At 40.7% G+C, this 126,844-nt stretch overlaps 2 protein-coding genes across 3 annotated transcripts; both read left to right on the top strand.

The window, feature by feature from the left end:
- The first annotated feature begins 36,306 nt into the window (after nucleotides 1-36,306).
- On the top strand, nucleotides 36,307-44,610 carry LOC104356109 (serine/threonine kinase receptor associated protein). Its single transcript, XM_042795317.1, has 10 exons — nucleotides 36,307-36,541; nucleotides 37,596-37,731; nucleotides 38,488-38,569; nucleotides 38,826-38,898; nucleotides 39,478-39,574; nucleotides 40,993-41,130; nucleotides 41,708-41,844; nucleotides 42,581-42,730; nucleotides 43,277-43,342; nucleotides 43,679-44,610. Exons 1-10 carry the CDS (start codon nucleotides 36,430-36,432, stop codon nucleotides 43,738-43,740), a joined length of 1,053 nt encoding a protein of 350 aa, XP_042651251.1. The 5' UTR covers nucleotides 36,307-36,429; the 3' UTR covers nucleotides 43,741-44,610.
- Nucleotides 44,611-45,324: 714 nt separating this feature from the next.
- DERA (deoxyribose-phosphate aldolase) lies at nucleotides 45,325-103,356 on the top strand. 2 transcript variants are annotated; one of them, XM_042795319.1, is made up of 9 exons: nucleotides 45,325-45,426; nucleotides 55,318-55,415; nucleotides 58,881-59,028; nucleotides 60,698-60,793; nucleotides 62,058-62,192; nucleotides 71,830-71,901; nucleotides 95,199-95,311; nucleotides 99,019-99,168; nucleotides 100,910-103,356. In XM_042795319.1, the coding sequence occupies exons 1-9, from the start codon at nucleotides 45,396-45,398 to the stop codon at nucleotides 100,964-100,966; spliced, it is 900 nt and encodes a 299-aa protein (XP_042651253.1). In that variant the 5' UTR covers nucleotides 45,325-45,395; the 3' UTR covers nucleotides 100,967-103,356. The 2 variants fall into 2 exon arrangements, with proteins under 2 accessions (XP_042651253.1, XP_042651252.1); XM_042795318.1 differs by having other exon boundaries at nucleotides 71,830-71,958.
- Nucleotides 103,357-126,844: the final 23,488 nt, after the last annotated feature.

Genomic DNA, 126,844 nt, shown 5'->3' with positions numbered 1-126,844 from the left:
CAGTGATAAACAGTGCCTCTCTTCCCCCTTCTTTCCTGGATAGCAGCCCAAGACCACCCCCTGCTCCAATTCCCCTTAACAAAGGACAGACAACAAAGACAGAAGACCACTGCAGGCTGATATTTTTGTTTTTATTTGGAAAGAAAATATTTTAAAGGAACAGAGATGATAGAGAGGAACGTGGAAGGAAAGTGAGATGTGAGGATAAGAAAAGGGAAACCAGAAGAATAAATGAGAGAGAGAAAGGTTTGCAGAAGAATAAATTCTGTTTCTGTGTTTTATCAACTTTTCTCCAGGATGTGTACAGTAGGCATGGACATATATAAAATTATTTTATATGATCATGATTCTAATATTGCTCCAGATAGGAAACCAGAACATTGTAACACAGGGGGCAAAGACCACGTTTCATCAATGTTTTTCTGTTTGGGGAAAAGACAAAACATGCCAAAGAATTTCCTTCTGTTGTAGGATAGCCTAAGGATACTTTCCGTGCTGGGAACCTGCAGAATGACTTACACACACCGAACGACTTACACACACACGGCCGTCTGGCAGACCCGGCAGAGTCAGTGTGCTGACACCCCCCACACCCCCCTTCCTGCGTGGAAATCGGCCAAACGCCACGCACGGCCCCGGCCAGTTGCAATCTCCTTTGCAGGTGTCTGCGCGATGGAAGGCACGGCGCGGGGAAAAGCCTGCAGATTCACGGGGAGTGCCATTTTTCAGGCTGTCCTGAAAATAGGTGGGCAAGTGTTCAATTTGTACAGTATTGGCTGCAGCAAGCCTGGGGATTTAAGATTAACTGCCTGATACTGGAATTTCCACTCTGGTTGAAAACAGACACTCCTGTATCCATAGAGTTTTCAGGAGAAAAATATACAAAGCAAGCCTGATGGTTCTTTTGATTTTAAGGCACGTGCAGCTACAGTGAGAAACTGCAGAATTGTTCCTGATGTAGGATCGTAAAAATGCTAGGTTAATCCAGAGGAATCCACAGCAGATGAGAGAAACAAAAGAGACTTGCTATCGGTCCATGCTTCTCCATTCTTTCTGCTATGGGGAAAAAAAAAAAAAAAAAAAAAAAAGAAAGAAATCACAAATACATAAAGTATTTATTTGACTTTTATGTGAAATTATAGAAAATATTTTGTATAAAGGCTAAACATAGTCCTATCTAGAAAACAATGCAGGCCAGAGGATGTGAAGGATGAGCATAGAAATTCTTCTACTCCCAAAATCGTTTGTAGTGTGATTGGGAGTTTCTTTGGGGTGTGTCTGGTTTTAAAATTTTCTACTTAAATGCGTCATCCTTCCTGCTATAAAAAATATATGTATTTTTAGACCACTTTCAGTAGAAACTAACTGAATGTGATTGTTCTAAACTCAGATTTACTAAAAGTCATTTAACCTACATGCATTTAATTAAGTAGGAAAGCAACATCAACAAAAAGAGGATCTCAATCCATAGGAGAAGAAAGAAAGGGGTAAAAAAAGAACACACCCAGGAATGCACATGCACACCAATTTCACTCATTCCCATTGAAATGAACACGAGCTCCAGGGAGGACAGTAACAGCATCACTGGGTTTATATATCATTAAATCATACATCTTTCTCTCCTTTCCCAGCCAACGATACGCCCACCATGCTGTACCCCCTCCAAGATGAGTAGTAAATTTGAGTACTAAATCTAAGAATAACATAATGGCCTCAAAACTGGTGAGATAGATTTGGTCTAAACATGTTGGGGACATTCTATAAACTTCTAAATTAATTAGGAACCTAGGGTCTGCTATCCAAAAATTAGCTTTGGGCAAACACTCTAATGTGTTTGCATTTGATTTCGGTGTCCCCTGTCCCCCTCCTGGAAAATGGAATATGGAAAAAAAAAAAAATAGTAAAAGACCTCCTCTCTCCCCATAGGCTTTGGAACATTAAGTAGTAGTTAGTCAAGTCCTTTACTGAAAAGCTTATGCTTAGTTGATTAATACAAAATTCCAGAAGCTACCTGCGTTTTCTTTAATAACTTTTCTAGGGAAGCTGGGTTCAGGCAAACAAAGTAAAGCAGACCAGAGAGCTACCCACGATCTAAACGTGAGAAGGAAAGAGGAACCCAGCATGTCTGTAACCCTCTCCTCACAAAAAACGAATTCCAGCCTCAGTTCTGAACCAGAGGGAAAACATCGGGACTGCTCCTGGCTGACTCATACCCTTTATCCCGGGTACAGTGCCAAAGCAGTGCAAAGGATTCCCAGAAGCCTCATTTCCACCCAGAAATGATTCTTCTGAAGGGCTTGAGGATATGGCAGAGAATATATCAGGTGAGAAGAAGGTGTCTGAGTGCAGTCACAGTGCTGAATGCCACAGACTCCGCAGGGACTGTGATAGATAAGAATGCCTCAAGGAGCCATTATCAGTCACTTTGCCCAAATTACATGAGGGACCACTCTGTACTGCAGAAAAGTTTGATGCCTTAAAAAAAAAAAAAAAAAGAAAAAAGAAAAAAAAAAAAGGCACAAGGCACAATCATTTGCTCCTGATCTTTGTGGTGCCTGTATCCCCAAGTTAAAGAACATCGAGTTACACATCCTGAATGTTCTGGTCTCTGTTTTGCTTAATTTGGAGCTTGCATCAGTAAATATACACCTTCTCTATTTGTGCCTTGGTCTAGCTGCCAGGGGTTATCAGATTTTTATTCCATGTTCCTAATTATTGTTACATCCATGAGGGAGATTATTTGAGTGAGCTGACTGGGATAAATGAACCAGCTGTTTATCCTGAGCCCAAAATTCCTCATCATGAAGCTGCCACCATTGATGACTTACAAAGTTCCCATCCAGCCATCCCAGTTACTAATGCATCAATTACAGACCATGTGAATTTATGGCTAGGATTAAAGTTGAATGTGTGATGATAAATAGCCTTCCAGTAAGACAAGGGCTCAGTGACGTTATGAATTATCTGGCAGTTCTTTCTGCACAATCCTATGTGGATCGCAGTCAGCTAGTGAAGTAATGCAGAGGACCTTTCTCCCACTGGAGCCATGGGGAGTGTTGCCATTTATTTTGGAAGGAATAGAATCAGACCCAAATCCTTAATTTGCACGTTACTCAATCTCTGCACTGAGAGCTGGCTGGCTGACACTTGGATTTGGAAGTCAAGGACCCTGTCCTGAAAGAAACCTGAGGCATAAGAAAAGCCATATGGGAACCACTGACATCATGTGGGCAAAGCTCAGCACGTTCGTGATTACTAGATTTTGATCTGTCCCCTCTCAAGAGCTACATTGTGTTTGATGGATGAGACTCTAATTGAATTTAAGCAAATAAATTGCAGGTTACAAAGCAAACTCAAACATTGTTATGCATCTTGATGAATCCATATTCCTATCGTATGGAGACAAAAATGAAATAAGACACAGACAATCAATCTTTTTATATCTACGCTTTGCTCTTTATAGGGAAGCATGACAGATGTTTTCTATTACAATTGTATGTTTATTGGGAGAGGTAGAGCATTAAACCTCAGATATTTCATTTTCCTTATATCTCATATTCATGAGAAAAGAAAGAGGGCAGGCAGAAAGAAAAATATATAACAAAAAAAAATTTCATCTGTTTTGCCAGAATTTATAAAAGTTTCTGGTTTTTCTTTTTTCTTCTAGGGTTTTGAACTATACTTCTCTGGTGGAGGAGGAGGAACAATCTTAAACATAGCTCCTCCCAAGCCTTCAGAATTCCTGAGTCAAGCACCTAAAATCAAGACATTTCTTTAATAATCACGAGGTATTGATAAAAAAGATGCTGACATTTTTATTTGGGTTTAGGGTCTGTAGATTTCATGTTTCCTAACAGAAATGCCAGAGGGAGAGGCTTTTTTCTTCTAACAGATGACAAGGATTTGGTGCATTCAAGACATCACAGCCAATCAAAATTTTAAGAAATACATCAAATAGCATTACCACAATACTGAAATCACTAGATTGACCAGAATTACTTTATAAACTGAATATTTATTGTTAACTGTGCTGAATTTTGATTTTAAAAATATTAGTCCCAGTTCCTGTTTTTAAGGACAGCAGGCGTCAATTTAGCTCTCTGACATGTTTAGAGAATGTGTAGGTCATTGGAAATTCTGCATTTGCATATGTGGGAAAAAATCCCCGTCATTTCAGCACATGCTTGCTTAGTTCTGATTGCATAATTATTTTATTAGCTAAGGGAACTAATTAATAATGCTGATGGCAATTTTTGGTTACATAGCTCTTGCCAGAGACCTCAAAATTCTCTACCAGCATTAATGAATCTGCAGAGGCAAGCTTCGTTGTACAGCAGGAGCGGCCAAAGCTCAGCTAATACTGAAAAACATCACAGTTATATCCTGAAACTTTGATAAATTGTGTTTTTATTAAAGCTTAAAATAATAAAATTTAAAAGATGGTACCATCTGACTCTGGAAGATCACAAATGAAAATAACAATAAATGCATATAAAATAACTCTGTGTGTGTACATGTGTAGTTTTAAACACATTTTAGGTGAATCTCATGAGATTTGGGTGGAAGAACATGACTCATTATTTGTGGTTACACCACACTGGCAAAGCAGAAGAGGCCTTGTCACTCTGGGAAGTTGCATCCAGTGCCTATGGAAGTAGGGCTACGGTGGAACCCAGGAACCCAAGTTCCCAGCATGATGCTCTGACCATTGCAGTGCTTTGTACAAAAATGGGACGATGTCTCTGAATTTGATTTCACGCATAGTCTCAGTGTGGTCCTGGGAGGTACAACAGAGATGGTTATGGCACGACTGAAAGGCTGCATATATAGTCACAAACACAACTAGACTCAACAAGATTTTTCTTTCCTAAGGAAGGTGCCCATGAGATAGTTTCATTTCCATACAATTTTCAGATAAACATACGTAATGTCCAAGTTCATAATTGCTTAAGTCTGATTGATGTGGCAGATCTACAGCTGCATTACTTGAAGCTATGATTTTGCCTTAAGGCATCCCAAACCCTGTGGTAATATCAGCATTTGAAGCACATACTACCAAGTCAGAGGGGACCTTCCCTGAGCTTATAACAAGTAAAGTCAGGAAAGGCTAGTAATAATTAAAAGGGAGACTAAATCCTACCTTTATTATGATCATTAGTCAGCCAGTGGTGGATTTCATACTGAGGCAATCACAACTGTTTGCTCAGATATACTGGTGCAAGGAGAAGCCACCTACCAGGGCAGATCTTATGCAGCCCTCCTGGAGCACACAAAAATACAGCTGAGGGCCTGCTGATGCTGTCTGACTGAGCAAGCAGTCTAACGCCTACTGTCAGATACTGAATAAAAATCTGCCTAGAAAAAATAATTAAGCCCACAAAGCTCATCAGGTGGACTGTAAAGGCTTCTTCACAGTTCACCAGAACACTACACAACAGTATAACGGAAAGTGGGAACACAAATACAACCACAGAAAAACATGACTTAGAAAGGCAGGATTCAATTACTTGGGTTGAATTTTGCCCAATCTCTATGCATGCTACAGCAGTCACTGCAGAGCAATAGATAAGATATGGAGAGAATGGAATATAAATCGTGTGCCAGTCAACACACAGCTTTAAAGCCATTTTGAAACCTTTATTATTATCGATGCCTGGTATAATATTCTATTTTAATTGCCTCATACATTTATTCCATGGCCCACTCCTGATTGCATCACCTTTGTTTAGGATCTTGCCTTAAAGACCTATGAACCTCCTGTGAGGTGTTTCTTCTTCTCAGATAGCGTTAAGTAAATTGAAGTTGAGGACAATGACTCCACACACTAACTCACCAAAATATCCCAATGTCCTGGTTTGGGCTGGAATAGAGTTAATGCTCCTTTCTGGTAATTAGAATAGTGCTGTGTTTTAGATTCAGCATGGGGTTTGGTATGAGAAGAATGCTGATAGCACACTGATGTTTTCAGCTGCTGCCGAGATTTCAAGGACTCTCCAACTCCCCATGTCCTGCCCGTGCACAGGGGCACAAGGAGCAGGGAAGGAGCACGGCCAGAGCACCAGACCCAAATTGGCCAATGAGATATTCCATATCATGGAGCGTCATGCTCACTATATAGAGGAGGGGTGGTTGGGAACAGGGGCTCTCTCTCTCTTCCAGGATTGCGACTGTGGGATCTTGGTATTTTGGGATCACTAGCCAGGAACGGGCTGGGTATTGGTCAGTGGGTGGTGAGAACTTGCATTGTGCATTGCCCGTTTATATTTTCTATTGCTGTCATTGTTTTCATTTTATTGCCATTATTAAACTGTTTCTATCTCAACCTGCAAGTCTCCCTTTACCCCTCCAATTCCCTCCCCCATTCCCAGGTTGGGGAGGAGGGTGGGTGAGTGGCTGCGGGGTGTCTGGCTGCCAACCAGGCTCAAACCACAGCACCCAAACACTGTGGGACACATTGTGCATATATCTACATAGTGGAAAGCATCTTGTGCAGCATTTCACTGTTCTTGTGTGCCATTCTCCTTCCTCCACCATGTGAGGAGGTTTCAATTTAAAATCGATTCTTCTAAATGATATTTTGCATCACTACCTTATTAAAATCTCTTAGGGTTACTCACCTTGGAAGTTCATTGCATATGTGTGTATTCAGAAACAAATATTTTCCCCTTTTACTAAATAAATAAGCAAAGCTTTAGTATGTGGTTTTCAGACAGTACTGATGGATGTTCTTCCAGAGCTCTGAAAGAGCTTTTGTACTCCAAAGTAATCCTGCCTGGTAGAGAGGGGGTGAGAGATTTCAGAGGACATCCACCATTCACATATTATTCCAGAGAGAAACAGTGCAAAGATGTGGTTTTTAACCCAAGGGCTTACAAAAGTTCACAGTGTTTGACACGTTCTCCCTCACAGATGCAGCAACTTGGAGGTAGCCTCACCAGCTGTGTGACATACGTCTCAGGAAGTATCGAACAGAAATGGCTGGGGCACACAAAAAGTACTCAGGAAAACTCCCGGCTGGAGGTCACCGCTTCCCACAAGACCTGGATGGTGGAGGGGCCTTTGAGAGCATCACCCCTAACAGCCATCCTACCATCAGCTTGTTCAGCTTTTTTTCAGCTGCAACAGAATTGACAGCAGGACAGAGAAGATCTCACAGCTTGCTCCTCCTTTGTGTCTCTTGGGCATTGGGTTGCCTTCATAAAGGTGATGTTTTGCTTTCCCTGGGTGGCTGTTTGCCAAACCTCCCTTCTCCCCCTGGCCCCCTCCAGAAGCATCCCTCCCTCCTCCCCAGCCCTGTGCACCCAACTGTAGCCTCCTAGCCCAGGAATCATGGTGCTGCCATGGCTAGGGACAGTCCGCAGGCTTTGTACTAGCCCAGCAACACCTCAGGACATGTCAGACTTTGTCTGGACTTGATTTGGCCCACCTCAAGTGGTGTTTTAGCATGTTTAGCTGTAAAAGGAATTTTCTAATGTCCAGGTGGCTATTGCCTAATTCACTTTACTTTTGCTTAGCTCTGAAGCTGAGCAAAGTCATATGGCAGAATCATATGGTATAACCATATGGCATAATAATTTTTATACAGATAATAGTAACGAGCTGATAGTCTGTGCATTATGACATATTTGTAACCTAAGTATAACGATGTAGGAGGACAGCAGAAGCCTACGAAGTGGGGACACAGGACGCAGCCCAGAGAATTACAGGCACAGGTCGATACTGGAGACTTCAGGGTGATAAACCATTCACCTGCGGTAAACAAACCGGGGTCAGACAGAGCCCCAGGACGGCCAGGCAGAGCTGTGGGGATGGGGACGTGTCAGGATGTAGGCCCATGTGTGGGCCTGGCTCTGGGGACCCGGGGCTGGGCAGGGCAGGTTTGGGGGGAGCTGGAGACTCCCTCTGGGGCAGGGACCGATGGCCCCGGGGGCTGCAATGGGGTCCTGGGCTGTGGGCTGGGCAGGGACAGCGAGGGCTGGTGGTGCTCCCGGGGCCATGTCACGAGGGACACTGATGCCTTCCTGCAAAGCCATTTCTTCCTTCCTTCGTAAGGAAGACTCGTGCCATTGCCCCCGGGACACAGAGAGGCAGTGGAAAGAAGCTTAACACCAAAGAATGAGGGGTAGATTTGTGAGGCCGGTTTCCTTATATAACAATTTTTAACCATTTTATTAATAGGACTTGATATTAATTAAATAATTTGGACTGTGATTATATGTGTATTGTAACTGTACTACTACTAATTAACTGTGTGTTGTATATTAGTTAGTATGTTAAGATTATAATCAGACTAGACAATTTTTGTCTTGTGTGTTCTCCCTTTGCCAAAACCAAGATTTCGCTGATGAAACCCTCTACATCAGTCCTCCCCTTTTTCCCTGTTCTTCTTTCCATTTTTATTGTGATGTCCCATCACTTTTCCTGCCCCTGTATAAGTAAGTGCACTCATCGACACACACTGACACAGTGATGGGCCAAAAGCATTTTTGTCCTTTCTAGTGGCAGTAAGATGTTAGGCATTTGACCCCTCTAGTGCCAGAAGTCCAAAAAACAGAGGTGTGTTCTTCAATACCAACACACCCTGACCTCGATACGCCTGTCACTGACATGTCGTGATCATGAGAGCTGCAGAGCTGACTCCCCTCCATCCCAATATGAAGCCAGGCAGCACCGGGGCGCCTCCCTCCCTCCGTGACCCTACGCAAGAGACACGAGGGGGTCATGAGGGGAAGGGGTACATGGTGGGGAGAAGCCATCGTGCCAGACTGCAGGCAACAGGCACATCAGCAGAAAGGCTCCCATGCAGCAGCTTAGTATCACGGTCCATCTCCGCCTCTGCATCCAACCACCAGCGAAAGCTGGAGAAACCCGAGCTGCTTTCCCTTCAGACCCTTCACAGGGGTGCTTTTCAATGAACTGAAGGAAGAAATTGAGCTTACACACAATGATAATCACCCTGTTTGTTTACAGAAACATTTTCCCACATCTTTTGTGGTTTCAGTTTTTAAAAGGGTGAGATTTTCCAGTCTGGGACTTGTTCTTACATATATATATATATATATATATAGTGCCTAGCACAGCCAGGACTCCATGCTGAGAAAAGTCTCTGTATCCTACCAAACCAGGCAAAATAATAACAAAAATAATGTCAGCCTTTCCTCTTTACACGAGCCTATGTTAAAAGAATAAGCAAGTACTTGGCCAAGAGAAGAATTTCTTCTTCCTCTGGAGTGGTGTCAGCCAACAGAATTCACCACTCCAAAGGGCAGAGACACCCGGACTGCTGTTGAATATAAAAAAGGGGGGTTGAATGGTCTCAATCAGGCGATGCTTGTGGCTGGTGCAGCTGTATGGAGACAAAAGGGAAAACTGAGAAGGATTGAAACTCTTATAACGTGACATGGATGACTTAACCCCTAGAACGAACAAACTAAGGATTGGGAACACACTCGTGATACAGATATTTCTGGACTATGAGAAAAATAGGAAGAGAAGGAATTGAGTTAATCCCAAAGTAAGATAAACAAACAAACAGTTACTGGAAATAACTGGATAGACAGTCTGGGAAACTCCCTGAAGGGACTGCAAGAGCTTTCAGATTCACCACCATAAGAGAGCAGTACATGCCAGAAATGTACACAGCAAGGCATTGCTAGCCTACCTGGTCTAACAGAAACCTATTTCAAGGACTTGTAACCCACGAAGTATTTCTGGATTTGTGAGATCTTAAAAAAATATTTTGGGTTTACAACTGTTTTTTCCTTGCATTTAAAACTTTGGGGGTGTATTTTTTTTGATGGAGGTGAGAAAAGTGAACCTTGGAGATCTGGAACATCCCCCCTTCTCCGTCTGAAAACAAGAGCAAAACCAAGAAAAATGAGATAGCCAATGGGATTTCCACCCTAAGAACCCAAATCTCTTTTGAAAATAAAAATGTTTAAATGTTTTTGGTTTTGTTTGGTGTTTGTTTTTTTTTTTTTTTTTTCTTTAAATTTCTGGTCCTTTTCTCTCTGTCTTTATTGCAAAGTGAAACTTATTCCTAATTTGTTTTGAGAACAGTTACACAAATTACTTTGTTCTCTTCCTTTTAAGCATTGTACAAGCTGCAGGAAATGGCAATAATTTTGTTATAACACTGCTCCTAATGCTTCCTCAAAATAGAGGCTCCATGACACTTTAAAATCATGCTGTACCTGCATTAAAAAGGAAGCTCTCTTTCTGAGGTGCATTATATGCATGCCACAGCCAAACGGAATAAGAGTAAGAATAAGCATATCTCTGATTTCGTTTTTTAAATCAACACAAGGTTTTATAGTGCTAAAATAAAGTGCAGGTCCATCACAAGGCAGGCTTTGGTTTTGCACAGGCACCTGCAGGAGACGCTGCTCTCCCCCCAGCAAGGCACTGTGGGCAGTGTTGCATTTTTGTCTTGTACTCTGCCTCCAAATTCTACCTTGCCCTCTGGAGAAAGTGAATTGCTACATGGAGGAGAGTGAGACACCCTGAAGATTGATTCAGGTGTAATTACAAAACACTCTGAGATCCCAAGATGAGAATTGTGATAAAACTGAATTCAAAGTCCACTGAAGCCAAAAGGATATTTTCAATTTATGGGACATTTGAACAGGCCCATACATACTGCAAAATTACTACCGAACTTTACAGAGTAAATGACTGTTGCGTCAGATAAATCAGAATGCACGTAGTACTATGAAACTAAAATTAATTATCCTTTCACGTGTCTTTGCTCTATATTATTCCATAGAGATATTCTTGTTAACCTCATCTGAGTTGTAGGCTGTTAAATTATCAGCATGAAGACTGCAACAAATGAAAACAAATCAGGAACAATGGCTTGAGCTTCCCTGTCTGTGAGAACAGGGCAAATGGCAAAGACTGCTTTTCAGTGCTGAGTTGAACATAACATATATAACATCTGACAGCAGCCCCAATCAAATCACTATAGCACAGAGAGACAATACTCCCCCAGTGTCAGGCTCTGTGTGCTGAGAGCAATTTTCAATTAACTTTCCTCATTTATGAGGTAGATGCTAGAGCAGTTTTGAAGGAATCCAAAAGCTTAGTGGTAAATGAAAAATTCTCTTGTGTGCTTCATTCAACGCGCTTCTCCCAGGAAGATCAAGGAGAGACAGTTTGATAGCTTATTTCTTTAGTGGAGAGACAGACAGACATGTTGTGTTGCCCAGTCTTGTCAGCACTCTCCATTCACTCACAGCTGGACACACACAATAGGTCAGGATGTTCTAATGGGCACGCGGGAGTTTTCCGGCAAATCCCTGTGCAGTTCCCTTGACGAGCAACTGGTCAAGAAAAGTGGAAGATTTTAAAGAAAATTTTGTGTTTACGAATGAATCTTCTCAATATGGGGATAACTCCCACTGGACACTGACATGACCAGCACTAGCATAATCTCCAGCATGTGGGCTGAGTGAATTTTCCCATTTCAAGCAGATACAAACTTCCTCAGTTCAGACTGTGGACTGTTTTCTCCAGACAGCACTTTGTCCAATGCAGTGACTCTAGATAATGGCCATTCATGGCCGAATCTGAGATTTGATGGACCTGATTCTTGTTCACTCTGCCACAGCAGTGTAGTTTAACTATTTCATTTACTTATATGGATTATTTATTTATTTATTTACACTTACTTGAAAGCCCTGTAAAACTGCGAGAATTGGGGTTAAAGAGGCTTTAATATAAATGAGAACCAGAAAATGACAGAATAATAATTCAGTTTGTAAGGGACCACTAGAAGTCACATAGTACAACCTGCTGCTGAAAGCAAGGCAAACTTCTAAGTTAGCTCAAGTTGCTCAGGGACTCATACGGTTGAGTTCTGAGTATTTCCAAGAAATCAAAACTCCACAACCTATCTCTGTCCATATCCCCATATTCACCAACTTCATGGTGATTTATTTTTCCTGTCATCCACTTGGAATTTCCCATGTTCCAACCTATGCCTATCATTTCTCATCCTTCCCTTGTGCACCTCTGAGCCATGTCTGACCCTGTCTCCTCCACATGTTTTTGTTCAGTAGTTATAGACAGCTGTAAGATCTCCCCTAAACTTTCTCTTCTTAAGGCTGAAGAAACTCAGCTTTCTCAGACTCTCTTTGTACATCATATCACCCAACTAAATCATCTTAATGACTTTTCATTAGATTCACTTTGGTTTGTCCATACTGCTCCTGTATTCAGGGTCCCAAAAACAGACACACTGCTCTAGACATGGCTTCACAAGCACCACTGGTGAAGCAGAATCACTTCTCATGATCTGCAACTGCCTTCTTGTTACTACTGTCTAGTATGTGCTCAGCCTCCATCTCCCTAGGGCACACTGCTGATGCATGCTCAAACCTGGCTGTCTACCAGGATCCCCAAGTCCTTTATGGTAAAGCTGCTCCCTGGCCCAGTTAGTCCCCAGCTTTGTCCCCTGTTCTATAGCCCTAGAGCTATTTCACGTTTCGTCATATTTTTCACACATTTGTACATTAAATTCAACTGTTGTTTTGTATTTTGTATTTTTATATTTGATTTTAAGCAACCTGGAGTGAAGTCAGTGTGTGTCTATTGCTTCAGTCTAGCTGCTGTATAATCCTGGTTTGAGTGCTTTTAAGCATTTCTCTTCTACAAAATAATAACGGTAATAATACAGTAATGTCTGAAAAATCTGTGAGTACAAGAAAAATAACAAGAAAAAGACAATACATTATGTATTTTTGTTAATAATACATTACAATTTTTGCTTATACAGTCTACTATTATTACAGTAACCCTATAATCCTAATAAAGAATGCAGCAGTGTAAGAAACCAGTTCATAGAAATCTTTGGGAGCTAAAAGTGTTCATACCAATGTAAGCTGTTTTGGACTTGAGTTTCACTGACTATTGCATCCATTTAACCGTAACCTTTCCAGCTCTCCTATCTCCTTTACTTAAAATACACATCCAAGATGTAGTTAATGTATTGATGTAAAATGCAAATATGGTGAATTAATTTACATGCCCAACCTTTCTCTCCCTCATCCATTAGCTGATTTTTAAGACCACCAACACTGATTTGAGGGGCCTTCTCCCTGACTATTCCCATCACACTTCTCGCTCCTCAGATGCCAACAGCTTTATGACTCAAACTTTCTTTTGCAGTTTAAAAATTAATCCAAAGGCTTGTAATCTCTTTTCCAAATCATCAGATTTCTGAACTCTACTAGCTATGAAATCTGGCTTACCATACATCCACGTTCAACACAAAAGTTTATGTTGTCAAGTTATGGTATTTTGATGGACTGCGTAATTGTAATGCAGGACTGCCGTGCGGAGGCATGGTAGTGTTACTGTCTTTTTATGGAATACAAATAAATGAATTGCATAATTTAGAATGAATTTGATTCTCTGGGTACAAATAAAATTCTTTTGCTGCTCAACATAGAAACAGAGTATTGTTCAAAGCATGTTTATCCTAGTGAAAAAGTATTAATTTTTCTGAGTAACAGATATAAAAGAATGAAGGTCTCTTTAGTAGTAGGCCTGTTTTTCAACAGGAAGTCTCCCCTCTTATCAGCATCTTTTCATAAAGTTTTATTTTCATTTTAGGAGGATTTCATTGCTGCTATTAACACTTTATGAACTAAGGTTGGAGTAAAGTGAAAGAACTCAATTAATTGACAGCAAGATTGAAGTTTTTGACTGTGGATCTCACAATACATTGGAAGTAAAACTCACAGTCTTCCATCGTCATTCATCAGCAAGTGATTTGCTATGTTTTTCCTCCTCACTGATATATTTCATTGAGTTTACAATGTTATATTGACCTTTTCCTTGTTCTAATCATCAATTTCTATCCTTACGATATTTAAGGATATTAAATCTTCAGAATTATTGCAGCAGACCTTTCTCTTCAGAGGATTTATTATTTTGTACTCGAGGAATGTGATTTGTAATGACCTGCATTTTAAATTATTTCTCACTTGTAGGCAGTTTTGACTATGTAGTAATAAAAATGAGGTACAGGTCTCCTCCTGGGTCCCAGAAGGACAGCAATAAACTCTAACAGCTAACTACTTGTAGTATTACTGTTTGCATTAACTTAAATTGTGGGAATATGCCCAAGAAATTGCACTTGATTTCTCATTAAGTTGCCTAAATCTTAGTATGATTTATTTCACCTTGTTGGGACTCATTCTTGGGTTTGGGCTTCTTTTGTTTTGTTTGGAGCCCTGTATCGATATTTGGAAACAGAAAAAGCTGCCTGTCGGGTATATTTTTATAGGTCACAACAGGGGATAATTTAGAATTGCCTTTTCTACCACTGAGTCATCTTTTGGACTCATACGAAGATCCACAGATACCTTCTTCTTTCTACAAACAGCCAACACTTCGTTTGCCCAAGGGTTGTTCTAGCATCCCATGGATTCCAGGCCCATGTTTTCACAGCTGCACTTATTACAACAGGAAGTTTGTCATAAAGTTAGAGATATAAAACAGAAAATAATTTATTTAGCTTACAAAGTTATAAAGCCAGAAAGGATCGAGCTTCTAAACTGAAATATCATCTGTACTTCTAGGGCATTAAAAGCACACAGCAGTGCAGTGTAGAGGAATTTGGACACTGGACAATCCAAAGGACGTTCTTGTATACAGACGCTCAGCTATTTTGTATTTTTCAAAGCCACCTTCTTCACTTCCAATACTATATAGATACTGTGTAGGTGTTTCTATGGCCACTATACTGAGGCTTCTGAGGTTGCCTGTCATATCTACCTACATTAGCATTACAGCTTCTGGACAGGGAGATTTCTCTTCTAGCCTCTTTAAGTGTTTTTTGGGCATCTTTAAACAAGGGGATTGGAGTGAGAGCAGCACCTCCACAGCAGAGTCCTTTCAGTGTCAAAAAGCTTTCCTGACTGCTGACACACCACCCTGTACGGCAGGGAGCCCTGATAATATGATACAGAAGCAAGAAACACAGACACTGGTATTACGCACTCATGAGTCAAGATTTATTTTTCTATTTTAAAAATGATGGGCATATTTCAGTGATAGTGCTCTTTCCAGTTGGTTCTTTATGGAACTTTATACTCACAGGAGGGACATTCATATTAGCTATCAGTGGGTATCAGTATATAGATATTGCTCACTAAATCAGTTTCTCAAAGATATGAACACTTAAACCCAAGATCACTCAAGACTACAGCCCAGGCCATAACCCTCACAGCACTGAGGGTGAAGTAGCCAAAACAGTAAAGACTTAACTAGTGAGTTCAGAACCTTTGCGGTTTGCAATTCTCTGGTACATTGCAATTTCCCAGTTCATTTTGAAAACCTCCTAATGTATATTCAATAATGAGTCCTACACCCAAGACCGGGAAAAAACCCCTACTGTAGTTGCAAAAGGACAGACAAGCCACTGTTGGTTCCAGAAGAAAACAAAACCCAGCACTCTCCCACAACTGCCAACACCATCTTCCACCCAATTCTGGAACCACATGGCTATTCAGAGGGATGAATCTTTATGCATCCTTGACCTTAGTCATTACCACTTCGGGATCCGTAATAGTTCCTCCGTATCAAATTAGTAGAGCCTAACCCCTGTGTCCCCAGAGACCTTCAGCTCTTGCTGAGTAGAGCAGTCAGGCAGCTGGGGAACGGGCAGCCTCAGCATGGGATGGGGCAAGGGGGTGGGGGCATCTTCCTAGGGCTTAAACCGTTGTAAGGGTTAAAAAGAAGGCAGAGAAATAAACAGAAGAGATGAACTTTTGACGTTGGAGAAGAGCCTATTTGTTTTTAATACACCAGAGCAATAGCTGAAGCACAGAACAGCCATGTGAAAAATATGAAGTTAGCTTGCAGAGCTGACCTTGGCAACAAAGCAACAGACGCCTGAGAGACTCTATCAGTTTTGTATCCAATTTCTGTGAGACTGAAAACAAAAATAAAACAATGTTAGAAGAAATCTGTCCTTTTCCTCTTCATTTGCAAGGATTTGAAACAGAACCTGCTTGAAATAAATGTGACAACATATATCCTTACCAATATGAGAATCTTCACACATTGTTGCAACAGGATTTATTATCCTGGACTGTGCTGAGTGTGAACTAAAACAGTCTCCAAAATAAAATCACAAATCCAATCTAGAGATACCTTAGACCATATTATTTAAATTGAACTGTTCAAAGTCTACAAAGTTTCTTGAAAAATAAGGATCCTAAGAAGAATATTAAAACTTCACTTGGGTATATTTTGAAACAAGAAAAAAATGTTTCAAAATAGCAAAACTAACATATATAGGTAAGGTATGGCTATGTTCTCTTGGTTAGCCAAAAATAAAATGAATTTGCAACAAATGTACATTAAAAATGAAAAAAAAAAAATACACCAATCTAATGTTGTACTCATATAATACCTTACAGTGCCTTACAAATATCATTTAACTACACTTAAAACTTAATGAAAGAGACAGCAAGTATCTGTCCCACTCCATTGTAGTAAATATAAAGACAGATAACACAGATCCCTTAAATATTTATTCCTGCTATAAACAAATAAATGAAAAGACCGTATGAAAAATCTGTGCCTGGTCTGGTGTCTGTATTTCAGATACCTACTATGACAGACTTTGGGGTTAGATCCCACTATCAATTTGTAACATCTTTTGCCAAAACACAGTACGTGTAACAGGGTATATCACCACATTTTCTTGGTTGTTCCTCTTTCAACACAGGACAGCCCCTCATGAGACATATTAAGAACTTAACCTAATGTAGCACAAGCTGGTGGTTCCCAAACACAGTGTGTGATCTATCAGGAGCCGGCAGAGGCATCTGATACCAAATTCCAAAGAGAAAACACTGACACAGGAGCTTATACACAGGAGCAGTACTTTCAGTGGCAGAGTAAGAAGCTGGAGGTTCAAAGTGACCTTTCAGCACTCTGCGATGCTGTGGGACGGGCAGCACGCTCCACCAGAACAGCTTCTGACAGCAGCTGGAGCCAGAACACCGAGACCGGGGTGGAGGAGCTACAGAAGGACAGACATTTGTAGGCACACTGGTATTGCCTTCAAATGTCATTTATTTTACTACATCAGTTTACCATGGGATGTTCCAAGAAACTGATGTGCTTAATTTAACCACAGAATGATCACAGAAACAGAATGGACACAGAGTCTGGCTGAAGTGAGGGAAATGTGTCAAAGGGATAACAATTTCTTCTACTATATGCATTGAATATCTGAGAAACCACCAGCTAGTATGCTGATCAAACTGTCCTGCATTATCTAGGATTTGCACACTGGATAAGCCTCCACACCATTAGAAAGTTTTATCACTTTATTAATAACTTTATTCATTATATGCAGATAAATGAATACATCTACAGGATTCAAAATCAGGTTCCCCTTCTGATAAACACTCAATATGCATTCTCACTCCTATTATTTTCCCTTGTGTTCTGCTACAAGAGAAAAGATGACAGAACCTGTCCTACTGTAACAATCTGTTTATAGTCAAATAGAAAAAAACCTAAAGATGCTCTATGAAGCAGAGAGTGTGTGATTTGATGAATTACACAGGAACACAAGAAAAAGGTGAAAATAAACTGCAGTTCTGCTGACATCTAGTTGAGCTTATGCAGCATTCCACAGCTGATGACAGTGGGGTTTGTACTGGTAGCAGGTAACAAAAGCTGCTGCCCACTAGGAAATTATCAGAAGTCATGAGTTTCTTTCTTATCATAAATTCAAAGTGGATAATGCATTTGTTATTCTTAATGTTATTTGTGTCATCATGGCTCCCAGAGAATAAAAATCCCATGACACTGAGATCATGGGAAAGATTGAAAATAACTCCTTCACAAGTGAATCAGAAAACTGGAATCTTTGAAATGTCTTTGAGGGTAGGCCATTTTATATTTGAATTATAAAAAGTTATCTCAAAAAAATTTGATATCTAGAACAGAATTTCTGGCAAAATTGCTAGTTGTAAACATTGCAAATTATGCAGTCTAGCTGTGAAATATTAAATGAAGATAAGTTTAGCTTCCCTGTAACTTTATGTCCTCAAGCTGCACTTGGGTTCATATTTTATTTTTTTTCTCTGTGAGACTTAATCACTTTATAAAAGTGAAGTTTGAGCTTCGTCAAGATTTGAAGTGTCAAGTAAAAACATGAAATACCAAAAGTTTGAAAACGAAGCTGCAACAATCAGTAGTGTTATTTCACGGTTGCTAGGCAAATAGGAGGGTGGGTATGGAAGCAGGAACCATTGGAAAAAAAAAAGGCAGTCTTTGCTTCCTCTCTTAAACTATCATACAAATATCAATAGGCAGAGTTCTCATTGGCTTACTGCAAGGCAGAAAAATAAATGCAAAATAAAGACTTGCGGAGTTGGTCATCAGTTAGTTTTGTTTTCCTCCTACTCATTAAAAAAATGCAGCAAACTGTAGTCTGACATATAGACCGGCTCATCTTCAAGCTGGTACCTGATTCCTAGCATTGCCTCACCACCTGGAATGAAGCTGACTGCTTAGAAAGGAAAGATAAATCTAGTTTTCTGCAAGAATCCCTTCACACAATGGTAGGCACTCTATTGCAAATGTAATCTTGCATCTAACAGTTGCTTGAGCAGTCTCAGCATGAATCAGCAGCTGCAAGGGATTATCTCCATCAGGATATGTGGAACAGCAGAAAAGGCTATTTCTGAAGTGAGTTGAATATGTAACATAAATCTTTCTGTTAGAAAATATTTACCTTATAATTCGAATCAACTCTGTTCCAGTGGAAAAAAGTCTTTTGCAAGACAGGTCTGGAGGTGTATCTAAAATCACTCAAATCTAGGAACTAACAGCTTTCCAAATGGCAAACTCCAAAGTTGGAGTCCAGGATGTCATAAGGATCCCAAAATTAACAGTATAATTTGGTTTTATTTTTGTGCAAAAACTTTTCAGTGATTGCAGGTTTCTTCAGTCTAGATTGTAAATAAATCTCAGTAATCTTACTTTACATTTCCACATTTCTGATATAAAATAAATTATTTTGTACCATAAAGATGAAGGGAACATTCTACAGGGAAGTGTCATGGTTTGAGCCCAGAGAGCACCTGAGCAAAAAATTAACTCTATCCCAGTCAAAACCAAGACAGGAGGACAGGTAACTTTGGAAGGGATATGAGTGGATTTATGGTTTGGGACTGCTGAGTATGTGACCTCCTTGAGGAAATTACTCAGTAGTGAAGACCCTCTGCCAAATTACCTGTCTTCAGCCTTAGTGTACTTTGTTCTGGACACTCTGAGCTGCTTTTCTAAGAAGGATGCAGCTCTGCAGCTGTAGTGCAGATAGAAGTGCCCTGACAATACAAATAGATTAAAAATTGGTGTTGGCTTTGAAGATTAGGATCTGACCCTCAAATTGGCAGCCAGAGTAGACCTGATGCTAACAAAGATCAGTGCAGAGGAAGGACATAGAATAGCTGCAGCTCTTAATGCCCGTGAAAATTAGACTTCTGCATTCTTCAGCAGTAGAAGCCCTGGTGTTGTCTTTACTTTTGGACAACCTCTGTAACTGATGGGCTACTATAGTCAGGATCTCTTCTGACAAGATACAGGAAAATGGGATCAAGCTTAGGGATGAGTTTTTGCCACACTGCCTATGAGCTAATGAATAGGCTGGTGATTCTGATCACACTAACATCTGGGTGGAAGGAAGAAAAAATATTCTAACTATGTAGGTCAGCTCTGGGAGGCAGCTACTGTTATTTTGGCATGGGACACCATTGATCTGAGTAACTGGTTCCTCATTCAAGCATTACATACTGTGGAATTTTTGATGATGAATTATTCTGTGGAAAACTATATATCCAAACAATTATACCTGATGTATGGTTGATATCACTCCATTTTCTCAAGTGGTATCATATATCTACTGAAGCAGGATTTCTTTCCTGGACAAATTGGCAGAAAAGGGCTTCTTGCTCCTTACTGATCTCACAATGTTTTTGATAGTCAATGACTGACTTCTGTGTAGTTCTGAGTTGCCAAATTGTACATTTTTCTTGTCCCACTTTGTGATGTAAACAGGTTTTCTGTGTTTACGGTCAGACATGCCATCAAAATGCCATCAAAAGACTGAATATTCACACACAGTTTCTATCCAGTGCCACAAGAAAGTCTTGCCCTTTCTTTGCATCATTGCTAGCCTCTCTGTATCTTGCTAACATGCAGTTAATCCAGCAGCAGGGACATTTGCAGGCCTTACTACTTCTTGACAATAATATTTGCCTAAAAATAAGAGGATGAAATACTGCAATAAACTGGGAGGCTTCCAGTACCCATTGTTATCCTGACACTCCTACTGCTTTCATGAAATTCATGGTGGTCTTATTTCTCTGAAGGAAGCTAATTATTTCCATTAATAAATACATGCTTCTTCAGCAGTCAGCTAGTTTTGCAGGTTGTCATGTTTTGGAACCCAAATGCGAGAGGTTCATGTACGTATAAAACTAACTCAGAGAGGTGGGAGTCCTCTGTCCCCTGGGAGTGCCATTCCTCCTTGGCTGATATTGCCTGCAAAATAGGATAGATAGTCATCCCAGATGTCACTGCTGTGCTTGGATTACATTGTTAGTACAACAGGATAAAAAGCTAAGAGTTCTGCTGAAGTGATAAGTGGCATTAGGTGACCTAGCTTTGCAAAAAAATGCTACTTGAAATAGAGACGCTGTGTGTCTTTCATTTCTTCTAACGAAAGAAGAAAAGTGGGACACAAACTGAAAATGCACTCCATGGTGGTATAAATCCACTGTAACTTATCACAGAACAACAGAATCATATAATACTTTGGGTTGGAAGGGATCTTTAAAGGTTGTCTAGTCCAACCCCTCTGCAATGAGCAGGGACATCTTCAACTAGACCAGGTTGCTCAGAGCCCCATCCAACCTGATCTTGAATGTTTCCACGGATGGGGTGTCTACCACTTCTCTTGGCAACCTCTTCCAGTGTTTCACCACCCTCATCGTAAAAAATGTCTTCTTTATATCTAGCCTGAATATACCCTCTTTTAGTTTAAAAACATTACCCCTTGTCCTATCACAACAGGCCCTACTAAAAAGTCTGTCCCCAGCTCTTCATTTGTCTTAATGCTCTTTGTATCAACTATCAATTCAACTACCATGAATCTTCTCCCTAGCGTGCCACTGTGATGTTTTGCAATTACATTTACCAGATGAGTTTCTCAGGCTTCTGGAAGAAAAGATCTCTAGTTTCCGCAAAAAAAAAAGTTCTATAGAGGGGATGATATATATTCTGATGGTGGCTTCTTGATACTGCAAAAACACCAAAACCAAACTTCAGGCATATTTAGACAGGGAGTCTTCTTACATCTTTAAGCAAAATGATAAATCAGTAGGTTTGTTTTCTGCTTTTAGTGAACCACCTTTTCTTCAATTAACTAAGTTTTACATAGTGTTTAAATCTACCTAATAAAGATTGTGGAAAAAGAATTAAGTGCCCAATCTTCTTTCACTGAAATCATTGTACAAACACCCACTGGCTCAACTGGAAACAAATTTTGGTTATCACTAGAAATAGAAAGGCTTGATTTTTTGGTCACTGGTTCCATAACCATATCCAAATTTATTGAAAAATACTCCTATTTCTTTTACAAGTTGTTTAAAAATCTGGAATATCATACAGTTTCCAAATGATTTCGAAATATTTTAATTCAGAGGCTAGAAAACACTTAACTGCCAGAACCAGATACATGCCTTTTGGGAGGCAGCTAATGCATATGGAATTTCTGTAGAGGGAATAATAGTGGAGAAACTTCCTTCAATCTTGAACTGAGTATAATACAATGTAAGCCCTTTACCTTTGGTAGATCAAGGCATTTGTGATGAAATGACAAACATTACCGTCATCTCTCCACTCAGAGCAGGTACAAGAGTAGCAAAAACAGGGACTGCAAGACTCCACACTGCAGTGAAGTCTAGTGCTTGAGCAATGACTTTGGTTCAGGTCCTTTGCCTTTATGTCGTAACTCTCAGCTGAGACTGCCCACAAAGCACCTAGGTAACATTACTTTTCTTAATCAGCAGATATCTTAGGGAGGTGGACAAAAAACCTCACTGACTCACTAAATAAATGCCACCCAATTGTCAAATGGTAATGTGTAATCACTACTAACTGCCCATTCTTCTAGGTCCTCCTAGGCCATGGTATATATCAGACTGACAACAAAGAAAGAAGTTAACAAGCCCATTTGCTTACTACTTGAAGTTGATGAAAGATGCTTCTGGCAGGTTTTTGGAGGGTGCTTTAGAACCCCTAGCTTACAGATGCCTTTGTTCATTTCCAACAGTCTAATGCAAGATACATGACAGGACGTTAAATGCAAAACAAATAGCAGAAAAGAAAGGACTTGATAGAAGACAAAATTTGCAGCATGCCTTTTCCTGATTAACTCTCTTTGGGAGTGTGCCTATGTTGATGGTTCAGGTGAAGCTGTTTTATAAGAGAGTAAGTATGTAATAAATGCACCACTGGGAAAGACAGTGAATTACCTCATTTGATGAAATTTTTGGTATGATAATGCAGAAATTATGAAGAAAAGTAGGAAAACAACTTTTGTTTTAAACAGTGCTTTGAGACTCCTCTGTATATGAAAGTATGAAAGGAACATCACAAATGTCACTGAAGAAATACCAGTATATTGCATGATTTGTAATACAGAAGCTGACCTCATCCTTCAAAGAAGGTGACTTTTATTGACTCCTTCTACTGACTACAGTAACAGTTGGATACCCAGAGGTGGTGCAAATCAGTCCAAATTTGACCTAGGTCAAAGTGAATGTCAAAACCAGGAAAAAATAGCATACGCATCTCTAGTCTTAACTACAGAGTTCTTCTTGCACAGTACTAAATAAAGAGCCTGCAAACTTTTCTTCAGCAGTCCTAACAGTTGGTGCCAATGGCAGCGCCAGCTCTCATTTAATTTTGGATTTCTGTACCACAAATGTATGTCCTACACTTTGGGAACTTCCACACTAGACTTGGAGCAAAACACGGGCTGAAAATCACTTCCCCTGTAATAATTAGAAAAATCTGCTGTTTGACCACAGAAAAATTTCCACTACTGATTGATTCCTAGGTCTGTTTGGCTGATTATAATTCCCCAACCTACCCTTATGTGATTCACACCCATACATCTGCTCTAGCTTCAGCATATAATTGTTATTCCATACAGACAGACCAGTATTTATTCAAACAAGGGTGCTCTTGTGTATTTCTCCTTTTTTAGCTTCTCTAAAAAAGTAAATCGGTCACAATATATTACACTGTATGTGTGTGCTTGTGTGTGGGAATAAAAACTAATTTTATTATCCTCTCAAAGGCAGCAGCTGATTACTCAGACAAAATACATGAAAGAAGTATGTTAAATGGAGCACTGTAGATCTGCATTAGAGAGAGGGCATTCTAGCATTCTCTAAAATACTGTGGCTAGTTAAAACAGATGATGATTTATGTTATTTTCCAACATTGTTTTACATATTTTAAACCAAATATTTGCTCTCCTGCTGATCGGTTGCTACAGTACAAAAAAATCTAGGCTGTGACTCTGTGATGCTGCAACTTTGACTCCTACATTATCATTTTGTCCTGGAAGAAGCAGAAAAGATGCTTGTGGAATGAGCAAGTTGGTGCTGCTTGGATTATCTTCATAAAAGAAGCTGAAATGAGTTTAAAAACATTTGTGCTCTGCCAGAGTCAGATGATTTGGTTCTCGGGAGTTTGTGTGAACTGTTGTTTCATGGGTTTTTTTGGCTCTTGCATGTGCCAGGACTTCAGGAGGGATCAATGAACCCAGATCTCAAAGCAAAAATATTTTATCTACATTTTCTAGTGAAGATGGTTTTTAAAAGCTAAATTTAGCTGTCTGGAAAATATTTAAAAAGTAATTTTAAAATCATTTAACTTGTTTTGTGAAAACAATCCATATATAGACTTGGGTCTATATAAAAAAATATATGTATAGACATATATAGTCTAGGGTTGGCAGTTTGGCTTTTGGTTTAAGGTATTATAGAAGTAGGGATCTACTTGTAAAAAATTTTGTAAGTTCAAGCTTAATGCCAAGTCATCTGGTATCTGGATGTGGAACTTGAGCTATTTTCAGTAACATCTATTAAGATAAAAGCATAGCACTGTTTTTTTTTTTTTTCCTAAAAGAATAAAGATTCTCAGAAAATGAATTAATACAGGTTTTAATCCTGAAACCTTTCTGCTTCCTATCAGTGTTTTCCACAGTACTTGCAGTCAGATCACGAGCATATGAAAGTGGTATGTTTGTTTTTATCTACTCACTCACGTTATAGCTCTAAAAAAGAACATCCAGTAACTACGTTTTCCCTCAAACTTGCATCCCTTCAAGTACTTCTATTCCGAGTTTCACAAATGGAATCAAACCAGCAGCTGGCACTCCTGAGACCAAGAGACTCATAGGCAGCGAACTGAAAGCTTGCACAGAAAGCCACAAAAGCAGCTTTCTTCTGGAGTCTTCTGCATTGTCATCAAGTTCTGTGGTGGAAAGCCAGTGAAAGGAATACACAAATTTAGTTAGCCAAACATTTATAAAGCAACAAGGATAAGGATGTCCAGAAAATTAGCTGTGGTTTTAATGGAGGAGCTGGTAAGAGGTAGAAGACACAGGTAACAGGAGAAGCAAAGAGAGGTATCATCAAAGTCTGGTTATGAGACACAGGGCAAAAGCCTGAAGGGCTCCAGGAGGGTTGGGTCACTTCAGTTATCACAGTGAACAAAATACTTCACTTCCAGGCAACCAATTCACACTCAGCTACAGTCAACAGTGCCTATAAATGCTGGTGATTTGACAGATAAGATGCTAATCTGACAGTTATTTAATGGAATGTGTAGAATAAATCAATTTTTCAAGTAAAATGAGATGAATGTACTAATACATAACTTCATACTTCTCCACCAAAGTATTTTAACTCTCAAAAGAAGGAAGGTTGTTCAGAGGATAGGATTAAACTGTCTGGCCTCTCAAGTGATGCTGTCGACAAGAGGTCTTTCTGATACTTTTGGGTTTTTGTTGTGTTTTTTTTTTGTTATTGTTGTGGGTTCTTTTTTTTTTTTTTTTTTTTTTTTAAGATGACAAGCTAACTGATAGCAGGTTTTGGTCTTTCAACTTGGCACAGATTTGATTCATGATCCACAGATGGAAATCTTTGAAGATCTTGCCAACTGTAGTAACAGCACATTCCCAGGTGCTGGACAGATTTTTAATAGATGGTTTAATTTTGGCTGATACACTACAATGTAACATGATAAATTAAATTACTCATATCATTTCTGCAGATTACCCATATTAGTTTCCAAATTCTGCTCCCATTCCTTAATTTACGTATGGTTATTTGTTCAGTGCCTTAAGTAGGTGAGATACTAGATGCATATTACTGATTATAAAACTACATTCACATTAATTATTTTTAGTGTTGTTTTATTATTCATGTAAATAGACTAGCTGAAGTCCCCAGATATGCTAGTGTGATATGGGGTTTTGCCTCTAATCTGTTTCCAGCTGTCAACTCTTGGGTGGTCACAAGGTTCAACAGATTTGCAGGAGCTGTAGTGTTACCAGTTCTGCAAAATTACTTTTTGTCAGCCAGAAAATTTCCTTCCCAAAAGCCTGCACTTGATAATATTCCCACACTGGTCCTCTTTACTTTAGTACACCAAGAGTGCCCTAACTGTCTCAGGGAATGTCTCCGAGATGCCTGAATACACTGCTCCCTTTGGATTTACTGTCCCCACAAAGAAAGGGCAAGCCAAGTCTGTAAAACATGAAGACTAAAACTGAGGTAAAGGATTAGGCATAAAACCAGGGCGAAAAATGACAAGTAGAACAACTAGAGGTTATTCTAGCTGACATAACTGGATTCCTCTGTTTGCTCCACTACTCTTACAATGAGTTCCCCTTCTGCATTCACAGCCAAGTACTCAGTTTCCATAGAAATAGAGTTCTTTCTAGATAAGGCCTAAGATTACTTAATGATTTTTCCTTACATGGTCCTATACTTATGCCCTTAGAGTTTGGCTTTGTTGTTAAACTTCAAAGGCTCTTGATGGGTGTGAAGGGATTTACCTATCTCCAGACCTTGTGATTTCTTCCTGGTTCACTCCCTGTCAGCTGTTGAACCTGGAACTGTATAAGCAAAGATGATAGTTTCTCCTGGAATCAAGTGGTACAGGTGTCTAAAGATTATTTCTTCTATTTTTATCCAGTCTGACAGGCAGCCACTTCTAGCCTAAATCTAAACTGCTCTTTTATATAAAGCTATTCATACATCTACATTAAATGTTATATAAAACCTGGGTCACACGAACATTCACATGCAAATGAGATGCTTGTTTTTAGCATCTTGCAGTGATTGCAGATGATCTGTTACTAGTACATACTAGCTTGGATATGACAGTGAGATGAACTAATGCCTCCTTCCAGCTTGTCAAGCTGTTCCTGTGTCACCATAAAGAAACAAAAGAAAAAAGAAACAATAATTACAATTTTTGGAATCCTAGTCTGTATTTTGCATGGCACACTTATATGATGTTCAGTACCAAACATGCAAGTCTCACAGAAACCGAACTGGCAAAAATTTGGAAATTCATGAGTGCAATTCATTGCACTCATGAATTTCCAAATTTTTGTAAAAACCTCATGAGCAAACTTCTATTCAAAATATTGATGGTATTTCCTATCTTTTTGACTCTGCTGTTACATATTTTCAGTTCCTTGGAGTAATATAATTGTTATGCATCTTGGGACAATCATCTTTGTTCACCAGAAATCTCAATAAAATGGAAACCTTTGCAAATCTTCCTGTCGTGTCTCATACTTGTAAAAGCACGGTCACTGTCTTCTACCATCAGTACTATTAATTTCTTTCAAAGTTTGATCCTGGCAAAAAACCCAAACCTCAGAACTGTAGTCACTCCAAGCATAATACCATGAGCCAAATGAATCCATGATCTAATACTGATGACATTGGTGGATTCAGTCCAGAAACAAATGTAGTTTAAAGTTGTTTTGGAATGGAACATATTCTCAAATCTCAGAACAGCAATGGTATTTGTTTACAAGTTGGGGGGTTTGTGCCCTGAGGGCAGAGATAATCATACAAATTGCTGTCCATGTGAAGAGATTGTATCTAGCAATTTTTCTAAATAACACAAATATATGTCACATATGAGTAGTCTCTCTTCTCTTTTTCTTATTATCCTCTGTTTTCAAGTTCACCTATTTTTCTAAAAGGGAAAGACAGTCTACTACATAGTACTTTCCATTTAAAAAAAAAAAATTCTACATTTAAAAATCTGATTTATTGTACAAGTAGTAGCAGATCAACATTGCTGTGTTCTAGTTCTCTGAAATGCACAACTTGCTCTGATAAACCAGCAAATGTCAGGTTGCCTGGTGAAGAGAGGCTTATGGTCAGATTACAAACTAAGCTTTATTTATCAGAGATTAGAGCATTTTACATCCTGGCCCTGTACCACTAATATTAATCATGTAGTAACTGGACTTGCAAGTGACTGCTAAAAAACAGAATCTGAAGAAAATCTGCATGATTGTTCAAAAAGTGATTAGACACGGCTTATCAACAAGCCTGATGTTACGCAGTTTAGCTTCTTTTTTTTTTTTTTTTCCCAAACTGTTGAATTCAGCAAAGCTTATACCTCTGAAAACAAGGTAAAAAAATTACAGTACATGCTGACATAAATTTAATTCTGTATCTGCTGCCCTACAGAGGCTCTGATAAATGCCATGGTTTACATAAATAAATTTCACTGTGTTCTTTGCATTTGGTCTAGCTCTTTTAATTGCTGGAAGCATTTGCTGCACTAGCTTGGCATTATTGCAATGTAAGGAGGTGACTTAAGGAGTATCACTGATCTTCTCCCTGCCATGTCTGGTTGTGTGACCAAAGGAAGCAGATGTAGGAGTCTTTTGAATGATCCAATTTGATACTGAATTATAGCAATCCTGGATCAGTCAGCATTGTGTCTCTGATATACAGACTCATATAGGAAGCATATGTTAGATGATACCCTGTGTAGGAAGGTGAAGGACTTGTAAAATTTAACGGTGGAGCAGTATGTGCTTCTTGGGAATCAGGTCAATGCTTGAATATAAAGTATGTATAAGTGATTCCTGCCAGTCCTTTAAGACATAATGTTTTGCTTTAAACAAGACGACAATTTTGGAAGCTATTCTGACTCATCTTCAAAGGCTGAGGTCAAATATGTACATAAGAAATCATTCAAAGGAAACAGGAAAGGATATAAAATCACATAGGCTGAAAGGAGCTAACCTTTATCCAACCTTCTACTGTAAGGTGAGACAATGTAGATCAGGTTGCTCAGGGACTTGTACAGTCAAGTCCTGAGAGTCTCCAAGTCAGGAGATTCCACCAACTCTTTGGGCACATCTTCCAGCATTTAATCATGTTGTGGTGAATTTTTTTTTTTTTTGCTTATATTTACTTGGAATTTCCCATATTCCAACTTGTGTCCATTGCTTCTCATCCTTCCACTGTGCACCTGAGAACAGCCTGCCTCTGGCTTCTTTACATCCTTTTATGGGTAGTTATACATAACAATAAGGTCTTCCACCTTTGCTTTATCTTCTTATGCCTGAATGAAACCATTATCTGAAGTGCTGGACTTCGCACTTGCCTTTGCTGAAATTCATGAGGTTCCCTTCAGCCCATTTCTCTAGCCTTCAACATCCCTGCTCTCCTCGTTGGGATCCTTCATGTGGGATCATCTACAAATTCACAGAGAGTGCACTCTAACCCATCATCCAGACTGTTAACAAAGACACTACATGTTACTGGCCACAACAATGATTAATTACTGAGGGATGCCACTAGTAACCAGTTGACAGCTCGACCTGTACCACCAACCACAATCCCTTGAGCCCAGCACTCCACCCGATTTCCCACGCACCTATCCACTTACTCATTTCTTGTAATTTTGGCTCTGAGGATACTATAAGAGACTGTATCAGAAGCCATGCTAGAGTCAAGGTAAGTAGCACCCACCGCTCTCCCCTCATCCAGACAGACAGATATCTCGTTATAGGAGGCAGTAGAGTCAGTCAGGCATAATTTGCCGTTGGTCTGGAAATGGCTCTACAACGTTCCCAGGAACACAGATGAGGCTGACCGGCCTGCAGATCCCTGGATCCTTCTCTTGTCCTTCTTGACCATGGGTGTGTTTACCTTTTTCCAGTTATGAAGAACCGCCCCTGAACCCTGTAACTTCCAAAAGTGATAGAGAGGAGCCGTGCAACAGCACTCACTTGCTCCCTTGACACTCTTGGAAGAGTTCTGTCTGGTCCCATGGATTTGTATATATCCAATCAGTTTAAGTACTCCTAGGACAGTAGGACTGAGGCTGTCTGCTATGGTTGATTTTCAGAGGCTGAAAGTTACATATTGTCTCGGCTAAAGCTCATTCCTGAAAATTTATATTACTGTTTCTTACAGTACAGTAAGCTCAAAGAGAGGTATTACAGATGTGATTGTACTTAGAGAATAAGAATGTGCTAAACTGTTTCCTGGAAAGTAAGTCAAGTTCCAAGCAATTTTAATTCTACTTTAGCAAAGCTTTTACAATCAGATTCATTTTTATTATGAATTGAAATTCTTTTTGCAGAGGTAAATATTTATTTGGTTAGTCTGAATTATCAAGTGGTCCCAATATAAGGCTTGAAAAGAAGTGGGAAAAAAATATGTTACTTCTATGTCCCCTCCTTTATAATGCAGTCAGACTTTGAATGGTCTAGGGAGCATAGCTGCTGACTGAGAAAGTAAATACAGAAATGGCTTTTTTCAGCCAGAACTTATCACCCCTAATACCCATAACTTAGCTGTTTCACTTTGTCTCGGTTACAAGAATTCTAAGCATGGGAAGAAACTTGTGTATCTCTCTTTCCATTTCTCCTTCCCATTTCCCCTCTTAACACTTCAAGAGCATCTATCCCACCAAGCCTTCTATGAGCTGCTACAACACTGTTCACTGACCTTTGTTTGTTCTATAAATGCATATCATACGCATTAGCTTACTGCAGCATTCTATACTGTTACATGGATTGACTGAGCACAGCCCTAGTACAGGATTTTGGAACACATACACACTATATTTTCCTCTTGAGTGAGTTCCCTATATTGACCCTGTTTGGGATTTCCCAACTATGTCTTTACATCTTTCAGCCTAAAACCTGAATATGTATATATTTACTTTACATTCCTTTATTTTCCAAGGGTTAACCTTAGCAACAGTATATTCTGAGAACATTTGGGTAGAAACTGAGGATGAATATCCTTTTCTTGGATTTGTTATTAATAATTTCTTAAATTGTTGTCCCTTTGGTTTTGCAGTGGCTCAGCTTTTCAGTGAATACACTGGCAACTTAAAGTTTGGCCTGTCTTTTTCTTATCGCTCTCCTCCCTATCTGGCCCACACTACCAACTTCTTCCTTTCAAAAGACAGAATGGCACCTGAAGACTGAGGAACAGAGAAGCTATTATAGCAAAGATAAAACAATATTTAATATTCCTTATTGGTTTCATCGCTCTCATACATGCTCTGAATGTGCCCTCCAAAGAATGGAAAGGCTCCCGACGGTCTAACTTGAATGCAGACATTAGGAACAATAATCTTCTCAGCAGAGTAAATCCTTTTGAAATCTTAACACTAAGATGGTGATTAAAGATGTGATCTTACATCTGATCTCACCTGAAGAGAGGAAAAAAGGTACAAATCCCACTATGAGGCACACTACTGTACTGTGAGGTAAGTCTCCTATTTCTCCTCCTATCCAGCTTCCATGTGTTATATTTCCCCTGCTAAACTACTTCTCTTCCTTGCTGCTGTCTCAAACTCCTCTTCACACTCTTCCCTATTCCTTTACAGCCTGTTTCCCTCTCTAATCCCCTTGGCCTCTACTCATACACACAAACTATACTACCATGCACACCCAACAGAAGTGTGTCTATGGTCCATTACTCACATTCCCTAGATCTATGTTACAAGAAGTTGCATGAAACTAAAAAATCTACAGTCACCTGCTGTGAAAGGCTGATCTAGAAAGGACTCCTTGACTTGAAGCACATTGTTCTATTATTTGTGAAATACGATTACATCTGCCTTTTATCTTTCATCTTGTTACTCAGTGATAATTGACTGCTCAAGGCTGGCACTCAGTTGTAATTATTCCCCCGGTGAAAACACGGCAACATGCTCTGCAATTGCTCTCACATATCTGCACACAGCATCTGTAACACATCATCCTTCAGCAAACAGCTATTCCTTTTTCTTTTTTTTTTTTTTTTTTTTTCCTAAATTAGCTGTACAAATTAGTAGGGGACATTTCTCCAAAGAAAAACTTAACAGAGCTAGAGAGTATCAATGTGCCTACAGAATACACTGAATGTTTCACAATACATTAAAATAATTCATATTCAAGGTCTGCTAACAAAGGGGCTGCCCTGCTGCTGTCTTTTGTGGCAATGGTAGATTTCTATTTACCTATTTAGCCAATTCATTTTAGAGAATTAAGCATCTAGTAACTTCTTGAGCACTATGTCCACAAAGCTGCCCAATACAAGCTGAAATAACCCTCAGTAAGCCACTTCACAGTAACTCTCAGCTAGATCGATACAGTACTAATAAATATGTAAGGAGCTCCACTCAGTGGCAAGAGAATGTATTTCCAGCTCTGGTATCTAACATAACATGACAAGAAATAAGTCTTTGGAAATGTAAACACGTGTACTAAACACCCTCTACTAAATTCAATCTCTGCATGATTTATTTTAATCAAAGCACTAGAATCATGACCTTTCACTAGGATAGCTTTATTCATTGTCAGCAACATTTCTGAGAAAATTCAATCACTGGCTGTGAAAAGATGTCGTTTAATCAAGCAGATAGTCTGAATTATAAATGTTAAGTAAAAGAGAGTCCTGCCCAGGTGCTCTATAACGTATGATTGGCATACTTGTTATTCCATGCAGTAATGGGGTGAATTACACTGTATGATTATGCAGCCCTGATTATTTCCTGACAAGTTGGGGTTGACGAATATTAAACACTACAAGACTGTTACTTGAACAACATAGACAGATATGAAATTTTGAATAAAAAGTTTTTAATGACATTTATTTTCTTTGTAACATTATTGGAATCTGATACATAATCACCTTGGCTAAAATTATAAAACTCAGTATTAACTCAATATTTTTATTTTAAGATAGCTAGGCTTTCATCTGTAAGTAACTACTTTTTTCATCTTTCCTTCTTTTTCTTGTACATTCTCTAGACTTTCTTGAAAAACTGAGGCCTGTTTCACAGTTCCTAGCTTCTCAAACAATCTCTGTATTAAAAGTAGTCTAGCCTGAGGGCACAGCATTAGTGTATTTCTAAATCAAACATTCTGAAACTGTGTGGAATAAACATATTTAAATGGGTATGCTACTGGAGAGCTAAAAGGAGGGCAATGGTGGGGGCAATGCCAGAGGAGTTGCAGCTAGGGCCAAAGGCTGTCAGGCTCCAGCAGAGGAAAACAACAGCTCTGCAGACAAGCAGGGCAAGCACATCTGATAGAAATGACCACATCAGCATGCTGCTCCTCAGCAAGAGCTCGCTGACAACCTTTGGCTCCCGCTCTCTGTGTATTTAGCCCCTTTCCTTCTCATCCTTGCTCTTGTTTCTGTTTGAAACACTTCCCCCAGAACACACTTCTCATTCCACTTGCAGTGGCTCCACGACAAAGTGCTGCTCCCTTCCCAACCGCAAATGTGCTTCATGGTAGTATTTCCCCTCCCCATGCTCAGTCCAAGAAATGCTGCATTAGAAATTTATGGCTGGAGTTGGGCTAGAGATGCAGAATGCACCCTAGAATATATCAGAAAAAATGTCTGAGACCACTGCTAAACAAATGCGCCAACCGAATTATGAATAACATATCCAGAGCTAGGCCTAGGACAAACTTCGGAGACATTCAATTACTATGTTCTGTTTTGGTATTCATGATTTAAGAAAAAATGTAAGTAGCTTTATTTTCAGTAATATTTCTGTATGTCCTTAGTCATATTTCCCAAAGATAGTAAAGGTCTGCCCTGCTTCGCAGAATTGCAATTTAAGAAGTCGTATCCTTCTGTATGACTGTCAAATCTAGACTCCAAGGGCCTGATTCCTATACTTCTTGTCCAGCCATGTAGCTGATACTATTACTGTACGTAGGAATGGAAACGGCTTCAGTGCAGAAGGCAAAAACCAGTTTCCAGAAGCCACTGCCTGGTAGAGAGCAGGGGAGGTAGCGGGTGGGAATGAGGCCAGCGGGGAAGTGTCGGGCTCCAACTGGGAATCAATCAAGTACCTACTGCTGGAAGCAGATACGGGCATCGTGTGGGGTCAGAGCTCATGCAATCATATACACGCCTGTACTAAGTTCATCTACCAGCAGACTTATAACTTTTATAAAACTGAGCAGCAGCTGGTAACAACCACCACACAGGTTTCTACCCAGTACAATTATTTTCTTCAGGATGAAACACAGCAGTTAGTGACCACCATGATGCCTGAAGTCTGCCTGGGCCCCACAGTAGGTATCAAAATCCCTTTTGAAGGATCTGGCTTTAGTGACACCCATCATGTTGCTTATAAAAATTTTCATGTTCCTGCAGCATATGAAAAACTTAACTCATAATACCACTGTATAGTTTTGCTGGGTCCAGTGGGATTTTTAACATGTCTAGATTTTACAGGTTTCACATCTTCATAATTTTTCTCTTTTTCTGATTTTCAGCTACTGACTTACCAGCAACTTGGAAATAGTTTTGCCTTCGCCTGCCTGTTATAGATTTTGTATCTTCCTAAGTGGATGTCATATTGTTGCTTTGTGCAGGTGGAAAATCACACTCCAATTTAACAGAAGACAAAATCAATCAAAACTATTAAATTAAAAATAAACTTCCCTAAACACAATATTCCCTTTCCTCCCCTTCCTCAATACTGAATTTTAAATAGGGAATTTAAAGTTTTAATTTAAGTTTTTATCTTTACTGACCCTTAGGTTTTTTTTTTTTTTTCCACTGAAAAAGTTGGTAACATCAGTTACCAGAACAGCTTTTTAAAATGTAAACCCAAGCAGCATTTCTAACTAGGAGACATAATCCTATGTTTAGATTAGGTTTTGAAAAATTTAAATGTAAAAGTAATAAATCTTTTGTTTAGCTCTGTTTTAGATACAAGCTTAGATAAGGGATCTCCATCTTTCTTTCCCCCTAGTTTCTGTCCCACTCCTATAAATGTATTTTGGTATGCCGTGGCTCTACTGAGACTCAAAACAGATATAGAATTAGGAATGAAGAAAAAAAATTACAAGGAACAATAGGACAAAGAGAGAACATATACCGTGATATTTTGGAAACACTGCTATAATAAAAAGTATAATAAAATTGCATTTCACCTTTCCACTCAGAAGTTTTAGCCACTCTACTGAATAAAAATATTTTATACATTAAGCTCTCAAAGTATTCCTAAAGATGCAGTAAAATACAGAAAATTCCTCAGTCACAAACTGTTTTATCAAGATAAACAAATGTTTCGGGTATTCTATTTAAATATTACTTTAATGTTAATTTAAAAGGTTTCAGAGATGCATTTGAGTTCCCCATGATTATAATCAGCAGTCTAAGACTTGCTAGATTCAGCTATAGAACCATGTCAAAGTATGTTGAGAGACTGGCATCACTGTTAGGAAAAAATCCAGAAAAATCTCAAAGACACTGGTCTATGTGATAGTCTGTGGCTGTGTGTGGAAAAACTGGAAATGTCAGTTACAGAGGTAGTTTGCATTAAAATGGGTCATGAAATTACAGCATCATTAGCAGTTACTTTTGAGAACTCTTAAATGATAAATTAAATATCAGGTGCTCAGAAATTGAAATATGGTGCCTTATCCTTTAAAAAGAAGCAGTGGAAGACTTAAGTTATCTTAAACTTCAATTATCTGTTAACAATTTAAATGTTTTTCCTAGTTGTAAGCCTTGAAAAAGCAGTGACAGTGAGTCATTCTGATTTCTTAGCCTGTAGAAACACCACTTCCCTAATTTTTAAGTAAGGCTGTTGACACATTTACAAATGTCATCTTCAGACCCTTCTGAGGGAAGCCTAGGCACTCCCATCAGCCTGGCTCCCTTGTCTTTTATGCAAACCCAGGTGGGTGCTGCTACACCCCCCGAGACCCCAGCGTCCCCTCCAGTCTGTGTTCCCACCACCTCCCCGGCTGGAGAGGCTCATAGGATCCTGCAGTGATCCATGGAGAGGAGCTAGCCCCACAGAAAACACCTCCGGTTCCTTCTGGTAGGGTTAAATTTGCTGCTGGGTTAGGAGCCTGAGGAGAGCAGTGGAGCAGTGCTGGGGCGGAAAGAACTAATTGGGAAGGAGCTGGGTAGGAGCACTGGCATCGATTTATGGAAAATCCTAACTACTTAAGTGTTACCCGAAAGCAGTAATTAACTCACTCTCCAAGACTCAATTTTGGAGTTTTAGAAAGCAGGAATTCTTTATTACAGTGCTGGACACCCGGGGGATAGCTCCTCCTAATGTGTGTCTGTAACGACAAAATCAACAAGCATTTATACTACTTTAATCATATGTATTCAATTTTTATAATATTCATAGCTTTTCCGGGAACTCATTAGCATATGTTAAGGTCTCTTAAAGACATCTTTTGGAGTCTTCAGGTGGTCGCTGGGGGGTCTTTAGACAAAGGCTCATAGTCTTCCTCACTGAGTCCACCAGTTGACCCTTACTTCTGTGCAAACTCAGCCCTGTGGCCACATATACCGTGGCCTCCAAGGCTGACCTCGTCTGGTTTTGTTGCTGGTTTGCAGCTTCCTCATCTTTACGTTTCTTTGCACCTGCTACTACGTGGCTGAACGGTCTCAAGTAAGATTATTTATGAGTTCCTCCTTATCCTGAAGTCACTCTAACTATTCCTCAACAGATTAGCGTTAGCTCTGCAGCACAACGGTTAAAACAGCTTCAGTTGACCTCAGTCATTCTCTTCCACAAATAGCCGTTTTCTAACAACCTCACACCCCTGGGGTCAGAGGATGCACCACAGAGCCACCCGCCCCACCGCTCCCCGCGCTTCCGGCTGCGCACATCCCCCCCTCCCCCCAGGCTGACGTAGCTTCCTCTCCGTCATTTCCTCTCCCGCCGCCATCGCCGCTTCCTGCCCGGCCGGAGGGGGACTCGTGTCCCTTCCCAGGCTCCGCTCCCGCCCGCCCCGCCGCCGCCCCCCCCCGGGCCGCCGCCGCCGCCATGGCGATGAGGCAGACCCCGCTGACGTGCTCCGGGCACACGCGGCCCGTGGTGGACCTGGCCTTCAGCGGCGTCACCCCCTACGGCTACTTCCTCATCAGCGCCTGCAAGGGTGAGCGGGGGCTGCGGCCCCTTTGTTGTGTGTGTGTGTGGGGGGGGAGCTGGGGGTGGGCGTGGGTCGCGCCTCCGCCACGCTGCTCGTGGGCCGCGCAGCGCCTTCCCGAGGGGGTGTCGCAGCGGCGGGGGCGCGGGCGGAGGCCGCGGCGGGGTAGCACCCGCTGACGGCGTTGCCGGACGAGAAGGGGAGCGGACACGGCGGGTTTTTGTGGGGCTCAGTTACCGGGTTAGCCTCGGGGTGGGGAATCGAAGCCCGCATTCGCCCAGTTTGGATCCACACTGGTGGCGGGGGTAATTGGGGGGAAGCCTCGAAAAGATTTGATTGCTTAAAACTGCCGGTTTTTACAGCCTGTGCGCACAGGCAGTGGGTTTTAAAGTGAGCTCCCGTTTAAGCGGGGCAGCTGCCTTGCTGGGCATAGTGTGATCGCGTCCGCCTCCTTTCCCGGGAGAGCTCTCTCCTCGTTATGTGGATAGCATTTCTTCCTCGTACATGTATACATTAATCTTACGTATGTATTCATAAGTTGAAAAGGATATTCCTTCCTGCCTTGGAGTGCTTCCAGTTCAGCTCCACATCATCTTGTGTGAACGACTTTTTGGTAGCCTCCCAGAAAAAAAAAAATCAGAGGGAAGGCTGTTTCATTTTTACAGTGCCTCTGTATGTATTTTAAACGTGTTTGATTACAAACACAAGACTTAAGAGTACTGTTCATCTGAAAATATTGTTCCAAAATAAAAAATCAAACCTGTCCTGCCTGAAGAAAATTTGAATGAAAACCTAAACCAAGTGCTCCTCTTTATCTCCCTTCTACCTTAACACAAACCTAAAGAAAACTTTTATCTCATTTGAAGTAGTTTTTTAATGTCTGTGCAGTTTTAGATGCATGCAGCAAGTACAGCTACATACCTAAGCTCTTCAGCTAAACTCTTACAAAGAATAGCTTCATAAAGTAGGTGGTATTTCCACATGCTGGTACAAGGGGATCTTTTTTTAAAACAGCTTCCTTTTTTGATCATGTTACCTGAATATGGGCTTTGTTTTTGTGAAGATGGTAAGCCAATGCTGCGACAGGGCGACACAGGAGACTGGATCGGCACGTTTCTAGGTCATAAAGGTGCTGTCTGGGGTGCCACTTTGAACACAGATGCCACTAAAGCAGCTACAGCAGCAGCAGATTTTACAGCGTAAGTGATTCACTGTCTTTGAAGTCTGTATTTTGATTTTAGTCCACAGTGTTCTTTTGCGGCGTATAGTTGTAGCAAATTACTGATTCATTTGTTTTCCTTTAGTAATTGTTATCATATTGATGGCCAGCCAAATTAAAACCTAGGTTCCTTTAGGTTCTTGGAAGCAACTACAGTTAATTCTGTTGTGATAAACTACTATGATTGCTTCTTGATAAATATACTGAATTACCATACCGGTTTGCTAGAATAACATTTCTATGCAGCTCTAATCCCTGGCACTGTAGTTATAGCAGAGTTGAAAGAGTGATTTTTATTTTGCTTCTACCAGTTAGTTTATTTTTATTACAAGAAAACTCTTTGTGATGATTCTAGTGAATTATTTCTTTGTTTTTTGTTGTTTATGCTGTTTGCATCATATATTAGTATCTGACAAGTTGAATCCTGTTAGTAGAGGGCAATCTCTATTAATAAAGTTGCAGAGAAGAGCTGCCTTTGTCTTAAAACTAAAATGCTCATTAGTCTATTATCCCGAAGAAGAGGATAAAGGAAAATGGTGGGATAGTACCAAAAAAGCTTTAGTAAAAACATACAAAGTATTCTCATTATCTAACTGGGTTATAACTTATAAGAATGTAGCATTTACGATAAAATGTTATGATGGTGTGAAGTAAGATTTCTTACAAAGTAATCTGATTGCCAAGGTTAATTTGTCCTGGTGCTTCTAAAATATAAATGTTTTCTCTTGCTGTTTAGCAAAGTGTGGGATGCTGTGTCAGGTGATGAACTAATTACATTGGCTCACAAACACATTGTCAAAAGTGTGGATTTTACACAGGTATGAAAAACCTTTATACCTTATTCACCAAGGAAGTAAGCTCCTGAGTATGTTTTGCTGTTAGTTACTTTTCTACTTTTTATGTGTGTATCTTAAACAAATAATCTTGCATACGACTTCTAGTTTTTAAGGCTGTAGCTTAAATGTAATTATGCTAGAGGCTGTCTGAGAGAAAGAACTGTTATTTTAAGACTCTCAGATGAAGGCTGGTATTTTGATTCAAAATAGAGTTGACCCTTTATAACTTCTGTTTCAGGATAGCAATTATCTGTTAACAGGTGGACAAGATAAACTGTTGCGTATCTACGACTTGAGCAAGCCAGAAGCAGGTGAGTCTGCTTTGAGAACTGATTCTCAGTTTTTGGACTTAAGTTCTGAAATTAAGAGCTACTTTCTGTTCAGAATCATAAAAGACAAAGTTAAGGATTGTTTTACAAATGTAGCATCTATAACCTTGCTATAGTAAGGGAATCTGTCTGTTTTAAGTTTGCGCTTTTACAAGTGAATTAGAATTTATTTATAAGGGACTTAAAGGATAGCATGCTTCAGTTTGGTGCAGACTCATTAGAAATATGTCTAATTAATTAAAATTTAGCCATCTGAAAGAAAAAAGACTCCACCTATTTGTGTGTTTAAATTCATGTTGATACTGAACTACTGATGATTGGTATGAAGCTAGAGAACCTTGATGTTAAACTAGTGAAGCTTTTTAAATGTAGGCAATTGGTAACCTAGTTTACTCTTACCCTGTTCCTGGAATAAGATGGACAAATGAAGTTGTCAGTGCTTGAAATAATTTTACAGTTTCTAGTAAATGGAAATCCATACAGCTTAACAAAGCTCCCAGACTGCTGCATAACAATATTTAATTTTCTTACCTGTATTAAAACATTTGGCTTTATTTTAAGAACCTGATGTTGTCAGTGGACATACTTCTGGCATCAAAAAGGCTTTATGGAGCAGTGATGACAAACAGATTCTTTCAGCTGATGATAAAACTGTCCGGTAAGAAAAAGTAACCTTCAGTTTTCTAAGAAGCTCACTTTTATTTATTGTCATAATCTATGTGAGAAGATAGTTAGGTGTTTTGGTAAAGGATGTAAGTAACACAGGTTATTTGGTCCTGGATTATTATAGCTGCATGCCTAATACAGCTCTTCTGTGACTGGAGACATAACTTCTGTAATAATTCTTATTTACCCCATAAACGTGTCCTCCCTGATAAGAAGAGGTGGTCTTTGAGATCTGCGTAGTAGGATAAATTAATGCTTTTCATAATCCTAGAGAAGATGAATTTATAGATGAGGTCTTGTGCATACACATTGTGCTGAGGTGTTGCTGCCTTGTCTTCTGCAATCCAGCCTTGAAAAATGCCCAAGGCATGGACTAGCCAGGCACTGGGATAAAAGACTGGGAAAAGTATCTGGAAACAGTGCAGTGTTGGTAGACATAGCCCTCTTTCTCTGCTGTGCTGATGAGTAGGCTTTAATGTTTTGATAAGATGGCTCATCCAGTCGCAGATAAATGTTTTCTTTATGCCCAACTGGTAGGAGATGTACTGAAACATAGACAAACCTGGCTGCTGGGGAGATGAATTGACAAAGACCCTTCCTCAGGCTATGCTGTCCAGAGAACTGCTTCCTCAGCCTTCTGGCTGACATGACCAGTGTCATCTCATGCCTAGCTGACTCGCCATTCTTATATTTATGGCACAAAGAAGAGAGAAATAGAATGGTCTTTTTTGTGTTGTGAAAGGCGGGATGGAAGAGTGAAGTCACTGGTGCAATTTCCCTGTTGTCTCCTTTTCAGCTCCAGTTCTTCTCAGTTTCCTAACGTTCAAGATAGGCACGAGCCTAGTCTTGTCTTGTTTATCTTTTCTGAATTGTATAAATAGAAATGCAGCGGTCAGCTAATGAACAAAGATTCTTACTTGTCATGGCAGAACAATTTTATTTTTCTGTTTAGATAGCTCTTGCACCCCTAGATAGAAAACTGTTGTCTTAAAGGAATCTCTGTTCTTTGGATAAATTGGCATTTGTACCTATTTGCCTTGTGAGGTAAAAAAGACAGAATTGACTCTCCAAGCCTTGCTTCTAGAAAGCTTTATTGCTCAGGAGACTTAAAACAAGATTTTTAATCTCTGACAGAATCCTTGAGTAGTTAAATGGTATGTGTACCATTTAACGTTGTTGCATTAAGCTTCAAAAGTAGTGGTATTTTAAAATCAGCATGTCTTAAAACTTTGGCTAGGTGAGAATGTAGATAAGGATGTCACTAAAAATCCCAAGTACCTGTGGAATCAAATCACGTTCTTTGTTAGGCATCTTTTTTGATCCAAATCTTGCTGTGGATAGGAGGTGAAAAATTGTTTGATTTGCTGAAGTAATCTGAGAATCTTTTTTTCCATTTTGTTTTCTCTTAAGCCTCTGGGACCGGACTACCATGACTGAAGTGAAGGCACTAAACGTTGCAATGTCAGTGAGCAGCATGGAGTATGTTCCAGAAGGACAGATACTTGTGATAACCTATGGGAAGACCATTGCTTTTCATAGTGCCGAAACGTGAGTCCAAAACACAGAATTTTTACAGGTTGAGTAATGGGCTTGATTGTGGGTAAAAAAATGACTGTACAAGGCTAAAATCACTAAGTTGTTGGAACTGGCATTAGTGGACATCTTTGCTTGCTCTCTTGTCAGAGGCAGAGTGTGAAACAACTACTCTCTTCTAAAATACTGAACTCTAACTGTCTATAAGATGCTAGACTATAAGGGTTCAGTGCCATCTTTGTATTTCATGCTAATTATAGTTGTAGTTAACTGAGTTTTAGCCAGGGTTCAGTTCAGTGCTTTTCAGAGAACTAATTATTTGTAGATCTCTCTGATGTCTTAAGAAAGCAAGTTACACATTTAAACGTATTCCAGAAAGTAATTCTGAATGTGTGGGCTTTTGTTTTGCTTATTTGGAACTTGTTTCTAACTTGATCAGCGTGATTTGCAGGTATTAAAATTAACTTCAGAAACTGGGTGTAGGTCTATTCTGTTTTTCTTAAAACCAGTTGTGATTAGTAGAATCACAGTTTCTTTGCTTCTAGGAATTTTTTTCTTTTTTAATGAACTTTAACAAACTTTTCTCCCTCAGTCTAGAGCAGATTAAATCATTTGAAGCACCTGCTACAATCAATTCTGCCTCACTTCACCCTGCCAAAGAATGTTTGGTTGCAGGTGGTGAAGATTTTAAACTCTATAAATATGACTATAATACAGGAGAAGAATTAGGTATGTTTGTCTTCTGTAATCACAAATGAGTTCTGAAATGGGTATGTGATTAATGAAATAATGACTAATAAATTAAACTGCTGTACTTAAATAAGTTCTTAGCATGCTGTGCAAGAGGATGAAAAGGTATATTCAGTTAAGCATTTTTTTCCTGTCTCTGTATACCTAATGTTATTCCTCTTAAACTAGTTAAAGTGTCCATTAAACAGTTCTTTGCACCTATTTTACGAAAAGTTGTCATTCTGTATTGCTGCAATAGCAAGCTGTATATTAACTTAGGTGTCGTACTGTAGCATCCAGTAGATACATCTAATATGTTGCAGCTACTTGTGTTTATGAAAAATGTGATGGTATATGTTCTTATTAATGTTGGCCAAATGTATTTTTAAAAAAGTGTATCTCTAAATTTGTCTGATCCTGTCCTCTTCTAAAATTGTATGTGTGTGGAGTGGTTGAAGGAACAGGGCATGTGTACTCTGTGCTAACAGCTTGCTTTGTAGTTTTGCTTAGAATAAATAAGCACCTGTTTTCTTGCAGTTAATAAAACATTGATATGTACCTAAATTATAGATTGCCGAGACACTAATGAATAGAAGCTTTGTTTTGCATCAGAAGTTAAATACTGAGAAAGTGCCCCTCACTAGTATTTTTTTCCCTCTTCTGATCAGTTTATACTTACTAATTTCAGTTGTTGACTGAAATTTGAAATTAATGGTCTTAATATGCTCTCTTACAGAATCTTACAAAGGACACTTTGGTCCAATTCACTGTGTGAGATTTAGCCCCGATGGAGAGTTATATGCAAGTGGCTCTGAGGATGGTACACTAAGGCTGTGGCAGACAACAGTAGGGAAAACCTATGGTCTTTGGAAGTGTGTAATTCCTGGTAAGCGTGTGCTTGTTCCTGGTGAAACTTGGCTGCTCCGTGTGCACTTTTGAAGTAATCCATCATAAGTGGTAAACATCATCTGAATTTCATACAGTAACTGTACTGTCTTCTGAGGGTCTATATCCACTCAAGGCTGTTGGATTTAAGGATTTACTTTTGTAGCTGTCATGTGAGTAATTAACCTCAAACCTGTAAGTTTATTGAATATAGATACTTTGCAGAGAGTTAAGCCAGTAGTCTGATGTATTTTTGTATTAAAGAGCAAGAAATAGAAAATATTACTTTTATAAATCTTAGATAAGAATTTCTAGAAAGAAGTGTGGGTGATAGTTTTTATATTGTCCTTTCGTTCTTTAAAATCTGGGGGTGTGGGGAGGAAAGCAGTGTCTAGAAAACTGCAAGTGAATATTCATTAATGGAATTTCTTACCCAACTGTTTATCTTCAATGCTAAATTAAATGGAATTTTTTTTTTTTTAATTAGGGTGGGTGGTGGAAGCTGTGAAGGTATTGACTGTTGTTTTTTCCTTCCTCCTCTCTACAGAAGAGGAGAATGCAGAAGCAGCAAAAGCAAGGACCACCCTTCCGGGAACTGCAGAGGAGGAAATAGGTAATGCACTGAATTGCCAGCTTCAACTCATCTGAGTGTTAAAAGATCAGCCAAGATGGTAGCATTCTTTAGTATGGGAGAGGTAGTTTTCCCCAAGTACCTCCTGCCATTTTTCACTCTTCTCAAAAGATTTTTTGAATGCATTTTCCTGACAATGACCACATGGTAGGTGTCAGACTTTGTGACTAGAGCTGTGCAGACTGAACAGATGGGGTAGAACAACTGAATCGGGTTAAATGGGAAGACAAACTGAAATATTTAGGCAATCCCTGAAGCATTTCTTTGGTTTATATATCTAAGGTGAAGTTAAATAATACCCTTTTTATTTAATTACAGAAGATCTTGCCTCTGAAAACTCAGATTCGGTGTACAGCTCAACTCCTGAAGTTAAGGCCTGATTATTGCAACTGTTATGCAACATATGGACATACAAGACTAAATCAAGTGAACAGTGATAAACAGCAGCCTTCCAGAGTGTGCTCTCTACATAAGGCAAAGATGGGCAGTAATTGATGAGAATGTGGTGGAACTGGCTAGGTGTTGTCTGTAAGAGAACTGAGTATCCAAAAAAAAAAAAAAAAAAAGAGAGAGACAAGGAGTAGTAGAGTTTTGCTATCTTTTTAGCATAACTGCCTACTGTCTTTTCAAAGAAGTGTGCAAGCCAAGATCCAGTCTCTCCAATTTCAATTAGACTCATTGTAGTGTGTTTTCTTTATTATGGAGAAGAGATACTATGGCTTTTACCCCTTTTTTCTTAGAAGTTGGAAACGCTGGCTTTAGTTTAAAAGAAGGGATTATGTACTTCAAGTATTTGGTTCAGGTTTTGTTTCATTGTATGCAGCTTCTGAATGTTTACCTGTTTTCAGTTGTCTAAATAAAATGCCACTCAAAACTCATATGTTACTGTTGAGCGTTGGGTTCATGGAATGGAAAAGCAGCCAAGTTAATTACATAATCCTTTCTAGCATCTGTTTTGTACTATATCAAGGGAAAGCAAGAAGAATGTTTTACTGTTGGTACAGAGGGTGGCAAGTTCTTTGATCTGTAAGCTTTATGTCTTTTTAAAGTTGGAATGTAAACGTCTCAAGTCAAAACCAGTAAAAACTAAATTAAACATACTGCCTGAAATATTTGGTTGTACATGAAAGTCTCAGAGTTTGGCTATGTATCTGTATAAAACTTCGGTTTAGTCCTCCAGGCTGGATGAAAAAGTTACTCTTTCAAGGTTAAAAATCATATTTTCTTCATTAAAGAAAATACTGCTATTCTTCCACTTGTCATTTCCTTAAATGTTATGCTGAAAAGTTTACATAATACATTCTGGATGGAAAGGAGAAAGGTTATACAGAGGTACATCTCTTCATACACCTTTTTATTTTTTCATATTCATACTTGTTCATACTCTCCTTTTGGATTTTTTTCACGAGAGTAAATGAGATCGTCTTAGAAAACTGAGGCTAATATTTGAAAACTGGGCTATTAACTGAAACATAGGCAATTCTGTCAGACCATAAGAAAATACTTTGTGCCATATTTCAAGTAGGCTGTGTAGCGTTTTGTAGAGATGTCTGGGATAGTGTCTCCCAGTTTTAGAGCTGTGACCCTTCATCTTAGGGGGAGTATTAACAATTTTTAGTACCTTTTTTGTGTGAGTTTGTCTCATTGCAACTCTGGAAAAAAAGTAAATGCTGTGAAGTTGTCTGTGTTACCAGACTTCCCTTTTGCAGGTGTTACTACGAAGTTTTACAAGGTTGGTAAGTTTCTAGAGCTTCCCCGTGTTTTATACCTGGAGATTCAACTCGCAGACACTGAAAGCTACCTGGATTCGTTATCAAGACAGCAAGTTAGGCGTTATTTTCCACTGAGGAAAGAGAACATCTTAGAAATTCCCCTTCCAGAAGCGTAGTGGTCGCTTACTGCGTGGCAGCTGCGGGCGGAGGGGGCAGGCTGGGCCCGGGGGCTGGGGCCTGCCCGGGCGGGGCGGGGCGGGCCAAGTCTGCCCGCCCCGCCCGGGTCCGCCAGCGGGGCCGGGGAGCCGCCGGCAGCGCGGGCCATGGCGGGCCGGAACCCGGGCACCGAGCTGGGTAAGGGGCGGCGGCCTGCGGGGGAGGGCCGGGGCGGCGGGCCCCGGCCCCGGCTCCTCCGGCGAGAGGCGTTCGCGGCGGAGCCGGGGGTTCCCCAGGCGGCGTAACTGGGGAGCGCGGCGGGGGCAGGGCCGCTCGGCCTGGGACCGGGCGGGAAGGTGCCGGGGAGCGCCCGGCTGCGGGGCCGGCCTCCCCGCGACTGGCCCAGGGCAGCGCGTACGAGCCCCGCTGCTGCAGAACCGGGTGTTTCCGAGAAGGCGAAGTAGAAAGAGACTTACGGCGCCTTTAGATCCTTTAACGTATACTCGTGACATACAACCGAGAGGCCTGCGGGAGGCTTGCTTTCCTTTCCGTACGCCGGGTCAAACAAGAAGCTGAGGGTTGTCCGTCACGCACGGCCTCGGCTGGAGCGGCCCCGGGCTGCGGGGCGGCCGGCGCTGCTGCTCTCGGCAGCCCCCCTCCTGTCACAAAGCGGGGCCCGGTTCCGGCTTCCGTACCTTTATGGTTCTCTGAATTTATTTCTGACTGAATAAACCTCCTCCCCTCTCCCCAAGAGGTTCAAAACACTTTGTTATTTGGATTTTGATTTGCAAACTCGGGACTTACTGTTCTCCTTGTTTCTTGCTTTCTGAAGACCGATAAGAATTTTCCAGGTGTCTCCAGGCCCAAAAGGTGGCTGTGCCTCGGGTGAGGCAGAGAGGAGCCAAGAAAGGGTTTCTCTGCCACCTCCCAGCTTGGAGCTCTTCTGAGGATTGCTGGGGGTAGGGAAGGAGAAAGGGCTCCATCCTCCTGACTTCAACCAGCAAAACCTAACTGCAGTGGTGGAATGAATTAAGGTGATTAGCCTTCCTACAGTCTGCCCTTAAAGGTAGGATAATTTGGTCAATGTGAGTAGATGGACAGTAGGGCAGAGGAGGTACAGGAGTGGCATCATAAAGGTGGGAAGCAAAGAACAGCAGGTGTAGAACAGGGAGATCTCAAAGTTAGCACGAGCAGAGTTCGGGAGCTGTACTGCAGAGTGTCTGTGGCAATGCTCCTGTCTCTAGCACAAGCATGGGCATTTTTACAGAGCTAACATGCAATTTAAACAATTAGCCTGTGGACAACTAAGGGTTGACTGCGTTTTCATTCACTGAAATTGCTGGCATGATGTAACTTTTAAAAGTGAGATGTTGAATTGCTTTCTGATTTGCTTATTCATGGACTACTTGTAGGGACAACTGAGTTTCAGTTTTAGCCATCCAAACAGCATCATTTTGCTGAAACAAACATGTTAATAATGTAATGCCAAAACTTCAGTGGCTGTTAAGAAAAAAGCTATCATGGAAGTTTGTAAAGGCTTACTTTAAAGTTACTTTAAACTAGCTGTTTTGTGCTTTTTATTACTGTAATTTTAATCTTAGAACTAATTGTCAGTATGTGTGGGGATTCCAGAAACTTTATGTGAAGTCAGTTCAGTACTTAGCAAACAGTCATCCTCTGTCAGAGGCATGCCATGCTGCCAAGTGGGAAACTGTTGGAAGAGACAGGTGACCTCACTAACATTTGGCCGGATCTTGATACACAACTCTAGTCAAAGGAAAAGTATTCAATATGCGGCTGACCAGCACAACATAATAATTGGGTTTTTTCACCCGCTAAAACAATTTTTGAATATGTTCCAAATATTTACTAGAAGTCTTTTCTCTTCTGTAAGTAGCCCTCCCCTGTCCAAGAGGCAGGGTCAACTAATGTTCAGGATTATTAAAGGCAAGCACAGAGGGATGGATATCTTCAGGCCTGCACCATGTGGCTTCTTCCAGCTGCAACTGATTTACCTGGAAAGGTCACTACCCTCACCTTATCCACAGGTACTTGCCATCCCTTCACAGTGATATTTGTTTCAGTCAGTTGCAGTCAAAATGAGCTGGGTTAGATGTGCAGGGCAGGCGTCGTAGGGGAACGGTGTGGCCATGACTGCATTTGTATTAAGTGGCACTAGAAATGCTGTAGCTGTTTCTAACAACTGCCTTATGCTGGGTGCTTTAAAGGGAGAACTGAATCTCCCTGCCATTTGCTCTCCCACTAAATACACATCTGAAATACATTAAGTGCTGTATCTAACTAAGTCACTGAATCTTAGTGCTGTACCTTTGGTGGTAGCAGTACGCAAAAAGGACATGTTAAACCTTTGCCTCTATCTTTCATGGTCTCTGGCAATACACACGTCTTCTGAGACTTAGGTGCTTTGGCTTTTGAAGGTTTTGCCAGCTTGTGCCAGCAGCTTTAACAGTAATTTAAATGATTTGCCCTTTATCTCAGAGCATTGTGTAGGATTATAGGTTTCTAACAGGGACACCTAGTGGTAAAATATCTTTTAATTAAAATATATATTATTTGAGTCCTTTCTTCTATCTCAGCTATTTCTGTGCTTGCTACGTAATGTCATTATTTAAGCAAATTTCTGATGCTGCCATTAGAAAGCATATATTTGTTTATCAATGACAAGCCAAACTCTTCTCAAACCATGGCATGTAATGCTTTCCCATGTGATTTTTTTTTTTTTTTTTGTAAAATAAATACATTCTTCTAAAAGCCCTTAGTTAGTGCTTTCATTCTTCCTATCTGTCTGTCTTATTGTTCCTTAGTAGAGGTATTTACTTGGAATAAAGAACAGGTGCATCTAATGCCGATAAAAAGACCTGATTTGCATGAGCTAATCCGAGGGCAACTATTCTAATACACTGATACATTTGCCATCAGACAATTGTGTCAAGAAGGTGGTTAAGGAATTCTACAGGTTTGTCATTCCGCAGGGACTGTTTGTGGAGCCATTTTTCGGTACTGGGATTCATCATGGTGCCTGCAGGGGCTTAAAGGGATCTGCCTGTCCTGCTCTGCTCACAAGAATGCTGGAGTGTAACGGACCACGTGCTTCATGTTTTGTCATGTTTCAGAAAAGCATCAAATACAACTTTTTAACACCACTTCATAACAAAAAGTGAAACGCATCAGTGAGCATCTGTTTTGTAGTGTAAGCTAGTAGCATACTCCTTCGGTTTAACTGGGGGGATGCCACGTGGGTTTTCTGTTCCCTGCAGATGGAATTTTGATGCAACAGCTTCAGAAGTCATGGAGAAAGACAGGTGCTCAGTAACCTTTGGTAGAGGCAGAAAATGGCAAGTAGGAAGTTTAAAACCAAGCAGATAACACAGCTTGTTTGTGTGGAGCCTGAACTTGTGCCTAGATGCAAGTCTTTCTTCAGGCCACTCAGTAGGGTGATTAGAGCGGGGAATGGCCTGAACAATAACACAAGGTCACATGGCGAAGCAACAGTGGAGTTGATTGCCAGTCACATAGTTTCATCATTTATTGTACTGGTAAAAGAGTAAATCATGCCTGACCAACCTAATTGCCTTCCGTAGTAAAATGACTGGATATGTTGACAAGGGGAGAGCAGTGGATGTCATTTACTTCAACTTTAGCAAGGCTTTTGACGCTGTCTTTTGCAATATTTCATATCCAAGTTGGGACACTTGGATGGGCGGATACTGAAATGCTTAAAAACCTGGTTGGATGTTTGGGCTGAGAAGGTGACGGTCAATAGGTCATAGCCTACTTTGAGGCCGGTACCAAGTAAGGTAATGTAGGGGTATAACCTGGGACCCATTCCGTTTAACATTTTCTTCAGTGACCTGGAAGAGGCGATGGACTGCTTGCTTATAGAGTTTGCAGATGACACTAAATTATCCAGGTCATTCAAAGGGACCCAGACTGGTGGGGAAATGGGTCAGTAGGAGTTCAGTGATATCAAGCCGGGCCGAAGGCAGCGCCCTGCCCCGGGGGGAGGACGAGCCCCGGCAGCCACAGAGGCTGGGCCCTGCCTGCCTGGGGAGCAGCTCTGCCGAAAGGCCCCGGGGCCTGGGGGGCAGCGACGGCCAGCGGCCTCCCGGGCCGTCCCGACGGGGACACGGCCAGGAGCTCAGCGCTTGCTAGGCCGTATCTGGAAGGCTCTTCAGTTTTGTTGCTCCCTAATAGCAGAAAGAGATCAACAAACTGTCAGAAGTTCAGCAGAGGTGCCACCGAGATGGTCAGGGGCCGGAGCACCCGCCCTGTGAGGAGAGGCTGAGGGAGCTGGGCTGGGGAAGCGATGGCTCCAGGGGTCCTAACAGCAGCCTGCTCATCCCTATGGGGCGTGTATCAAGAAAGCAGAGCCAGGCTTTTCATAGCATTGCAAGATGGGATGAAGCAACACAGCGGGCTTGTCTTGAGTCAGAGAAGTTCATACTGGATATAAGGAAAAACTTCTTCATGCAGGACAGTCAGGTTATGGGGCAGGTTGCCCAGAGAGACTGTGCAGTCTCCATCCTTGGGGACTCTGAAAATCCAACAGAATAAAGCCCTCAGCATCCTGGTCTGGACTCAGAGCTGACCCTGCTTTGCGCAGGAGGCTGCACAAATGACCTTCAGAGACCTTCCAACCCAAATTACTCTATGATTATGTTTTTTTACCTCTGTGTGTCTATGTACGTGTATGTGTGTGTATATATATATATGTATTATGAGTAATGAATAATTAGTTACAGTTGTTTTGCAAAGTATGTTCTTGTATTCTAAAAAAAAAAAAAATCTATCCATGTTGCTCAGCCCTTCTAGTTGAAGGGCCAGAAATATATTCATTATATTTCAATTGATATTTTTAATTATAGTTGGTATTTCTGAGCCATTTACATGTGAGAGCTAGCCTGTTGGTAAGTGGCATTTAGATAATGAAGTCTTGCATCTCTTTTCAAGACAGCATAATTCTGTTCTAATATATTAATAGCTGGTTTTAGCTGGTACTGTGGCTCTGTTTTTTCAGTGTTCCTTTCTAACACCTTTTGAATCTGCTGGATAATTTTAATCAAATTTGAAGGCCAGCTAGATGTCTCAGAATTAAGTAAGTCACTGGGTGGAGTGACCGAATTAATCCCTCTGTTGAGGGAAAGGCAGGCACAGCTCAACAATTACATGACTTTTCATTACATCTTTTTGGGGGGGCTTTATGCAAGTAACAAATGTCGTGTTTTACTCCATGGTTGTAAGGACCGTAACAGGACAGCTGGGTTATTGGGGTTAAGAGAGGTCTCTGGAGCCAGGGGAGAGGAGAGGGAACAGCAGAGTTCTTGGACCTGCAGAAAACCAAGCTCCTGTTGTTTTGCAGCTCGCTTTCTGAGGAAAGGCTTGTCAGCGGTTTTCAGAGTGCTCTGGAGGATATCCTGATCCATTTCATGTGATGCATGGTCAACATTGTGTGATTTCACTAATATCCCAAGATAGTAGAGCTGATTTCTAGTTCGGGGCTCGTGCCTTGGTGTCTTGCTTTGAGTACCTGAATGCTGATAGCTTGGAGGTAGAACTTCTCTATGTAAGGAGGACCCATCTGAAAAGAAAGTAGGTCCATAGCAAGAGTCACTATGAAAAAATAACAACAGCTTCTGTCTTGAGGAAACTGAATAACCACCAAACCTCTAAACAGCTTACATGGTAAGATAACTGTAAGAAGACCTGATCCTGAAGCCTTTTCTCTTTCTTCAGTGGCTTTGCTTGGCTATGCATGGCCAGCTGGGGTCAGCCTGTGTCCAGCTGAATACCTCATTTCTCCACTAAAGGTTCAGGATGCAGTTTCACTTGCTTCTCCAGAAATAACAGCTTTCATCGCTTCCCTTACCCATTTTATCATGTGTTCATGGTAAGAGCAGAAGCACACATGCTGTTTTTGGCACAGAGGGGGAAATAACCAGTTAGGGGGGCAGCTTCTTTTGGGGACAGTGCTGCCTTAAAATGCATGTGAAACTACAGCCTCAGGCATTCTTGAGCTTTCTGTTTCACCATCTGAAGGGATGCCATCTACACATTTTTTTTTAAAGCTTCTGAAAAGCTTAGTCTGTTTTATGAGGAATGTGTTAGGTATCTTAGATATTTATGTAATTATACTAATGAAGTGGTTTTATTTATTGTTTTATGAGGAAATGCTTGGTATTTTTGGATTCATGTTCTTCAAAGAGAGGAGATGAATTTCCTGTTAAGGTTTTGAATATGATTTTTTCAAATGTCTTCAGAGAAAAAAGTAAACTTGAAGAGTGATTACAGAATATTGGCTAATTAGCTATAGTGTAACTGCTTTAATTACTTTTATCCCTGAAGCCACATGACTCTGCAGATGACTACCAGATGACTTATTTAAAAAAAAAAAAAAAAAAAGACGTGTTCACACTGCAAGGTTAATGAGCCTAATTAAATATAGTTTTCCTTAGCCAGATACTAAATCATAAAGCTTGGGGGAGTGAGTGGGGGGGGGGGGGGAGAATCCAAAGGCAGTCAGTTCTATTTCAAATAATGGTTTTATTCTGATTTTTAATGAAAAGAAAAAAAACAACCTGGAATTGTGAGTGATTTTTCTGAATAAGAGACACTTACATTTAAAGATTTGGTGAGACCTCACATGGCAAACTTTGAAAGTCTATTTAGAGAGAATTATCCTGAGACATATTTGTTTTCACTTGCCCAGAGCTTTAATTAATGGAGAAGTGGGCTTGAATAAAAGGTCTGTGTTAGATAGAAGTCTCCATCTGCTGCTGCATATTACAAGAACCTTTGTCCTTCTTTGCTGTGTGTTTTTTATTACACCATTTTATTTCCTTTAGTAAGCTGCATAATGTCTCACGTTAAGTTGTACAGACAGGATGGAGTTCTGATTTTTTTTTTAAATTATTTTAATTTATTTAAAAAAGTTTTCTGTCAATGCTGTGCACAGTGGATCAATATCCCACATTAAAAAAAAAAATACTTGGAGATCCAAATTCTATGGTCTTTCAAGCAAACTTGCGTCTCAGGCACAAAAATTAGATATTACACCTTACTGAGTTGTCATGTGTCCCCTACCTTCATGACTAGTCTTCAGTTATTGAAAATAGAAGGTAAAATGTGTTACACTGTGTAAAAGGCTTAAGCCAGAAAATTTCATTATATTTTGAAAGAACTTGCAATCATCTCTTGCTGATCAGCTGATATATGGTAACTTTCACAGGTATCTTTGGGCAAGGCAGAACTAGTAGCTTATTCCCCTTCCACTGTTCTTCCCCATCTTTTCTCCCATTGATTATGAATTTACTTAATTTACTTTTATCCTTTTTTTTTTTTTTCCCCCTTCTTTCTCCAAATGGTATTATACTTGACTGTTTCCTTTAAGCTAATCAAGTGTGCGGTGCTCTATTTCCTGAAAAAATCACTCAGACCTTCTGAGAAGCTGTGCTCAAAAGTCAGGTAGAGACAGATACAATAGCTGTATGTATGTTTCTATCAAAGTCCAGCACAAGATGAATCAGACTGAATCTTCTCCAAATAATAAGTAATGAAGAGTTAACCTAGTCATGGGGAAATTTCTGTTCTTTCACTTAAATTTTCACCTGAAACGTGAATTTTTTGTATCTAAGACTGGACACTGTCTTCATATTCTTTCAAACTCTTCTATAGAAGGCTGTAGTTTTTAGAAATGAATTACTTATCGGATTTCTTGGTTGTTTTTCATAATGTAGAAAGGATAGGTTAGAGTAGAGTAACTGAAAGGATCCGTATTAGAGAGTGAGAAACTGAGTTCCTCATCTAAACCACTTTCTTTGATTTTATCACGTTTTTCAAAGGGGCTGAAAGGTCACCATGCACCCAGCAGGGTTCAAAAGTTGTCTTGATATATTGGTTTATGATTAAAAGATTCTACCTGAGTACTTGGCACATAGTAGGAGAATCACAACACAGAGTTTGTGTTTCCTTCACTTATTTTTTTATTTATTTGTATTTTCCTCCTCCTTGGACTTTGTCAAATATTGCCTATAGTGACCCCATGGGAAGTGATTCATGATCATGTAGGAGCCTCAGCCTTAAAGCAGAGGATATAGAGGTTTCACTAGCTTATATTTCAACTGTCTGTGTGTGTATGGTTTGCATTTATTGATATTCAGAAAGAGTGAAAGTTGTAGCCGTAGGTTTTGTAGCAATTTATTTTCTCACCTTCTTTCTACAAGGTGGTTGAGTTTATTGCTTTTGGGGCAGAATGGACAAGGCTGTAGCTTTGAAAGTGGAAAGAAGTAATGAGGGTTTGTTGTTCAAGTGGTTTGCAACTTTGCAAGCTCATCCCTTTGTTGCCATACAATGAGACTGATGCTAAATTCTTAAAGAAATCCTTGAATTCCCTATGATTCCTTTGAAATTCCTTCTTTGTTTTACCTTTTCTGCTTTTGGCCAACATTTTGACCTTGTAGGTACTGGTCACTAAATTACTTGTATGTGGTTAATAGGAAAGTGGTAGCAGGGTGGCTTACAGTGCTCAGAACAAGATCTCGTTTAGCTGTGTTTCATACCTTTGTCTTGCATTTCCACTGAGTCATATTTGCCCTAAATTGTTTTTTCCAGAGCTTTTTATAAGTCTAATTAGGAAAACAAACTTGTATTCACACATACATTAGCTACTATATTAGTTCTGCACTTTTTTTGGCTATTAAAGCTATAAAATAAGAAGAAAAAAATCTGAGGATAAGGTTTCTGTACAAAATCAGTGATTTTGGTTGTTGACTTTTTTTGAAGTTTTTTAAACCTTTTTTAATCAATGTGCTCAAGGGAAATGCAGGTTTAATACAGAAGTGAAGAAGACTTGTAGAGGTGAGATGCTCTTAATAAATTCAGTCACTCAGAAATATTTTTCCTTAGTATCTAAACCCATGTCCACATACTGACCTTAACTGATGATAATATTAGACGATCGATGGTGGTGATTTGCTGATGATTGGTGGATAATGATTGTTGATGTTGTTCTCAGAGTATTTTTGTGGATTGCTTATATGATCAGTATTTAGAAGAATTGTTTATGTTTTGGGATATCAGAGATTTTAAAGATACTCTCATTTCTTTTTCCTGTGTACGTCTGTGAGCAGTCTGTGTTTATTAACATTCAAAATTGCACTTCAAGAACCCAACCCCTCAGTTTCCTTTATCAGTCAGTTGCCCTTTGTTAAGCAGTGTCCAATTTTTGGTGCTTCTGTTTTTAGACAGTTTCAGTATTTTAGTAAACGTTGAGCATCTGCTTCTCTTTGGGACTGGCTATTGTTTATGGATACTGAAACTCGTTGAAATTGTGAGCCAGGCTGTCTGCAGTGGGTATCTGAAGAAATTCACAGGTTGAAGATGTTGCCCTGGGTCCTCTGGGGTGCTTGGCAAGGTGAGCACTTCTCAGGCAGGCATGCCTCTCCGCAGCTTCCAGACAGGTGTGTTGCCCAGGAATTCAGTGCTTTTGGAAACTTGCAGTTAGTCAGGCCCTAGAAGCAAATTCAGTACAATTAGCTCTGGACGGTAACAACCCAGATGCTTTGTTATGCAAGGGTCTGTCCAGAGGTTTCGGTGACCTTGTGGGGTACAGTTCCTGTGAACAAAGGTTCATGCACACAAAAATGCTGTTGTATCCTGGGTGCCAGCAGACAAGCAAAGGACCGAATAAATGTCACCATATTCTGGAATCAAGAAAGAAATCATCAAGCAATGACAGAAGGCTGTTTTGTGGGGTTTTTTTGTGTGCTACATGTATAATAAACTTAATAGTCCAGGACTGGCAACATAGTGTCTCTCGTTAGCAGTAAGTTAATTCAGTTGTAATGGCAAACAAAACATGTTGTGTGAAGCATCCAGTTCACAGATCGTACCCTGACAGAAGTTAATGCTATTATGGTGATAAGTATGCAAGCCCTGAAAAGAACATAAAAGCACAACATGCTCTTCAGAGTTCCCAAACCAAGCTAGAACTTTCTTCTGAAGTCCCACACCCTATATTAAAAGAACAAAGAAATAGATGAGACTTTTTTTCTTCTTTTTTTCCCACCCTAGAACTTGGCTGGATCTCAAAAGTGCATGTGAATCGACCTGCAGTTGTGAGGCATGCAGAACAAATTAAAAAATGGAGAACTGTGAAAGGTAATTGGCAAGTAAGTGCTCTTTTTATGCATTCTGTTCCTGTATTTTTAAAGTAGTCACTCTGTCTCTCCAGGCTGCAGTATTGAATTTTTTTCAAGATGCATGTAAACTTAAAAGATGTGCTTGTCCATGTCTTATTTTAATAATCTGTATTTGATGATGATGGGATGGAATAAGGTGACGTATTTATCCAAACAAGTTAAAAACCTTATAACTCATGAGTGGCAAAACCGCAAATGAATTTAAGTCATCTTTATTCATGAGTGGATTAAATTTTATATTACTATCCCAACACATTTATTCTGTTTCCCAGACAGACTTCTCTGCACGCTGCCTTCTTATTTTTTAATTTTAATGCTGTAAGATATGATCATGGTCCCTGTCAAGTTTGACCTACCTGGATGATTTTTCTTTACTTAAACATCCCCAACATGTGTGATTTCTTTGCTTAACTAGTTCTTACCTAAAGCTCAGAAATCTTGACTGGCTATGGCATTGCGGGGGGAGAAAGGAAAAAAAAAAAAAAAAAAAAAAAAAAAGAGGAAGAAAAAAAGAAGGAAAGAAAAAATGCTACTTAAGGCTACTAGTGTTAAGGAGGCTGACTTCTCAACTCTTGAGATAATGTAAATTATCAGATATTGTCCATCTCAGTATAAAACAGGTTCAGGTAAGACTGCTAAAGCCAGGGGTGCGAATTAACTTTTCTTCAAGGCTGTCTGGCATTCACTGGACACACACGTTTAATGTTTTAGCAGTTACTGTCAGCCTCTGCTGTTACTGCCCCCCTGGCAGAACTGGCAGATACTGGCCTGGTGTGCGTTTTGGTTTATCCAGTCTGCACATGAGAATCGTAATGCAAAGCCATCAGGTATGCAGTGTAAGCTAAGACGTGCTGCAGAGCAGAGCAGGCGAGGCACAGCTGAGTGCTGGTTTCTGCCATCTCAGCGGCAGGACGGGAAGCGCTGAGAGGGGGGACGGCAGGCAGAGCTGGCTGCAGGGTGCCTTAAGTGCTTTGGCAGCCTTCAGACAAGGGCAAGGTCTGGGAAATGTCGTGGAGCAGACCCGGAGCTCCCAGTGAGATCTAAGCCGTGGAGTGGTGACTGGTGTCCAAAGGTCAGGTTGATTCTTCATTCACCAAACAGCAGTTCTGCAAGGAAATGTGTATGATTCCTTCCCTCTGCGTGCTAAACAAGTTGTTTTCTTGCAACAGTAGCTGTTAATGTGGAAGCAGGAGGAAGGAGACACTCAAGGATCTGTCTTAACAGTCCAACATAGTAGGAGAAAGCAGGAGTCATTTAATTATACTTAATTCTTAAAAATCTGTTCAGAATCATTGGTATCCTCAGCTTCGCACGTCAGGCAGCCATTCTGGGGTGGATGAAGGTGCGTTCATAATGAACATAGATCTTGCGGATGGCAGTTTGGGGATAATTTGATGCAGCTGTAAGATCCTACTGGAAGGTGATAGAAAAAAATGTCCTGCCTGTTACATGAACCTGAAAGTTTGTGCTTTGAATGTTATGATTAAATAAATGGAAATAAACTGAGGAAAGTTAGACCCAGCTCAGCATTTCTCAAGAGTTTCTTATGCATAAAAAGTCACTTGATACCAAGTTTAGTAGTTCAGTGACTCTGGGTTGGGAAATAGTGTCAGTGAGAAAATCCAGAGTATTCCATAACCTTGGCTATCTTCAGATACTGCAGATGCAGTAGTGTAAAAAGTAAGTTTTCTGATTTGACCAAAGTTACTATATAAAGAAAAAAGAAATAAGAGAACCACAGGCTTTGATTACAAAGAATCATTGGGAAGAAAAGGATTTAATATCACTCCCTCAACATGGCTGTAGGTCAAATGTTTAATTATTACTTACACTTCTCCACTCTTCTGTGTAGTAACACTGGTACTGAGCTCCTCGAATAAGGTTTTACTTTGAAGAATGCCAGAAGCATCTCTCCTGTATTTGCACACTGTCATTGGAGGATAATCATGTGCTGTTTATTTCAGAGATGATTTTGAACATTTATGTGTTTGAATCTAAGTAGCACCACAGATTCAAATTTTGAAGGCCATTTCCCAAAATATACATTTGAAAAACCCTTTTAAAAAAATGAAGTTCATGCCAGTTCTTGGAACTCTCTGACTACATTTGTCTTGATGACTTTATGATTCATGTCATAAGAGATAAGACAAAAATTCCCTCAAATGAAGGATAAAAACCCTTTTGGAGTATTTTAGGCTGAAAGTAGAAATGAGTTAGAAATAAGCAGTCAAGCTTAGACTAACAGAGGCCAGTAACGGTTTATTACTCTGTTCAGTCACCCCATAACAGCTTTCTGTGTAATATTTACTGCATGTTCAGAAAGGAGACTCCCATCAGCAAAGTGTGAAGTGTTTGTAGGCTGGCCAGCCACTTGAGATTGCAGAATAATACCTCCATGCTGAAACAACAGGTTTTGCTGCCTATACTGACAAATTGTGTCACAGAGCAGAGCAGTCAGAGAGGGACTTTATGGACTCAAATGGACTTTGCCACTGCAAACTCTTCCCTTGTTGAAGAAGTGGCCACTAAGAGATGTCAGCTTTTAGCGAAGCCATCACTGTAAAGGCCTTCAACAGGTATTTCAGAATACTATCTTAAGCTCAGATTTTGTTCAGCAAAAAAGCACAAAAAATTTGTAATAGTGCTTCTGTTCCATTCTCCAATTAATAAGTCTTGTAAAAATCTGTGGCATTTTCATCTAAAGAGTGATTTAGCCTTGTCACTTAGCTCTTGCTTTTGTTTTTTGCACCAAATAATTACAGATGTTTTTTATTCCCGATTCACACAAAAGCAAGTGGAAACATCTGGAGTCTAGACCCTAAGTTTTAAGAAGTCTGGGTTCTTACCCCCCACTGATTCCATGTTTCAGTCTCACAGCAGGAGAAGCATGCAAATGTGCAAGTGTGCAAATTGCTGGTGTGTAGACTCATCTGGTTAGTGGCAACTGCAAACCTGTACTTCTCTTGAAGCGTGTGTATAATTTATCGTGCATACGAGTCTTAAAGATACAGACATACTGTATAGAATGGAGCATATTATAGCAGTGAGGTTCCTCACATAGGTGATGTTTTTATCTTTGTTGTATAGAATTAAATTTGAAACAAGATGCTTTTTGTCCAGGTTTCTCTGATTCTTACAGAGTCCCCTTTGGTAGTTAGCTTTTGCACCAAAAATTGGAATTTATTCCTTTGCTTCTGAGAGAGTGGGCTTTAGATTCCAAATCCTTTCTGTACCATTAGATAACTGCTCAAGACATGAACAAATATCTGCCAGCCCTATCTGTCATAAACCATTCTTTGCATAGCCTCCATGTTATGTTACGTTTTCTCATTCTTAGAGTGAGAGCCAGGCTTCTGATTCCTGCATCTTCTAAGTCAGTTTGGCTTTGGAAGTGTAAACTGAAATACTATATTCCTTGCTTCACTCCCTTTGTAGGCTGCTTGGCTGCTGAAAGCTGTCACCTGCATAGACCTTACCACTCTTTCAGGCGATGATACTCCTTCAAATGTTCACAGACTGTGTTTTAAAGCAAAGCATCCCATCAGAGAGGATCTGCTGAAAGCCTTGGACATGCATGATAAAGGTATGATAGGTTTTGTTGTGTGTATTTTGTAGAGAAAATATCTACATTTCCTCATTTTTCAGTTTTCAGAAAGGTGTAAAAATAGCCCCTTCTTCCTGTAATGGAAGCAGTTATGGTAGACAGCACTGCAGAACTGATAGTCCTGAAGGAACAAACTAGGTCCTATGTGGTCTTATTCAAAGCAACTGTCTTATGTTCTAAGTGCAAAGTATCTATTCCTTTGAGTTAAAATAGGAATACAAGGAGAAAAAATTCCTTTCTTAGTTTGGCAACCGAACTGAAGCATGGACTTTGGATGACATTGTAAGTTATGATACCTAATGAGAAAATTTGATGTAGAAGCCAGAAGTGTGTAACCTCAGTGTATGTCTTTTAATAACAGTGCACTAAGGTGAAACTAATTGAGTATTCTGTTAATGTGCTGATGTCCTTAGTAAATTGGATAAAGGGGCGGTATTCATGTGACTTCTTTGGATTTCATGCTTAGCTGTTGTTTCTGTACGTAGCTACTGAGCCAGCCGCTTTGTATGTCAGAAAAAATACGTTACACAGTCCTACGCGTGTTGTTTTTCCATCAGAAAACATTATCTATTACCTGCTTGTTTCAGTAGTTAAGATAGGAGGCATCTCTGCAGCCCCATCTACTTCAAGGAATCAGTTCTGTAGTGAGTGCATGTGATTGTGTGCATATTCATGTATACACACACACACACAAAAGACTTCCCAGCTAAATCAACAGAGTTGAAGGGGTGGAAGACAGCCCATAAGAACTAGTAGTAAACCTTTTTTTGACATTACTCAAGCAGGCTCCATCTGAAATCCCAGTGTTACACCCAAGACTGAACATAATAAAACTTCAGAGCAATATAGATATCAATAAAACCTCTTTATATCTGAGCAGCATTTCTGAATTTTTCCAGATGTAATCCACGATGTATCAGAGAATACCATTTGACTTTTGTCATGTCATGTTGGCCTTATGATGATCTACAAAAAGAAAATCCCAGTGACATTTGGGGCATGCTTTTACTATTGAAATATGTCAGTTTTACATGCACATTGGTCCACTGATTGACATCGTATGATGTAGAACCAAAAGGGGGATCAGGCCTCTAGTTTTAAGCCATACACATAAAATACCAAAGATTAGTCTTTTTTTAAAACCTAGATTTATGAACTCTTCAGACAGTTGAAGCATTAAATATGAGGTCAATTATCTGAGACTTTGAGAAGAGTATTTTAACTAGAAATGCAGTAAGACTGCATTAACATAAAGACAGCTCAGTTGCTGCTGGGCTCAGTCTGGCTCAACAAGTAATGACAGAGCTTGGCGGTGTGGCTTCTCTTGCAGTAATTTGCTGACTAAGCATGTCTTAACTGTACATGTTAGCTCTAAACAGAGAATCTGTCAATAAAAATCTTGGTGTTCTAACTCCTGCTAATGCAGACTTGGTCCCAGGGCCAGGTGAAGGAACGTGAGGGAGGTAACAATATGGAGAATTACCTGAACTGTTTGAGCAATATAACAGACGTCCCTAGTGTAGGTGCTTAAGATCCTTGTGAGAATGCAGAAGTGGAAGGTGAGAACAATGCACACATGCTCGTAATATGGATTGCACTTGAGAAGGTACAAATCTATATATGAAAAAGTGACCTGTTGCTTTTGCAGGTATTACTGTTGGAGCGGTTTGTGTATATCCTGCAAGAGTCACCGATGCTGTTAATGCCCTTAAGGCTGCTGGTTGTAACATACCAGTAGCTTCGGGTAAGGTTTATTTAGAAATATCCAATTAAATATTCTGCTGCTATAAAATACGTAGAAAAATCCAGATGTTTGGACTTGCTTTTGTTTTATAGAGTAAGGTGAAAAGGCAGCAGGTGGAAGGAAGGGAATAGAGTATAATATAGAAAATAGTATTCGCTTCTGGTATAATCTTTTGTTTTCTTTCAACTTCAAGATTATCAGGAATACCAAGCCCATTTTGCTGGAAGCTCTTCAAATTGATACTTAAGATACATCAGTGTCTTCCTCACCTGAATAGAAGAAATTGTGATAGTGTGCTGGACAAAGTATCAGTAGACACTAAGTAGATGATAATAACAACAACAGCAATAATAATATTGCAATACGAGTTCTAATATAAGGGGGTTTTCCCTATCAGTTGTTCAGTTTTAAGTATAAACCTACAAGCTGCATCCAATGAAGCTGTGTACAGAGGCAATGTTGTTGTCTGTTGAGTGGTCCACAGGTTCAGGACTTGTACTTACAAATCTAATAGTGCCAGCTTTTCTCCAGTTACCACACACGAGAGAAAAGTCCCGAATCTACAGTAAGCAGGAAGTAGAATCAAAGAATTATGCAGGTTAGAAGGGGGCTCTGGATGTCATCTGGTCCAACCTCCTGCTCAAAGCAGGGACTAACTCTGAAGTTACATCAGGTATTTAATTCTAAGATCCATGTTTTCTGGTGGGGTTTTTTGCTGTTGTTTCATTGTTGTGTAGGGGAAAAAATATGTACTAAATGCATTTATATGTCAGAGAGAAAGAGGTTTTCTGACAAAGCCATTATTTTTTCCATTTCCAAAGTTACTTTTGGGTTTTGTATGTAATCTTAAGTAGATGTCATTGAAGGCAATTTTTGCTATATTGTGATTTAGCTGTTAAACATATTACTAAGATTTAACTTGAAATACTACTTACAAGAATTGGCGAGAATTAAAAGTGTATGTATTGCTTCATGTATGAGTTCAGTCCTTGTTTGCTCAGTTCTGCTGGAAGCAATACATATTGTGCTTTCTTATGTAGGCTGCTATGGAAAAATCAAAGGCGTGTGAAAGAGACCTTTTCACAAGATGCACTTAGGATCTTGCTTGACATTGGTTATTAAGGGAAGAGCTAATGCTTCTTCTGAATGAGAAGAGGGTAGGATGAGGTGCCTTTAGATTTTTTGAGTCATGGTAGGTATAAAAGAAGTATGGTCACTTTATAAATCATTTTCTTCTTTCTGCCTGCATTCCCTTTATTGCTAGTGGCTGCTGGGTTTCCATCTGGACAAACTCCTCTAGAAACCAAACTGGCTGAAATAAAGCTAGCTGTGGAATATGGTGCCAGAGAGATTGACATTGTCATTAGCAGGAGTCTGGTGCTGACTGGCCAGTGGGAAGGTAAGTACCTACCCTTTGGCAAAGAACCTAAACCTCTGTATATGCACATTCAAGTTCTGTCTTTGTCTCTTCCCTAAGTCTTCACATCAGTGCTTGAAGAATTGGTCCTTCCCCTAAGAGTAATCTGGGGCACTGAACTAGATAAAAACGATTTAACTAATTTATGATGGATGGTTGCATTTTTTGAAAAGAATGCTGTTACAAGTTTTATCAGGCTGGGCATGCAGAATGACTTTGTGTTTTGAAAATTCAGGTCTATTCCTTCTACGCCTTTAGAGGATTTTGTGTATAGGATTAAAAAAATAGTAAGTGAAATGGAAGTGAATGCCTAATTATTTGAACAGTTTTGCTAAAACCCCCAAGGGGTTGCTAATGTAGATGATACCTTGTTAAATACACGTTTCAATTCTTGACAAAAATATGGATTTTGGTTGTTTTATTTTTCCTGATAGTTGAGGGTACAAATTGACTGTTCATGCTATTATTAATGTTCTTGTGTCTGTAGACTACTACTAATTAGTAAGAACAATAATGCTGAAGATGTTTTTTGCTCTAATTGCCTCCTTAATGTTTTGCCTTAAGTGCTGACAGTGCTCCTATAGCTAATATCCATGTGAAGGTAAGCACATCATTGTCTTGGAGTGAATTTTTCCATTTAGTTTTATAATACAGCGCCATAATAGCTTGTTTGCTTGGAAGACTTCATAAAGGACCATTGATAACCTGAGTTTGGTTAAGTAAATACAGTCATCATGGTAACAGATCATATTTTCTGATTTTGGTCTTCTTTCAATTAGCAGTTAAAAATGAACCAAAAAACCTACATATTTTCTGCATCTGTGTTTTCAGAACTGATACCCTTGTTTCCAATTGATGTAACATCTTGACCTTTCTTGTAGTATTTACCATCTCCATCCTGGTTCTCTTAAATATATGCAGCTTTACAAACGTTACATTTCTTGATAATGGGCATTGTTGCAGACATTTGTTTCTTTCAGAGTGACTATTTTAAGTTCAGGTCTAGTCTCAGAAATTGCTGGAATATGGAGACTGGATGATTGAATGGTTTTAAATAAGACAGAATAACTTCTGTAGCAGCTGGCAGTAAGACTATATGCACACCTTCCTACACTGTATCTTTGTTAGGGTCTACATTATGGTCTATAAAGCAGGTACCCCCTCCAGGACCTGTGTTCCACTGGGATTGGTCTTGATTACAAAGTGAGCTGGGTCAGTGACCTGTCACTAAGACTAAAAAAAGACCACTAAACTAGACTTAAGCCGCAACTTGCAATTATGTCTGAAAAAGTCTGTCTTGTAGCAATTTCGGACATAATTGTGGTTACCATGCTTCAGCCTTCATGGTACAAACCACTGTTAAGTGAAAGTTGCATAGAGCAGAGATCAGAAAGTTAGTGCATGTAGGCAATTGCAAATGCAGGCTAGAGGTTGTATTGCTTGGAATTATGTGAAGGAGAACTCAGAGGAGGAATACGGGGCTAGATTCAGAGAGAAAGTTTGTACCAGTGATTGAAATGAACTGGACATACTTTAAGGTTTTCTATATGAGAAAGGAATTGGTTTTTTATGATCACAAGTTACAGGGGAGGAGTACACAGACATAGCAATGATGGATGTAGTATAAAACTGTCAGTTTACTACCTAAGTAAATTAGAGGTGACTTTTGATTTGGTATGCATATTCTTTTGTTCAGAGCTGAAGTCATGACAGGGTTGAAAGCAATCCTTTTCTGAGGAATGTTTAGTTTACATTTGTTTTTACTGAGAGCAGAATTGAAATTATTTCCAAATGTTTTCTGAAAGTTTATTCATGAACGGCAATCTGTGTATGGCACATATTTACATGGTCTTGAAAAAGGCTACCTGAGAAACAGAATTTACTTGCCATCCAGATAATGCTACAGGGTGAAAAATTACAATATTTAACTTGCCTTACCAAAAAAAAAAATTTCAATAGGCAATTTGAATAATTTGGTGGAAATCTAGTGTTCTGACTTCTTAGTTAGCTTTCAATAGATATATGTTACCTGGGTGAACATGCATGTTTCCACCTCTATCTAATAGTTAGATATGATACACAGCAATGTATAAAGTATGTTTAAGGAAGCTAGAAGAAGGGATTAAGAAGTCTTTTTTAGGATGGATCCCTATATTACATAAAATTGAAAAGTCTAGTGCAGTAATTATGCCTGTGTTCAAGGTGCTTCACTAAATAGTGCCTTGCAGTTATGACAGAACCTCTGGTTATGCTTGTAACACTAATATATTTTTATCGTTATTTTCTCATGCTGCCTGTCTTCACAACTTCAGGAGTTTTTGACAAAAATATGTATGTGGTAGAGTGCTTTATCTTACTGTCCATATATTTTTACCTTTTCTTCTAGCCTGTGCAATAATTGGGGTTGCCATGATAGAATAGTGTTGCTTTGTGATTTGTTTCAAAAGCTTGTTTGGTTATTAAATATTTTAGTGTATGTCCAATTATGTCAAGCTATTTTAAATCAGTTCTTAAATATTGTTGAAGCTTTTTATGACACTCAGAATATATTTTCTAGATCTTTATGAAGTAATTGTTAAGATCTTTTTAACAGTGCTGAACATCAAAGCAGCTTTATTGGACAGCTAATTTACTTCGGAAAATAACATTAAATGAGATTTAAGTTTATGAACTTATATACCTTTTACAACCTATTAGCTTTTAAAGCAATACTACATTACAATAGTTTACTCAACCATTGTCTTCTATCAGTTGACAGAGTATAGATTAAGCTTAAAAATCACAATTTAGGTGCTGTCTTTAGGCACAGAATGTGGAGCCTGTATGTAAAGAGTGAAGTTGACCAACAGAGAAACTGGATTTATTTCTTTTATTTCCTTGTTATCAATTAGTATGTTGGAGTTGCTGTACCTTCTGAAGTTGTCTAGGGTGCTGTAATGTTACTTCTAGTGCCACAGCTTTTAGCAAACACCTGGACATAACTACACTATCAGCAGCTTTGGAGGTATTGTTAACCCATCGTTTGCTCTATGTCGGTTGAATTTTCCTACAAGAAAAGGGAAAAACCCAAGTATATTCTAAGAAGTTTGAACGTGGCTTCATCCATGAAATACAGTAGGTATAACCTCATTATGAAAGCTGACTTTCAATTCCGTTAATTATTCAACTGTTAGTTTAGAGGCTTTGTTCAGGGATTGGGGCCCCCTTTTGTGCTACATACTTTATAAATAGGGCAGAGGAAATACACTTCCCGCTCCAGAGATTTGGAAAAGACTCCACATATTGTTCAGAAATATTATAGCTGGATTTACCATTTTCTAGATGTGCAAGCTGGCTTCAGATCTTGAAGTCTAGTTGCACAATTTCTGTCTTACATTGTCAGCAGCAGCTCAGACTCCTGAAGCCAAGCTCTGTTTTCTGTTTCATGTGAATCACTGGAGCCTGGAGTTGCACATATGTGTCTGAGAGCAGAACTGAAAGAGTCGTGTTGTGCTGATAGCCTTGCGCTTGTCATTTTGTTAACAAACCTGCCATTAATGTGCAAGACAGAAGGGACTCCAGCTCATTTTCCAGTTTCCCATCATGATTACCTTGATCTTTTGGTCTAACAAAAATCAAAACATCTTCCCTCCTCATCCCAGTTTCTACCCTTAACATCAGTCAATGTGACTGACTAGATAAAAATAGCAAATAAGCTGAATAAAAAAAAAAGGAAAGAAAAAGTGGTCTTAGCTCCACATTTTTGGAGAAGAGCTGTTTCATAAAAATTTAAGCTGTGTTTTTTTTCCCCTTAACATTTTCATTTCCTGTGTAGGAGATATGGATTATCCGCTATATTTTACGATTTTTAGGACAAATGTATTAGACCAAGGCAAAAGACCATGTAGAGAATCTATGGCAGATTATAGCCAGCAGTAATTGTCAGGGATGTTTGCTTGAGAAATGTGTAGGGGGAGGAACATTTTCTTTGGTGTATTTAATAGCTGCTAAAAATCAATATAATGTACTGAATAGTTAGAATTTAAGAAAACTACAAAAAAGACACCTTTCAACACATATCTTTTATAACAGTGAAATTAAAACCACAGCTATGAAAGTATTTTTTTTCCTATAAAAGCCGAATTTTTCTGACTTCTATAAATGCATCCAATAAAAGCAGATCTAAAGTTCATGAAAGCAGTAAGATATCTTAAGTAAGTGGGTGTAAAGTATAAGAGTTCTTATGTCACATGCATTTTAACAGCTAAGTCAGTGGAGCTACCACAGACTACATCACTGAGCATCTGGCTCCAAATATATTCCTGGGCTGCATGAAGAGCAGTGTGGCCAGCAGGTCGAGGGGGGGATTCTCCCCCTCTACTCTGCTCTCGTGAGACCCCCCCTGCAGTGCTGTGTCCAGCTCTGGGGCCCCCAGCATCAGAAGGACATGGACCTGCTCGAGTGGGTCCAGAGGAGGCCACAAAGATGATCAGGGGGCTGGAGCACCTCCCCTGTGAGGCCAGGCTGAGAGAGTTGGGGTTGTTCAGCCTGGAGAAGAGAAGGCTCTGGGGAGACCTTATAGCGGCCTGCCAGTACTGAAAGGGGGCCTGCAGGAAGAACGGGAAGGGACTCTTTGTCCGGGGGTGTAGTGATAGGACAAGAGGTAATGGTTTTAAACTGAAAAAGCATAGATTTAGATTAGATATAAGGAAGAAACTCTTTACTGTGAGGGTGGTGAGACCCTGGCCCAGGGTGCCCAGAGCAGCTGTGGGTGCCCCCTCCCTGGAAGGGTTCAAGGCCAGGTTGGACGGGGCTGGGAGCCCCCTGGGCTGGGGGAAGGGGGCCCTGCCCAGGGCAGGGGGGCTGGAACTAGGTGATCTTTAAGGTCCCTTCCAACCCAAACCATTCTGTGATTTTATATAGGTTGGCTTGCTTTGGGTTTTTGTTTGTTTGGTTGGTTGGTTGGTTGGTTTGGTTTGCATTGTTTTGTTTCTTTTTTTCCCCGTCCTGGCTTAAGACTTAGACTTCTTTTAGAATGGGTAGTGTTGGTGCTCTGTTCAAGATGCTACTCAGTACTGGCCATTTGATTTGAGAGCTCCTGATTTTCTTTTCCTTGTTTTTAGCAGCCAGAAGGAGTGTCTCTTGCAACCTCTTCATGGTGGTCTTAGCTCACAGTTGAAGATATGCCTGCAGGGTTTTATGCAATAAAGGTTTTTGCCAAAATATTTGTGCCGCTGCTGCTAACCAGAGAAGCTCTATCTGCTGTGTCAGTTACTGGTGTTCTGCACAGGTTGCAGATATTCCCAGAACGGCAGTGTCCAGCCTGCTTATGCTCTTGTTCAGTTTGATGGAACTGAGTATTTAAGTGGTGGACTTTTTGGCAGCACAGACTGTTGCAGAAGCAGCTCAGGACCCCTTAAAACACTGAGTGCATTTTAAGTGTGATTAACTCTACCCACACTTTGTGAGGAAGTTTCAGGATAATCAAGTTATTTGTGCCTTCATTTAAATCTGAGTACTGAAACTTCTTTTTTATTTTTGAAAGGAGTAGGAGTTTTTGCACTTGTTCTGTATCAAAGCAGTTCCTGCTTGCAGTGGGACTGGGTGCTCTGGTTAATTTTCTCTGTCCCAGAGGTAGTTGCGTTTCTATCTGTGCTTTTACTGTAGAGTTGAGAATGTCCTATGAATGCCAGCTATTGTCTGCAATCTGCAATAATTAGTCTCTGAATAAGGAGCAGTATTTATTACCTACACACTTGCCCCATTAAAATATGCCCACTTTTCCACCACCTCAGCTAACCTGATAGACATGGATGATTGAAGATTCCCAGTTGTTCCTGCCCGTGGGTTGATGCGTGCTGTCAGATAGTGAGACTGTTCAAATGATCTTGGCACTAATTACATATAAAAGTACCTTCCAACAATAGGGAGGATGCTGTAGCTGCGGTACTAACTCCAGTGAACAACAGCTATGAGGATATAATTTCTTTTCATGGAATCCAACCTAAATGTACATTTTGTTGATTTTCTTTTGACATTTTTGGTGGCGTGTCTTAAAAGTAGAGAAAACTCGAGTCTTTTCTTCTTGTTACCGAAACTAGAAGGACATGAAAGCTGCCTTCTCTGGCTTTCCAAAAGCTTCAGGAAAGAGTCACCCCACGAAAAGAGAATGCATTTGGATCTAACATGAGCAGTGTTATCAACTGCACAAGAAAATAGCACAGGTTCTTTGTATTTCCTTTTTGAGTCTCGATTTGATGTAGGTTTCTGGAGTATGATCAATTGATCAATAAAACATGTTAGACTGCATGCTAGTACTGATTAATTCACACCTTTGGTACACAGTAAGAAACAAGGTGATGCCTGGGGTCTATAAAGGGACTTGCTAAGTGCATTAGCTAGTTGTCTACTAATGTGTGTAGTGTGCCTCAGAGGACCACCCCAGCGATTGCAGCCCCGGCCACCCGGTGTGCCCATGGCAGCAATAGGATGCAGCTGCATCGCGGGTGGAGGGGAGGTCCAACCGTACAGCAGCTGGCAAACCCTACTGTATGTTTCCAAGTCTCACTTGAGGTCTGAAGGGAAAAGAAATCTAGTATTGCTGAAAAAATTGAGTCTTCATAGCCATATCCTACACCTTTTTAGCAAGAAAGATTTATTAAAAGCTGTATTTTAGCTTTCCATAAAAGAACATTTTGATTAAATGTTTGAAGATTGAGTATGATGTGTGAAAAGGATTCTCTTGCAAAGGATCCTGTTTGCTTATTTTGCATCTTTTTTTTTTTTAAAATTAAAATTCCAGAAATGGTGGCTTTATAATGTAAGAGCTGCTTTTCTCTCTACATTGGAGGAGTCTTAAACATCCCAAAGTGGCCAGGTTCTAACAGTTATGTTTCCATAATATCTGGCTCTTTTAGTCTCCCTATGTTTAAAATTTTGTGGGAGTGATGCTGAATTTTACCAAAAAGGGTGGGAGGGTTTCCCTATGCTCCCTGTGTTGCATTACTGGACCAGGTCCACAAGGTCTAGCCTTTTTACAGTCCGTTATGTCCAAATTTATTCTGGTTCTTACTGACTCTGTGAAAATATAAAACTATTAGAAAGGTAAGTATGCCTCTGGCTATGACACCCCCTAAATCTGAAAGCAGGAGTTTGTGAGTGGGTGGTCTGTTCTGGACAGTGTCCACGAGCAGCTGAATGCTGGCCTGTCCTCCCTGGCCCTGCGTTGCCCTGGCTGCGGCTGGTGGCCAGCAGGTTGTGGCATTTCACTGAGAAGCGGTGAGCTGGTGGGATGTGTGCTGCTTTGTCCCAGGGACACGCTGACTGCTCAGAGATGAGGGCGAAGGGAGAGCTGTAGGTCAGAAGACAGACTGATAGCAAGAGGCCCTCCAAAGGCGGTGGGGCTCTCTGTGGGGAAGGAGGGGCAACTCCAGGGCAGGCCTTGCTTTTTGTTTTCCAAGGGGTGTGAGGATACAGAAATAATGGTCTGCTTTATCTCTGATCTAAAAGGCTTTCTGCAAGTTGGTCCTGCTGTCTGTGTCAGTGAGAGTGGCAGTGCTTGTGTGTGTAACAGTGGCTCACATCAAACCTCCTTCCTGAACTCCAGCTGGCTTCCTCAGTGAGCACAGGCATCAGAAGCGAGGGTCCAGCTCTGTCCTTGGAACTGTAGCTCCACAGCATGCTAGATAGATGTTGTCCTGCTGGCCCTCCTGCCGCCATACTTCCTTACCATTGACAGGGCCATCTGAGGTCACAGCACAGGATGGTCCAAGTCCTTGGCAACCTTGTGGGCAATGCAACTACTTGAGGTGGTTTTTAAACACAAATCCATGTGGATTTGCTGGTCCTTGAGGTGTGATCCCAGGCCTTGGTCTCTCCTCACCAGGGATGTTAGCAGAGTGCATTGATTTTTTTAGGAAATTCTTGTTTTCATGAAGCTTAAAGTGGGATTCAGGTGCCTAAACACAGATGTTAAGGTCCATAATCAGACTTTCTGAGATGGTCCCATGGTACTAGGGGGAACATTGGGAAACCAAAGGGAGATGTGGAGCCTCCAGGAGTGACAGCTGAAAGCCAAGGGGGATGTTTCATGGCATCTCAGGTGTCACTAATATTTGTAATTAGACAACTTGGTCACACCTTTGTTGTCTTTTAGACTGAGCCCTTTGGCAAATGTGTGTCGTGGTTTGAGCTCAGAGGGCAGTTGAGCACCACGCAGCTGCTCACACATCCCTTCTCTCCCAGCGATGAGGAGGGACAAATAAGCCAGGCTTGGAATTTGAGATAGGACCGGGAGGAGCAAATCACTCATTATGGTCATAGGCAAAAGGCAGACTCATTAGGGGAAGAAAAAAAGAATGTACATTTATTACAGACACTAACAACACTTAACAGAGTAGGACAGTGAGAAGCATTGCCACATCTTGAGAACACCTTCCCCCCACCCCTCCCTTCTTCCCGGGCTCAGCTCTGCTCCCAATATCTCTACCTCCTCCCGCAGTGGCGCAGGGGCAGGGAATGGGGGGTGCAGTCAGTGCTGCCACTTCTTCCATCTTCAGTAGGGGGAGCTTCTGGAGCTTCTTCCCCGTGCTCCATCGTAGTCCCCCTCTCACAGGAGACAGTCCTCCACAAACTTTCTCCGACATGAGTCCCTCCCACAGGCTGCAGCATTTCCTTATGCTGCTCCAGCGTGGGACACCAACTTTCTCCAGCTGGATTCCCTCCCACGGCTGCAGCCCTTCCCGAGCTGCTCTGATGTGGGACACCCCCGCATGCTGCAATCCTCCCAGTGCTGAACTACAACAGCAGGAGCTACTTTTTCCCACAAGACCCCGGCCTTCTTTGGGCATAGACACCTTGATCATCCAAGCGAAACACGGGCCATAAATCAGTGTCTGCTCCACTGTAGATCTTCATGGGTGGCGGGGGGGGCCTCCCTGCCATCTCACCACAGGATACAGGGGGGTCTCTGCTCCGGCACACCTCCCCCCTCCTTCCTCCCTCCATTCCTCCACTGACCTTGGTGTTCACGCAGCTGCCGCAACTCCTCCTCACCATGTCTCTTCTTAAATACGTTATCACAGGGGCGCAGCTGACTGGCTCAGGTTTGGTGCAGAGGTGGAGCTGACCTGGAGCTGGGGGAGCTTCAAGAGGCTTCTCACAGGGGGCCACCCCTATAGCCCCCTCCCCTGCTACCAAAAAACCCCACCACTCACTCAAAACAGGGACAATGTGGCTGAAGGGGTTAGAGAGGATGATGATGTGATATGGGCAGGAAAACATAACTATACCTGAGTAGTGATTCAGTGTGCTACCATACTTATTGCTGGAAAAGCTGTTTTAAAATCAATCTTGACTATCATAGCATTTTTTACTCCTGATGTATTCATGAGTGTTTGGCATACTTTGCACATCCTTAGTTTTGAGAGAATCGACATTAATAGCTATTAAGTCTTGTCTTAAACTGTGTAGCATTGTTAATTACCTCCAGTCATTAAATTTATTGAACTTACAAAACTTAAGTTCTTGAGTGCTATGACTAATTATAAGATTGGAAATTAATCCAGAAGTGGAAATTACAGCCATACTTGAAAATGTCTCTCAGGCAACTTTGATCATTTTCACATGCTTTTATCCCCAGGTCTCTACAAGGAGATCCGTCAGTGCCGTGAGGCCTGTGGAGAAGCTCATATGAAAACAATCTTGGCAACAGGTGAACTGGGGTCCCTTGCTAACATCTACAAAGCCAGTATGATAGCTATGATGGCAGGTAAATATATGTGGGTTTCTTTTTAAGCTAAGAATGTCTTTGGTGTATTATTTATGAAGCTTAAAAAATTCTAGTCGTGAAAGTTTAGTTTTGCCGATAGTAGAAAAAACTATTATGCAGCAATTACTGAAGTTACAGGTGTAGTAATGAAGTGTCACTTTCTTTACATAGCCTACAAAAACTGCATGAAATGTTAAATAATGCTTAAAACTGCTAAATGACAAAATTTGTAGGAACAAGTAATTTTTGTTGTCAAACATCTGATCCCTCGTATATTTAATAAGGACACATACATTTGGGGTAGATACACATATTATCCAGGCAGTTGTGGTGAGCTACAGATGTGGTGTAGGTAGGTAGCTGGCTCGTAAGCTTACTTTAAATGCAGGGGTAACTTCCCTGTAAAGACTCATGCTGACAGCTCTTGTTTCTGGTTTGCAGTCACTTCTTCTAACCACCTCTATTAGTGTGTGGTTTGGCAGACCAGCCGTACTGGAAATGCAGCGAGGGGAAGAACACCGCGTGCTCCAGTAGGCACTGGGATGGGCTAGGTTATAACTGGTTTTAACTGGCATACTCAAAAGCAGTGGCACCCACCACCAGCAGTTAATTGGCACTTCAAAAGTTGTTCAGCCTTCCCTGTCTTTGAAAACTCAATTATACCTGACCTGATGTTTGGGAGCCTGTCTGTCTTTTATTCCGAACCTTTCAGCTAAGAAAAACATTCCCATGAGCAGGATAGTTTTTAGGGGCTGTGTATAGTTTGTAGGTATTCTGCACAGCTGTAGCCACTGCAGACTGAACGTAGCAAAGCACCTGTTTGATCCTGGACTTAGATACAGCAGTATATTCTCTCTGCAGCTCTGGGTCTGCACTTGATACAATTTTCCCTAGTTTAACCGGGATTTTAGGGTTGTGCTTTAATGCCACCTTTAAGATGCAAAACTGGGAATTGGCTGATAAGGCTATGTTCTCTGAACTCTGTTCTAGACACCTGCTTCTTCCACTGTGTTTGAAAGAGGGCTTTTCAAGTATATTGATAGAAGTGTAAAGATAGACTAAGAACCACTTGGGTTAGTCTAAACTTTCCCTCATTTTTATGTTGATTTTTTTTTTTTCTACTGTAAGCTCTTTAGACCTGGAATTTCTTCTTATTTTAGAGCAAGAAAAAATCATCCAAGTGTCTTGTCAGTATTTAAGTAAATACATAGCTTGCTGCTGACCTCATTGTCTCCTTACACAACACTATGCTTATCTACTTCAAATGGAATGGGAAGCGTTTCAGGCTTTTTATGTGTTCAACTACAACATCAATTAGTATCATTAGAAACAGAGGTTCAGTATTATGCCAGTAAATACTCCTTTTCACTAGTAGAGGTGTAACAAATATACATTTCCTGTCATTTAAACTGATGTTCTAATCATTATGATCACTTTTTGTAACATGGAATAGTAAAGAATTCAGGTTGTAAAGCATTTTAACATTTTCAGATTCTTTGCTGGTGTAGTTTTTTTGAAATACAGCAGATGGCTCTATTGTTAATGATTTTTCCTTGCATAGTTATTCATTTTACAAGATACTTATCCATCTGAATATATGTTGTAATTTCCTTATTTCAGTCTCTTGCTTTTTCTTTGTGGGTAGGTGTAAAAATAAGAATGTATTGGTGCCCTATGTACATGTATTGAGGGCCAGATTTTCAGACTCCGACTTGTCAGAACTGCTGAGAACCTCAAATTCCAGTTGGATTTTGTTTGATTTGTATATTTGTAGTGTTTTGGGAAGAAAGTAATTTTGCACAGTAGTTTTAAATTCTAGCTTTAGTATCTGTATATGTTTTTTCAACTGATACCATGATTTAAATGAAAGACAGAGAGACAGACAGAGAGACAGACAGACAGACAGACAGAAAGACAGACAGAAAGAGAGAAAGACAGAAAGAAAGAAAGAAAAGGAGGAAAGGAAGAAAGAAAGCAGATGATCTTGTGGATATGGCAGGCCCTGTCATCTTATATCTGAAGATAAGAAAGCACCAACTCTGATAAACTTGACCTTAGTAATTAGTTTTATATAGGGAAATTACTTACACAGTGTAGTGGATTCATGTGCAAAACTGACCTTAGAAGTTTTTTGCTGCCTCTGGCCAATTGCTCCTGCCCTTTACACCAAAATTTGCTGCCCCTTCAGCAGTGCTGTTAGAAGTGCTTGTCATGCTGCATTGCAATCTAAATTTTCAAAGTAATACAGTTGAAAATTACTCCAGAAAAGGGTTAGCTAGTTTGCTGTGTGTTTTTCATGATTGGTTGTCAATGTTTTCTTTTAAATGGTCATAGCCTTGATAATCGGGTTTGCAGCCTTACTCTGCACGCAGTTGTATTGATGCAACTGAAGGCGTGGTTTTCAGTCCTTAAACTGTTTTCACTTTGCTATGCATAATGTAAGCCTATCATGTAGGGAGCACAAAATCCTAGACTTACAGATGTTTACATTGCCCTTGCTGAGCCTACACACATTCACCTACCTAGGTCCTGAAGCACAAAGCAACTAGATGTGTTGCAACATGTGTATAAAATACAGGTATTTCCCATGTGTCTCATTTGTGAGACTCAGAAAGCGGAGAGAGTAACACAACGCTGATCTATCAGTGGCTCTGTGGTCAAAAAGCTTGCCTGCAATGTCTGGGACTTGGTCTCTCTGACAGAGGTTCCTCACCCACACAGAGGTCACTTTCACAGTGTATATGCTGGTAGGCATCTCAGTCACTCCCAATAAAGTTGCTCTCCTTTGCACAAAGCAGTTAACTGAACCAGGAACACAGCCCAGATGTCTCTTCTCCCAGATAAGTTTCCAAAATTTGTATACAGTCTTCCTTGTGCTGGCTTGAGGAGCTATTGGCGTATGCTGGGAACCACAGCGTGTTGATGTGATTCAGCTTCAGCTACCAGGTGGAGGTTCAGCCACTGGACGTGAGGCCAGCTGCACAGATCACTGACTTGAAAAAGGGTGGTAAAAGGTCAAAAAATGTGCACCTCTGCATTGTCTGGGATTTTAAAAGAATGCTAAGAGCTGTGCTCAGGCTGGGGTAGGGTGCCCATGCACTTTTATATTCAAAGCAGATTGCATAGGCCGCTTCTGTAGGCAGACTGCTGTACAGCCCTTGCAGGACTCAACAGAAGCCATTCACTGCACACCAGCGAGTGAAGCTGAGCCCAGTGGGACGTGCAGATCCCAGCAATGCACTGGAGGTGGAGGCCAGTTGTAGAAACAGTGCTTTGCACAGCATGCCTGTATACAAGATGTTAATGCTTGCACCTGCAAGAACTTGGGAAAAAGTATTGCTTCACAGTGAGGTATGAGAATAATTTGCTTCTATTTGAAGCAGTGGGCTCTTGGCTCCTCCTGCATCTGAAATCATATCTCCAAAGTACCATGACTGCTTTTTCTTCCTTCTCTAGCACAGTGCATAAGGAGAAAGAGATCAGAATGGGAGCTGGCACCCAGTTCTCTTAAATTCTCTTAACCATACCTTTACAGACTTGACTGACATGCAATAAATTCTTCTGGAATATTTAAGAACCTATTTCTGAGTGAAAGAGGCTGACAACCCTCTAAGGACAGTGACTCACCTGGCAAGAATAATCCTTGCAGTGCTAAGGAGGACATAATGGCAGGCAGGATTGCACATCAGTGGCTCTGCGTCACTACCAAAGGAGCACATTCTTTTCAGAAAGCTGTTGGAGAGAAAATCTCAGCATTGAATCAGAGAGTTTTTGGTCATTGGTTTATAATGTCCACTGCAGTTTCTTGAGCTTCTTGAATTCTTGGTGGTAGTTTGAGTACATGAGCTTTTTAAGGGAAGCTGACTGCATCTTGGACTCTACTAGAAAGCTTCCAGACAATGAGTAGAGCGGATGAACCAGTGGTTTTCACTGTTGGGTGTATACTTGTGTGATTCACATCCATTCCTACAGGAGACACTCAAATCTGTGTCTTCATAGCCTCTTGGAATAAACAGTCCTAAGGAACACAGATGGGAGTGCCTGACTCCCCCATACCAGTGGTAACTATACTATGTTTCTTCATCATAGTGTCTTTAAAAAAAAACAGGTCTTGCACACGGTTCGCTTATGAGATCTCGGCCACTTTTTGACACAAACATCAGAAACTGCCAAGGAAGCCAGACAAGGAACAGAAAGGTGATGAACTTGCAGTGGGAAAGGAATGTTTCAGTAAAGGTGTGGATGACTTAATTGCATATTTCAGTCATTTATAAGGTTTTTATTTTGGAAAATCACATTTTAGCCGTATTACCTAGTTACAAAACCTTTATTGTTTTGTGTAACAATTCATATTAATTAAGATATGCAGACTGCTAAAGGAAACACAGCAGTAACATATGAAAGAGTTGTTTTCATTATATATATCTAAACAAGTACCCGTGGAAAGATCGGGAAGGAGTGATATATGTTCTTCTGCAGATCTACTAAATGTATGAGATTAAAACAATTTTTTCATAGGTCATTAAGCAGTTAGTCAAATAAATTGTAAGTTGAGATACTGACTAATGTAAAAATTGAATTTAGAAAGGGAATGAGTTAGCGCTAAACCAAACTCAATTCTAAGGTCTCCAGCACAAAAAACCCTGCAAAAAGTAGCACAAGATGGCTGAGGCAATAAGGTCTCTTATGCTGATAGTCTAGAATAAAAAAATAAAAACACATTAAATGTGTGAGCAGAATTTTTCTTACATGCTTTGATACTGTTCATTCCAAAGTGAACAGAAATAATACTGCCAAACAGTGAAGAAAAGCTGTGACTTTCAGTTCTCAGGAGAGCCCAGTATCAATTCTTCCAAGATTCATCCTGTTTTACAGGAGTGGTTCCAGTTAATACACACTTACCATTTTCACAGCAAGCCTTACCAAAACTCAAAGGCACAAATAGGCTGGCCTTGTGATGAATCTAGAGAGAGACTGTCTGAGGCGTGTTGTATCTAGTCTTTGTCTCTAAAAGCAGAGAGCATTGCCACAAGGTTCCCTCCCAAAAAAACCTCAGGACATGGCAGTACTGCACGAAGAGGTTTCCTCAAAGATTCTCAAGACTGGAACATCCCACTGCACAAAAGCCTAGCCCTGAATTGAGAAAACATGTAACAGTTTAATGATTATAAGGAGAGAGAGTCCAAGAAATGTGGTTTGAAACATCACAAAATAATGCCTGCAAACACAAAGCCTTTACCTCAGCTCTAAATAAGGTTTTTATACTGTAGTTAATATTGGTGCAGATCCATTTTTAGTATGAACAATGGAAAGACAAATTTTAAGATACCAGTATCTGCTCCCATTTTGAGCAGTGTCTTTCAAAGATTTGTTTTGAGCAGGATTAGGTGATACGGCTGTAAACATGCTAGCAGCCGTTTAAATGCAAGTCACTTACCTACTGCTGGATGTGGAACTCCATGATCCAAAACTTCTACCAAGCAAATTTTTCATGAAAAATGAAAGGGAAGAAAGGAAACCAAACTAGTAAAATTTGGCTGAAAAGCTAGGCATGCTTTGTGCAAATGTGACTAAATGTAGGAAACAAGACTACTGAATAAGTAATATTACTTGGCACTTAGCACTCTGTGTCTTTAAAGCACATACTGACATTAGCAAAATAAATCTTACAATCGCCCTGTGAAGTATGAGACAAAGATAATAACAGACAAGTCAAAAGTCAAGCTGAGATCAGTTGTGAGTTCCTGTCTTTAAATCCCACACTCAAACCAAAAGTCAAGGGTCCCCTCAATAACATGTGAGTTGTATTATGTATTGATTTAATTATGTGTCTACAACTTCAGCTGTAACTTGATACTAAATCAGTCCGTTATTAGAGCCCAAATGAGAGGCAAACCAAGAGAGGAAGCTTGGAAACACATATAAAACAAGATTTCAATTTGTGTCTCATTTTACACGTCTGAAATACAACCCACTGTATTGAGTTTACAGTGTATTTCTAAAGGGTACACTTTTCCCTGTAAAAGGCCCATCAGAAATCGGGGGAAATGTGTGGCTGTCATCTTCTAAAAGCAGACTGAGTCAAAATTGGCAGCTCCTTTCTACAGATGTGCACTGTCTCTGAGTGCTTTCCAGGGTGACAGATGGTGTTAAGCTCTGGTTTGGAGGTCCAGTATAGGGCTGGGGACAAACTAGTAAGTCCTGACTCTTCTGAATGTGTGGGAAGAGGATTTACCACCTGACTGGTGACTGAGGCTTTCTCAGTCAGGGTCTGGTAGCTGTTTCCTCTCTTCCAACTGAGCAGGAGTCAGAGTGAGTCCAGGGTGTGATGGGGATTGCTCTGCTGTTCCAGCTTGGCTGAGCTGTGCTCACTGACTGGGGAAGGTGGATGTTGAAATGCAGGGTATTCTTGCATCTGTCTGCTTGTCTTCAGAGAACAAAGAACAGTTCAGAGAGAGTTCTCCCACCTGCGTTGTCAAATGGTAGAGAATAATCCCAATTTTCTTTGGCTGTGATTTTCTGGCAGCATGGATTAGATCTAGCATGAGTATAAGCATATTTCTGAATTTCTGTCAGTTTACTGAGAGTGTATAAAATGATGTTTATGTCAGCTCTCTTCTGTCTGCATGCATGCAGACAATACCTCATTTGTCCAAAGATTTTCCCATTCCTTCAGAATTTTTAGATAAATTTGAACTTGCAGAGTTTGTACTACTTCAGCACTTTGCATCACGCAGATGCAGTGTTGTATGTCGTTTTAGGAACACAGCCTTGCTACTGTCTTGAATATGTAGGAGTGGTTGCAGTTGGCTGCTGTAAGAGGCTCATCAGGACATAATGAACACTGTGGAATTATATCAGTAGTTGTTAACTTCCCTGTCTGTTTGCTGCAGCAGATGCCCTGCATTCTACATAATCTGGTTGTTCTGCATGTTCAGAGCTCTGGTTAACATCACTGAAAGTTTAGTGCAAGGAACGAGCACAAAACATGCTGTGGAAAACCAGTATACAGAGCAGGTCAGAGTGACATGGTCTGTCTCAAAACTTTGAATTATATTATGGACTAAAAAAGTTTTTGAATTAGGAGTTAGATCAAAACATGGATGGTCTTTAAATAGTCAGTCTAAGAGGTTTTGAGGGGAACAAGTGACTTCATTTACGCTGGTAGAGAGTGGGGGGAAATAAATAAACCAGTAGTATAAAAAAGCAGATAGCAGTACAAGGCTGCTCCCTTAAGTGATGTAATTGCCTACAAGCTTAACAGTGATACTGCAGCTAATCACTCAAAATAATGTAGGCATGATAGATAAGCTTGGAGTTGAAAACTTGTAACAATGCAATCTCAGTATCCTCAGGTTTGAATTACTGATGAGAGTCCATACAGAGAGTAGTAACACAAAAATTGTTGGGCTTGAGTAAAGGAAACCTTAACAGAATGTGAAATGAGACTTAAAAATCTGTATGGAACTCAATAATGTATGTATAGGGAATCAGAAGCGAAGGAGCAGAAAGTGGTTGAGAAACTCTAGGGCAGGCTCTAACGAAAAGTCCTTTTGGTAGTCAAAAGAGCAACAGAACCCTGTATGGGTAAATCGAGGACAGAAGTAATACATAAGAGAAACAGAGATGTTGGGGAAGAAAAGATACAAGGAGTCTGTGAAGGGACAACAGAGTTAGAGTGTATACAGCAAAACCTCATTTGTTTGCAGTTTGTTAAGCTAGAAACCCAGATGTGCATGCAATGCCATATTTTGTTATGCATTTATTTATGTGCTTACTGAACTGTGCCACTAGCTTATACAGCCATATCTGAGGGGAGATAGTTATCTGAGGACATTCATATTTGTCATACCAGGATGCCTGGCATCTCAGTGTGCTAATTTTGTGAAAGGTCTATTCTATTAATGGTATTCTACTGTAATCAGAAAATAGCAATATACACCCTCTACTTAAGTCAAAGAAGAAATACCAGTGTAAAACAGCTCTGTAAAACAGTGTTGTCAGATCTGTACCTGTTTGTTTGATTTTGTGTTATCCGCAACACCACTTGACTTTCTGCCTCCACCATCCCCATTTACAAATAGAAACAGTGCTATTTCCAAGCAATTCTCACCCGAAGAATAACAAAATAAGTCAGGAAACCAGATGGGTAGGGTTGTTTGAGGTAGCAGAATAACTCCTAACTTATCATCACCTTTGACAACTCTGTTAGCTTCTCTGTTTTTCCATATGCAAAATTAACATTGCACATTTTATAGGACCTCTGTGAGGTCCAGTAAATTAAGATATAAGCAGAAATATGTACCTCTTATTAGAAGGCAGAAATTTTCCATGCCTGTGCATGAAGATGGAATACCCTTGGTCACAACTGAAATTGGGAAATGGAACAAGAGAAAGCCTAGAAATTTTCTGGTGGGAGCTGCTGACTCTGATTTACTAGTACAGCCAACCCCGGGAGTGACAGTGGAAGTGGGAGCTGGCACAGCTTGCCCTGGTACTCTAGGGTGATGGTACTGCGCACTGCATGGTTGACCGGCACTGCCCATAGTGGCAGGGAGGTCACCTCCCTTCAGCTGTTTTCATAGCACTCTACCCAAAATGCTCTTTTAAATTAAATAGTTTTGCCATGCCTCCTGTATGCCTGTTTTGCTGTGCTTTGGTGTTCTCCCTGCACAGAGCAAAATGGAATGAGCAGTATGCTGCTACAAGAAATCACAGAGGAGCAGGAGCGTGATAACTCCCCAGAAATCCCAGGACCTGTCACTGGATCTCAGAGAAGGGTTTGAACCCTGGTCTGCAGATTTCTGCTTCTTGACCTGTAAGAAAGTGGCTATTGTTTATGCTTCAACCTTTGTAACTGGTTGTGAAACAGTAGCTTACAGTGAGTAAGCATGTACCGATAATATAACATACTGTTTAGAGGGGTCAACCTTCTATTAACAAACTGTCCTAAATGCCTGAATAGCATTTTTCTTTTGCTGATATTCAAGATCTTTGCAAAGCATGTTAATTAAGGAATATCTAAATGGTATACTTTCAATTTATAACAACTGATGCAGAGAGTTGAGAAAGCACCCCTGTTGCGTTAATTTTCCTCATGAATGAAACCTTGTTTCTATGTTAAATAATTTGTTAGAATTTGAGTTAAAACTTCTGAAGTTTCATATCACCTCAGACTCAGAAATTGTTGCACAGTGAATAGTTCTAGTCAAACATGCCATCAAAATAACACGGCTTCCTAGCAAAAAACTTTGCATCTGTGAAGCTCCAGTATTGAAGGTAATGGTTTGAGAGAATGCAATTTTAAAACATGGAAATGTTATGTAAAATCAATAGATGTACAGGGTACTATTTATTTCTCTGATATTTCAGGTTGTTTTTTTATTCTGTCAGCAGCAGGTGTTAAATTCTACTAAACCAGTGAAAAATAGAAATAAATATTTAATTTACTGTATCTATCAATTATACAAAACTGGCTTATGAAATATTAAAGTATCTTTTAAGAGATTGCAAGTAGGAACACTAGTTAGAAAATCCAGTCCTTTAACAGAAACTTAGTATAGATGTGGAAATAAACTAAGAATGATTTTAGGGTTGCAGGTCCTGGGATTTTTTTGTTGCTTTTTAGGGTGGCAAGTCCTAATGATTGTGCCTATCTAATTTGAAGGTATACGCTCATGACAGCAGAAATGTGAAATTGAGCTTCTAAAAAGAAAGATGTTGAATGGAAAAATACACTAGGAATATGTGCTCTTGAACAACAATAGCTTATTTTAAAGTACTATGGACACTAATTTGAATAAACCCATTTAATCATAAGAGACAGGAATACAGGGGAAAACAAGGATAACAAGAGATGGACACAAACATAAGTGAAATACATAGTGAGACATAAAAGTGGGACAAAAATTAGTCATACGAAATAAGAAGTTTGTCTTAAGGAAGTTATGGATAGTTTCCTTACCAATAAACTGGATGTTAAAACACAGTGAGATCAATATAAAGACATCCACTAACTTTTAACAGATCGTGTTCTAATGGTGCTGATGCTGGATTTCAGAGCGTTATATCATTAAGTGCAGAGAAACAGGCTGGATACCCAAGCTGACTGTGCGGTTGCATGATGCTACAAACACATTGTTCACTGAGCTAAACAGGGCTGCCTGTTCTAATGCAAACATTTATGCTTGTGTTCAACATTTTCCCTTCCTTATAAATGCAAGTTTTTAAGCAGAATTTAACAGGTCTTCTTCATAGCCTTTGTCAGTCTTTTCTCAAAGGAAAATATTTCTATCAGAATTTGACCGTAGGATATAGCAGTATTCTTCAGGAATGTGCTCATTTCGGTGGTGTTCGGAAAGAAAGTTCCATGGCTTTTTCCAGCTTGCCTCTGTGGTTGCTTGCAGTATTTTTGGTGAGTTGCACAAGGTACTTGAACTTCCTTGGTAGGTACCTGGGTTGGAGCCTGTCTCCCAGGCTTTCTGCACTCCTTTGATTTGTGTTGACAAAGTGCAAACTGTGTTGGGAAGGTGTTGAAAAGAACAGAAGATACTCCCGTCTTTGATACTATAGTTTGGAATTTTATCCCCTGGGAAATATTCCTAGTTTATATTTTTTAAATTCCTTTTCTGAAATGGTATTTTTTAATTTTAGCATCTCTCAGATAAGACAATTTCTAGTTCCTGGCTATGTTTACTTTATAGTTACCAGAGACAATAGCTTTCCCAGAGCGGTCTGTAATTGTCCTGCTTTTGAGACAATTTTTTCAAAGACAAAGATGACAGCAAAGTCCATTGTCTTCATGGCAAGTCAACAGGGATCTGACATCCGATTGTCATTTGCACCTTTGATGTTTCTTCCCCTCTACCATTTGTGCAATATAGTGATTTCCCTGCAGTGTACAACTGCAGATAATTTCTCAAGTTGAGTTTTCCCTAAATCTGTGATGTAGGAAAGATTCCTCCTTGATGATGTCAGGACTTTTTTGTAAGCAAAAAGTCTTCCTTTGATCACTCTTGCAGTTACACTGCCAATCCAATGTCCAATTTCCAGCCTATCCCAAACATTGCAGAGGTGAATTCTTGTAGTTTATCAAGGAGATTTGTTAGTTCATCTCTTAATGGGCTAAAAAGGAAACAGATGACAATGTTCCATATTCTGTGCAGCACATTAAACTTAAATTATGAAATACAAAATTATGAATCATATATCTTCACAAGCCTCCTTCCCACTGGTCCTGGGAAATGGATGTGTAGAGGGCTCAAAGGAAACACAAAGCCCTACACGTAAACGGGGCTTTGAAATGAACCTGATCCCCAAGATGAGAAAAGAGCCTGATGGGGTGTGATGGAAGGGGGTGCCATGTTTCTCATGACTTTTAAGAGGAGGGGTAGCATTTTCACGTGGTGCTCTGATAGCAAGATACCATAACTGTTGATAACATAAATGTAACATGCTGGTAATCAGGTATTTTGTGTGCAGCTACTCTGGATGTAAGCAAATTTATCTTCACAGCAGTTTGCTTGGTTGCCAGTTGCAGAACAGTTGCAGCTTTGAGGCAAGCTCCTTCGGGAACTTCAGCTGGATGGACCCTGTGCTATTGTAATGATGCCATTTCTAGCAATTTCCAGCGCCTGGGTTAGAATTACAGCTCGCTTAGTTTTAAACTAACTGTCTCCAGAGCGTACTGCAGAAATGCTGGTTTGTTGCTTGGAAGTAAAACAAAAAAATCCTAATAAAATAAACAGAGCTGCTTCATGCTTTTGAAAAACTTCTTAGCAAGTTCATTTGCAGGGACTTGCTTGCATTAGGAAGTAGAGAACTGAAGGCAGGAGAGAACCCTAGGAAGAAAGTAATATATTTTTCTGCTGAAATGTTCCAGAGATTAAGTAAAAAAAAAAAAAAAAAAAGTGTTAGTGAGAGGTAGAAGCCTTTAGTTTTGAAGGGTTCCTGTGCCTTTTTTACTGTCTTAAGAACACAACTTTGGAGTGAAACACAGGAACGTGCAGAGCACTTTGCAAATTATCTGAAAATGCTACAGATGAGAACAAATAATTATTAATTAGTAACATTGCTGCATTTTGTTACTCAAAAATAATTCAGAGAGGGCTTCTGCCAGTTGAGGTTATTGTCTAATGTCTGTTCATGAAAGACAGAAGCAGGAAAGAATCTGAGTTTGAGTGGAATTTTTAAATGGCGGAAGGCAAAGGGAAGGTGAGAATGGAATCCATTCAAGTTGGAAGGAAGCAACCAGTACAGCATTTGAAGTATCAGTGGTGCATTACGTATTATTCACGGCTGTGACTCTGGTACGGCTTGTAAGTTTTCTACATCTTCATTTGCTAAATTAGGTGGGACATCACATAAATAGTAAAGTAGTCAGTGAAACGTAGAAAAGTTTAAATCATCATGATCATATAAAGCTTGCAGATGCCTTTCCACAGAATGTGAGTTGCTACAGCACTGATTTTTATGTTAATTTCATAGTGAATAATTTAAAAAGACCTGTTTATTTTTTAATAAAAAGGAAAGTTATAAATTGGCTGAGTGTTCCTAATGTTACTTACAGCTGCCATTGAGCAGATGTTAGGGATTCTTAGTGGTATGCTAGACCAAAATAAGTTTTATGAATAAACAAACAATTTCTTTTTACTACCAACTCTTTCAGGCTGATTCTCTCCCAAATTCACAATAAATGGCTTTTTAAAGTCTCCTCATAAATAATTACCTTTCTTGTGCCACTTTTTTCTAGGCACTTGGATTTTAATTACAATGATGAACTGTTTTAATAAGTTGTTAAATAATTTTATCTTTTTAGGGCTGAATCCATTTTCCATTTCTCTTTGACTTCATTGGTCCCTGAGATTTTAATCCTTTTAATTCTTGCTAATTCACTGGATATTGCACTTTCACTCCCCTTTATAAATTCACACTGGAGAAGCAAACAGCATGCAGCAGCATCTTTTTCTTCTGAGCTCTATGCATATATAGCCACCTTAGCTTGCTGGTTAACCGTGATCTTCTCTTACTAGTAACCATTTTGTTTAACTCAGTCATTTTAATCACAGTAAGTTTGAAAATATAGGTAATTAAATGGAGACAATGCGTTTTTGCTCTGGGCTAATGTCTGGAGGCCTTAAAGCACTATTCAGATGTCTAGCAAAGTTAATACTTTGCTTAGTTGATAGATAAGGGGTATGCAACACTGTTATACTCCACTTCAGAGCAGTGTTTTCCAGTGTAAATACTTATTAGATACCTTTGTATGTGATTTGATGTACAGAAATGCTGAACACATAATTCCTCATAACTTCAGCTGTGATTCAGTATCTGTGAAAAACAGCTGCTTTATTGAGATGTACGCCTTGCTATTGGGATGGGGGGGAGAAGAACCAAGTGACAGGTTTTTCAACTTCCTGATTTATAGTCTCATGGCATGATCAAGATTTACTTAATTAAAAGTAACTGCTATTAAAAACAAAAAGCCCACAGATTTTGTTTAAACTTCTATAGTTTTTTTACAGATTATGTATGAAACACAAAACGTGGTAGTATGTCTCATGATCCCACTCCTGACACTGTATAATTGGAGTCACTACAGAAGACATTAATACCAATTTAGATATTGTTAGAAGTCATAGTTAAAAGTGTGGATCTTGCCAGGCTTTACTTTTATCAAGTTAGGGTCTGTCTGTTCACATCAAATATCTGTTTCTTTGGGGTGCAGCCTTGAGTAGCTTTGCTTGCTCTTATGCTCTGTATGACCTAAGCAGAGCATGCTTAGGACCAAGCTCAAATGAAGAGACAGTACTGCAACTTTTTGCTGTTTATGTCAGAAGCTGAGCATTACAGAAGGAAAGGTATAGACCAGGCTATTATGCTTCCTGCTGTGATGGTGACACCATCACTACTGCTGCAATTTGGGAAGTGAAAATTTGGTAAAACACAGGTAATGCTTTGCTTGACCACTTCTGTTTCTGAATGTATGTGGATGAAGAGGCCATTGATACCAAAGTGAGGCTCTGAAATACTGCCATGCAAAGCTACGAACTTTAGATATATTTTCTTTACTATAAGAAAGATATAATAAAATGTACTGTCTCAATGAATAGTGACATTTAATAACTTGCCACTAAATACCTATAAGGATATATATACATCTAACATAGAGAGAGTTTGATACTGAGTTTCTTTCATTCACAGTATTTCAGTAAAAAGCATGGAATGCCAAAGTACAAAAAGATAATATATATTTAGTGTGTTTTTTTAAAAATATAAAACCTGTATATAAAATGTAGATTTGAAGATTGAAATATCTTCATTTTGCCAGTGAACGAAGGAAATGTGCATTTCTGTATCAGTTTCAATTGTTTTTGACCAAAACTCAGGCAGTTGTTTAATCAGATTGTTGGTACTTTTGGCTTGAGATGCTCAACATGATTGCAGTCTGTCTGATCATCACACAGGCTGTTGACAAATGGAGGTGGAGAAACAATGCCCCAGCATATTAAATACCTTTTTATGAGTTACTGCCTATTTCTGACAGCGCTTAAGGGTCTTTTTGATTTCCTTCATTTTTTAGAGTAGCGCTCAGTAGATTGTTATGCCAGAAAAGTCTGATTGAATTTATCAGCAACACGCCTTCATAAAGCATTCCTTTGAAATAAAATTGTTAGTTTTTTCATGTAAGCATCATTAATAATACAGTGGGAGGAAAAAAGATTCCTTAAAAAAACAGAAGTGTGTCTTTCCCTGACCCCCAGCAGAGAGGTACCTCCTGCTTGGAGTGTGGCTGCACAGTCAGGGGGTTTGGTTGTTTTTTTTTTCTTGAAGGGGACTGGCAGGCTTTTTGGCATTCAGGATACTTGAAGAACTAGAAACCTTGTAAAACAGCCCTACTGACAGTGGTGAAAACATCTGTCGGTACCTGGACAGTCTCACCCACATTGCAGCCTACACACATGGGCTTTTGCAGTTTTGCCATATGTCAAATTATCAAGGTGGGGAAAGAAGAAGGAATCACTCTGAGGGTCAGAAACTTCTGGGAAGGAGCTGTGAGTAAGATTGGTACCTTTTAAAAACAACCATAGCTTACCATTTTACTCTTCTGCCTTATGTGTAGGTAGGGCCTTCCAGGGTGTTCTCCTTTGGATATTTGTTGTATCAGAAGAATGACCAACACCTGCACCCCAGAAGTCTGCCATAGAATCTATGTGTTTGTAAGTTTATTGTACTGAAAACTTTCAAATGTCATAAAAATTAAACTAAAAGTGCCTAACATTTTCCTAGTAATTGCACGATTACTAGAAATGGAATATTTAGCCCTCTGTAAAAGCCCCTAAGTAACCTATTCTACCTGATTTGTAAAAACCATGAGGAAACAAGCACATCACAGATGAATCTGGTGAAATCTGGCACCTTTTTTTTTTTTTTTTTTTTTCAGGGAGAGCCAAAAGTTTGACACTGGCCACAAAGCGCTCCTCAGAAATGCCTTTGATACTGGAAATCCCCCCCAGTGCTGAAGCCTCCACCTGTGCCAGCTGCCTTTTTACGCGTAGGGAACAGTGTGGGAGAGGGGCTGACGTTGGCTGTTTGTCCTCTGCATGACAAAGAGGCTGGATGCTGGACAGATTCTGACTGTGGCATTAAGACATGACTTTTAAATCTCAAAAATCAATCCTGCTTTTCTCTGAGTTAGAGTCAGAACAGAATCTTAAACTGCTTTTATCACAAGGTGTTGAAAAACACTCAAAATGACATTGAACTGTCATGATTTTGGCTGTATTATATAATTTAAAAAAAAAAATCTTTAAAATTCATAGCACCTTCTTGATAAAGTAGACTGATTTTCTACTTGCTTTGTTCAGTGTGTAGTATTTCCAAATGGATTTTAAAGAGCTATTTCTTCAATTTGAGTAAATTTATTACAAGCCAACAGACAATACTTAAGCATACCAGAGTTTTAATGTTAACATATTTGTTTCAAAGTTGCTATCAACATTAAAAAGCACAAAGCTAAATGTGGTTGCTAAAACATGGTATGCATTATGCCATGTAGTATTTATTATCTTCTTCCAAATTGCAGTGCTATTACTGGTAGATATATCAGAGTTTTAGCCTCAGTCTATAATATGTCATGTACTCGACAACGTTTTGAGAGACTGAGATGTATTGATCCAAACCCGAGAATGCCAAGAGGGAAAAAGCCTGACCTAGATCAGTGCTGTTTTAATTATATTGCAGTTTAGGATAGTTTGTCATTGTTTAGATTAGTTTAAATGTGAACAAGTAAATGATGCAATGCAATTCAGTATTTGTACAGGAAGCTTAATGGGTAAGATTTTCAAATCAAGTCTAGTTTCTCCCACAGCATTTTGCTTTTTCACCCAGCCCAACAGTAGCATGTGGCTCAGTGCTGAGAACCTGAGTGCCTGCATGTAACTTGAAAGGAGAGGCCAACCTTTAGGTTGCTCCATACAGGAGCAACAAACTCTTCAGCAACCTGTGTGTTGCTGGTAAAGCCACGAGAATGAACGTTGTGGTTCCTTCTCAAACACCCAGCACACCTTTAGCTGCTGTATGTGGGACACTAACACTCTGCCAAAGCAGGGCAAGTCACCATCCCCCTCTTAGCCATATCCATATCCCTGTGCAGAGACAATGTGTTATTTTATAACCTTTAGCTTTTTTTTTAATGCAAATGATGACTTTTGAACATTAGGGCAACCTGCAGAATTCAGCCATCGCTATCTTTGCAGTGAAGAGTTGGAACAAGGTGTTGAAAGATGTGCCTGCCTTTTTTGGAGGTAGCCGCTGTGCAATCGTGCAGAAGATGATGGTTGCAATGAGAGGGAGCAGATCTGCTCTGTGCCTGCATACATGCTGTGGAGCACTTCCACTAGATTTTATGCAGGTGCTGCAGCTACTATCACCACTAGCACACTATCTGTGCTTTTTTCAGTTGTTTGTGGTTCTTCTCCCTTCCCCTTTACTCGTCAGATATTTTGGCAGCTGATGGACAGCCACACCTTAAAGCTAAGGGTAACCAACATGCTTCTGTCTCCATGTTCTGCTTCTGCTACTCCTTTGACCCTGTTCGCTCTTCTCTCTGCTGGATAGAATGCACCACGGCAGCCTGCTTCTGTTTTGTCATGGATGTGGTGCTGGAGGAGCCCATGGGTTTGGGCATCTGGGGCCAGAGCTGTCCCACCAGCACGGCCGTCTGCCCTGAGTGTGTGGGGGTGCGCTCTCAAGCTGATGAGAGATTTGCGCTGATGTCTCTTGTATTTTGTGTCTTGCTCAAAATCAGAAGGGCTGTGGCAAAAAATACACCACAGAATAGTCTGTAAAAGAAAACAGCATTATGAGTGGATAAGATGAGAGGAAAGGTATATTTTTTCTTAGTGATTATAGTATGGTTAGGATTAGGTGTTGAGATGAATTGATTTATTTCTTCTTTCTACCTTTGGCTTGTCGTGTGTCATTAGGCAAGCTGCTTAACCAGTTCCAGTAATGCCATCTGCAAAATGAAATAAGGTTAATATAGGTCATACACTGTAAAACCCTTGAGTGTAATACATGGTACACAGTTTTACAGAAGAAAAATGTGATCTTGGTGAAGAAACATGAAATTTAACAAGCAGATAACAATACAGGGCTTCTTTAAGCTTCCTTGTGGTCCCACTAGTCACTCTTGGGAGGATATCCTGCTGCTTCCTCTTTGGAGTGGAAGAGGAATGGCTGTTCTAGCAGTATATACTTGCCTGAACTGCTCCAGCACCATGGCATCTCCCAACACTGCTTCTGCCTGGCAACACGGGAGGGGACTGGGAGCATGTTTTCTCCAGTGCTTTAATGTGGTTTGAAGCCTAAAGCCAAGCGCCACCATTGACAGGGATTCCAGCTGTAGCCTTTGAGCCTGGAGCACATATGTCAATTGTTTATCTTCTCTGTTACCATACCAGATAGGGATTGGTTTGGAAGGAATTCTCTAAAAATAGCAAGAGCCCATGCTATATAGCTGAGCAACAGAAGGTGATATGGATCTCTGTTGAACCTTCTAAGGAAACGTATTTTAAATGAACACACAAGAAACTAATACTAATTAAGTAATAATATTCTATGGAGACCTATGGTAGACACTGTAATAGTGCATTAGAGAGCTATGCATAATTCAGAAATGCTGAATTCTTTCAGACATCATCTACAGGGAATTTTGCATAAGTATGGACTTAATAATTTGTCCCTTCGTGCACATACATAACTGTTCCTAAGGGCATGGTTTGGCCTGCAGAACACCTATTACAGAAGGTGGTGTACAAGAGAGGAAGCATCCATACCGAGTCTTGAACACCAAGCTGAGATGATAGGATAGGTCATTATAAAGGTTGTCTTATTTCTAAACAGACATTAAACATGGAGCCCTATGATGTGACTTTTTTTTTTTTTTCCCCTCACTCCATGCAGGCACTTTTCCAAAAAGAATTGCAAAAAGTAGGCAGTTCACAAAAGACCAATTTATAAGCTAGTGTTTTTCAAAATGGTAGCTTAGACACGGGTGTGTGAAAACACACACAAGCACCTGACCAAGTGGTCTGGCAGTGTAGCCCTGTGTGATGGAGTTTAAGCTACTTGGTGAGCTACTGCTAAAGTGAGTTGTCACCTCTTCGTATTCTCTTCTTCTCAACTGCAAAGTTAAGCTCGCATGGAATGTATTTTATCTTGCCACTGGAGTAGGATAAGGACATATAAGTGGACAATTACGATAACTCAACTGACAAGAATTAGCCGCTACGTTAGCCTTTTGTATCTTGCTCTGCCTCTTATTTTCAGATGGTTGATAACCTGGTCACCCCTAGTCAGGCTAATTACGTGTGAATCTTAAGACCCTTATTTTAGGTACTCATCAGATAGAAAGATGACTCGCTAATGGGACTTTATGCACATTTGATAATGTACTATTTTATCATTGCTACCTTGTCAGCACAGACAGCAGGGGCTTTTGCAGGTCCCCTCAGCAGCATGCCTCTCTTTGCCACCAGTCCTAGAAGTCTTGGTAGGGTATGTGTTCACTGTGTATCACCACATATTGTTATATCTGAGTTAAAGCAAGCAAGATATATTTGTGCTCATTGCAAGTACTTACAAAGTAGCATGGCATAATTGTCCCTCTGCAAGCATCTCTCGCTAAACTATTGTTTAAAACTACCAGACGCATCTTTGTTCTTTATTAAGAGTAAGGCAACACGATGTCTGTAGTTATCAGGAGATAATCATTCCCCAAGGGCATTTGAAGCGCTTCACAACCAAAAGGTTGTGATTACTCCACGATTGCTATACTGCTTATTATTCCTTATTGCTTAATTATAGAACCAGAATGTGTTTCCTGGATGCTGTCATCTAAATAAGATTCTTCAGTTCTCATGCTCTGCTTCAACGTTACATGGACTGGGAAGCCTTGTAGCATTTTGAGACGATGTAGGGGATAGCAGTAGGGTGGGCCAGTCACAGCAGCTCTTCTGGCCTTTGGGAGACCAGGGCATTCAATCCCTGCCCTGCCAAATGTTTGCTGAGAGGCCTTGGGCACATCACCTAGGTTCTGTATACCTGATCTCTACGCCTCTGTTCAGGTGCTACCATAGATAGGGCTGTGGGAGTATCTAGAATAGAAATAATATCATGGGATTCATCTTGACCTCTAGGTATGGACCCAGGCAACACACTATGAAGATACTGATTTTCTTTTTAGCTTGTGCACGTTCACCTGGCTTATTTTGAGTGGTCTTTGGTGGAATGCATGGCTGAGGGTTGTCTGTATATGGGGGCTGAGAGTGCACGGGAAAAGCGGATTTAATATCTTAAAATACTCCACCTGACTTCACAAGACGTGTGACTGGAGCCAAAGTGGTCTGTCTCCCAACGGTGCTGAGAGCTCAGTTACTCGCGACCAGAGAGAGCCTCCCCAACAGAGGCTGCGGCACTGTTCACATTTCTTAAGGTTTATTCAGATTTCCATCTCTGGTTAAAGTAAGCCAACGCAGTTTGTGCTTGGGAGGCTGTGGTGCTGTAATGTATCACACACAGGTGGGTTACTAGGTTGGCAGCAAGCCCACCTGAGACAGGTGTGTAATGCCGATGTGTTTCAAAAAGGCTTTGATGTCTCCACTCTTTACCGATTCAGTGAGTCTTACATGACTCACTGCCTTGAAAGGCAATGTGCTGTTGTGGTTACACATTGGAAAAGAGTAGAAAGTGTGGCCTTTTCCAGGCTCACTGGGCCTAGAAAACTACCCTGAAGAACTCATTTTTTTAAGTCTTTGATTTAATGTTGCATTGAATCATGTAATGTTGCATTGAATCATGTAACCTGTTCTAAGGAAGGGGAAAGCCATCCAGCATGTGTTTTAACATTAGCCTTGATTTTTTGAGTGCATACATTCATAGGAAGATGAGAAGATGGGTGATAAAACTCAAGTTTCTAAATCATCCAGATGAAACTGCTGCTGAACTTCATTCCTTAGGCTTGTTTTTGAAAACTTGAATAAGAAATAGACTTGGTGAAACTCCCTTATTATTACAAGGTTGGCATAAAGTCTACTTAATGAGGTGCTTTTTACAGCAGTGGTTGATTTTTAAATCCCCCTTTTCATTCCTGAAATCTAAACGTTAATAGCACTTTCTATTGTGGCGCTCTCTGCTAGTGTGCATCTTCTGTCTTCTGTGAGAGGCTGCATGTAATTCTGCTAGCAAGCTCTTGTGTCATAAATAGAATTTGTTCAGGAAATAAAAATGTATTGTTTTCATTGTTAGAGGATGCTACTAAATTGGCTGTATGTTTGTCTAATAATCACATCTAAAGCTGATTATTCTGGTAATAGCCTTAAGATATTATTTAAAAATAAATATATAAATGCACTACTTTTGTACTAATACTAGTTTTTAATCTCTTCTTGTTTCTATGAAGTCTGAATGAGATTTTCAAAATTGAATAATAATTTGATCCGTTAATCTTTTGAAGCTAGTAATTTTATTTTCCCCTCTTTGCAGTCTCTGAGGCTCGCAAATGAATAGAGCTTCATTACTGGAGTCTGCATTTAATAACCATTATCCATTATCTTGTAATTAAGACTCCCTGTAACGAATCATGAGGACAATGCAAAAATACATAGTACATTTCTTTAATGAACTGGAAAATGTTCATCTTGTTCTATTTAGTAATGAGTTGCTGAATAGTCGTTAAATCCACTGGAGAATAGAGCTAGATGGATTTTGAAGACTATCTTGAGTTTGTGGTTAATCTATTAGAATTAAAATTTCATCTTCTATTTTTATCAACAGCTGATTAGAAGTCATTCTGTTTGACCAAATTGATTAGAAGACCATATACAAGGGCAGCTGTTGTTTAATGAAAGTTTTTAATGAAACTGTACCATAGAGACTTGTAATTATAAGACTTATAAAAGCTTTGACTTACCTTATACTAGAAAAAATGAAAAGTATTGCACTGAAGGACTTTTAAGTGCTACATTTCAAAAGGGAAATTAAAAATATAATTTGGCAATGTTGAAGTTTCACTTCCACTGTTACTTGTTTTAATGTGACTATCAGATGTCCAGTGTCTCTCTGGAAGGGAGTAGCTCTGAAATATCTAACTCAGTTGTCTCTCCTATGTGCTTCATTCTTTGCAAAGCTCAATCAACTATTAATTGCCTCTTTTGCACATTGCACTTTCTCTGGAGTTAAAACTTTTTTCGCAAATAACTATTTTTCTTTAGAATGGGAATTGTCATAGGAGGGTGCAATTCCATCACGAATGGGCTGAGTTAGTGCCTAGACAGGAAGCCTACAGTGAAAAGTGTGGTCTTACAAGACACAATGTCAGTGATACTGTTCGATTATGTTTAAATCACAGGACGCAGAAACAAGCCTGGCTTTGTCTTAACTCCCCATCAGGCTGAGACCTAGCTGTGTCTTCAGGAAGACAGGTCTCTGGCGTGTGCCGCAGCACGCCATCAAAATGTGGCGCAGGCAGCTCCTTAGTTTGAGCAAAGAGTGAAACTTTCCTCGCTCACTCTAGGGGATGTTGTAGAAGCATCATCATTCAAGTAAGAGACAAAATGGACCCTAAGCCAATTTTGAAGTGGAAGCAGATGCAGTTCCAATTGACTTAAGTGGATGATGCACTACTAGACGATGTTTGAATTATCCCTCTTCTTCTCCCAATTACTTTTGATAATTAATGATCCCACAGTACACCTTTTCTAAGAAGTAGGTTCCCAGGGATGAAGTGCGCCCTAATGCAATTAAAGAAGTTTTGTCATTGTATTGTGTCAATGTAGGATCATACACTGCAAGGAAAATGTTTTGGTTAGTTTCTTAGCTTTTTGTTATATTGTGCTGCAGGATTTTTTTACGCCAACCCAGAACAGCAAGAATGCACAAGGACACTACACAAGTATTCAGGACAGGCAGTGGAGAACATTGTTCACAAGTGAGAAATCAGAAAAAAATAAGCCAAGGCTAACTATTCTTCTTTAAATAACACAGATATTTTGACCTTGTTATTGCCTTATACAGACTATACCTCTAAGTACAGTAATTTGCAACATTACAATTGCAAAATGCATAATGAGGGAGTTTTTCCCCTGTTTATAGTATTACACAGCTGCTTTTGTAAATACACATGGTATTTCTTTCCTTTAAACAGCAGTGGGAGATGCAATACTAGACTGTCAAATGTGAGACTAAATAGATGGAAAGTTAAATTAAAAAAAAAACCTGATGAAAATTGTGTCTATTCAGAAAGATCCTTGTGGAAATACTAAAATGTTGATTTATATGCAAAATTTGTTCAGAGGAAATAATTTCCATTGTTGTGGTTAGTCAGACACGTTCCTACTAATGTATATATACACATATACTGAGTGTCTGTACAGGTACATATATTACATTGAACTGTCCTGAAGAGATTGTTGGTCTGATAGCTAGAGCAAAGAATTAAAAGCTGGGATGTTCATTTAGCCGCTGGGATGTCTGACTTGCTCTGAAACTGAATGGGTATCATCCTCCTGCTCTAGCCTCCACCAGAGCAAGGTTAGCACCAACACCACAGGGACGTATGTGCAAAGGAATGCTTCATAATTGCTGTGAAGCATGAGGACATCTTTGGAGGGTTTGAACTACATATGTGCAGAGTGGCTTTTGTTCTAAAACTAGCATAAAGCTTTTTACTTCCTTTTCAGGTTCTGATTTTATAAAGACATCTACAGGAAAAGAGGTGGAAAACGCGACCTTTCCGGTCGGAGTAGTCATGATGCGAGCTATTAGAGAATTCTACTGGCAAACTGGCAACAAGGTAATTCTCACTACCTTTATAAAAATTAACCAAACAGGCTCATTCAGAAGGAAATAAGACTGTAATAGTTTCAAAATGCAGAACATATAAATCCAAATACATTATCTCCGTGGCTATATGAGCAACAGGTAATGGGACTTCTCTCTTGTAGTCCTCATTTGATTTGCTAATATTTATATACTTTTTTTTAAAAAAAAAAAAAGGCAGCACTTTTGGCTTTCTTCCCTTGAATAACTATCATTTCATTCCCTAAAAATTCATGCAATCTTGATACATCCCCTACTGCATTGGGTTTGAGTTTTGTTTTTCTTTCACCATTTAAAGTATTTAAATGGTCATCTCCATTAATAACAGGGCAGATCTCAAGCTGACAGTGATTGGCATACTCTCATAAACGTCAGTGGAACTATACGAATTTATAGCCATGGAAAGTCTGTCCAGTGTACCCAGCTGTATTTTCTGACTTTGTTCTGGCAACCCAAGGGATAAATTGATAAATTCTGCTCTTTCCTCCCTTGCCAGAGGGGCTTTCCAAGGGGACAAGGCGGCAGATCCAGTTGGATCCTGTTGTCTGGGATGGAGGGAGGGAGGGACAGGGGCCAGAAGAATATTATCTCCTGGTACACAACATTTATCCATCAGGTCACTGTCAAGTGAGGTCAGTTGAGGCAAAGAGCAGGGGGTAGTGTATGGCAGAGCCAGTGATGAACTATCCATGCATCCATCCTTGCACTGAAGCAGTGAGAAAGGGGGAGGTTATCCAGGAATGCTTAAGCCACCTCTATCCACAGGCAAGCAGGGTCTGCCAGCTAGATCCGGTGCTGGTGTCCAGCAGTGGGCTTTGTCCTTACCTGGAGCCTCACGAAGGGAACCATATCTCTAGCTAAGACCTTTTCCCCATTTCTGGGTTACGCTTCCGTCCTCTCCAGCTCACCCTTCTGTCCCTTCTGCAGGTGGCCTGTCAAGGTATGATGTTAGGACATGGGATGAGCAGTGGGACAGGGGCGGAGGTGGCTTCAGGGACTGTTGGAGCTTGAGAAGCATGCGACAGCAGGTTAGACACATGCCCATCTGCTCTCTGCAGTCGTCTAGATGAGGCCGGGGTGGATCCCTGGGCTGTCCTCAGTCCTCCCTTCCCCAGCCTGCATCTCTCTGCCACGCCACCAGCTCGTGCAGCTCCGATAGCCTTGCTTCTGCAGGAGCATCTTCACTGCTGCCAACCCACGGCAGACCCCTGGGGATGGGTGACTCACCTTGGCATCGGTGCTGCTTACAGGAGCTGTGTGCCAGAGGTTGGGCTCTGCTGCATTAACACAGCTTTGTGCCTATAATTGGATATAAATGTTGAATTCACCTTTTGCTTTAAAAGGATGCATTCATGGTATAAAATGTGCTATTAAGAATGAGTGCTTATGTCTGTGTGCATGTGTGTGTCAGTGAATTAGATGTAAACTGACTTTATGTGTTTTTATTAACTGAAGACAATATTATCAGTGACAAGAGATTTCTAAATGGTTTCTTTAACAAACTAATTTTGCTGCTGTAGGAATGCTTTCTAGCAAGGCGTTGGCTGGGAAAAACAGGTTAATACAGAAATTAAACTTCTTCGAGGAAAGGAACAAGTTGCAGAGTAACATTTATTGAATGATAAGCTGTGGTGGTGATATGAAAAGTGTGCAATATAATGGGAAATAATCTTTTCCTGTCATTATTGAAGGACATACATAAATTGGTTTTTCTGTTGGGAAAACCCCCAATCCAGAAAAACTTATTACTTTTAATAATATAAGGTGAAGAGAAAATTCTTGAGGAGATGAACTTATTAAGCAAAATAATGAAATGCTGTGAAACAGCAGGGAAGTGGTATCTGGACTTTGTACTGCTCTTGAATTAAATTTGAACCCCCCTTCCTTTTTGCGTTTTTATGGCAGTCAGACATGCCATTTGGAAAGCTGGTAAATAGAAGAGAGGACAGGCTTGTCTTTGTCAGCTTTTTTGCAAAGAAAAGAGCTTTCAGAATTTGCTAAAAGGGGAAGGAATTCTGCATGGTGTTTTTAATTATTTTATTAACTCTGTTTTACTTGGGTTTGCCACAGATTATCTCAAAGACCTGTAATGTTTCTAGGAAGAAATAAAATTTTGAAATGCATTAGAATTTCTCTTCCTGAGGGAAAACACATTCCCACATTCCTACTATTTTAATTTAGTGTCTAGAAGATGTCTTTCTAGTTACTGTGGTTTAAATTCCTTTTGGAAGTCTAATGTTAACAGATGTATGTGTACACTCATTCATCCATCCATCCATCCATCCATCCATCCATCCATCCATCCATCCATCCATCCATCCATCCATCCACAAAACCACAGTATTAGTGGTTTGGATTTATCAAGCTTTTTCTGTTATTATTATTTATAATCTTATTGGAAATATGCTGTTATCACAGTGCTTCAGTGTGACAGAAGAATTTATTCTGTGTTTGTTTGTCCTGAGATCACTATTAAAAAAAATTACCAAACACATTCAAAAACAGATACTTTTTAATTTCTTGTATAATATCCATAAGGTACAAAGAAATCCTCAATACAGTGAGGTTTCAGGAACGTATATACATAAGTCAGAGCAATAATTCTTACAGAAGGATTCTGATGGGAAGGAGTACCCACAGTAAAGGTTTATGGCAGAGGGAAATGTAGAATCGCTGTGGACCACTGTACAGATTGTTCAGATTTTTTTTTTTTGATACAGAAACGCTTTTTCCTAATTCTCCTTGTTTTTCAGGAGTTTAGTAGGCTGCTGCAGGCCAGCGTTTTATCTAATGCAGATGACAAAATTTTTGATGAGGGATTTGATAGCTGCGTGTCACAAGCTCTGTCTCAGAATGATATGCATATAACTGGCACGTATCCAAAAGACTGGCAGTAGGGGTGCATGCCAAGTCACCTCAAAGATAGGTTTTTCTTAGCGTGTGTGCCTCTACATACATGGCAGCTCACCTGACCAAATAGGGCACGTATTTCACACCAAGTGACTGAAAGCATATCCAACATGTGTTGGCAAAGAAGTTTTGCAGTTCCTATGAAGCATGAAACTTTCAATTTTTGGTAAAGATAGACCTGATTTAATTTCCATTCAGAAAATTTTAGTGGAAATTAAACCTCTGATAGTTTTGAATCTACAGCCCAATCCTGTATAACTGGGGTGCTCAGGCTTTTTATAAAGTATAGCGATCTCTCTCTGCTCTCCACACGAGTCAGCTGCCTTGCATGCTTTATTTCAGCATCTCTAGTGTTATGTTATTGCATGTATATTTGTTGTTACATATTTGGAATTAGATTGCGACAAGGGCAGGAGGTGATATGCAAATATCCCAGGTCCTGCCTAAATCCCTTGGCTTAATACGTGTTATGGGCAAAGTACTCTTGTTAGACCTCAAACCCAGCTGCTGAGAGAGTGCACTGGGGTCAAAAGCATTACTCCCTCAGTTGCTGTCCCTTGGGATGAAAATGTTATCTTTCGCAGTGATGCCTGAGGCGTGATAGCTCTCAGCACTAGTCCACAGCTTATACTGTTTGCAGTCAGGTACTTCCCGAGTAGTTGTTACATACACCACAGGCACTTTGAGATTGCAGGTGTACAAATGCTGATTGCTCTTCTAGGGTTGCTGATGAATGAAAATGTGTTTTGCACTTCTTTTTGCTATATAAAGGTTGGATTTAAACCTGCTGGGGGCATTCGGACGGCAAAAGAAGCTATTACTTGGCTTATGCTGGTGAAGGAGGAACTGGGAGTGGAATGGCTAACACCAGAGCTTTTTCGCCTGGGTGCCAGTAGTTTGCTGGAAGACATTGAGAAACAGGTTAGTTGTTAACAGTTTCCAGCTCGGTGGAGAGAAAAAGTGATCTTTCTAAATGTGCTAGCTTACTGGTTTTGTACACTATGCTTTTTGGTGCTGTTTAAAAGGTAATAGAACACACATCTAATTCATTATTAACGACAGATTCACTTCTGGCCCAGCATTTCTTTAAATTTGCCCTGTCGTTACAGATATCTAGGACTCTGATGTTCCAGCTGCTGGCAATTGCCTGGGCCAGGTTTACAATGCAGTGAGCAAGGAGGCTCAGTTTGTACATACACAGCCTCTTGCAAATGCACTGCAGAACACTCCCCTGCACTCCTAGCTGTTGCCAGTTCAGCTGACCCTCAGAATATCTCACAGACCCTTTGTGTCACTGTGCCACAACTGTTCACAATATATTTCCATGCTGTGGAGAAATTCACATCTCATCCTACGTATGATACTGCTCATAGGGTTTCTACATACTGATTATTTCCTGGGGACACAAAGCAATTGCCTCCTACTAAGCCTCATTTTGGTGATTGCTTTAATTTTTGTGTAGGCTGGTCACTGTGTTTCCTGGCAGACAAATAGCATATGAGGTACAGGGGCAATGTGTAGTTCCTGGTGGGAAGAAGGGTTCTGACCTGTCTGCCCATGTCCTACCTCACTGGTGCAGGGTATCAACCCTGAAGGATACAGCATAGTTGAGAACAGTGTAGTGTCATAGGAACTACCAAACCATTAGGGCTTCTGAACTTCACTCCCATGTTCATTTAACCTAGAAGATGAGGTGATATTAGCTTTAACCAAGAAAAAAGTCCTTGTGCTGTTGATGCTGGTGGGAGAACATGAGATATAGGGGACTTGGGGGAGAAAAAAAGTGTTAGTCTGTTCCTTTTCCCCACCTTTCCTAGCAACTGAAATACTGACATGTCTGAGGAAATATAGAACAGCTGAGAGATGTCAGGTGAATATTCATGACTGTTGAAAACCCCTGGCTCACTCTTGCAATGAGAATAATATTGGCTTGCTTCATTGCCAGATTGCCTCTGCCTTGCTCTTGACCTAAAATCACGTCCCTGGTTATGACAAAGCAACATGAGCTTGCTTGTTGCCACTGCCCTTGCTGCTGAGTCTTGCAACACAGCCAGTGATTGTGTTGCACAATTTATTCTGATTTCTGAAGGGTGACATCCTTTTATCTGCCAGGGATTGCACAAACGCCTCAGTCATGACCAAAGCTCTGCTATATTGTGTCATCTGAAAACATGTAAGATAAAGTGTCCCGATCATTATATTCAATAAAACAAACAGGTATTTTAAAAAACCCAAACAGAAAATGGGGAGAACACTCCCCTACCCCAAAGACAGTACAGTTAAAAGAATAGTTTGAAATGAGCCATATAAAAGCATAAGCAATTTTGGATACTTTGAATATCACAAAATAATACTGAAATAGTCAAAATCAGATTACAGTGAGAGTAAAGCATTGTCTTCTACCTGGCTTTTCTTGAAAGCTTAGCTTAAAGCAAACAGAGTCTTTGCTTTTTTCTTTTTTTCTAAGCAAAGTAGCAAGAGCCCTTAGTTCAGATCCTATAAGCAAATATATAAAGGTATATTGCCTCATATTTTATGTACATACACACACAAACAAATATCCATCATCTTCGTCTGGCATGCCTTTAATTTGTTACTTCCTTGACACTTTCAGATTTATAGTCATATATAATTCCATCATAAATTTTCTTTTTTCTTGCAGATTTTCTATCATGTGACTGGCTCTTATGCACTTCAACATGACCTGGCAATGGCTTAGACACAAAATCAACTCAGGATTACTTTTACAAAAGAGGTCTTTAAGCAAACAGCATTCACAGGTCTTCTGACAACCAAGTTCATATGATAGAATTAAAGGCCTAATTCTCCCTTCTTCATATTTTACAGTATTTAAAAATATGCTCAAGACTGCTGGTTGTACTTGATCTAAAAGCAGAATAAATGGTAATTCTCAAATAGTTAAATAGTTAATACTTACAGATTTGCAAAGTTAATCTTGCAAAGTCTTCCTCAGACTGGCCTGAAAAGCTTATTAATGGAAACACTGAAATACTATGAAAAAGATTTAGGTGGCCTGGTAACACTTTGCAGTTGCAGAATATGAAATATCTATGGAATGTTTCAGATTGCTAATTAAGAGCTACAGATCTTGGAATAGCTTTCCATTCACCTCAGACAAAATCTTCTGCCACAGATGTGTTGCACTATTAATTGTTATGTTGATTCAGTTTGAAGCATTGTAACCTGAGCAAATGAAACTTGGCTATTACTTTCTTTTATAAAATGTCTCTGTAGCAAAAAACCCTTTTTTTTTATTATTTTTTTTTATTTTTTCCCCCAAACTTGGGCACAGACATCCATATTTAGACCCTTGAATAAAGGTGGCTTGATTTCTAGAACAGCTGAGTATCCACAGTTGCTCCTGAAGTTAATGGGAGCTCTGGGTGATCAGAACAACTGAAAATCAAGCAGCCTCTATATAGGTGCCTAACTATGCATTCAGGGGCCTATTTTTAGGCATTTCGCTCTTAAAATTTTAGTCTAACTTGCTTAGAAGCTCCCATTCCTGTCTCCTGTCATTTTAAAACACATTCATGCAAATCTTTCCATTTTAATGTAGGGGGGGTTTGCCTGCCAGTTTGCAGGTGTCACTGCTACGCTGGCTGAACTTCAACTTTGCCATTCTAAAAGCAATTCTTTAATTTAAAAGGTGATTAAAATTGTGTCCTATACAACGTTTCCAGCTTTAATGTAAAAAGTACTTTTCTCAGAGCACATTAAGAATAATACTAAAATCATCAACACCTTTTGAATATCAGACTGGAGCTAATAGATTCATTATTTCAGAACTGCATTCTGCTCACTAACCAGAGTTGTACTAAAAACTTAATTATCTTATCATCATGACTAGTCTCACTGACTTAAGTAGGTCTCATCAGGGAAGTAAGAGGAAGAGGATTTTGCTGTAAATCAAGCTACAGGGTACATTTATTACAAAGAGATCTGTGCTTCATAAAGGTAATAACTCAGTTATTTATCTGGTTATACCACCCGAATCACTAGTGCTCTACAAAACACCTTAGACGGATAGGAAATCTGAAGAGGAGAAAAAAAATACCGGAGAAATGACATATACAGAAAGTAAAACCATATATGCAGTGTTCAGTACTAAAAATGGGCCTTAATTTCCCAGGAAGTAGTTCATCCAAGGCTCTCAGCCTTTTTCTGCTCTAGGTCTCAACAAAATGGTGCTGAGCTGTGACTATATTTTCACATGTTTTTTTTTCCTGGGAATTGGCAAAAAAGCCACAGGTTATCCTTCTGATTTCACTGCCAGTTTCTTGAAGGAAAGATCCAGTGCCTGCTTGCATATTTAGAGGAAAATTCTGCTGCTGAGCTTTCAGAAATACAGAGCCCGTTATACGAAGTCAGCTCCCACCACGTGCTTGCCAGGTTGACCCTCTGCCATGCCCTCCCAACAGCCGCACACTGGATCTTGCTGCTATTTAGCTCTAGCCATACAAATGTTTATTAGTTTATTAGAGTGTATTTCAGTACTTTCATAATGGAAAGATTCACCTCACTTGCAAAGTACACTTTTTTTTTGTTGTTGGTTGTCTTTTGGACATTTTAGGGCGAAGATAGAAGCTATTTTTTGGAGCTGCTTTAGTTTCTAGGTGGACTCTGTAGTTCCTTAAAACTAATGAAGGTCCAACTTTGCCACCTAACTATTTAACGTGAGTACCTCTGAGAACAACTTTGCTGTTTCTACGGGAGCTACGTGTCAATTAATGAACTTGCCAGGAGGAATTGTTTATATTTCTGTTGATGGCCCCCCTTTGTTTTGGTGTGTGCATGGGCTTCTGGTTACTTATCTCCAGAGGGAAAAGGCTTCATTTCAAGAGGGAGATGTTTGGCTTCCTGAAAAGTAGAAGACAGTTGGCTTCCCTTCTCCGTGAACATTACAAATACACCAATGTGAAATACTGTGCCACTCCATGCCAGCCAGTGTTTTGGGAGAAGCTGCATTGAAAATTAAACATTTTTTCTGTTGAAACCTGTAATTTTTTTTGGAAAAAAAAAATTAAAAGTGACAAAATCTGTGAATGCACTCAAATAAAGATGATTCTGTTTCTGGGGTGGACTTGTTTCGAGGAATAAGCAGAAGGCTCATTGTTAAGGAGTCGCTGATTGTCTTTTTTAGCTTCTCTGTGACTCAAGTGAGTTGTATTTATATTGTCTGTGTCTGTGGACCCCCAACAGGACGCAGAGCCTCGTCTCTCACTCCTCCTACAGAAGCTGCTGGTACCGGCCAGGTATTGGTCTGTTGACAGCCCTAGGCGATGCGAGGGGATGAACCTGGGCTGGGGGTCCCATGAGGAGCGTCAGGGGACCAGGCTGGACACATGTGACAGGGCATGTCCGGGGGGGCCATCCAGGTGACAGCCACCAGTGGCAGCTCCAAGGTCCACCCCGGAGGCAGAGGCAGGGCTGGAGACCAGCGCTCCTCAGGGAGGTGCCGAGGGCCGTGGGCTGAGCTGAAGTGGGGGCTCCCGGGCCCTTGCTCTGGGCAGAAGCATCACTGGGCTTATTCCTGTGCTGAGCCCCTGAGAGAGACAAACGCGGGGGATACAGGGACTAACAACGTGAGTTCTGAGCTCAGGTGGGAGGCTGGTGTGGCAGGACCTACACCCCCACCCATGGGGAACTGGAAGTGCTCCCAGGGAGGTCTCCTAGGCTTGCTGCCCCTCGCCCCGACCGGCACTTCCACTGCCCCCCTCTTCCATCTTTCCCATTGCTGACGGCCGTTTGCGGCTGCTTAGTTCCTGTGGTCAGGGGGCAGCTGAGATTTGTCAAGGCTGCTGCGACTGGTTGTCACTCCTGCAGACAGCACGTGCGAGGCGATGGATGGGGACCTGAACTCAGTCGGGAACCAGGGAGGGGGTGGGGGCGGCGCTCTGTCACTGCACAGACTTTGGGAAAAGTTCAGATTTAGCGCGATGCTTCAGGCCATTAGAAAGGGAACAGGCAATTATGCGCACCCGTCTAAATATATTTCAGAGTATAACATATGTTTTGTGCAAGTCAGTCTTGTATACTAATTTATTATTTTTATAACACTTATTCATTTAGGATTTTAAATAGCTTCATTTTGTAGACCACATTACTTTGCAAAGAAGAGAATAAATTCAAGAAGAAAGTCAAGTAGGAACTGCAAATCTAGAAGATTCTGCATCAGCTTATTTACAAGAAGAGGGAATTGGGACAGAGAGTAAGCTTTTTTTCTGGTTTGTAGGGAACAAAGATATTAAATAGTAATTATATCTGAAGTGTACATATCAGCCGGGGCAAGTAATACTTTGATATCTTTATTTCATCAGTCATGTAAGTTCATTTTTTCATTTCCTTTGTGAAGCAGGGAACATACATTATATACCATAGCACATGCTACTGAGAAAGAAAAAACGGATCTACTTTTAATTTTGTTTTGCTTAGTTGGAACTTTGGCTCCCTGCCTCCCCGGGGGGAAAAAACCCACAAAACAACACCAGCAAGTTTTTTCCAAATCTTGGTGAGCTTTTGCTGAAATTACCAGTGCTGACATCTGGATGATATGTATAGTGTGCAGTAGGAGTAGAAGGAGGGAACTGCTTTTAATTAAGTGTAACCTGCCCAGGAGGGAAAGACAAAGTGATGTCCATATGATCAGGCCTTGTTTAATAGGGCAACAAGGATAAGAGTTTTCTTAATATGCAAGGTAAAATTACTGATTGACCATTTTTATTAAAATCCCAGTAAGCCAGAACTGTGCTAAATTAAGAGGTGGCAATACTTAGAAAGAAGTGTCAAGAAAGGTTGCAGCCCTTGCACTCCCTAAAAGCAAGAGCAAACAAGTGATGGGTGACTGTCAGGTCCCAAACAGCTATATTGTAGAGACCATTCCTCTGTTCTGGACAATTTACAGATCCTTCCCCTTCTGTAAGGACCTACAGTGACTACTTACCAAGAGAAAGCGTGACAAAGTTGTTCTAATGTCCTTTAATGAAGTTTAACATTGATGCAATGAAGGAGTGCCAACAAGACACTCTAGCCATTCCTAATGAGTCTAGTGAATTTAGGTGGCTCTGTTTTGAGCACTGGGGACATCTTGTGGATTGCTAATTCTTGGGAATTACAGAAAATTTGGTCTTCTGGAAGCAAAACTTTCTTGAGGTATAGCAGTTTCAGATCTCTGAGATCACAGGGAGTGTTTGAAAACACTGAATTGTAAAAGCATCAATTTAGAATTGCTTCCTCAGTTGAGATGAAAACAAAGTGTTTTTTAGAGAATGTTAACAAGCTGAGGAAGCAGTGCTGGAGTTTTTTCAAGTCTTGCTTTCTCTATGGGAGGAGTAGAGGAACGAGCTTTGCAGTCTCAGCTGGTGGAGATTAGCATGATTGCTATTCAGTACAGTGTCATATAAAAAGAACTGTAGGTTCTTCTGTGGAAACCTCATGATACTCAACAAGGCCAAGTGTGAGGTCCTGCACATGGACTGAGGCAATCCCAAGCACAAATACAGGCTGGGCAATGAATGGATGGAGAGCAGCCCTGCAGAGAAGGACTTGGAGGTACTAGTGGATAGAAAATTGACTATGAGCCAGCAATGTGTGCTCACAGCCCAGAAAGTCAACCATGTCCTGGGCTGCATGAAGAGCAGTGTGGCCAGCAGGTCGACGGGGGGATTCTCCCCCTCTACTCTGCTCTCATGAGACCCCCCCTGCAGTGCTGTGTCCAGCCCTGGGTTCCCAGAATCAGAAGGTCACGGACCTGCTCGAGTGGGTCCAGAGGAGGCCACAAAGATGCTCAGGGGGCTGGAGCACCTCCACGGTGAGGACAGGCTGAGAGAGCTGGGGTTGTTCAGCCTCGAGAAGGGAAGGCTCCAGGCAGATCTTATAGTGGCCTGCCAGTACTGAAAGGGGGCTACAGGAAAGGTGGGGAGGGACTCTGTCAGGGGGTGTAGGGATAGGGGGCAAGGGGTAACGATTTTATACTGAAAGAGGATATATTTACATTAGATATATGGAAGAAATTCTTTACTGTGAGGGTGGTGAGGCACTGGCCCAGGGTGCCCAGAGCAGCTGTGGCTGCCCCCTCCCTGGCAGGGTTCAAGGCCAGGTTGGACGGGGCTGGGAGCACCCTGGTCTAGTGGAAGGTGTCCCTGCCCCTGGCAGGGTGGCTGGAACTGGATGGTCCTTAAGGTCCCTTCCAACCCAAACTGTTCTATGAACCTCTGGAAACCAAACTCCAAAGTGGGTAATGTTTTGCCCAGAAAAGTAAAGGAAAGCTTTATAAGCTGATATTTCTGTTTCAGTAATGGCACAAGATCTTTTTTTATTCAAAGACTGAGTTCTCACCTATTTTTTAGTCATAACAAACCAGTGAGCAAGCAAACCAGCCAGCCAGTTCACTTCCCATGTCTGGGCTGAGGCTAGTGACAAGGCTGGTCTGGTAATCCTGTGGGCTAGGGAACCCTGCCACTGTTGCACCCTGGAGGGCAAGCGTGCTGATGGAGGAGCTGCCAGGCTTACCATCGTGCCTGCTGGTTGCATGAACCAGCCCATGCTCTTACTGCCCGAGAGGCTGTCCTGGGGGTGGAAAGTGCTAAAACTGTCTGTGGTGATAAGTAGTCCATCAAGAACTTGGGGTTTTTTCTACCCTAATTCTCAGACCAGAGAATTTCTGAGGAGAATCTGGAGAATGCATATTTTCCATGATTTAGTTTAATTACGCGTAAGTTGATTAAGGATGTTATCTTCATTTCCAGGGGAAATAAAACATTCAGCCGGCATCATGTCAGAACTCTGGCTGAAGGCTGGCACATCTCATCACTGGCTGCTTTCTGCTGCCTTCAGCAGAGTCTTGGAATTTCTTCAAAGTACAGGCACCAGCTGACCCAGAGCGTGATTTCTTGCTCTTATTTAAAGGCATGAATTGAACCACAGCAAAGAATGACTATCCAGGCTCTGAACAAGAAGTGCTTTGTGTTCTAGTTGGCACAAATCTATCCAATTCCAAAAAAACCCATGAATGCCATCACCCCATCTGATAGCGACTGTAACGAGGCCTCTGGGAGGGCAGTGACAGGAAGCTGTAGATAAAGGAAAAACAGAGGGGTAAAAAGAGAAGTTGTGAGAAGTAAGAGAGATCATCACCACCGCTGTTACTGCTTCACAGAAGTGTAATCTTTTGTGATCTCTTTGGAACAGGAGGTAAATAATAAAACACGAGGGAAAAAATTAAAATAAATGTAGTGAGGGAGTGCATGTTAAAGCAGATGTCAGATTAAAAATAACTGAAAAGGAAATTCTACTGTACGGGAGGAACTGCTTTTTCCTTCTACATTTTATATTCTGCCTTCATTAGGTAGAAAGTGAAAGCGCTGTAAAGGAAAAAGGGTACTTTTGTTGTTTCCCTCTGAACGTTAAGAGAAGCCTAATGCGAGTGCAGGGGGGATGCTCTGTGGCGCACAGCGCTGGAGCAATTCTCAGGGTGAAGCCCAGAAACAGCAAAGATGTTAAACAGATGCACTGTGTGTGCTGAGCCCTGGGACTTGGAGCTTTAAACCTGCAATGCTGCACATCCAGGTGGTTTCATCCTCTCCATCCTCCCTCCCTCAGTCCCTTCAGGGTTGCTGAGTCCTCTAACGTTGTAAAAAAAGAAACCCTGCAATCTGTTAGGATCACATCATCCAGTAATGCCCCTCTGACTATAGATGTAGGCATCAGGGACTTCAGTCTAATTTCTTCAGCACTTTTAAACGGGCTATTTCAGTGTTTGATGACAGCAGAGTGGGGAACATCTACACAAATATGTATTTTTCCCCATATGGCAGCCAGACCACACCCATCCTTGGAGATGGCAAGTACAGACAAAAATATTGGTGCCACTCTGTAATATCGTCCTGCGTCCCTTCTGCTAAACGTGCTTCAGAAAGTTTCCTAAAAATTCATGGTCTGAAAAGTGACCTGCCCTGCAACTGTTTAAATAAGGCGTTAAATAAATACCTCAAAGACATGCTGATGCTGGACTGGGAACCACTGCATTTCTTGGAGAGCTAGCATGGGTCATTTGGCTTGTTCAGTTTGGCTAATGAGATGAGAATAATCTTTATATGGTTTCCTGCTTTATTCCTGAGCGTGGGATGCAAGTTTTTTAAAAAAAGGCACAGCTCTGTGACTAATGCCTCAGCTTACAGGAAGAGTCAGAAATGACAAATATCTTTGGCTACCATTACAGTGTGAATGTCCAACAACTTGTTGTCGAACAACTTGATGGGATCCAGAGCGGGTATATTCCTGCAGCGTTTGAGAAAAATAACTTTCCATTTCCCTACTGTTATCTTGAGTGAATTCCCACAACTCCCGTTTCTTTAAGGCACTTAAGCTAAGGACAAGGCAGCTGAGACAGAAGTAAAGACATCCTAAAAGGTATCCCCAGCAGATTGAAAGCAAAGCTGTTTCACAATTTCTGAAACTTTTCTTAAGCTTGTCTTGAAAATGCCAGGTAAGATCCCAATGCAGAGGCCTCCTAACAAGAACCGCTGACAAGCAGGAGCGTCGTGGTGTTACGCTGGTTTAGGATTTGCCAGAGAGGAAGGAGCAAACGTAGCCCGAAGCAACTCCACACAGCCAGTCGGGGTGAAACGGGTGCATTAGCAACACGGGAGAGGACACTGCTTGTTAAATGCACTGTGTTAGACCACAGGCGGATGAGAGGGCAGTGGCAAGGTGTAACAGTTTCAGGGGGGATGGCTGGGTGTTAATGGCCGGACACACTGGGCACGTGGCACCTCTGCCCCCAGACCCTCTCAGAGACCCCGCAGAGAAGCGGGGACGTCCCCAGCAGCAGTGACCTCCCCAGCGACAGTGGGGAGGCTGAGGGCTCCAGGAGGCTTCACCTGCGCTCTTCCCACTAATCTAATGTCATTCAACCCCCACCCCTGCTTCTCACGAAAAAGAAAGCTCGTGACCTTCTGCTCTGAATAAACAAATAAATGTATAAATAGAAGTCACTTCAACTGCAGGAGAATATGTGTCTGCTCTTAATCGAGTATGTGTTTTCAGAGCTGTCTCCTCCAGGGGAAATGTCTTTGTTAAGCGTTAATTCCATTTCATTTTGCTGAACGTGTCTGCCATTTTCTCCATTAGAGGGCTGCAGAGCAGTGTGTTACAGTGTTTTAGAAACTGATTTAAACCTATATATGTACTTTGGGCCTAATTTCCTGCTGTGTACCTCTCCTGAACTCAATGGGGTGTAAAACTGGTGCAACACACGGAGAGAAAAAAAAAAAAAAAAAGCGTAGCCCCTCAGAATACATCAGTGCTTTGGGTTTTGCTGACGAGATTAAGAAACACTGAGATGCTAAGACAGAATTTTAAATACACGTGTGACAGGTGAGGCAGATAAGTAAGTTAATTGCTGCTTGTGTGTTTGAACACAGTGTAATTGGTCAATAGGGTACGTTTCCAGAGAAGAGTAGTGAAGTGCATGAGCAAAGCACAAGCAGAGCTTTAAATCCTTCCTTAGAAACTATGCTCATTCTAGGCAGAATTTAGAGTCCCTAGCACTTGTAAGAGTCATAAATGTCATATTCACCATTATGCTCCAGTTGTGGCGTTGGCGAGCTAATTGCTTGGACTGAAACTTTCTAGGTAGATGTCCTCCTCAGCTGAACTTTCTTTTAAAAAGGAGTCAGAAAATAAAGCTGAATAAAAATACAGAGTGGGCTGGGGGTTTTCAGCCCACATCTAGAAACTCTGGCGGTTGAGCTCTGTGAAATTCCCACATTTCAGATCATGAACCTGCAGCAAGGGGGAAAATGGCCCTGATCCTTGGCACCTGCCTGTTGTGGTGTTAGTACAGTGCGTGGTGCCGGCAAGAGGAGTGTAATGCCACCGGCAGGCAAAAGCTAGGCTAAAGGGAGAGAAAGACACGGGCACGGGTTAGAGAAACAAAGGAAACGGGGGGTGCCAGCACGAGCAGGGAAAGTGGAAGGAAAAGTGTGTGTGGGGGATGCCTCAGAAGATCAGGAGCAAGAACTGGCAGCTGCATAGCAAGAGTGAGGTGATGCAGGCAAGAAGAGTGGGAGTAAACCTGCCAGAAATACAGTGCCTCATCAGGAGAGGAGGAATACTGAGACCACAAAAAAAAGGGCTCGCAGACCTATGGATTTAACTTTGGGGATGGCTGGAAGAGAGACAGACGGACCAGGGACCAACATTGTCACTGAAAGTGGCATTTACAAAGGTTGAGGTATGGTGGCACGAGCAGCCTTAGTGGTTTGTAACTTTGAAATGCTTCACCTTCCAGACCTCAGCGTTTATTCCTTGTTTCTTGTCGTGCGTGCTGCAAATTTAATTCATCTGAGCAATTGACTCACTGAGGCAGGGATTGATTTTTTTTGTTCTGTTTTCACACAGCACTTACTGCGATGTGTTGTGGTTCCTGGCTAGTGCCCTTACATGTCACTAATGCAAACGGGCAATAAGGTGTTGATGGAGGTAAACGTGAATTCCAGCAGTGGAGGGAAATGGATTGATACAAAGTACTGGGTTTGTATCACGTGCACCAGGCAAAAATAACAAACAGAAAATTCAGGGTGAGTACCAACAAGTCTTTCTGTAAGTAGTTAGGTGAGGCTGTTTGGCAGCCCACTGGGGAAGTAGAAGAAGCCCCTCAGCTGCGACCCCACCGAATCCGAGACAGCTACGTTCAGAAAGCACAAGCCTGTGCGGGGAGGCAGACGGGCTGGATGGTCTGTTGGGTCCATTCCATCTTTAACTTCTCTGATTCTGCACAGCCTTCCCCAAAAGCCGGCACAAAGGAGTGTCAAAAGATGCAATACATATTCATGGACATTTCTGGAGCTGCAAACTATGAAAAGAAATCAAATCGTTCTCATCCATGGACTGAAATTGAGAGTACACTCTAATCGAAAAGGATACCAGCTCGCAGAGTGGTGTATGAAAATCTTATAAAGCTCTGCAACACTCCATAAATAATTTTCAAACAAGAAGCTTTTTGTTTCAGTGATGGAAATACTAAAAAGAAAAAATGGCAAATAGCCGTCAAAAAATGGCTGAAACAGCCTGCACTCTGTACCGATGTTAACTTTAATCACTGCAAGAGTTACGCACAGAGTTATCAGTCATTTATTAGAAACTGCAGATGATCATTGCAGAGGTTTAGATTAACGCAGACCGGAGCCTGGTACCTTGCCAATGGGGCACCACGTGACGGGCAGCCCATGGAGTAAACATTCTGGCATGTCAGTGCGCTATAAATCCTCCAAATGAAAGAAATTAAAGAGCCAGGAGCAATTTTGAAAATGATTTATGATTGGAGGTGCACTTAGAAGTGCTTTTATTGTCACAGGAACATCTCCTTTCACATCCTTAAGGTGACAGACCTGCTCCGGTTCCCTCGGGATTCCTTGGGCTGCCCCGCGACTGCGCGTGGTGCGGAGGCGAGCTCCACGGGAGCGCGCTGGCAGAGGTGGGGGGGATGCGGGCACTTTAGCAGCACCCCCTCTGTTGGGAGGGTTAGGTTTGCATGGCCCAAGGGTGAGAGAACTGCATATCTGTTCTGACATGTTAAGTATGCAAAAAGACACGAGTTGTGGGGTGTTTGTGTTTTTTTTTTCTTTTGCAGCTATATACCGTAACCACGCTCCTAAGTGCACGTATAAACATTTTATAACATGGATTTGGAATAACGCTTGAAAAATAAACTTAAGAATAGTTCCTAAGCAGAAGGTATTCTTATCAAAATAGCAGTCTGTTGCAAGTCAACCCTTTGCTCCATACGTAAAAAGATACAGCACTATCTGTTAGTGTACTTGTAGTGTAAATATTACTGTTTCACTAAAATAAAATTTTAGTACTAATATAGATATGTTTTCTTAAACAAAAAGTGCTTTCACTATAAACTGAAAGGCAAAAGATTGTGGTTTGCAGGCAGAGTACTCTGTTGCCTATCTAAAGAATAGCAGTGATGATGTGAGTGAAAGCCTGGATATCTTGTATATCTAAGATATGGGCACGATGGTTAATGCTGCCCCAGGCCGGTGGTACCCTGGGCTATGGGCACACACCTACCTGCAGCATTGCTGCCTGCCTGGTTCCTACTCTGGGCAGGCCCTCAGGCGCTTGGCCTTGTGCCTCTTGTTCTTCTGGGGTGTCCCACACGGAGTGCCATGCACATGTACCCAGCAGGGCCAGCTGGTTTGGATACGTTTGGATTAGCAGCCCTGTCTGATCATTACTGCTTCTGTCCACAGATGGAATAAAACTTTAAAAAACGTAGTCTGCACAGGTGATTATTTCGGGTGATTATTTCAGTTAAAGGCTTACACATCTCCCAGTATTGCCTATCTTCTTTAGGTGATTGTGGATACCTGTATCCATCTAAAAATACATTCTTCTCATGTTCCCACAGATGACGTCTTAATTTTGCATCTATCTACTGATCCTTCTGATGTTCCCATCCTAGGGCAGCACAGCAAAACAACTTTTATAAAGTGGTTGGAGGTCAGCTCCTCAAAGCCAGCAGCTCAGGAGCTGTCTTCTAAAACTCTGCGTGTGTTTGCCAAACGTGACTTTTCCTTTGCTGGCCTTGAAACTCCTGCAGGGTTCTCTCACCCTTCTTGCGGGGCCCACGCTCACTGAGACCCACTCACATTCCACCTCCATCAGGGCTAAGTGGTGCCTCCTCCCTGGGGACACCGTGAGTGGACTGACAGAGCGGAGCACAACGCGTGGGGACCTGCACCACCGGCGGGCATATGTGACCTTGGGGGGTCCCTCCTCCCCCTCCTGTGGAGTGGATGTGGTGGGAGGGCAGGGGGTTAAAACTTTTTGGGCTCACTTATGGAAGGCCTTTCTTGAATTTGCAAGTGTTAATTTACATTTTGTAAGCGTCTTGTATTGTGGTTTATCTGTCGTGCTGCTGACGTTGACCCTGGATGTATAGTTCACTGATTGCCAGTTAATTACATGCCATTAATAAATCAATAACCTGCTTTGATCCTGATTTGCTCTAAAACATATTAATTGAGCAGCTGTTCCCTGCACCAACAGTAGTGTTTCTCTGTCCATTTCTTAGAAATAAACCAATGAAGCTGTGAGGCAGACCCCCCTCGAATGCAGGTATCTCTGCACGTACCATACCTCGTCCACCACGCTGAACAGAAGGGGCAGAATGAGACAAAAAGGAGCTGGACACTAAGGGAGAAGGTCCCCATGGCACTGGAAATGAAGGGTACAGCTAAGTGTTTTCCGGCATAGCAATAACTCTGGGTAGGGTTGAAGACCAACAAGTACTGTAAGTTGTACTGTAAATTGTGCTGAGGGAAACGGGAGGAACCGGGGTTGTCTCAAATCGAGTGAGCACAAAGAGGGCTTTAAGCCATTCAGGCTTCCTCCTTGCGAAGCCTCTGCTCAGGCACTGCAGACTCGCAGCTCTGCAGCTTCCTCGCCTCTGTGCAGCCCAAGTGTTTGCCCTGTGCACCCAGTCTGGTCTCGATCTCACTTCCCATTTTACAGACAAGGCTGCTGAGCCGTGGCTGCTATGACAGCAGTAGGCACTCATGGATCCCCATTGCATAAGAAATAACCTGAAAGAAATTCTCCATCTGCATAACAGGTTAATGTTTCTCCTTTTTTTTTTTTTTTTTTTTATGATTTGGATTGATTTGGAAATGCTAAGCCATAATTTTTAACAAGGCAGATGCTGCTAGAAACACAAGATGCAACAAAAAGCGATATAATCGTTTTAGCATATATCATCAGCTCCATAACAAGTTCTCCACCCTAAGTGGAGAGGCACGTCTGAATCGGTGGCCCAGGAGCCAGCCACGTTCCTCGATGAACCGAGGGGCTGGGATCCCACGCCACAACCCTGCGCGCCCCGTCTGACATTTCGCCATAAGAATCTGAACTGCCCGTGTACGAAGGATCTGTGGTTTCGCTAGTGGCTCTGCCTGTGTCCCCCACCCCACCCCGCCCCACAAAATCCGCATCGAATCTCCCAGCGGGCAGACCGATCGCCGTTCTCAGAGAGAGATCTCACTTTCGCAGTTTGTGAGGATGTGTGCCTGGTCTCGCGGGGCCTTTTCCTCCCTCTCTCTCTTTCACCCGCCCCGGCAACACTCCGGCATGAAAACGGGATGCCATCAGGCGCGGTTATTAATACACAATAGAAGTGCCGTGTGTGATTGTCGGTGAATGCTCCAGTGTTTTATGTAATGCAGATTTAGAGATTTCATTGTAAAGTCATTTTAAACTCTGAACTAATGGGTAGTTTGGCAACAGCTTCTAAGTATGAAATCATTATTAATTCCTTTAGTGCCATAATAACATTGATTTAGATGAACTCTTATAACATAGAAATTGTACAGTATTTAGCTGTAACTAATGTCCCCTAATTAGGAAGTGTTGCCAAGTAGTTTTCTCTGCTGGCTCTGTTGTACTTAAGTGCAGCTGGATGAAAATTAACCACAAAGGGAACAGCTTGTGTTTTATGTGAAGTTTGCCTTTGATTGATTAAAAAAACATTCCTTGGTACTTTATTTTATTATCAAAAAGGGTGCACTGGATTATCAATGTTACAGAGAGACACAAAGTCCACATGCTGTAAACTACAGGCCCATTTGTACAGTGTGTAAGCCCAATGACTTAGCTAACCATTCAGAAAATTCACAGATTTATTTTGTCTCAATGTTACAAGTTACCATAATAAAAATTAATTGATTTTAATGTGGCTGTCATTAATAAAGTCTGTAGAAATTTAAGCAGAATTAGCATAATTTAATGTCCACTCAGAGGAAGGAGCCATGCACTGCAGGATGAGAGGCATTTGTTGATGTGAAAAATGCTGACATTTTTGGAAATTCAAATTATAAATGAAATACTGCTGTCAGTTTACTGTGCAACTTCGTAGCATATGGTGCTTCTGCTGGTGGGTGTTATTTCAAAGTTTGCAAATCACACTACGAGAGTGTCCCTCTGGTGAGCTTTTGCAACGCTTAGCAACTGTGAATCAAAAGTGACAGTACAGAGGAAGAGGGACTAAAAAAAAAAAAAAAGTCTCTCTAAGTCAGTAGAACAAAGTACATGATAAGTTAATACATTTTTACAGGGGGGAAAAAGGAGGCCAACATGATAAAGCTAAAAGAGATCCAGTGCCTTCATTCTTGCAGAATAATGCACAAAATCTTCTAAATTGTTAAAATAAAAATATGGTTTCTCTCCCCCAATCTCTTTGACTGTGGTTTGACAAGAGAATTAAAACTACTGGCAGATAGAGCATATAGTGGCTTATTTTCAAAATTAGGAAAGTTGCTTAAAGACACAATGCAACCTCCTCGGAAGGTCCAGATGTTTCTTTTACCCATTTCTGAAAAAAGTTCCTATAACCACAAAATAGCATTCACCATTTGAAAAGCATTGTCCACACAAGGCTGTCAACACAGAGGGAAAAAATCCAGAAAAATATTAAGTTTTGTATTAGCCCAGCAATGTTGATTCCAACTAATCTGACAGAAAGCATGCACCGATAATGTAAATTTAAGTAACTGAAATACTACAAGTCCCTACACCACAGTTTTCAAGAATCTGCCACCCAGTGACCCTTTTAACATGCATATACACTATCAAGAAGTGAACATAAAATTTTAATTCATTGTGATTTGATCTGACCGCGGTTGATGTTAGTTGTTCTGCTCCAGGTACTGATTTCTGGTACCAAGATGGAACCGTGGCTGCGTGGTACAGACCTCATCAATTTGCCAATCAAGCTGGCTGAGAATAGAAAGTGATGGAACTGTCAGTAGCAGTTCAACCATAAGCAATTCTAAACTAAGCAATTTGGAAATTTAAATAGTTATAATGACCAAGATTCTCTACATTGGCCCTTAATTACTGGAATGTCAATTCAGCTGAAAATTGCCTTTCCCAGGTAATGAAAATTCTTAGAAAAATCTTTGCTTATACACCCACCCATAGCACTCATTAAGTCAAACTTCTTCCTTTTGTCTGAAGAGCTGTCAATTTTATGTGACATCACCAATCATCTGCCATCTAAAAAATCTCTAGGCTGTCTTGCTGAAGGCAGGCTTATTCTCTTTTAGCTGTAGCACACCGCATGGCAGCACAGCCTGCTGTTACAAGCAATGTTGCACCAAATGAGTGTAATGAGTTGCCCAGTCTTGGCACCGCTAAATGGTGAGCCACTCAAAATTGTTTGTTGGCATCTCGGGTGAAACCTAGGGTCTGTGAAATAGCAGCACAAGTTTTGTGTGTGAAGGGAAGCTCCACTACCCAGCCCTTTGCAGCACTCAGCACGGGAGGAGAAGGTTGACAACATCCCCTCCATCACCACTTCTGGACAGGGAAGGGGGAGGGAATCTGCTGGATTTTCTATATTGGAGCGTTCCCCCTGACATGGGCATAAGGGATAGAGATGAGCAGAATGAACCTCTGCTGCATGGACATATCCCTGTGTATTCCATATATCATATTTCTTACATTTCTTTCTCAGCAGTCTGCTATTTCCAATTTGGAAGGTTGGCATTGCAACTGTCCATGTCAGTCTACACTGGTGGGCACCACTAGTTGTTTTATTTTTGAGAGAAAAAGCATAAAAAAGAAGCAAAACCATCTCCATGACCAGAATGTGTATATTAACAATACATTGTTATTGTAACCCGTGTTAGTAATGCTATTTATTTCCCACAGAAGGCCAACAGCACCCTGCAGTCGTGGGTACAGAACAGCTATGCTTCATTCCCCTCTTCCAGATGAACTGGAGCAGACTTTGCCTTCTGACTTCATATGACTAATATGGAATTCCAGGGAAACCAAGAAAAAGTGAGAGGAGCACAATGGCACCCGCTGAAAAAGTCTGTCACAGATAGAGGGAATTCAAGTGACCATGCATCTAAATTCAGAGCAGTTCAAATAATTTACTGCCTCATATTGGCAATGTGTCATGTGCCCTAAGGCAGTATTATACCTCTCTGGACACCGTGGCCAATACATGGCATTGTTTTACACACAGAAAAGAGGAAACGGACTCCATTATTGGTTTGAAAAGGGGAAAAGGTTTCTTGCATGCTGCCTTCTTGACCATGACTCCTTCCCTCACTGGCCCTACACGCTGAACGTGCCATTCCCCCACATCTGTAAACAGCTGCATAAGGGTTGCAATCACATTCTTGCAGTCAGAACTGTTCCTTACCAGTTTGGATGCAGCTTGCTCACTCTCTCCCCACTCCTGATTCTTGGCTTCCACACAATGAAATAGTAGGAGCCTTAGGCACTTAAAAAAAAAAAAAAAAAGAAACAGCCCTCAATAAATCCCCTGAAGGGCCCATTTTAATTCTGCTTATGCTCTTGATGTGCAAGTTCTTACCCTGCTATCCCCCTAGAAGCAGTTTATTTCTGTCTGTCAGCACTGCCAAAGTGACAAAATCCCCTTTCCCACCCACCATGTAATTGCTCTGTTGTTGCCCTTCCCACACATGCCTGTAGAAAGAAAGCTCTCACTTTATTTGTACTGCCGAAGTGAATAGCATCTCTTTCCGCCCTCCATGTGGCTTTCAAGTAGTCACACTATCATTAGTTATTTCTATTCTGGAGGAGCTCCCCATCTGAGAAGGGAGCCTATTCCATAGGAAGCAGAGCGAAGGCCTGATCTGACAGCTCTCATGTGGCCCCAAACACGGGAGCTGAGGAATTTGGGGTTTGTCAGGAATGCAGAAACAAGCCTTACAAATAAAGGACATTCAAGGAAGGGTAGTCAAATAAGAAAATCAAAGGACCTGGCTGCCTTTTTTTAAATTGCCTTTTTCTTATTGCAAAGGGTATGGGGCAAAGTAGCTCCCTTTGTTCTGTGCTTGCACAGTGCCATGTTGCTAATTTTAGTCTGTGGCAGAAAAACTATCCATTGGAATAGGGTTATTTTTACTTGTCTGGTCTCTCTCTCTCTCTTCTTCATTTAAAGTTCCATTGTTGACAGAAAACAAAAGCAGTTCTAGAATCAGTCTAAAGTTATGGTTTTCTTTTAATTTCTTTGGGCTTTATTTATCCGTTTATTTTAAAGCTGCACCACAGATTAATTTCTCCACCTCATTCTAAGTGCTAGGTGTATGATTACAAGAAGACCACACGGCCGCTACTAACTAGATTATGAGAAATTCTTCAACTTGCCAAAGGAAACTGACCCCTAACTCTTGTTAAAAGTTCAAAATTCACTGAAGCATGGTTACATGGAAACAAGAAATAGAATTTCAGAACCACTCATGTCTAAGACAAACAAGGCACAATAAATTTAGTTCTTAAAAAAATTAAAAAATACAATAACATAGCCTCAGATAAAATAAGTTTTTGTTGTAGACATGCTAAGTTTTTCATGTAGTTTTGCTCCTCTGTGTTTTTGCAATCTAGGATTGGTAAACAGCTATAGGTACATTGTTAAATGATAAGAGAGCATGACTGTAACACATTTTGCAGTCAGCATCCTATTATATGCAGCTTCACAATTTTGCAATGTGACAACTTTCTTTGCAAAAAAAAAAAAAAAAGTCCTTAACAATGGTCTAAATCACACATTTGCTCTTCCTTCAAGCACCGGTGGTTGTCAAAACCTGTTGCACTCTAGTAGGGGAGCCTTTTAGACATATTCCAGGGCTGGCTCCATGCAGACAAAATGCATTAAAGGCCACTCAAATACCTCATCTAAACAATTGCACAAACTGGCTTATGCCCACTTCATCCATGAGCAGTCCTGTAGACCACACGCAGGTAAACCTCCTCCTTCTCTGTGGTGTGGAGCACTGCTAGGCACAGAAAATATCAAGGGCTGGTAGAAATTAATCTATATTGTTTCCCAAGCATGTATTTAGGATATTAGAGGGAGTGTTATCAAAAACAATGCAAAAGCTGAAGTTAGGAAAAAAACAGGAAGAATCTGATTTTAGTAAGAGCGTAATGAACTAACCTTAAACCTGTCCCTTTCTGGATGCCCAAACTCCTCTCTGTGCTACTGTTCCTCCCCAGCACTTGCCCTACATCCTAGTTACTTCCTCTTAAAGCCGTCTTTTTATTTAAACATCTGTTTATTTAGAATTAACAAATTCATTTTTGAAGCACCCAAAATCTATCTGTGAAGGAGCTGTATTACAATGCCATTCATTTCATGGGCTAGCCCCCAAAAACATGCACTGGGGGAGAGCATTATTACGCTATTGATAATGATGTTCTTTTGACGGTGCTGCCATGCTGGACACTGGCTGTGCACTTTTCTATTTGGTTTCCAGTCCTTCCCTCTGTTTTTTTATCCCTGACAGGTCCTTCCCTCTCCAGTTCAGGTATTATGAAGTCTTCATAGCTGTGTCTGATTTCAACATTTTATAATCAACTCTAAAATTTTCGATTTAAACCACAGCAGCATGGATTTGTTAATGGCAGCCTGGAAATAACAGCCTTTGTCATAAAGCCCTACATTAAAATTTTATCTTTATGGAAATATTTACATTTGGTTTTGGATAAACAGAAACCAGTTACTCATGCTGTGAGTACAGATCAGTGCTCATGCTGTAAACATCAAGGGGATGAAAACTGTGAACAAAGAGGGGACTCTGGACTATGCTCCCCAGCAATGATCTGCAGAACCTCCCCAGACCCCGTTATTTATTCCTAGCTAGTGATTCCAAAGCTGAAATAAGAACACGTTCCTCAAAGTAGTTTTTGATTGGTCCAAAGGTGATATTTCCATCAGTGATGATTTACTATTCTCAGCAGTCCCACTGATTCAGTCCTCCTAAGAAATCACACCCCTTCTCTGAGCCCCCCAAACCTGTGGAGATTGAGAAAAGGTACCCAAATGGCCCTGTGAAACTGCATAGTCTTGGCCTCTATGTGGCCTCTGATTTCTGCTGATATTACCAAAGGAAGTGCCAGATAGCATGAATAATTTCTGTAACACCAGCCAGAGCCAAGAAACAGCCCCTTGGTGATGACAGCTCCTCACCTGGCTTGGACCAGCAGCTGAGCTTTGCCTTCCCAGTCCCAGTCCTGGGTGTTCGTGTGACCCCTGGGGCCCTGCCGACCACACCAGCTCCTGGCATGGAACATCCCAAATGGCTTCTGTGGGTGGCACACAAGGGGGACCTGAATGATGTTCACTCCCTTCAAATTGTGTTGGCACTGCAGTGCTAAGTGGAGTACGAACACGAAGGGTTGTTTTTCAACACTCATTTCAGCAGGTGAGACCTTACGTGTAAACACAGAATAACTCAGCTGTATAAGACAGTGCCAGTCCTGTGCTAAAAATGTAAAGTTCATATGGAAAAAAATGAATTTAAGCAAAACAGGATTAATTTCCCTGGCTTGTATGGCTACCATCGGAGCAAGAAGCTGCACGCAATGTCTCGCAGGCTGCATAACTCAGATCCCCAGCTGCCTGACACTTATGTGCCTGTCCTCCTTGTAAGACGACCAGGAGAGTGACAGGTACCAAAATACCATTCACAAAAAACCAGCAGTGCCCTCGATGAGCAGCTAACCAAGAGCTTGCTGGCCGAGGGCCAGCGATATGCGGGGGGCACTGCCCTCCACACAGTGCACAGCTGAGCTCTGCTAACTCTGCTTCAGGCCTCAGGGAGGCAGGCGGGGCTCACCCTCGCTTGCCACCACTGCCTGTAGGGTTTGCAGCGTTACAGCATTTAACTGAGATGCAGCACATCCCGGCGTGAGTTTTTTCTCGGTGTAAGAGGGCTCAGATCCACGCGACACCCTAGTACTGACCCCGTGCCTGTACGGGCGCGTGGGTGCACGCCTGTGGGCCGTGACACAGCCATGAGTGAAGGCAGGAGCCTGCACTTGAATCCTCTTCCGAAAAGCCAAAGAGCTTCAGTACTAATTGCGCCGGGGAGAGAGGAGAAAGAGAGTGCCTAAGCAAGAGGGACCACGGCTCTTCCGATTAATACTGCGAGCTTTCCTCTGAGAGGGAGAGTCGTTGGTCCCAGTGCGCGCTCCTAGAAAGTGATCAATTTTACATTACATGGATTTTACACGGATAAAATACAGAAAGAGCTGGGACTGGAACTTGGGACTTCCTCTTTTAAACTAAACGCCATAACCACCCAGCTGGTTACGGTCTGTCTCCTCCTCCCTAGCCCACATCGTTGCTGAGCCTCTCCCATGCCGTGGCACAGCTCCCACGGTGAGGCTGGAAAACGCAGCCCCCATCCTGCCAATGTGGGCACACGTAGCGAGACGAGAGGAAGGGGACATAACTGACTCAGGACTCCTCCTTTCTGGCTGAGCTTCCTAATACTGAGCCACAGTACGGGATCAGAAAACCTCCAGTTTAGGACAGAACTTAAATGAAAGCAGAGGCTTCCACCACATTTTCTCTGGGAGAAACAAATGTACAAATATATTGTCTGAAGATCTTGATCAGGCTTGAGCATAAAGATAGGCAACAAGCTGTTCAGCCATTTCAAGACTAGGAAGCTGCTCTCTGTGCATTAAAGTTGATGGCAAGGCTTTTGGAAAGCCTGTAAGGAGAAAACTACCCATAAAAGGTTATGAGTCACAAGCTGGGGGTCCAAATAAATAACGCTTTGTAGAAGTGTAGTTTAGGATATACTTGACTACGTTTAATGGAAACACCACTTAGGCATCCTGCTTCTTTTTCCATCTTCCCTTTTAGAGGCTGATACACCTCCCTGAGCAGTCCTGAAACCTCGTTCAACTGACAAGGTCACAAAGTTTCAGCACCATATCTCCGCTGGCTTTGATTCCCTCCTATTTTAAGCAACTGTACGCGGAATGAAAGACAAGCACACATTTCTTAGGCAATAAGGCATTTAACTTTTGGCTGTGTTACACAGGATGAGAGACGTACCCAACCTCCCAACTTCTCGCCTGAACTCACGCTTCCTTCATGCCTGACATTTCTCCTTCTGCCAAGTCAAATCAAAACCTTATCTCACAACTATCCTGAAAACCGCATTTACAACCAGTCCAAGGCTGCCTAGCCAGTGCCAGCTCTTCGCACGCGTCAGAGTGTTTGGTAGGAAGGGGAACGGCTGTATGAAACACACCTGCTTCAGTTTACTGGACAAGAGCCTATTCTCATTTACGAGTCAGGCATAACACTTGTGAAGGCAGGGGAATTACTCCTGTAGACGCTAACTCCAAGAGCAAAATACATTCCCCTCTATTCATGCAAAATGTAAAACCTTTCTTTTGCCTTTAGGGTAATCTACCACCAGCTCCAAACTTGCACTGTCTGTTGATTTAAATCACAATTCTGTAGGGTAAAATTTGGCTCATGATGCCCTGTAATAATTTAAGAGGAAAAGAGGGGACCCGCTCATGAAATATTTCAGGTATAATCAGGAAATTGTGGTTACAGATGCAATCCAGGAGCATTTTGGATTGGTAACCAAGGCAACACTTCTTGCTTCAAGACACACTTTTCTGTTGATAATCTATTGTAATGCCAGTAATTGCAGCTGACAAGGCTCTGTTTGTTGTGAGAGATAATTAGCACTTGAAATAAAGTAACAGTTTTAAATAAATTGGGGGGAACTGAGTGGTGTGACCTGATGGCTTTAGAAACAAACAAGAGCTTTGGGGGCCTACACACTGTGTGATGTTAGCGGTGGCCTCCATGGCAGCTGAACAATACCAACATTTATAAGGTGTTGTTTAATTGGGAATTACAGTCACTTTCATGATGAAAACATTTTTTCTCTTTCTCATCCAGGTTATATTTACATTATAAAACACACTTTTTTAAAAAAAACCCAAACCAACACAAAGCCCCTCTACCTACCTTACCAAACAAAACTACTGATGTTTTCATGTGCTTGTTCTTTTGCCTAGAATTTGATTTGTTTAAAAGCCAATGTTTTAAAATAAGTAAGTGTTTTGGACAATCGTACAGTTTAAAGAACCCAGGGTGACTCTGCCCAAGGGTGTGGAGGGAGCCTTCACCTTTCAGCACGTACCAGGTATGTCCCTAGGGTCAGCGCAGGCAATCCAGGGTTGCTGCCTGGTGTAACGCAGAATCCCATATCCTGCAAAGGGATGATTAGCCAGAGGGGAAAGGTGGGGGTCAGAAGCCACAGCAGCTCCCTTAGGCTTCACTAATAAAGCTGGACTCGATATTATTTTTTTCTTTCTGTAATTTTGGGACACAACTGCTTGGCTCAGTGGATAGTGAGAAGAGGAATACGATCCTACTAAACTTTTGTGCTATGGGGAATGGAAGCAATTTTACATAAACTTGTAGCTGTTGAAATGAGGACGCTTCTGGGATAGAGCAACACAACCACATGGCTGACTGCAGCCAAAACTAATCTAGTTATGTGAGCCCCTTCTCCACAGTGCCCGAGCATGGTTTTCACAGTTAAAGAGAAAATGAGATTTCCTAAGTATATAAGATCAGCTTGTTTACAAGAGAGGAATGATGACTCAGGCTACACAGCTTTGTCCAGGCTCACAGTCAAACACATGGCAGAGCAGTGAGCTGAGCCCGCATCGCACAAGGTCAGCAGTAGCAGCCCAAACCACAGGCCACGTGTCTCTTCTGAAAGCCAGGCTGGAATGGTTCAACTCCTTCACAGAATCTCACCAAACCTGTGAAACCTCCTGGCCAGGACATGATATCATATCCAGTGTCAAAACAGAGCCTGTCATGTAAATGTATTCATCTCAGAGTTGGCCAGAAGGCGAAATCAGTACCCTCTCAAGATTTGCTCATAACACATTAAATGACTAACTATGGCTAGTAATGTTGTTTCTTTCTTTAATACTTCATCAGAAAGACATCTCTGTTATCCTCAAGATAACAGCCACATTATTTCTTCAGCAAACATTAACAGTTTGAATCAGAATCATACATTAATTATACATTACTATTCACAGCCCATGTAAGGCAGGATAGTCATATTCTCAGGAGTCCAAAATTGCATTATTGATTGCTTTCTACAAGTGAGGTCAGTGGTTAAAGATAGCAGAACTGAATTGCCTGCTGTTTGCTAACCTCTACTGAAGTTACAAAGGTGGCTAGTAAAGGAGACCAGGCTGAAGCCCCAGGAGGTTCATGATTCCCAGGCCAGTGGTCAGGGTCTCCCCTGCCAGCTCCCACATGCCCTGTTTTCCATACAAGTTCTCCAGAAGCAATCAAAGCAAGGCTGTGCATTAAAACTACAAGCTCGGCTCATGGATTTCAGTTGTCTTCTTTCTCTAGTAATCAGCAATTTAGTTCCACCAGGCAATGTTTCTGCTTTCTAAATGCTTTGAAACACACAAAAATGTTGCATTTATAAGTTATTTAAAAACAACAACAAATAATGATCTGCAGTAGTTCCCCAGGAATTAAAAATTGCTTACAATTTGTAGCGTATGCAGGATCTTACCGCAAATCCCATCCCAGCCCCAGTTCTAAGTAGCTCATAAAAATGGCCTGTTTATTTTCTAAAACGATCTGCATAAAAAGATTAAGCTTATTTATTGTAAAAATTAACGTCTTGCTGAAACAGTAATGACTATCTCATCAAGGAATGTTCTTCCCCTGAATGCCTCCCTCGGCAGTGCTGTGCAAGGAGACCTGCATTTATAGTCTCCTAGAAGAAAGTTAATGCTCATAAGACTCTGCTCTTGTACGCCTACAGCTAAATCATGGTATCTAGCAGATGGTGTATGTGTGTTTCCTAATGCAATGTCTTGTATGTGTGTAGTTGTCATAATTAAATAATAACTCCCTACACCGTCTCATGTAACAGGAGAGCCACAACCATATTTCCCATTAGAGCGAAGCCGTCAAACCCAGCTTGTGGGTAGATGAAGTAGGCTATAAGGAAACTAATACACAAAGCACCCCATCACCTCCTCTCAGGAATAAAACAAGTTCCTCTGCATGTGGCTAGTCCTTTTTAAAAAGTAAGTAAAAACATCTCTGCTCAAAAATTGTCAGATACTAGGGTCCTAACACATCTCTGAGGTTAAGTAACCTATTCTCGTGGGGAAGGAGTCTGGCCTTATAAGTTTGGGATTTTCCCTGCTTTTTGTGGTCATCATCGTGACAGAGGAATTATGGACATCTGCAGGAGAAGTGCCTGTGAGACAAGGCAATTTACAGCTATCATCTTTTTAAGATAAATGCAACAGCTGCTTTTTATACTCCTTTATGGATGGAAGACAGTGTGATAGGTCTCTGCAGATATTCATTCTTTCCTTGGCTTAGGGAGAGAATTAAGTTATTGATTACACCCAGCAAGACACATCTCTGTTCAAACTGAGGACAAATGTAACTTATTTTAAGGGATATGAGTTTAACAATTCCAGTATTATCCTTCACTTTGTGTTAAAAAACCCCTTTTGCTAGGGATACTATAAATGCCTCGAACAGATGAAAGGCATTTAGTCTTTATTTCATACTAAAAATTAGAATGTGAAATCAAGAAAAGCATCTTTCAGATTTGAGTGCGCAAGTTAAACAGGAGGTAGTGGGAGCTATTTACCTCTTTTGTGTGAAGAAATACAAGGAAGCTTCAGTTCCCCGCTCTCCTTTGGCCAGGCAGCGTTCTGCCCACAGATCAGCCTCCTCCTCCTGCCCCAGCAGGTCTCACCTCCCCGTTAACCGGTTACTTCTGGGAGCAGGGAAGCTGTAAGCAACACCTCCCTGCGGCTTTCTCTTCTGTAGGGTGGCACAGCAATAGTTGACCACCTTTTTCCCCCCTCTCCTTCAGCTTCAGAGAACTGAAAATTAAAACCAAGAGTCAGTCCTAAATTTAGCAAAGGGTCTTAACCTCTTAGCAAACAAATCACTCCTCCTCTATCTTCAGGATGCTAATATACATTTTTTGGCTTGGAAAATTAAAGACATAATTGTCTAGAGCATATGAATGACGAACTCAGTATTTTTATTTCATACTGTGGTTATTCTACTTCACATGTGTGAGAATAAATGAAGAATTCCACCTTTAAATTTCACATCATATACTCTAAATAAAAGTCAAGGCAAGCTATTGCCACAGGAAGCTCATCAAGACAACAAACTCACTTTTCAATTTTTTTACCAAAGTTTACATTATGATAAATATTCATGCCATACTCCCTTCACAGTGTAACTGCTAGAGAACACACTGTAATCTGTTTAAGAAGAACATGAATCAGACTGATAAAAATAATTGGTTGGATTTTTCTTTTAATTTTTTTTTAATGTTTTAAATAAAGCTGTCAAAGGCTCCTGTGGTAATGAAGAGCTTTGTTGTTATGACAACTGCTTATACCGTTTCCTTTGAAGAAGTCTGCAATTTGATAGGCAAAAACATCAGGAATAATTAAAACAAATGGTAAGTGAAGAAAAACATCTGCTAGGAAAAATCCCCACCCGAAATCTTAACAATCATCTCGCTTGTGAAGTGACAAACTTCAGATGGAGAGTCTTCATGTCAGCTAGCACTGGGGTGTTCAGCAGCTGCTGAGGGTTTGAGTAACCCCACATCAGAAAGCCCCTCTCTTCATAAGGGGCACCTAGACGTTATTTATACAACTCTGCCTCTCCAAAGTATGT

The sequence above is a fragment of the Tyto alba genome, unplaced genomic scaffold (genome assembly GCF_018691265.1).
Source record: "Tyto alba isolate M040663 unplaced genomic scaffold, T.alba_DEE_v4.0 Super-Scaffold_21, whole genome shotgun sequence".
Lineage (NCBI taxonomy): Eukaryota > Metazoa > Chordata > Aves > Strigiformes > Tytonidae > Tyto > Tyto alba.
The sequence above is the reverse complement of the archived record's forward strand: the minus strand, read 5'-3'. Positions and strand labels throughout refer to the sequence as shown.

Bases quoted from the DNA above. Each gene is read 5' to 3' on its own strand.
- LOC104356109 (XM_042795317.1), top strand. From the start codon at position 36,430: ATGGCGATGAGGCAGACCCCGCTGACGTGCTCCGGGCACACGCGGCCC. The intron at 37,732-38,487 runs GTAAGTGATTCA...CTTGCTGTTTAG, and splicing joins GCAGCAGCAGATTTTACAGC to CAAAGTGTGGGATGCTGTGT. The intron at 38,570-38,825 runs GTATGAAAAACC...CTTCTGTTTCAG, and splicing joins AAAGTGTGGATTTTACACAG to GATAGCAATTATCTGTTAAC.
- DERA (XM_042795318.1), top strand. From the start codon at position 45,396: ATGGCGGGCCGGAACCCGGGCACCGAGCTGG. The intron at 45,427-55,317 runs GTAAGGGGCGGC...TTCCCACCCTAG, and splicing joins GAACCCGGGCACCGAGCTGG to AACTTGGCTGGATCTCAAAA. The intron at 95,312-99,018 runs GTAATTCTCACT...TGCTATATAAAG, and splicing joins ACTGGCAAACTGGCAACAAG to GTTGGATTTAAACCTGCTGG.